Consider the following 144,179-nt stretch of genomic DNA (forward strand, 5'->3'; position numbering starts at 1 on the left):
TTCGTATATAGACAGTGAACGAGCGAAGCACCTATTGGATAGCCATGCATGAAACAACTCGCTACCCCGTAGAGCAATATTGAAGTGTTGCACACCAACTCTTCAAGGAGATTTGCCAAGACAGTTCCATTTTTGTCTAGAAATCTTGGAACAGTTTGCGCTGTATACCGTTTTAAAATTTCAACGTTTCGCGTTGAAAAGCATCGGCGAATTTGCGATCTCGTCTATTTTAAAACAGAGAGACTTTCCGTGCAACTTTAACTATGAATTAGTTTAGTTTAACGTTTCAGTTTTACCTTGTCAGCGGTTACTCCGATTTGTGTGTTTTGTATCATTTCCACTTTCTTACCTTCGATAGACTGCAGAATGCATGCGCAGGTAGGATGTCGTTGTTTTTTTGGGTACTTGCGCACGCGCAGGACGGCGATCCTCCATCTGCAATTCGAGAATTGCACGCGCGGGCAAACCTGCAGATCAGCAAGTTGTTGCTGCATCTTCTTTACGAAGCCTTTCCAGCTGCTTCAACGCAAACGGAAGAGATGCAGGACACAGGCATCTCACTCCTACAGGGGCTTTAAGTTATAACAGGTACGTTAAATTATTTTCCAAACGTAAAAGTCTAAAATGAAAGCACGGAAAACGAAAGTTTTCCTAAATAAGAATTCGGTACTCTGTGGTGTGTAAGCCCCTGTGCACAGAGCAAGTAAACATTTACTCAGCATACCTTAAACTAAACCGACCTAACTGTTCCATTATCTGCAGTTTATAATGATTCATATTTTTACTTTCACTGCAGTTTATAATGGTGACCAGACGTCCTTTTAATACCGACAGTCCCGAGTTAAGGCTATGTGTTCCGATAATTAACTGAAGAATATCAAAATGTGTCCGTTTAAAGAGAATGCCCATCTGTAAAACATTGATCTGCTGACACAAGCATCTTCACAATTTATTTAGAATATATTTACGAAGCTTCAAAGGGCACAAAACCCCATAACCTGTGTAATATACAAATAATAACGCAGTCATATCTCCATTAAGAGCTAGTATTGAATTCGAACAGCATCAACTAACAACGACTAACAAACTGATAAAAAACAAAACAAAAAAAAAACACCGTCATTTGTTTCCACTTCAAGCAGTTTGTGGGCTCCTATTCGATCATTTGTTAAAGTGTTTTTTGTGCCCTGATCCCTCTCTGATGACGGTTGAAAAATAAACCATTAAAACATGAAAACAGGCCTTATATATGGGCATACATCCTACACATGTGTCCAGGTTTGGGTCTTTGAAAATCTGGTCACCCAATAATTTATCATCACTGTGCCATGGTCACCTGATATCCTTATAGTCAGTCGCTGTAATAAAGTTTGGTTATTGTCTTTTTTGATCCATTTGTAATAGATTATAACAGGTACTGCAAATTCACTTACAATATTTGCACCAGTCACTATTATTTTTATTTATTTATTTTTACACTTCCATTTTCCCTAAGATTTGTTAAAACTAAACAGCTTTGCAAGTCCCATTTCATAAAAATTATTAGGGTGAGACATGCTCAAGCACAGAAGGAATTACAATACGGTTTTATTTATTTATTTATGTTATGTTAGTTGGCACGTGTAGATTATCACTGTTTGTGAATATAGTGTGTGTGAGTGACAGTCGTCCCTGTGATGGATTAGAGTCCTGCCTAGGCCTGTTTTCAACCTTTTGCCTAGTCCTGATGGGATAGCCTTTTGCCCCATGACCTCGAAATGCAGTGAAAAAGTTCTGGAACCGACCTACTGAGCTCAGTCCATTGAAGGACACAGTGCCTGCACAATCCCTGAACGCACCTGAATCCTATGCGTACATTTTCTAATTTGTTATATACTGAGTGGAAGACGAATCACTATTACTGTACATGTGTTAGAGCTTTTATAAACCTGTCATGTGATTAAATACAGGATGAATACTAGCAGTGGTAGCGCTAATGTGAAATGCAGCCCCATGACACTGAATTAGATAAAGCAGGTATGAGAACGATATGTTACATGTTTTGTCACATATTTACTTCTCTATTGTATTTAACATTTATAAGTTCTTTTTCAGGGTCATGGGGCCTCATTCTAGCATTTGCAGAAAGCCCTCAATTTATCACACTAGAACAACATTTTGTTGTATTGCGCTTGTCTATTGATCTCTTCAATGCATATTAAAAGCATAGTGAGACTTGGTGCTTAACTTAATAAAATATAAAAAAGGTGCTACAATGGTTTTGAATTACAAGTAACTTGTGCACCACTTTATGCTGCCCTAAGATGGACTAATGACCTGACCTGATTAAAGCCTGCCATGTGCTTATGCCCATTCCCCTCAGCTCTATCCTTGATATTTAGGTTCAGAAAATGGATGGTCTTGCTTTATACTTTCTCCTCAAACAACTGAGCAAAATGGAAAGATATTTTGGCTTCTGGGATGAATAGTCTAATTTTTCAAAAGAGTTTGACATTTTGTAATTGAGTTCTGCATATTGCACAAAAATAATAGCTCAGTGTATTCGGTGTAACAGTGATCATAGCATAAACATGACATTCACTTATTTGTGATTTACTTAAATTTCCTTTTTTGCTTAGAGATCACCACTGCACATCAAATATTCTTTCATTTTGTACACCAAATCCATAAATTACATGGGCCACAGGACCAGCAGGTTTTCATTTCAATGAGTCTCCCAATCAGAGCCCTAAGTTTCAGTAGAACATCTTCTATTTTCATTTTTACAGTTTAAGTCTATAAGTTCATAATGAATCTATCAACAAAAGCTAACAGATTTTTATTATTAATAGCAGAAGTGATTCTCTAACTTATTTAATACCGTATCCCTTTTATGTAAAAGCAGTTTAAAAAAATTTAAATTGCAGTGAAAAGGCTTGTATGTAAGTGATAACAAATCACCTTTGTAAAATATTATTTCTGTTTATTTACTGGATTGCTCGATAAAATAAGCTGCCTTTTAAAGGAATATTTATAAAGAAAGAGTGCTGCAAAGAAATATATCAAAAATATGAAGCAGATAGATAAGTAAACTCCTTGAATACAGTTTGAGGTCTAATTCATTTGAATCAACAAGAATACACCCCGTAGTGTCTATTCCAATCCACAGCCTGTACACTGAGTCACAGTGAGGAGTTCATTTAAAATGGGTGTCTTATTAAGGAATCAGTTGGAATGAAAACCTGCAGTGCAAGTGATGCATCATTTGTTGGTTAAATATGCACAATATAATGAATCAGTAAGTTAGCTGACATTGTTTAATCTCACCATATCCCAGATTTCCAAAATTCTGAAAAGTTTGTTTATTCACGGGATAGATCCTGCAGGCAGTTTGGAGATTTGAAGAACTCTGGGACTTCACTGTCAAGTTTGCAGATTACCTTATATATTGCCTTCTTCCAAGAAGGATCAGAGTCCTTGTTTCCATGAATAGCTGAAAAGAATTCTCTTAAGGTAACCTGTGACACCTCCAGGAATCGGTCAGGAACCTAAAAAAGAGATAGGTGGGCATTTAGGAAACATACGCTGATTTAAGAGTGCAAGAGTGCCTAGTGAGTAAGAGTACAACTGCTTCTGAAAAATTTAGAGAATGAGATGTTAGACAATGAAAGTTGTAAAGTAAAAAGGAAACAACGGATGGATGAATGGATACATGGGTAGATTGATTGCTGGATGGGTGGATTAATACTAAATGATTCAAAGTATTTTGCTATTTCCCATCTTAATCTGACTCTGGACAGCAGCAGTACAATTATCTTTCTGTTAATTCTTTACACCTGGGGCTGTAATGGAAAGGAACAGTACAAAACATTTCCAATTTCCAACTTAGAAAGAAAGAAAAAGAAAAGTTCACATTTCTTTCTTTCTTTCTTTCCAGTTTTCCACACCATGGAAAGATATTGCAGCATTAAGATTTTAAAAACTACAGAGAATACAATCAAAATGGAACAGTACAAATTTTAGAAATGACTGTATATTAGAGTGACAGAAAACCTAGTTTAATCATATTATGTCTAATGACATTTGGTAGCCAAAAGATCTCTGATTGCATTATCTGGAGAATCATAGTAGAAAGAGCCTTGAGTTGAAGATACCTTGTATTTGTGTTCTGTATGGATAACACACACTCGCCATCACAAAGAGAGTGTGCACACTCTGTAACACACTCTGTCAAATAAACAGAGTCAAGCATTTTTCATGATATCCAGCTGCTCAGCCAATATCCTTCTCTATACTGCTACATCCAGAGAGTCCAACCTAGTACCAGGAACAAAGTCAAATGTTTCTAATTAACTTAAGTCTGTCGATAAACCCTGATTTCATGTTACTGCCCCAGTATACCAATGTGTAAAAGAGTACATCTGGATTGTTGTACCCTGTTTGTGTATTGCTACCAGAGGACTGTATGCCTGGTTGAAGAAATAGAAGTACAGGAGGAGTGAATTAAAACAGCAACAACATAAATGGGCTGAAATACTCTGAAATGACAACAGCACTCAGAGAAGGTAGGTGGAAATGATTCATCTGCTCAACTTAAGTGAAATGGTCATCACAAAGATATAGGAATAATAGTCATCTCAACAAAGAGTCTAGAAAGTGAACTTCTGACAATAGATAAGGAACAATGAAAAGTGCAGAGGACATAAGTAACTGTTAAATGGAGAAAGACCAAGTTAAAGAGTGGCATACAAAATGTCAGATGCAACATGAAAGGCTCCTTACAGAAATCCTTCTCATTCAGAATGAATTAAAATAACAATAAGTATATAAATGGTGTATTCAGTGTACAAAAAACACATGGAAGGAAAAAGACACAATTGCAAATGAAAAAGTGAAAAACAATATCTCTGCTTGTTTAAGGGCCTTAATAATAATTTATTACGTTTATATAATGCTTTTCTTGCAACTCAAAGCACTTTATATAGATAGAATGTAGCCAGTTTAACCACCACCAAAGGGTAGCAACCCACCCCATGTGAATGATACGACAGCAGCCATTATTGTGCCAGCATGCTCACCACACACTAGCTATTAGTTGGTGAACAGGTGAGAGAGATAGCCAATTAGAGATGGGGCATGATTAGGGGGCCAGAATGACCAAGCTGAGCAATTTAGCAAGGACATCGGGATAAACCCTACTTTTTATGAAATATGTCCAGGGATCTTTAATGACCACAGAAAGTCAGAATCTCAGTTTTATGTTTCATCCGAAAGAATGAACCATTTTCACAGCACTGTGTCCCTGTCACAGCACAGAAATCACACAGAGGTCCCCCTGATGGCCTCACCAACATTTCAGTCACAGGTAATTCAAGCTTTTTCTAGTTGGTTTCCCATTCAACTACTGGCCAAATGTGCTTAGCTTCAGGTAGATGAGCTGTTTTGGTATGACTACTCACCATGTTTATCAGTGGGTAGGCTGATCAACTGGCACACATCTCCAGTACTAAAATAATTATTTAATTTTACCAGCACACATGTCTCTCTTATAATTCTGTCTTTTCTTTCTACAAGTTATCTGTTTTTCCAACTCATCTCTTTATTTCAGACTCTGGAGTAAGGTGTCTAAATCCAGAATCACTTAAATAAATGGGTCTCTTGTACAGCTTCTAGGCTGCCTTAGTTTAACAGAGAATAATGTTCTGCTAAGGGTAATCATCATCTTCCTGTCAATCCATATGTCTCCATCTTTAAAAGAAATCATAGTCTTCTTTCTGTATAGGAACAACACACTAAAATTATCATTCCACTTTCATTCCTGCGCACCCTTGTCCTGAGGATCTTGACCTGTGGCTACTGCATTCTAGAATTTCAATGACTGCCATATCTCATTTTCATTCCTTAATTTTAATCACATTATAATTACCATTTTAAGTACATCTTCAAGACTGTGACATTCATCTTAGATGCTTCAGCCAGTGAGTGGTTCCATAATACTGTAGGAAGAGCTTCCTACATGACCGGAACATTTCCCACAACAGCTTAAAAGCTATAATTTTAGCCACCAATATTACATTTATACAACAACTCCAAATAGATCAATTTTGTATCCTATTCATTTATTACCCACTTCAGTCTGCAGCAACTAAAATTACACCTGTGGCTTCAGGATATTAAGTTGGGCCCCATAAAAGCTTCTCTACTGTATTTCCTTCTTCTTAGTCTTTCTGCCGCCCCTTTGTGACCTTACTGTGTCTCTAAGGAGAGACAGAGCTGCCATCTTGTATCATTGCAGAACATGTTTCTGTCATTCTGTAAAATTAAGTTATGTGTATGTTATGTTTTATTTTTGTTTAGTTATTTTTTTGTCATTATGTTAGATTTATTGTTTTCATGTTATTATGTATTGGTGTACTGTTTCTTTAAATATCAATATGTTCAATGTTCCTTGTAGATGTAACCCAAAGTGGCAGACCCACTTGTCAATGTGTGCCCCCAGTGTATAAAGGCTGTGGAGAGAGGCAGTTCAATAGGAAACATTGCTTTTGTGAAGTTAACTGTAAGTATATGGTTTACAATTGGATTTTGTAGATTTTTGATTATTTTGCTCTGTCTTTGAATTTTGATTTCTGAACAGTGTTTGCATTAGGATTGTCCTTTTAGGCAACTCTTTTGTTACTTCTGTTGATCTTTTTGAGTTTGTATTTGTATCTTTGATGTTAATTTTAACAAATCCTTTTTATAAAGATTCTTTGTTTTCCCATCTGTGCACATGCTGAGAATTACAATTCCTCATATGGGGCTTTTGTGATGTTTTGGTGGATGTTACTAGTAGTTTTACCAGCTCCTCATTTTGGAGCTGCTCTAGCTGAAGGCAACAAATTGCTTTAGGTCTTGGCTTAAGTAAGGATTGCCTTTGTTGGGCAGACCAGGTAACATTCTGGCCTGCTCCCTACCTTCTTTTGGAGTCCTCATACCTTTTTTTACATTAATGGAGACTCCAAATCATGACAGTTTTGACCAAAGGCAACATTCATTCTGTCCTTCCTTTGTACCCATGCTAGTGGCCCTGCTTAGCACCCATTAGATTTACTGAGCTTTACTGCTCTCTAGATGGTTCTTCACATCATACTGGTACACCAGCACATGCCACTATTGCCAGTGTTTGTTTTATTCTCATTTACAGCCCTTCTGGGCTCTGTTCTGTTCTGTGCCATCCATTCCTGCTTGGTAAGTCCTTGCCTATCATGTAAAGCACCACTCAGGAGAATGGGAGGAAGACTGATAAATAATGGACACTCAACTGATGAAGCCATAGCACCATTTGAACATTCTTGTTGAAATCTATAAATTATAAGATGCCCATTATAATGAATATGCAACAACCTGTTACAACAGAGTTGCTGTAATGTCAACACACCATACTGAAGAAAATTAAGCATTCTTATAGGCTAAAAGAAGAATAAGAAAATATAGTGAATGTATTTTTAGATTATGAAAATGCCTTTAAATTAGGTTTATAAATGTATAACAGTAACTGTGAAGCAACCATTTATTGAAGCCAGAATATAAAATAATCTGCTTGTGAATGTTTACTCTGGACTTTCTTATTTTTAAAAATGCTGGTGGCTCACATACTTGCTGTCCCTTCCAGAAAGCAATCTAAGTATTGCAATTTTGGACTGATCTATTCCGGATGATATTAGAAGCAATATCCTCTACTATTCACAAATAATGTACTCCTGGTAACCTGTGGATGGGACCTCTGTTATAATACCTCTTGCTGCTTATTTCCTCATGAGAATCTTTTTTTATTTTTAAATTTTTTTAAATTTCATTGACAAATATACTCTTTTTGAATGTATATTTTGACACCAGAAAAAACATATAACCTTAATAACAGTATGTCAATACATTCCACAAAAAATAAAATTAAAAGGATATCCATTTTTATATTCATTAACAGCAGAAATTAAAAATTCTTATGACACTTTTTCATAGTCCTGAAGGAACACAGGGAACAGATATTCATAAGAGATAAAATGTCCAAAATGAATCATGTGGGGACCATATAACAACAACTCTAGGGCTGATCAATAAAATCACAAATTTGTATGATTTGGACATATTCAGAAAGACAATATTTTATCACCCAAAAGAGTTTTGAGGAGCTGGGATAATATGCAGGTAGGCAGAATTTTGCCTTAATGAAAGTAAACCTTGGATTGTTTTATTGGTCTTAGGTTTTTCTATGTGAGCTACTGAAATTTTAACTCATTTAATATCTTAAAAGATGCATGCTTTTATTTAATTTAAATAATATTTTATCAGCCTGCCTCTAGATTTACAAAAATGAAATTTTTAAAAATCTCACCTCAAAGTCATTAGATTTGTTGTAGTGAAGGTTAAGAACCCGAAAGAGTTCAGACTCCCGATTTATGCTGAGCTTTTCAGGACTGGTGACCCCTTCGCTGATAGCTTGACGTGCAAACTTTTCCATTTGAATATAGAAGAATTCCCGAAAGTTGCTGAACCATTTGATCAGCTGGGATGTGATGCAGCGATTAAACTGAAAATACATTCCAACATAACTTAATCATATTTGAGAAAAGCAAGCATGATCCATTTAAAAGTAAGTCTTGGCCATTTGTCTAAAGACAAATGCCTTTTACAAATGAGATGAAATTAGCAGAAACATTGAAATCATTAGCTGTGATTTAGTAATTTCTAATTATGAGAGTCAAGTTAAGATACTAAAGCAGCTGAATCATTATAAATTATCTGGGAAATCAACAAAAAAGTATAATCTTGGAATGTATGTGATCCAAAAAGTTGTGAAGATGAAATACAATTTTATTAACATTAATGAAAGTTAATGCTGAGAAACAAGTTCCAAGGTTTAATGACAAGTGTGAGGATTTACAGTGACCTTTCCTTCTTGGTCACCAGTATTCAAGAATGTACTGTAGGAAAACCTACCTTAACATCTGGAAAGTAGATCTTGAGAGTATTGGAGCTTGGGTATCGGGTATAGAAGAACATCAGTTTGGCTTTCTTGAGGTGGCTGGGGGACAAGCCTTCTTGTGAGTGAGAGGATTAAGGAAAATGCATCAAAAGTACCCTGGGTGACCAAATAAGCCCCCTGTGCTAGGAATGCATTAGAATTAAATATTGCATAGTGAAGTTTATGATTCTGCAGATAATAAAATCATCCTAAAGTCCATTCATGAGTCAATACACTTCGTCCAGTTTAGGGCCAACAGGAGCAAAGGCTATTCAACTACGTCATCTGAAAAGCAGGGAAGAAATCTGGATGGTGCACCAATGGTAATAGTCATAACCTGTTTTTATATCATTATCTTAATTACATTATTCACGGTTAGTTTTTGTCTTGTGCTTGATTCTTCCATAACCCTAAATTAGACTAGGTGGGTTCAACAATGGACAGATTTTTGTTATTTATTTATCTAATTATTATTTTTCTAGGTATGGTTGTTTCCTTTCTCATTCCAAAAACAATGTAGGCTATTTATACATTATTTTTACTATTAATATTATAAGGATAATTGTTATTATTATTATCGTCACCAACAACTGGGTTTTTTTCTAGCTTTGTGCCCAGTTTAAATTAATAATAATAATAATAATAATGCAATCTCTTGTTAAAGATTAAGATTATGAGGATTATTATTATTATCATCACCCAAGTTTTTTTCTAGCTTTTTGCCCAGTTTACAATATTAATTAAAAAATTCTCTTGTACATACGCCAGAGGTAAATAGTTGTGTCATGTACTTTTGGGATACATAGTGTGAAAATGAGTAGTGGTGTGCCACATGTGTTTGGTTCTTTCCATGAAAAAGGATTGTACCCATTGTATTGGCCATGCCAAAGAACATAGTGTACAGGAAGTTGCCGGTATTTCATGTGTGTCAAAGCATACTGTCCAATAGATCTTCCAGCAGTGGTGTACATCAAATTCAAGTGATAATTGTTGCAGAACTATGGTAGAAAGAAGGTACTTACAGATATCAACCAACTATTTGTGTGACACACTGTGCCACCAGGCAAGAGTTGCTGCAGTCAGTCAATGTAGACCCACAACAAGCCATCTCCGAACAAACACTCGGAAGAGAATTGTAGGCCATGGATATCTGGAAGTGGGTTCTTTGGTTGATGATGAACTTGAACATGAAGGGTTACATTGGGCTTTTGGACAACCATATATTACTTTTTGTGCTTCATCTCTAGCATGAACAAAGAATAGTTACTGCATTCTTAAATAACAATTTTAACTTTCAACATTCTGAAGCATTTTCAAATCTCAACTGGCCTGCAAAATCCCAAGATTTAAACACCATAGAAAATTTGTATTACTATTTGAGTCATTGAATAAAATGCAGATGGAACCACCTGACTAGTCCGACTGGATTGCTTACATTCGAAAAATGGTGGTATCCATGCCAGACAGAACTGCGGCTGTTCTTTAGTCTAAGATTTGACCAAAGGTGACCAATTATTTGTCCAGTGAGCCTATATATGTGTGTGTGTGTTTGTTTGTTTTTTTGTTTTTTTTTTACAATAGTTTCACAATGCCAGAGACAAGGACTGAACCACACACCAACAGTGACCAGGTTAGAAACAGATATGAAGGTTCACTAATGGACAACACACCATTTCATTAACATGTCACAACAATAGGCTTTGAGCAGGTCTCCTAGAAATACATCCAGTCTGATTTAAAATATATAATTTTTTAAATTTTTTTTTGTATACGTAAGAGCTAAGAAACAAATTCACCTACAAAATAAAATTGCTTATCTATTATTTTGAAAGGTTACTGCCCTGATCAAATATCACACTGCCATTATTTAATTTCAGTAGATCTACAATTGATTGAACTGTTAACATCAGATGTTTTGGCCTAATAGCTCAATTATTATGTCATCATATAGTGGAGGGGTTTTTTTGGCCTGTTTTAAGAAAATTAGATTTTTTTTTTCATCTACATAGCTGGCCCCGGTCATCATTTTACTGTACTTTTAGCCCACTGACCGTGAGAGGTGTAATGATTAATTCTGATTCCTTCCCTTCAATGACCTACTGCAGCAAGCTTAGCAGCTGGCTGGCTTTTCACAAGCTGGACTTATGGATCTCATTCAGCAAGCTGGCGATAAAACAAAGCAAACGATTAGACACAAGAGTTTTCTGGCTTCACAGACCTTTTTGCATTGATAAGTGTCATTCCGCCTTTGAAAACAGCAATCCCCCAGTGTTCTCCCTCTTCCCACCCGTCCATTTTTAACAGATAAGCATAAGGTCTGTTAACTTGTAAGGAGCAACAACAATCAAATGAGTGAAAACAAATAAGAATAATAAAAATCTGTGTGTGCCACTCATCTATTCCTCCTATCGCCTGTGTTCTCGGATGGCAGGCTTCCTGAATTCATTTCGGACAAAGTCTGTGTGGTGATTTGTGCTGTCCTTGAGCCAAAACTATGGCAGCTTGGATACAAAGCTATTCCCATCAAGATGGCAACGGCATTATGCACACAAATACTCTTAATTCACATTAGAGCTCTGATACATGCTGGCCTGTCCAGCAATCCCAGCTCATGTTTCACTAATCCTGTCTTCTCATTCTCTCTCTACCTGGCATCTTTGCCTCACTCATTCTCGCTGTCTCTTTTTTTAACTATTATTTTTTTTATTCCCCATCTTTTTCAGAAGGACTAGCAGCTTGGAAACAGTTCCTGAAAGTCTCTGTTGGAAACCTCTTATCTCTCCGCTCACTTCCTGAACCTTTTGTTCAATGCCTCTGGCTACAAAATACACTTCAACTTTACACAAACCTTGGTCTTATCAGTGTTTCACACAAGGGTCGCCCACACATACTTGGTAGTGCCCTTAGAAACAGCCCCTGAATACACACACACACACATACTCCATTCTCCTCATCTGCCTGGCTAAGGTCTCTAGGACTGCAACTTTCTGTATTTTAGAATTTGAAAAATCATGGTAAGTGTGTGAAGAATAACAACCTTTTAGAATTTTAAATTCACTCTAAACAGTATTACTAAAGAATAAGATAACACTTTTGATTTCTATATGTTGGATTTTTAGAAAGCAAAAACATATAAGGCAACAACTATTCTATAATCCAAAATGATTTTCCAAATTTTATGCCAATGCTTTACTAACTTTTCAGTAGCAGGTTATATTCCCACTTGCATTCTGAACTTTAATATATTTTAGTGGCATTAATATAACAGACTCAGCTGTGTTTTCACTGTGTTGTTGGAAAAGAGCAATCTCAGTTTCCCTGGCTAAGGTAATCAGAGTAAGGCGTTTGTTTTTTTCCACTCAGCAGGAAAACAGGGTGGAGATTGGAATTTTAGATTTCTGGATTTGGTAGGGAAAGAAGTTTATGCGAACATATTACATTGACAGTAAGAGGTTTGACAGATGAAAAGAAACCATTTTGTCCATCAAACTCGTTGATAAGCTAATAGCTGAATTGTCACAATACCTTATCTAGATACATTTATGCTGGAAGTGGTCAACTCACAGCCACAGAAATTTACTTTAAGCAGGATCAAGACATGAACTTTTCACAAGAATGCTCAATTAATTCCATAGCACATCTTTGGAAATGTAAAAATGAACAATTGAAATAGTACAAATAAGAAAAAATCCACCTGCAAAAAAAAATTGCTTATCTATTATTCTGAAAACTTATTTTATGGAGAAAGTTAATCAAGCACATCATAGAAGTGGAAAACGAGGAAGAAGAAGATTGCCCACATTCAGTGTACTAGCATCGGAATTCAGTTAAGATGCTTTTGACAAAGTTATGTTTTGATTTTTTCACAAGATTTTAAGTGTTATCACCACCTCCTCATTACCATGTTGAAAAGATGTGATAAAAGCCACTAAATGGAATAACACATTCATTTAGTTTATGAAGGAAAGGTAATCATTGCTTTGCTCTTTGTTAAGGCTGAGAATTGTAAAGCTCAGATATTAATCTTGGAATAGGACAATCAACACCTGGAGTGGTGCAAACCTCTTACATAAGTTAGAAGTATGAATTCATCAGTAACCAACAATAACTTTATGGAGCCACAATGTCATAAGTGGTGCAGTATCATCACAACCCCAGTCTCATAAGACTTAACCTCCTTAGTGTTAGACCTGAGCATCACTCAGGCTGTTGAAACAGCACTAAAAGCTTTAGTCCTGAGTGTCACCAGGGCAAAGGCATAGACATTGTGTAAGACCCGATTGCCGAACATTACTCTGGCAATGATATAGGCATGTCTTGCAAAAGCATCATGGCCTGAGCATTACATGGGCAATGGTGTAGATGTGTCTTCTTTTTGCCACATAATAACATCTTGTAAGAAACTCTTCTCTTCAGCAGTGATGCCGAAGTGAATTTGTCTTCAGGTAGTGAAACTGAAACGGTCAGTGAATCTGAAAGTGTTTCTGGGAATTCAAAGTGACATTCACATTAACTCGCACATGTGCAGTGTGTTGTATATATTATTATTATTATTATTATTATATTTGTATATCTGACTTTGTACTTTGTGTTTTGCACATTTTATAGTAGAAAGATGAGATTTAATAAATGTGTCATTTTTCAAGCCAAAAAATTCAGCGCTTTCTAAATTTTTTTTATTTTTAGACAAAAATGTAAAAGTTAATAAATTAAATTAGCTCCAGTGACCAGACACAAAAATATGCTGAAATACAACAATGTATGGATGGTATGATAATAAAGCCACTTGACTAGGCTTGACTAGATGGCTAATTTTACATTTATGGTAACCACCTTGGCAGCAAAAAACATAACGCAGGAACCAACACTGAACTGAATGTCAGAAATAAGTAGCATAGCTGTGGAAAAACTGTCATAATAATAATAATATCAAAACATCACAAGAGGTGTTACACTTCATCGGCCCATTTTAAGTGTTACCTTTTTTCTTACTTAGCTCTAGTAGCTCTAGTAACCAGACACAAACAGGCTATGCCTACTTTTATTTTGTTTCAAGGACTTTTTTCCAAAGGTTTCTAAAGCTAACAATGCATTTTTTCGGCTCAGTTATTTCCTTTAGCACAGTTAAAGAGCTTCACAATAAAATCCAAACATATGTATAAAAAGTAGTAAAAACAATCAACACTGAAATAATATCCATTGTATCCACTGTGTGCTTCAGCATCCAAATAATTCCTCTCTTGTAACTTAAAAAAAATTTTGTCTTTCATATTTGACACAATTAATGTACAAGTAACACCATCCTTAAAGTTCAAGCTTTTAATGGAAAAACACTTGGATTGATGCCATCATCCTCATTTGGATTTCTCGTTTTCTGGGATTAGTGGAAAAGCTGCATATATGGCTAATTTTTGCACTCTGCAAGAGGACTGAAACGTACAGTGACGTGCAGCTGAGCTATGAGACTCGCCATATTACTCACCCACTTTTGGAGCAGAAAAATCTTAAAAAGCAAAGTAGCACAAATTATATTTTAAACTCTATAATTCTGCAAAATATAAGTGTTTTATCATGAGTTTTGTATATATGTGCCATTTTCAGGATACCAGCAACACTATAAGACCTCACTATCTGTCTGCAGTGGTGATGCCACTCTTCCAGATGTCCTAAATAACTTCTATGCCTGGTTTGATGCCCTGAATGACATACCTGTGAGGAAGCCTACCCCTCCTCAAGAAGAGCAGGTACAGTGCTTGTCCTCTGCTGAGGTGGGAAGAACTTTGTTGAATGTAAACCCACACAAAGCTGATGGACCAGACAACATACCTGGTCAAGTGCTCAAAGAATGTTCAAACCATCTTTACAGACAGCTTCAACATTTCTTCTCCAAGTGCTTCAAAACCAAGCCATCACACCTGTGCTGAAAAAGTCCTCTGTCTCTTGCCTCAGTTACTATTGCCCTATAGCACTCGCACCTGTCATCTTGAAATATTTTGAGAGGTTAGTCTTGGGTCACTTGAAAACTTGACTTCCCTCATCACATGACCTTCTCCAGTCTGCCTGTTGTCCAAACTGTTCTACTGAAAATGTCTTATCTATTTTTTATCTGACCCTGTTCAATCTGGACAAAAGAGATACTTTTGCTAGAATGCTTTTCATTGACCTCAGTTAAGCTTTCAACACTTTCAGCCCTTAATAGCTCAGTGGGATGTTGGTTCTGCTAGGCACCATCTCTAGTTCCAACACACTGAACACTGGTGTCCCCCAGGGCTGTGTACTCAGACAACTTTATTTCACTCTGCTGACTTATGATTGCATGGCTGTATATGGCTCTAACACCATCATTATGTTTGTGAATGAAACAATGCTGATGATTATAATCATCAATAGGGATGCATCAGCTTACAAAATAGAGATACAACCATTGGCAGGATGGGGCAAGTGGAATAATCTGTCACTTAATGCAGACAAGACAAAAGAGATGATTGTTGGCTTCATTAAGGTCCATGCTGTCCATACCCCACTGCACTTTGAAGGCTTTGTAATGGAACTGGTCAAGAGTCCTAAATTCTTTGGTGTGCAGACAGCCTTACTTGGTCAATTAACAACATGTACTGTATATAACCAAGAAGACACAGTAGTGTCTTTGCTTCCATTATTGGCTGAAGAAGACATGGCTACTCCTCCCACCCCCTTTCTCATCACATTCTACAGGGGCACCATCAAGAGCATTCTGACAAGCTGCATCACTGTCTGGTTTGGGAACTGCAGTGTCTCCAACTATAAGGTCCTACAACAGATGCACACAGCAGAAAAGATCCTGTATATAGCATTGTGATGGAAACTTCCACCCCTCCCACAATCTTTGTGTCCCCGGTTCATCTGGCAGAAGGTACTATAGCATCCAAACCAGTTCTGCCAGGTTCTAGCACAGCTTCTACCCTTGGCTGTCTGGACTCTGATCTCTGTTCTGCTCACAAGTCTACTCCTAGTAGTTTACTTATAAACTGTTTTTATTATTAGTTTATTGCTATCTTTTAACTTGCTTATTTATTTATTAATCTATTTTTAGTATAGTACTAGCTGTCCCAAGCGGCTCTGCCCACATAGTAGGGAAACATGACAAACTTTAAAAATCAATTAAAAAAAATTAATTCTGGTCAAGAGGAAGGTAGGTACACTGCATCATCAAATGTTGGCACTGTATCTGATCGTGTTCAGGTCTGACGGGAGAGTTTCCCCCGTGTGGTAAAAAGCACATGGCCTTGATATCTGTGGCAATCAGTAGCTACCCTCTAAAACACATGTAGCGCTGATCTCTCTCTCAAAAACGTCAAATGTTACTCCTTCACAATCTGTAGATGATAATGTCTGTTGAACAAACAGGTATTGCTAGCTAAGCAGAGGCAAGGTGCACTGTAACGTGGTGAGACGTAGACCGACTCAAACAGAGGCTGGCACGTGAGTGAGGATGGCCCTGCCCCCATCCCCTTGGCCCACAGTCGCTCTCTCAGATTTTTGCAAATAAACCAATACTAAGCAAACTATGATACTTAGCGCAATGATAGAAGTCACAAAATCAACCAGAATGTTCAAGCAAATTATAGAAAAAAACCCAATCAAAATCCGTCAAGTACTTCTCTTGTGAGATGTGGACAGACAGACAAATGTTGTATTATTTATATATATATATATATATATATATATATATATATATATATATATATATATATATACACATACACTATATGAATAGATGTACATAATTCTTCACTTGTCTTACACTTCTCATGTGTTTATGTATATGTTGCATCGTAGTTCTGGTGCCATTGTATGCTGAAATACAACAATGTATGGATGGTATGATAATAAAGATACTTGACTGGGCTTTACTAGATAGCTAATTTTACATTTGTGGTAGCCACCCTGGCAGCAAAAAACATAATGCAGGAACCAACACTGAACTGAATGTCAGTAATAAGTAACATAGCTGTGGAAAAACCGTCATACAATAGGCTAATAATATCAAAACATCACAAGAGGTGTTACACTTCATTGGCCCATTTTAAGTGTTACCTTTTTTCTTACTCAGAAAGAAATAGTATTTTTGCAGAATAATACTATAAAATAGCTTTTAAATGGTGTTGTTGTGTATTCTTTTTATTGTAATTATTCCAAGTCAAACTAAATGAATGCTAAAATAATGTAAATATTGAGCACAGGATTTTCCTGCTTGGCCCTGCTTACCTCTCAATTCACACACCAATGCGATTAACCACCAACAACAAATAATGGTCCGGCTATTTCCGGGGATGTCGCCAATCTATTCTACCGTGAGGGATGCCAGAATAAGCAGAGGGAGTTAGCAGGAGATAACATCTTCACTTCAGCTGCAGTGTTTCAGCTTCAGCAGTCAAGTGTGCATAAAGGATTATAGAAGGACTATGGAATCAGTCTCTAGTCCATATGACACTGTAAGAACCCTGGCTTCCCAGTGGAAGTTAAAGTCATGTTGAATGTATTGAGGCCATCCTAAGCCCTGTCCTCATCCGACTATCCACCCACATTTGTGTATATAAGAAAAGCAGTTCAGCATTCTCAGTAATGCTGAGTTAGCTGAGTCAACTCACTTAAACTGTGGATCAAGTGAGCACTTTCATTTGGTGGATGAATGTGGACATGTTTATTTTGGATGAAACCATTTCCCATGCCCTCTTTCTTTTTTTCCTTCTTTTTTTTTGAGTTTCTGGTATTTTTCAGCATGAGAATTCTGCAGTTTGTTTGAAGCCTGAAATCTATTTAGGTCCTTTGCTTGCATATCTACAACATTAATATTGTTTCATTTTTGTCTACTATAACTGAACTGAACTTTATCAAATGAATGGTTTCTTCATTTACAATTCTCAACTTGAAACGCTATTCTGATGTCCTTTTTAATGTGAGCTTTTGTCAGAAACAGCTAGAGGGCAAAGTGCTGCTGTCTCACTGGTCCAGAGTTCAGACCCCATGCTAAGTCACTGCCTTCATGGAGCTTCTCTTTATTTTATCTTGTTTTTCTCTGCCTTTTATCCCCATATCCCAAAGATGTGCAGGTTAGGTATAAATGGCATTTCTAGACTGGCCTGGTGTGAGTGTGGCTTTGTATGTGTAAGGAGGCTCTATGATTGCTTTGTGCCTGCACTATTAAGGCTGTGATTTCTCATGACTCAGAATTTAATAATGTGGGTAAAGGAATGTTATGTGCTTTTTGTCAGACTTTTCATACTTTACACAGATGATATGAAATTAGGCTTATATGGAACTGAACATTAGGCAGGTCCATAAATGGATCAACGGACAGTTACCATACAGTGAAGCATCATCGTTCAAATGAATGAATAAAAAGAAAAATATATCCTCTTTAAATGAAGGCCAGAGCTTCATATTTATTTATTGTCACCATAGATAGGCTTGTCCCCCTTCTCTGCCATGCTAGCAGATGTTTTGACAAAGATTTGTTTACTTCTGTGAAATTACATTTAGTTCTATTTTCCTAAATGTATCGCCATTGAAGTAAAATAACAGCACATTATTAAACCTATTTTTCTATCCTGTTTCCTTCAAATTAGTTGTACCATAACACTAGTCTAAATTTTTTTTCACTCCCATCAAAGATTTCAACTGTTCTTTTTAGATTTGAGGGTGCTGAATCCAAAACTGTCAAGAGAATTGCTCTACTACATCCATTTCTTGAGAGACATCTTGAGAGTTTTGATAAAAAAAAAAAATCTATTTTAAGAAAAAATGTAATGTTTTTCTTAAATTAATGATTTAAAATTGAAAAAAATAATACATTACACAATTATTTTTAAATGTAATTATTACTTACAAAAAGTTGTAGTTGTTTCCTCTGAAGGTGTTTCACGGTGGAATGGCCAGCAGATGTCTGCTAACATTGATTCACTCCACTTTCCACTGTACCATCTCTCCATTTGAATGATGTCCTGGTGGAACCTCTTCCTATATTCATCAGTGACTATCACCATTTCCTCAGGGGAAAAACTACTGTTTGTTAAATACATGCTGCACCCAAGTGCTAGGTAGGAAGAGATATATGAAAGCTGTGTATTCTTTTACTGTTTGCTGACTTGATTTCTGGGCAAGACCTTAGACAGACCCAACCTTGCATATTTTTGTAAAACTATTTAAACAACTTTCTTCTGTATGATAAGAAGACATATTTCTAACCTTCAGAATATACGTTCTTGGCTATTTTGAAGGAATAAGAAGAAAATACTGATTGAGAGCAACAAATTATTCAGCAAATACTTGATACTGGATTGTTTCCACATCAAACATTAAGAATTTGGAAAACTGCCATTTTTCAGCCCAAAATATACTTCAAAAAATATTCTGTGCATGACAAATACTTATGTCATAAAGCAAAGGTAACTTATTCTTGAAACATCAACTTTTTTCAAGATGGCATTCTTCATTGAATGTGATTTCGTTTGGAAGTGGTTTGTGGTAGAGAAATTGATTCGACACACATAAATCTATAAAGTCCAACAATTTTTTTCTTGCTGAGAAACTTCTGTAATATCACACATCAAAAAAAGAAAAAAACTTTGAGTTTGGAAACCTGACTTCTTGTAGTGTTGCTTCCTTATAGAACTGGAATAATTTAAAAATAAAACCTTCACAAGACTTGCATGGTTGCATCGTGGTGCAGTGCGGCCACATTACTTAAGCAGACTGGGTCCAGTTATAATATGTATAAAATTACATGTCTTTCTTGTGTTTTACCTGCATCCTAAATGCATGTATGTTAGGTTACATTGTCACTTAGTCAGTGTGTTTGGGTGTACACTTGTGAACACTGTGATGGACTGGCACCACACCCAAGGTTGGCTCCAGAGGCTCCGTAACTGGCTTAAACAGATTTGGTTGTAGATGAATGGACGAAACTCCCTTCCTACGATTCATCTTTCTTTTTTATACTTTTACCCTCACATTGTGAAGCCATACATTTTATAATGCAGTTTGTAAAGCAGTGAAAAATCTATTTGGCCAACAGTTATGCAAAAAAAAAAAAACCTAGATCAGATAAAACTGGTAGTCTAGACAACTTAAGAAACAATATTCAGAGATTGTGCCTATATTGAATAGCTCCATATATATATATATATTTTCAGGTTTATATAAGTTCCAAATTCAGAAACAGGGAGTCAAGTTAATTTTAAAAATTGCCTTATCATGGCAGTTAAAGATTTGTCTTGTGTCTTGACCACCACAGGACTTCTTTAAAACAAAGATTTCATAAAGATGTTCTGATTTAATACTGTTCTAATTTATGCAAATCAACATGCAAATTGTCATATTTCACAGGATTGTGGAGGATTAGAAAGGCTTCTTTGGGACTGGCCAGTGAACCACTTGGTGTATGTAAATTGGTGAAATATATGGATACAAAGTAGGATGTTAGGATGTAGAAGGAAAGGCTTATTGTAATCCCTGTCTTGTAGCTCATCGATGTAACCACCCAGGAGCAACTGCTATCTGATTACCATTTCATTTGTGGATTAGGAATTCATATATATTTTTCCAGATTGCTGAATTTTAGAATATTGATATTTAAAAATGTTGGACATTTTTTTTCCAAAGTGTTTGAAATTTGTTTTACTGGGAATTTTGAAAAATAATGGAATTTTGATAAGTATATGTAACATAACATTTTTGATCCCACTTAATACAACTCACAGTTGTAGGGACTTAAGCCTAAGCCAGCAAAATCAGGTGCAAGTTATAAACCAACAGTGCTTACACACACATACACAAGGCTAATTTAGTATCGACAATTCACCTAACACCTATATTTCCATGATCTACTATGAAAACCTGCCTAGAGAAAAGGCAGCATACAGCAAATGGATGTAGGAATTGTGCCCTTGACACTGGATCCTTGAAGTTTAAGCACTAAACAATGTTCCTATATAATAACTAATCGTCTGTAATCCAATTGAAATTTGAAATTATCCATAAAAGAGAAACAGGAAGCTGTCAGAGAAAAGTGTATTCTTACTGATGAAAAACAGAAATTTGGAACGGTGCTAATGGATCCATTGTAAGTAACAGAGTACTATGAACCTGGGATAATGGCATACATGAAAATGACTGACACAGACATATGAAATAGGGATAGTATTTAGTGTTGGAATAGCAGTGCTCCTAAATATGGACTAAATGTACACAGTCTATTAGAGTCAAGTTACTGACTGAAAACCAAACATAATCAAATTGAAAAATAAAATGTTGAAACATTAAGAATACTTCCTTATTTTAGTATTAGTATGTAACCTGACAAGCTGTATAGTGGTACAGTGATAGTCCCGCTGCCTCACACATCCAGCATCCTTGGTTAGAATCTAATACCCAGTCATTTACTGTATGTATTTTTTTTTATCTCCCACCTGCCTGAGGATATGTTGATTGGGTTAATTGTTAGCTCTAAATTGGATTGTGCAATTGTGTAAAGGTCCAGGGCTGTTTTCTGACTTTTACTCAGTTTTGCTAGGATGGACTCCCTCAGGTGGATCCAAGAATATTGTGCTGTTTTGATAATGGACTTTAACACTTTTTACTTTAGCTTATTTTTGTGTAGGGTGAAGAATTTGCACAACAGTTAGTAAAACATTTAGTGGTTACCACTGCTCACTCACAGATCTAGCATTCTGGGTTTATATGACATGCTAGGTCACTGCATGTATGGAACTTGTAAGTTCTCCCTGTGTTTGTGAGGGTTTTCTACTTGAGATTCCGGCTTTCACCCTAAAGTCATGTTGGGTTAATTGGATGATTCTAAAAGGTTCTGTGTGGGTGTTTGAATGAGTGGGTCTTATGATGTACTGATGCGCTGTCCAAGGTTGTTTCATGTTGCCAAGATAAGGTAAGCTCTGAATTGCATTTAATGAATTTCACAATATAATCTTGTTATTTAGCCTTACATTTAGAAAGTAATTCATGCAATAACTTATGCTTCCTTACAAGAGTGTATGTGCTACAGTTGTGGGACATTTGTATGTAATTTAAGCCATTAAAATTTAATCCTCCTTATATTATGTTTTCTAAAATATGCTGTTAAGAAAGACACTTTATTTACACCAAAACATTAGGTCTCCAATTTTACTTTTCACTTGAGAGGAAAAAGAAATTAAGTCCATCTTTTGTTAAAACCATATGATTAATTATTCTTTATGTGTCTTAGTGTGGGAAGTGAATTTAACAAATAATTATGTATTATTTCCATATTTGCATAAGTTTATCTAGCTACTGTTTTTTCAGTTAAATTAAGTATTTAAGTTCTTTTTTAATATTTAAAAAACTGGTCCTACTTTAGAAATTAACTCTTATAATAATTGTACCACTATGTATGTAACCATATGATATGATATGTTACAGTGTCTCCATACACTATGTTTGAAACTGACTTTGTAAAAGCTCAGCCGGGGTATGTTTGGTTTGCAACATTCCATCCATCCATTTTCTGAATCTGCTTGTGCCATTACTAGGCAAAAACCTATGCTAAAGGCATTGCATACAAAGTAAAGACAAACTAAGTCCATGACATTCCCAGTCACATCATCAGCACTAATTTGGAGTCATCAATTAATGAAGTCTGCATGTGCTTTTGGTGTTGGAAATGCTGTGTATTCTCAGAAAGACCATGTAAGCATGACAAGAACATAGATACTCCACATAGACTTTGAACTTGGTAAGAAATAATCCTTGACCCATGAAACAGTGAGCCAACAACAGTAACCAAGGTACCAGCTTTCAGTGTTTAAAAGTAACTGAACTATTGTAAATGACCATATTATTTAAAAGTAATAATTTAAAAAATGAGATATATAATATTTAGGACTTAATGATACATTTAAGATATGTTACTGCCATATAGCAGAAAAGCTTATTATCTCAAAAATACATACTACAAATATTAGACAGAATGATGATATAAGCCTTACAGACCATATTAAGTTAAAAGATATTTTGAAAATGCTCACATTTGCAATGCCTAGCTTTTCTCGATATTTTGTTTGTAGTTAATAGATCAAAAAAATGTTTACTTGGGACTAAGGAAAAAAAAACTGCATTTAAACACAAAAATATCAACAGTAAGCTACTAAAAGGATATGGCTGAAGAAGTCAGGTACAGAGAAGGCTCTCCTGATTCCTGGAATCCACTGGTGTCAGGTTTCATTTTTGGCATCCCTGGTGACATACCATCCAAGGTGCTCAGCAAGTGCATTGATGGATACGGGTGCTGCTGGCTTGAATGGTGGGAGGACAACTGAGTACTGAGACTGGTCATCTCCAAGTAGGCATCTGGAGACATCCTGTCCTTACATGGTGGAATACCTCTAGCTGCTGAGGCTGCTGTGGCAGAGGCAAACATTCTCTGCATTGTGTAATGAACTAAAGGAATTGGAAGTGGATGCTGGAATGGAGAGCCTAATATTGAGTCCTTTGAAGTTTGATGATGGCCTCTAGAAATAGGTCCATGGCTGTCCATAGACTTCCGTACCACAAGTGGCAAGGCTTCAACTTGGTCAAACATGAAATCCCTGTTTCGGCACTCCATTAAGGGATCAGCAGCATTTTCTCTTCCTGATGGTAAGTCACTTTCCAAGCAAGGAAAAGACTGATGTTCTGCACAAGGATCCTGGCGATCGTTAACTGGGACCATATGGGAATGGTGAAGGTGATTTTGGTGAGGTGACTGGAAAGCAGGTGCTGACATAATAGGACCATGTTGTGGCTCAAACCTTGCTTGATGCTGATGATAAGGAGAAAACATCTTAACTACAGTGTCTATAACTTGCGCCACTACAGTGCTCAACTCCTCTTTCAGGGCATCAGCCAGTTTCTGCCCTTCCATGCTAACCCATGGGTGTTCATATTCTTTTTCAACATCCCCTGCTGTCAACAGATCTTTGAATTTTGACCCTTGATAGGCTGTTTCTCTGTTAAGATCCATGCCAATATAAGGGGAGGGGGCTCTTCCTATAGAGGATTCTTCTGTCTGTGCACTTTGTTCTCTTATGGTTTCATCCGAGTCCTCATCATCATCTAATGCCCCATTGTATAAGTGATAAACCTTTTCTTGGAGCTGCAATAGCTGCTCTCTCATATTGTCAAGTTGTGTCTTCAACTCTCGCTTTTCATGTTGTCTTCCTTCCTTCTTAATTTTTGGTTTAGGATTTTCTTGAGTAGTCTTCACCTCACTTCTGTCAACAGCAGACCATCCCCTCTCTGTACTACAGGAATGAGCACCACTTTCACCACTAGTCATATTTAAGTCTTGGGCTGGGGATGAACCCATGCTTCGAATAATGCTTTCTATCCGTGCCCTCTTGACTCGCATGTACTCTCTGTAAAGGTTTTCCATATCAAGTTGTCTTCTCTTACCAATAGGACTTGAAGGGTGATCTGGGCTGTTTCCAGGGGAAGCTGCAGCACTTCCATCTCCTTCTGTATTAATGTCTTCAAAGGGCTGCTCGATAGCTCCTCCCTCCTGGACGTGTGAGGTACTGCTGGCAGTTTTAAGTAGTCTAGAGATGATGGATCCAGTTGGCATAGAGAAAGGAGCTGTCTCTTCGAAGGGCTTGAACTTTCTGGGGTTATTATAAAGGCGATAGTGAAATTTATGACTGCTTTCCCCAAGTGATTGCTCATCAGTACAGTCCATTGTTCTCTTTTTAACCAAAGTGGCTTCTGTAGCTGAGAGAGGATTAGGGTTTTCTCTGGTATCTTGAGCCTTTAAAATGAATGAAGAATTATATTAGTATCTCTAACAGGAAAATATCCTCACAACAGACCAGATTTTGATATGTGTGCAAATTACAGTATTATAAAATATCATTAAGACTTTAATTACACTCTTAAAAATAACAGTTTCAGTAGGCGCACTTTACTAGGTTTAGTGGTTCTTTTAGAGCCATTGCTTAGCAAAAAACCATTTCATTCTGGTAAGGGTTCTTTGCATTTAAAATTGGGTCATTGAGCTTTGAACAGGTTCTAAATAAGTGGATAAAACAAAAATATTTAATGTATAGTAGGCTACATAGAAGGATAATAACAGATCAAGAAAACAGAGCTAGTCTGTGTTATTGTATGTAGCAAGAGTACTTTTAAAAATCCAGAACCCACTGGTATTTCACAAAGTTATCATCTATTCATGGTTATTTAAGGAGTCTGTTAATGGATCTAAGTAATAAAGGTACCTTCTGGAACCTTTCATGAAGAACCACTTTAGCACCTTTATATTTATGAAGGTAGCAGCAGTGTGATAGCAGACTGATTAGCATTGCTGCCACACTGTTCCTGAATTCTGGGTTTAAATATCAGCCGGCTCAATGTCCATGCAGAATTTGCATTCCCTTCCATTTTTAATATATATATATATATATATATATATATATATATATATATATATATATATATATATATATATATATATGCCCTTTCTCCATCCAGAAATTTCAAAGACATATAGGCTGGTAAATTGCTCAATCATGAGTGACAGTTAGTGTGCTCTGTAATGATCTGGTCACTTGTTTAAGGTTTGATCCCACCTTGATTCCCTCAACCCTGAAATGGGTGTCTAAGAAGTTATATGGAGGGATTTCATTGAATAAAACCTGTTACAAAGAGACAGCTATAGTTCTGCATTTCTGTAGCCTATAGCATTAATAATGGACTAATGAATAAGTATAATTATACAAATGTAGCCAAAAAGAAAATTTAATATAAACGTATTATCATATAGAAAACATAGTTAAGACACAAGGCTTAGTGTGCATCAGGCAAAGGCGGCGAAAAAACTGGATTTACATTTGTAATATATTGATTTTAACGAAAACGTTAAAAATAATACAGAACGTTCTTTGGTTCATCTTTTTATATGCTATTTTGTGTTATGAAATTATGCCATTAAAATGAACACGAGTCGAACAACTTTCCTTGCTTTTGCTTTAGCTTTTATCTTAAACGAGATGTAAAATAACATAGTAGCTACAGGGTGCGGGTGTGTCCTGCGCCGAAATGGGGTGCTGGTAAGAGGAGAAACGCTCGACCCTCCGCGACCGAAAACATGAACAAGGGCATGAAAAATAAAAAGTGCGCAAATGTGAATTGATTTACCCAAAAATGTTAGTTTAAACGCAATGCTATTATCAGATAAATGGATATTCGAATTTCTTCCAGTCACTAGCTCGTTTTTTTAATTTTAACCCATCTTATTACATTATTTTTCAGACAGCACTTTCACAGTCCTTCATTGTTTAAAAGCAGTGTTGTGCCAAGTTGGTACTCACACCTCACGTGCGACTTGAGTTCGATACCATAAATGAAATATGAATTAACTCGTTTTCATTTACATTTCAGTCACGTTTTAGGCGTTTGAGAATACTGCAGATTGAATAAAAAACTCAAAAATAGAAGGAACTTTGCGATTTATTTTGTTCGATTTGGGAAAAAGCGATCGCATATATGACCATTCCTTTCTCGTTAGTCCATTAATGATGACAGTGAACTTCTTCTTTCGGCTGCTCCCGTTAGGGGTTGCCACAGCGGATCATCTGTCCGCATAACGCTGGGTGAACGGAGACTTCACCTTTCCACCCGATGCAGAGAAACCCCAAAGCGAATGGACTTTTAATTTAACCTCGCAAGCCGCTTCTTATTAAGCTCCGCTGAAACCATGATGGAACCGGGCGAAGGCCAGGTTTCTTACTCTGGTGCCAAAAGTAAGAGAAGAGTGATATTGGGGAGTGAACCTATTACACCTTTGCTAGCACATCCTAATTGCTGAAGTTGCTCGCAGAACTGCCTATGATTTCGGTTAAATCAACGACCATACCTTATATCCCAAGTCGCCTCTAATTTTTATGGTTTTCTTACACTTTTTTTGCATTAAGGCCATGCATTTTATCCCTTTGGAATTTTTATCAAACACGGCAGTAAATTCAAAAAATACTTTCAGTCTAGGGTGAGTTAATAAACAATGTACATATTGCAGGAAATGGAAACGAGAGAAACTTTCGTTTATGTTTCAAAAATTGGTGCTGTTCATTAGAAGCTTGGTTATCTTTTTGTCTTTGTAAAAACGTTCACGCTGTTTCAAAAATTAATTGTAGGAATTAAAAAATAATTGTATTATAGACTAAAGAGAAAGCACCCTGTATCAACAGATTTTATTATGATTCATTCAGTAAGCTTTAATTCGCTGCATATATCTGAAAGTTATTCAATTTCTCGGCCACCCAGAAAGATAGGTAGGCCAGAAAGTGAATTAGTGGACAGAATTGCCACTTTCGAATTTTCACATCTTCCTGCGACTGTAATATTTTTCTGCTGCAATAAGTATTTGTTGGAAATCCATGGAACATAATGTTTCTGCACAAAAGGCACTCTGACAACACTCAATGTTGTAGTCAAATCTTCATTAGTGTCCAAATACTGTGTGGGCTTGCGGACGAGGCTCTAGCACGCATCGGTCAATGAAGATAATTTCAGAAGTATTGGAATACAAAAATGAAAATAAATAAATAAATCCCCGAAAGCCACAACAAGGTATTTAACGGGGTTCGTTGTGCTCTTATAAATTAGAGCGTGTTTCTGTCAGCGAATATAAATAAATAAACTTATCATTTAATGGTAACTTCGTAATTTTCGTTTTTGTACAGATGAATCATTCACACTGGAAATTACATAAAATAGCATAATATTGTAAAAAATGCCTAATCTAGTTCAGGGTTCACTTGGGCCAAAGGAAGAAAACTGCGCTAGACAGGGCGCCAGTCCACGGCCGAGTCCACTCAAGAGCACACCGAAACTCACCCTCATATGGGACCAGGACAAATTTGGGATCATTAGTCAGTCTAACTAGATCGAATTCAGGGACTGTTAGAAGAGCATGAAGTGCACACGTATGGAAAGTACAGACCCCAACCACCGGGCGCGAGACTCTATCAGTCGTAATTAAATGGTGTACCTTATTAGTTCCGTTAGTCATTTGAGGGATGATTAAATATGTTGGGAAAAAAACGATGTTAATCTGCGCATAGCGCCAAGTACACGATGATTCGGTTAGCTTTTATCGTAATCACACAAACTGTTGCATGTTGCCGCTTTCTTGCTTGCCGTGGTAAATGGATTCTAACATAAATGCCTATACGGTTCTTTTCATATTAAGAGTATACAAACGGACACGTATAGTAAAGTGGGTTATTTTACATGGATTGGGCTTGAAAAGCCAAGGCCACCTGACTTTCTCTTCAAGAAGCACCACAGCGCCGGGGATATTTTTCGTGACGGGGTATAAAACAATCAGTACAAAAATAATTCATGATTGACGCCTGTAGTATATGAGGCTAGACAAATGGGTGCAGAAGATAGATAATGTATAAGATGACAAACATTTAGTGTCGTTTTCATCTGAGTAGGTATAACAATACGATAAATAACCAAAGCATGTAAAAGTAACTGAGAGAGAAATATTGAAAGCCAAAGTCGGGAGAACGTATTAAACCTCGTGTATAAACACATCTTTATTTCTAAAACTTACAGAAATGGCAACTAAAATAGCTGGCTAAAATTTCTGGGTGAAAAGAATTAATTTTGAAACTTGTCAGCAACCTTCGGTTTTACAACGAATCTAGTTGGTACCGGGATTTAGTTGGAATGAAATCCTGTATATTGTTAATGGTGTTCATTTGAATAAAACAGACGCCGGTGTTATCTCGTTCAATCATGTCCGCTTTACCCAGTTCAAAGTGGTAGAGGTTCCAGCGGTGTCGGAGGAAAGCAGGAATCGGTCCTGATAGGCTGACCATATGAATCATCTGTTTAAGGACGGTTACAATATTTGATGAAGGTTACTTTAAAAGGAAAATGTGTAAATTCAAGGAAGGAAATTAAAATAATAGAAACAAAATATTAAAATAATAAAAAAGCAAGGCAAAACCATCAGGACAGTCACATTTAATCAGAATTACAGTGGATGTCCTACATATACAAATTAACTTGAGCCATCACTATAAAGAAGTGTAAACTATAAGGTGAGCAAAGTGACGCAGTGCTTAGAGGTGCTCCACCATAGATCAAAGAAACATGTTTTTTGTTCTCCCTACTTCTCTTTCACATTTAAAGACTTACAAGTTAATTTATGATTCTAAAAGAGGCCCTGTGTAAGTGAACGGGATCCGGCATAGCAGACAAACGGTGAAGGGCTTATTGCTTTGGACTTCAAACCCTGAGGTTGTTAGTTCAAATCCCACTCCTAACACTAAGTGACCATGTGCAAGTCACTGCACCTATTGTGTCCCAATTGATAAAAACAAACAAAAAAAAGTCGATTGTATCTTTCAGGTTTTGTGAGTTGCTTTAGATAAGGTGTCATCCTAATGTAGAGTATGGATTTCAGCTCTCGTAACCCTTAAATTGAATGGTGTTCTGTAACAGAATGGATGAGCAATAAGAACCAACAATGGTGATTGAAGATTAACCGTTGTTTAAATGTATTACATGGAGAATAAAAATAAAGCTTATTATGTTAACAATTGCAGTGAAAGATTTTTTTTTCCAATTTCTCGATACCGAATATCTCTATTTAGTTAATTTGTGCCTCATGAGTGAGACTGTGCACGAGTTGGAGTGTTAACTCCGATAGGTTTATGCACAGCCCAGGGCTTGTCTTACACCCAACGCTACAGCGATCGGCATCAGTCCCACGAGCCGTAAACTGAGTAATCGGGTTGAAAAAATGACAAATAGATGGAAGGACGGCTGTTTCGCTGAAAAACAGATCGACAGATGGGTGATTGTGTTTATACAGTATACAAAAATCAAGGAATGAATATTTGTGGTTTCTGAATTAATTACATAAAAACATGGAAATACACTTGACGGTTGAAAATTTACAAACGTTAGACTACAGTAACCATGAGAGTATGTAGTCGATTGACCATAAAAAGGCGTACAAAATATGTTAAGCACAGAATGTCATAGTAGAGAGTCACAAGCAACCAGACCGACAATGCATCTGCAGCAGGTGAAAAGTAATGGGATGCAAATTGAGATCTCAGAACGACGTCTTAAAATTGGGATGAAAGCCGGGAATGATTAATTTACGTGCTGTCATTTTACAACACGGCTTCATAGCAATACAGAATTTATGATAATGGAGAACGCGGGGTAAATAAGAAGATATGGATCACCAGAGTTATACTTCATACTCGTTGAGTTAACATCAGAAAGTTATGCTTTCGTCGCGGCAGCCATGGATTTCTCAGGATTTAACTTTTATTGAAAACGTAACAATTGAGAAACTCTTGAGCTGGTCGGAATGATGGACTGACTAACTAGGTATAGAGTCCACCCATAAACGCGACCCATAGCGGGATTTTTCTATTACATGACTGTCCGTTAGCGTCTTTTGTAGATTGCATTGCACTCACGCACAATAACTTCAATACAGACATAAATATAATCAGGAGTGAACAATGGTATTTAGCTGGGAATGGACAGGTCAAATTCAGTGACAATTATCCCATCTTTCTTTCGCGACTAGAGGTGCTTGTAGTTTCCTTAAAGAAGTCATAACTTTGGTAATTTTCAGGCTTTAGCCACTGGCATTTTCGCGGTCTGACATGGTAGAATGTGCCCAAAAGCTAGCTCTCGTAAACCAATTTTTAATGTCAGATGAGCACCGCAGTTATTCGCAATTTATTTTACAATAATATAACAGCCTGACTTGCAGACGTCGGACGGGTATTTATCGCACTTAATAGTATAAGCTTTTATAAAACAACGTTCGATATCTTTACACTTTTTCTGCTATTTAACAATTTTTAATAACTGAAAAATAACAAATCTACACATACTTACTTTGTTGTTTGTTATTAGCCTGTACGTTTTCTAGTAATCCCTTCCTCTTATTAGATCTCCGGGCAGGTGGGAATGCAGTGAAAGTGGCAGCTGTGTTTCCTGTTATTCAATTGTCATAATTTCAGTCTCTCTCTCCTCTCTCTCGCTCTCACTCCCCACTCTAATGGACAGAAGGCTGGAGTGACAGGGACTTACTCCCCCGTCCTTAGGCTTGACGTCACAATGGGAACTCCCCCACGTGGGTTACAGGGACCGCATCCAATCGTAACACAGTAAATCTGGGTATCGGCACTAATGGGATGAAGATGAGGCGGACCCCACTCCGTTCACAACAATAAATTCCAAGCGTGTAGCATCCACCCGTGTAATGTGTTTAAAGAAACGTTTTTCACTTTAGTTATTGTTAATTTTTATTAGTCGATTTATGGTTGGCAGGTTAGCAATAAACTAATAAACATTTTAAAGGTACATGCTACTCACGCATTTTTACTATATGAACGGCAAAAAGAGGTACTGATTACTGATCACTCAGCCTTTATTTTATATAGCACCTGACCCATACCAAATAGCTAAAAGTCACCTCTGAAAGGCAGATACGAAAAGAACCACTCAAGTATAAAAGATTAATTTCAATACAATTTAGAGACACAACAAGGCAAAGGATAATGAAAGCAGACATGAGCCAACTTAAGTAACAGAGTGGAGGCGGAAGTGTCTCGGAGTTGTGTTGTGACTCTGATGCAGTTTCGAAACGCGTGTAGCACTCCTGTTATACTGGGCTAACAGCACTGAAAACGTGGAATGTACTCGGAAGGTATCCATACTTTATCTAAGCTACTTATCCAGTTTACTGGGTTGTGCAGATTGGACCCCAAACCCTTAAAGATGAAAGGTACAGCAGTGGTTCTTTAGGGCAATACCATAGGGCAGCATACGTGCGTGCCACTGCCCCGAATAACCAGTACAGTACACTTAGTGCTCCAAGTCCCTCTCAAATAGGGGGACAATTTACATGATGGATCTAGAAAGAACCTGGATCAGTAGCATCCCGAAGAAATAGCCTGATTTGTGAAATCCCATGGCTTCATGATTTTAAAAGGACTCTTACCGCATACAGTATCTTAACTTCAGTTCAGGTTTTCATGATCTGCCAGTAACATACTAGGTATCCAACTATACATTAAAATTATAATCGTATTCAAAGAACCCTTCACACATGTTTTTGTTTTTTTGGAAGCAATAGTTAAACGAGGAGCCACGCAACCTGGTGATGTGCAATTAAAGAACCGCTATTTTTAAGAGTGCACCCCGGTTTATTGTTTTTTTTTTTTTTTTTTTAAATTTTTATTAATTTTATTACAATCCATACAAAGCAATCAAGATTTTACAAAAAGAAAAATTGAGTTAAGAACAGATCGATCCCCACCCCTGAGAGAAAGAGCAAGCCAAATAATACCCCGGTTTATTGTGAATTCATTTTTTCAGTAGAGCTTTAAAATGAGGGAATAGAATCCCCTCAAACACTGCGTGAACGTAAAAACTTCACACAGGCAGTTTTTTTTTTTTCGCTTTCCCATGTGATGTTAAAGCACAAGGAGGACCTCAACCAGGCCAGGCTACAAGCGAGCATTCCGTACTTGATCTGTTGAAGTACGAGGGTGACCACGACGGAGAGCAGGATTAACTATATACAGTATGGACAATCAAGCGATCAAGTTAGAAACTTGAGGTAATAAAAATAAAAAAAAACTCTTATTTCTCCAAGTGGATGCTGGCTTGCGTTGCACCTGCTTTCTATACAACCTGTGGCGGCGCAAATTAAGACAATGAAATAATTTGTCGTCACTCAACCTGAAAAGTGCAGGGAATCTCAATCGAATCTGCGGCCTGTCTCTCTTGAAAATTCTGCTGGCACAAACTCATGAATGTTCCCGACATGCATTCACAAATCATTTGCATTCGTCATAAATCTGCAATTTTAGTCTGAAAATGATGTTTAGCAGCCAATTATATGTAAAGGGTCCACATCCCTAGGTCAAGTAATTTGTTTATATGTCAAACCAGTTTATTAGAATATGATGCCTCACGGTTGCCTCGTATTGAACAAAAATGTCAAAAGTCGCGGGTACAAATTGTTTCAAATCGATACAGCAGTGTAAATGAGCGTGCAGCGCTTTGCTGAATTGTTCCTAAATTACCGCTCCGTATCTCTTGCTGTCATGCGCAACTTTCTGGTTTGAAACACCGTGAAACATGTCTTCAAACAAAAGTGGAAGCGGAAAACGTCTTCTGTTTAATGTCATCATACTCCATCCATGTCTACGAATAATCTTTTATTTTTAGAATGTCGAGTGGGCAAAAAGCAAAGTTTATCCTCGGTGTTAAAGTTTAGTAAGCGTTTATTGACTCATTTAGCGTTTTTCAAATAAGAAATAGGAAAGTGTTAAATTAAGTGACGATTTTGTCCTCACCTGCGTTGTGACTAATAATATTTATGTCCTAGACAACAGGATGTTCACTATTATAATTTTGGTTATAAAATGGTAATAGTTTTATTTAGAAAGCTGTTGAAATGAATTGTAGCAGGTGTATTTATAATTAAACAGAACTGAGCTTTGAGGTTGAGTTTGTTCTTAGAAACTGTAGGAATATGTTGTATAATTTATCATTGTTTGCTGCTCGTCTAATGAGGAATTGATTTTTAAAAATTAAACAAACATGGTCGTCACATCAACATAAATATTTTGTGAGATATCCTTACATTTAGCGCACTTTTCAAGGACACGTGTTGACTTCTTAGTATAGCCCACTTAGCTTGTTGTCACATGCTGTCATCCTATGTGAAAAGAAAACAAATGTTGAAAAACCCTTCGTGCATGCAAAAATTAAGAGAAGAAATGTTTTACTACAACCTGTGTCTGAAATCGCTAGATTTCTTATTAGAAGCCACAAAACAGTTAGTATTTAGCATAAGTGGTGACGAAGCTAGGTGCAAGAGGGAGCCTAACGTTCTGGAAAAGACACAATACCAACTTGTACGAATTTAACATTACAGACGATGAAGATGATGGAGCTCAGCCCTTACCTCACAATCAGCAGTGGAAACTTTACTTTCTGCATACTCTGCATTGTATATGGAGCAAATATGGGAAGTGGCTATTTAGTGAGGGTCTTCTTTTAGTAAAACAGAAATAGTTTTTGAATTTGCCTTATTCTGCACTCGCTTAGATTTTATATTATCCCACTTTTGTCCAGATAGCTAAAAGGTATTGTATTTTCTCTTTTTTGGGTTGTATTTTGGACAGTAACTTTTGGCTGTCTGTTTTGTTTCTTATTCAAAATTGCAAATTAACTGATTATTTTTATCATTAATACTTTGTGCCATCCTTGGGAGCCTAAGACAGTGGACAGGGCAAAAATATCTTAATACCACTTTAAAATTGGTTTATAGTTCTAGTCATAGTTGTTTACCGTACATCTCCAATGATTAGCATTCGAGGCCCCACCAGCTCATTGTCTATGTGGAGTTCTTACATTCTCCCAGTATATGGCAACTTACATTTTGGTCTCATTGGATTTTATGTGAGTGACTCTGTCCTGGTTCAAAGCAATGTCCTGTGCAGGAAAGGTACCTGCTTTCCCCTTATTGCGAATCATGTAACTATACACTTCAAAGGGGATAGTGTGCATGGAAGCAATTAAATAAATGCATTTTTGGATTGAAAATTCTGGTTGAGCAATGCAGACCTGAGAGACAGAGATGATAGCAGAAAGAGCAGAGAGAGATGATTAAGCACTCAGACATCTAAATTTACTGAACCAGACCCACACATTAGTTTTGGCCTGGGTACGAGGCTGTTGATGATCTCTGGAAGAATTCTGGATTGTGGAGTTATGAAAAGGGAGTGCAGATATTGTTGCCTCTGACCACAAGTAGGTAGTATGTTGGTTGGAATGTGTGGACAGAGGACATGGAAGAGAAAAGATCATTCGAGCAACATGGATGGAGTGGTGGAAGATCGGAGCAGCGGCAGCAGCATTGGAGGGTAGCTGAGGAAGGAGATGTTCTTCAGCGTTATATCTGAAATAAATGCAAAAAATATATTTGATCCAAGTCATTTTCTTAATTACTTATTCCAAGGTATCATAACTTTATTTTTCACAAAGAAAGGTTGAAGAAATAAAAATAATTTAATATTTGTGAGATAGTTATCATTAGTAGTGCAGCTGAAACATACCACCTCAAAACCTCAAGGGTTGTCTTTTATGAACACCACATTATTCAGTGTACAATAATGAAAGCAATTCACAATTTGATTCTGTTAGAACAATGAAATTCATGTGTGATTTACGGCTCTTGCAAGACTCACATCTGTTAAAGCAGGAATGCGCATCTGCAGTTTTTTATTTTGAGGCAGATAAGGAGATTAAGAGTGTCACAACAACTTCTTAAATGAAGGTTTTTTTGAGACCCTCCCCATCGCAGTGTGGTATGGTAAAATCTAGTCTGTTTGAAACCAGTGTGTATTTATTCTAGATTACTAGAATACCATATTTCACTGTTATGAAATGCAAAGCCTTAAAGTTTTTTTCCTGATTCATTGTATCTCACAGGTCTAACAAGGCTAGGACTACCTGGTTTCATGACAGCGTTTACCCTTGAGTGGTAAAATGCATGAAATTAGTGTCTAGACCTAAGAGGCTCCGCAAATCACACTGTTGTAATACTTTGATTTATAGGTGATGTGCATCTCGGCTATTGTTATCCTGGGCATCTTCAAGAAGTAGGACTGTTTCTGACTAGGTGGACCGAGGGGTCTGGGAGGATATTGTGGGCCCCAAGAAGGGATGATTTAGGATTGCTGGGTTGAGGGAGTACAGTGGGTGGCAATTCTGGCACTGGATGAGTAGGAAGAGCAGATATGTGGACGGGCTGGTCTTCAGCAATGCTGCTTTCTTCTTTCACCCTGGATGAGGTTTATGGGTGTCTGGGATTGAGCCAAGTTAAAAGGAACACATGTCAGTGGCCTCCTGCAATAGATTGTGTACATTCACTACTTAAATGCATTGCCATGCAACTTTGTAATTATGAACTCTTGTTTCTTTGTTGTGGATTGACATTTTTGCCTAGGGAAGCCATTGGTCTAGTGTTGCCTTTTTGGGTGATGGTCTCTTTTTTATAAATGTCTAGAAATTATTTTTAAGTATTTAAAAAGGGCACATTTAGTATTATTTAATTAAGTGGCAAAAAGTTATTAAAATTCATTATTCTTAAGAAATGATTGAATAAATTAGTCTCTGCTGAAATAATTGATAAAGTAATTAATAAACTAATCAAACCTTCTTAAGCATTTACTAATTAATTAGAAAATAAATACCTTCTTAAACAATTAACTAGATGAATAAAACTATTAAATTGTGAGTGGCCCAGTGATTAGCTCTGTGGTTCTGTGGAGTGTGCTCTGTCCTGGGATGTTCCCTGCCTTGTTCCCAAAGTGTGTGATAAATGTGCTCTGGGATGTTACAGGTAAGGAAGACAAAATTTTCAAGGTACTGTAGTTGTACTCATTAATCATGAGAGAGGAGAGTGGCAAAGCATTATTTTTTAATTAGCACATGAGAGTAAGAATTTCACGGTACTCCAGATATGTGGCAGTAATAACCCTATATATCTATAACCTAATGTGGAAGAGATATTTGTTTGGTGAATGTTTAAATGGTCTGTCACTTTGGGTGCCGAAGAGCTGCTGGGGACTTATTCTTGTAACTCTTATGTAGTATTTTTGTATTGATAGTTTATTTGCATGAGCTTCATCTCTATGAATTCAATGTGAATGACATTGTAATAGTAATAAAAAAAGATTTACTATTAATTTGTATTATATCTAAGGTTGGGCACACTGGTGCAAGACTTCACACTGCTACCTCAGATTTTCATTTTTCTGGTTTTAAATCTGACTCCCATTGCTTTTGCTATGGATTTTCCATCTCCTTTTCCATTTCTCCGAGGGATTTTCAAACGGTGTTCTGGTTTTCCTTCCAAATTCCAAAGCCACGCATGAGCGATTGATTGGGTTATTGTGAATGAGCTCTGTGATGGACTGGCACCCTGTTCTTGACTGTTTGCTCCCTCATGGCCAGTGCTACTAGGATAGGCTACAGGCCCCTTCATGACCCCGAACTGGACTGAGAATATTACAGTGTTATTTGGGTTTAGCAGTTTCCCAAGTGGACACAATCTGAGCTAATGCCTTAAGCCCCATAATCCCATAAATAACAGGCAGTGTGCTTTGACTGAATCAACAAAAAATGTCTTGCTGTGTAAAGTGTTGTTCACAAAATACTCCAACTGAAACTTTTATAAAGAGTTTACAGTCTGAAGCTTTGCTATTCATTCTTAAAAGAATAGTTTTAATTTCCTTAGTCCCGTAAACAGAAAGCATGTTCTCCATTTCTTTCCACTTATTTTTTAACCACTGTTTTATAATGTTTGCTAAATAGAGTTAAATATGACATTTAATCTATCCATCCATTTCCTAATCCCGCTTCATCCAAGCTTAGAGGCGACCCTTCAAATAACAATGATATTGAAATCAGATTTCTTTGTTAATGGTGAAATTTTTCCTATGATGCTTGCTACCACCAGTGATTTATGTTAAAAGTGGGACAAGTGCTGCTTACTAACAACAAAAACGGCTAGTCCTTCCTCACTGGGACCTGAGACAATTGCGCAGTGGCATGCCATTGCCATTAGCGGGTTAAATCTGTCCTCTAGCAGTGCAGAAACAAGGCAGAACTGCAGGCTATCTGGTGGCCACTAGAGACTATTCACAGTGTATAGTAGCCAGTATATAAAGGTAACAGATAGGGTATGTACTTTGTATTGAGAAAGGGTACTTGGTTAGGAAAACATTGCCAGAGAAATAACAAAACCTCGCCAGCATAACACAGAAGAAAGTCTTATGGAATCTGATAAATCCAATCAAGTTTTTCAGGGACACTAGCCAATCTTAATTATAACATTAAATAGCCCTAGACATGGTAGCAATTCCCTTTGGAGGTCTCTCACATGCACCCATACACTTATATGGTGCCAATTGAGAGTTGCCAGTTCCAGTAATATATATGCCATTGGGATGTAGAATGAAAGCCAGGGTACATTTCTTAGTGAGTACTGTATCATTTTGGAGATTTGGACATTTGAGGCTTCATGCTGTTTTTTTTTTCCTTAACTCAACCTTTGGTTGTGACATTCAGATTGAGGCCAAAGTTTATTTCTCTATTGCATTTTATAAGTGCTATTCCTGCTTCTATGACACTGAATTTGCAACTTTATAGTGTACTTAAAGATTATTATTATGTTAGTATCTGCTGTCAATTGTCCAACCGTTTCCTGCGGCCATACTTTTTAATAATAATACATTTTATTTATATAGTGCCTTTCCCATGCTCAAGGCACTTATTTTACCCTCATCTACTCTTACATATGACTTCCCCTTTTGAATGTCCAAATCATACTGGTGGGTTCAAAGCAATGAGATGGATGCATCCACCTTAGTTATGTTAGTTCAGCTATAATCAGGAAAGGGGAACAAAGTATATCACTACAATTAAGTGAAATGTATCAAAAACAGCAGGCTTTCACTGTCCATCTGGGATCCCACTTACTGCACTCCCTTTTGCAACTATTGCTTGTTTGTTTGTTTTTTTCCTTTCCACCACAGAAACATGGTTTGGCATGTTTTCAGATTTGGCATTTTAGTCCAAATGAACTTCTGTGTTGGAGTTGTGAACTCCTGCCATCATTAATGTTTATCAGGTGTGTTGAGTAATTAATGAAGGCAGGAGTTTTAACAAATAAAAGCTGAGCACTGCAGCCATGTACCTCTCAATCAATATGTTTTTTTCCCTAATTTTAGTTAGCCTTTTCCAACAATTTAGTTCAATCCTTGGCTTTATAGTTTGTAGGTAAAGTTTTATCCACGTTTTTGGATTTTGGTTTAGGTGCTATTTTTTCATTGAGTTTCTTAACTTTGATTTATTTTAGATTTGTATTCCTTAAAGCGTTCATTTAATCCTAAAGCTTATTTTTCAGTTGAGTTTTATTTCTCTCTTAGTTTTATTTTTTTCTGTAAAAATTATTAGGTTACTTTAATAAAACCATTTGGTTACTACAGGTATGGTTCTAATGTCACATTATAAATGTATTGCTGTTGTGGTGTAGATGGAAAACAAGCTAGTTAAAGACCAAGATTTGGAAGTGGAAAGAATGAGGAGATGAAGCAAAAGGCTTTTTGGGGCAAGACAAAAGAACAGTCGCAAAAACAAGCCAAGGTCTGTAGCCAAAAGTCCAAAATAATGCCAGCAAGCAAAGCCCAAAACGAGTTCCAAAAAGCAGTCTATCCATAATGATTATCCAAAAGCTGCTCTGGTCAAATACAGAGTTTTAGAGAAAATGGAAATCAGGAAATGGATTGTAATGATAAGACGAGCCTGTGTCAGACCAGGGGAACAAGATGCTTGCTACCAGAACCCAAAATATGCACCAACATTGCAGTAGTCAAACAGAAGAGAATTGGTTGCCAGAATAATTACACTCTCAAGAATTTTACAGAGTAACTTAGTTTTTAGATGTATCCAAAAACATGGATACTGTGGCCATTTAATATATGGTTCATATAATATTATGTGTGTGATATTATAGCTCTCAATCACTGGGGACATGTCCCCAAAAGCTAACCCATGTGTCCTTTACAAAGACCACATAAAATATTCTTGCAGTAAAGGTAAACAAGATGGTTTCATGGAATTTTTGACTATGTGTAAAATACAGCAGATTGAAAAGCAAATCTCAGCCATGAATTCCTTAGTTTCTAAACCACCCAAACAAAATGTGAAATTTTTTGAGAACTCCTTTCAAAAGTTTAAAACAAACACCAGATCGTGACAAAGCTTCAATGTAGACTTTAGTGAATTCCTTACTTTTTATAGAGGTCATGTGATCATGTCATAATGCCACTGATCACATGAGTGGCAACCAATATTGTTGCCAAAAAGAATTTTACAGTGCAGTATACTCTGTCCAAATTAGCTGTGCTACCTTTCTAAAATGGCTGAAAATCCAAAGTAATCAACGTAGACCTCAACATTAACGTTTGCAGTGCATCATGCCATGCTTGTGTTTCTGTTGTATGCCATTTGGTATAGGATTCGCAAAAGCAGTGCTAGTGTTTGTGATGTGCCGTCTACTGGGATGACAGATGCAATGAATTTTTTTTTCTAAAATGTTTGAGATCTATTGGAGTGACAGAGACATAGCAACTGGGCGGACACACGGACAGACACACATTTTTATTAAGGTGGGTTACAGTCTAAAGACTAGCAGCATTTTCAGCAAATTGTTCTTAAGTAGCTAGGACTCATTTGCTTTAGTTTCTGACTTTAGTTTTCTCTTGCTATCTCTTGAACTGACTCCAAATATTTGCACCTTCCAACTTTAACCTTTTGCCTTTTGAAAAGGTTTTTTGGTTGGCTTAACTCTTTTGAATAGTTCAATTTCCAAGTCTATTATTCTTTTTTCTTTGGGGTGTTATGCTTATTAAATTTTATCAGTGTAGATCTTTTGAATAATTGATTCATTTGTGTTTAATTGCTGTTTTTTTTTTTTTTTTGGTAATTTTACGTACTACTGCAAACATTCAGTTCCTAATTATTGGTTAATTAGGTTACTTTTCAATGAAGGCTCTGCCTTCTCTTTTTATTGATTAATTGTTATTAAGTAATGACCTCTTCCAAACTATTTTAGTAAGGTTTGGCTAATTCACTTATTCACACATTACACAAGCATTTCAACTACATGTCTCTGTAGTTTGTTCTAGATTCCCCTAACTCTTTGTGTAAAGAAGTGCTTCCTGGCCTCAGTCCTTAATGCACTTACTCTTCATTTCCCCTGTTGTACTCGAGTACGGTAGGTGCTAATCTGAGAGGCGTACAGACTTTTCCTACTTTAAGAAGGACCTAATCAGTTCCTGAAAACCCCTTCATATGGTTAGTTTTATGACTCTAGTGTCTTAATAAAATTAATTTAACTGGAAACATTAAAAATATCACTGTCCCTAAAAATGTCCCCAAGTTTTGTTCAAATAACAATGAACAGTATGAAAACAGAATTCTTCTTCTTCCTCTTCATATCCCACTTCCATGTTGGGTTGATGTGCTTGATCAACCCTCTCCATATAGCTCCTCGTCAGTCAGATAGTTTTTCCTCGGATCTTCTTTTGCTATATCCATTAACCTCTGTTTTGGCCTCCCTCATTTTCTTTTCCTCTGTACTTCCACTCACATTACTCTGTTGCCCACATATTCATTGTCTCTCCTAATCGCATGTCTCAGCTCCATACATCATTGCTGGTCTTACGAATGTCATAAAAAGCTTACCTTTAACCTTAGCCTTAATTCTTCGATCAGACAATACTCCTGACACCTTCCAATTGTTCAGTCTACACTGCAGTATATGAGTTATCTCTGCATCTAATTTTCCATCTTCAACTACACTAATCCTAGATATTTAAATGTATCCCCTCTTTTCAATAGCTCTCCTTTCAGGCTAACTTCTGAATCATTAAACCTCATGTATTCTGTCTTCTTATTTATCTTCAAACCTCTTTCTTTAAAAGCTCTTCTCCATTCTTCCAACTTCCTCTTCACTTCCTCTTTTTGGTTCCCTCTGTGTTTATGGATTGAATGGCAGGGGTCCCAGATGTCTACATGACCACCATCATCATCAAGTTCTTCCATGAGAAGCCTGAAAACCATAGGGACTGATGTAGAACATCTCAATTAGGTAGAATGCCCAGTGGGAGCTGGGTGTTCTTTTGGCTTTGGAACCCCTGCAGATTTTGTTTTTTCTCCAGCCTAACTGGAGTTTTTTTTAAGTTTCTTTTTTTTTTGTTTGTTTTTTTCTGTCCCCCTGACCATTTGGCTTTACCCTTTTCTTTGTTACATACTGTATAGTATTATTGCCTAATCTTGTTTGTTTATGTTTTATATTAACTTCCTTTTATTTAATTTTGCAAAGCTCTTTGAACTACTGTACAGTACAATGTTTGCATGAAAAGGTGCTATATAAATAAATGTTGTTGTTGTTTGTGCTACACAACAGAATGTCATCAGCAAAAAGCATGCGCCGGGGGGATTGTTCTTTTGTCAAGAGTCCTCATTCACGCATACATAACTTGGACAATCCTTACATACTTCTCAGGTATTCCTTTCTCTCTCATGCTCCTCCAGATCTCTTGACTTGGCACTTTATCATAAGTCTGCTCCAAATCAATACACACCATATGCATTCCTTTCTGTTTTTCTCTATGCTTCTCTATCAGTTGTTCCTATCCCTAGCATAAAACCAAACTGCTCCTCCCCTATGGTGGTCTTTGCCAATAATAATGTCAGAAGACGAGTGAATCATAGGATGTGAATACACAAATACACCTGGCTTCAGCCTGCAATCTATCCTGCTCCAGTCAGCAGGCTGCCTTGAGGACAGTGTCTGTATGTGTCAGCATTAACTGTGGAAATAACTGAGATGCTGATTGCAGGTCTCCAACATCCAGTCCCCAAATATCCAGACATGTCATGCTCTGCAGACTGCAGGAAGGTGTACTTGGAATGGCTGTGTAGACAATCAGGTGTTAACACCAATGGCACACATTTGAAAATCTTCACAGATAATTCATTTAAGCAAATTTTCCTAAAGAAGGAGAAGCACATATTTTAGATAACTGACTGAGTAGAATATTGCATGTATTTGCATAGTCGTTTCTTTTTGTTTATTATTGAAGTAAAAAGGTGTCTAACAAAATATATTGGAGTAAAAGTTACAGTTTTATGGGATTTGAAAATATAGTGAAGTAAAAATTTAAGTAGAAAGAAAATGTTATACTCTAGTAAAGTAGAAATATTCTCAAAACATTCTAAAGTACAGTAAGAACATTTCTACTTCATTTGTTTATAACCTTGGTTTTTCGTTAAGACTAACACAGTCAAAATATAAGATAAAAGGTAAGGTTTGGGTATTTCTGGATCACAGAATATGCCTTATGTGTCCAAAAATCAAATTAAGGGGTAATTTATTGAATCCAATAACATCTTTAATGACAAGTAAAAATTGCAGTAAGCACCTAGCAGTAAACTCTAAATCTTTCAGCAGAAAACATAGCAAATAATGGGGCTGGGTTTCAGTTTTGGAGCCTTAAAGAGGGTGAACCACTGGGGCCTTCAAAGTACCTACAATCAAAATGTTAATATATAATACGACTGTCACAATTTATCTTCCAGAACAACTAATTTTAAAAATAGTTATGGCTTCTCAAAAAATGAGGTGGCATAACTCTATTCCAGCTGGGCCAAAGTGTCAGCCAGTCCATCTCTGCTCTCAGTTAATTATCTGCTGTAATTATTTGATTAGTTAGAGAGGATTAAACCTTTGCCCCTTAAACATTTTTATTAAGTATACCTTTAAAAATTCCCATTGCATGGATGATTAGCCACAAGGAATCACAGAAACAGTTTTGATAATACTCAGCTAAACAAATAATTAGATCATTTAATTGAAGGCTTGTACTGGAATAGAAGACTGGAGAGAGAGAAAATTGAATTTGACCCCTTGTTCTGAACTTGTACTATTAGCAAAAACCTCATTTAGCAAGTATTTAATCACAGTGAGATCCATTTTCATTCTTCTTTTTTTTCTGTTTTGCTGAAACTACTCTATGGTCTTCAGTATCTTTTTATTTGTTAAATATTGTCTTATTTAACTTTGTGGTTGATCTATCTATCTATCTATCTATCTATCTATCTATCTATCTATCTATCTATCTATCTATCTATCTGTCTGTCTGTCTGGCTGGCTGGCTGGCTAGCTAGCTGTAAACTAACAAAATAAAGGAAACACCTTAGTAATTAAGAAATAAAATGTACCATACGCCGCATAATCAGGCCAGTTTTTTAATGATTTTTAAGCACAGGGAGAAAATTAACATTTGAAAAATCGGTAATGTAATAAATCAGCAAGAAAAGCAACATTGTAACAATGCACAGAACGAACCAACACACAATCGTCCGTGACTGAAAACTGGCGGACCACAATCGCGCCTTCTCTTGCCAGACAGAGGGATATGGGGGTGGACGGCGCAGAGTGTGGAACGGGAGGAGAGGAGAAGGACGTCCATTCAGCTCCCTCCATCATGCTAGTCTGCTGAATTCTCGTTCATTATGTACTACCTGCTCATGTGCCCACCTCCAACTCGTCACTTGAGTCATTGGCTGCTTTTCTATATATAATCCACCAAGACACCTGACCACAGTAGTAGCGAGGTGGGAGGGGGGTGTGCACAAAGGGTAGGGACGCAACCAGTGGGAGCGAATGAGTCGCACTTAGTGGGAATTCCACGGTTTGCAGCCCGAATGGGGTTCAACGGCTTTTCCACGCCTCTCTGCGCCAGGTAGACACACTCTCAATCTCATGCATAATTATTTATTGAATGCTAAACACTTCTGGAAAGACACGGTTGTCTAAAACGGGTTGGTGTGAGAATACAACAGTAAGTGAATGAAAAGATGGAACTCTAGAGAGAGCAAAATACAACACAATAGTGAACCCGCATGCAGTCGTGCATCGTAACCGAAAACTTTTTAAAGACCGCTTACTTCATTGTGTTTTAACCTCAGTTGTAAAGGATTGTTTTAAGGATCCCATGGGATACCCCTTGCAAACTGTTTTACACGCTGCATATGGCGACTCACCTCCGCGAGAAACATGACTCTATGACCAGTCAAGGTGGCTAGGAGGTACATGAGGCCTCTACGACAGGCGAATATAAATGACGCCGTTCTTTCTGTGTCCTCGCGGCCGAGTTGGGGGGCGTGGCTCTGCGAGTTGTCATCGTATCCAATGGTCTTGGAGTTGGTGGGCGTGGCTCCTCCCTGCGTGCGCCATAGGTGTCTTACATGTCGGCGGCTTAGTGAATAACGCCCCTTCCGGCATGCTTTTCATGGGTGTCTTGCGTTTCCATGCGTGTCTTGCCTTAGTGAGTTATATATATAGATAATGAAAGGAGGTGCTGCTATACAGGGTGGTCCAGATCTAATTATGCAGATCCAGATTGTTTGGATGACTTTGATTTATGCGGGAATGATTCCACTTTGGTGCAAAAACAATTCTTTATGTCATCAGTTCGCACACTTCTCGATGGTCTGGGAGTTTTCGGGTGATTTTCTATGTAATAAACTTAAGAAGGTATAGCACAGTGATGGCGAACCATTTAGAAACCAAGTGCCCAAACTGCAATCCAAAACCCACTTATTTATCGCAAAGTGCCAACATGGCAATTTAACCTGAATACCACCTAAAACTGAACACCAGCATAACCAAGGAGCTGGTGGTGGATTTTAGGAGGCCCAGGCCCCTCATGGACCCCGTGATCATCAGAGGTGAGTGTGTGCAGAGGGTACAGACCTATAAATACCTGGGAGTGCAGCTTGATGATAAATTGGACTGAACTGCCAATACTGATGCTCTGTCTGTCTATCTACTGAGCTTTTAGTTTAGAAAAGCCACTCATACATTAACATCTTTTGTCTTAAAAGAAAAACATAATAGCGGAGCTTTCAATGATACAAACAACTTTTTGTTGAAAGGTAAAAGTTTGCATTCGGTATGCTTTTGAACAATTAATGTGCTTTTTGCTGTTGTATGCATGCTGATAATTTGTCTAACCTTGACTCATACTTTGTAAGCTTGAGAGCAACACATGCAGTACTCAGGTCATCTGTTAGTCTGTTTCTGGTGTCAGATTTGATTTAATTCAAAGCTGAAAACAGCTGCGCACAAGCATAAGATGTTCCAAACAAAGTAAGGAAAGCAATCTCAAGTGCCTTCATTGACTTAAGATTATTTGGCAGAGAATTCCACACTTTAAGGATTTCATTTTCATAACTAACTGTGCTGTCCTTTGTCATCCCTTCGATCCTCTCAAGTGTTTCACACAGGTCTTCCCTATTAAGCTCCGCCCCCAAAGCTTCCATTATATATTACGGGTCGTGGATCAGGTGTGGCGATTAGCAACTCCGGCAATAATTACAGATGCGGACGACTCCTCACCTGTGCGCTTAAGCGAGGACTGCCCGCATCACAAAGCTCCCGGAAACCGCTCCGGCCACTCTACCATAACCCCTTTAAGCCGCGAGTGCGGCAATTATCTGTTAAAACTGGCCTTTTCAATTTTGAGCTGTGGACCCGCTATACCACATCCCCTCCAACTCCACCATGGGAATCACAGACTCAAAAGGCTGCAGTCCGTGCCGCACCCTCAAGCAGCATGTGTGCCGCCCGCCTTACCCCAGGCAGGAGAGGAAGGAAGTGCTCCCATTGGGCTGCTGGGCAGAGGGGCGGGTGATGTGAGAAAAGTCCTCCGTGAAGAGTGAAGAGGGGGAGCGGTGAAGGGAGCAGCCCGGCCCCGCATTCCTCTGGCTTTATAGTAACGAACTCTGTGCTCGGGCGACGGCGCGTGTGCCCACTGAGAGGGCTCTGAGTGCCCCCTTTGGCACGCGTGCCATAGGTTCGCCACCACTGTTATAGCATAATGAAAATTGCATAATTAAATCTGGACCACTCCATATTGTGTTCTGATTAAGTCCCATTACGTACATAAATCCTGGGGTGCTCATCACATTGGGTCCGTGACTAGAAGAAGTGATCGTAATGATGTTGAAAGATGGGCTTTTTATTGGTGCACATTGGGCAGGAGTTTCAGTGACAAAGGCTGCTGGAGATGTTGACGTTTCACAAGGAATAGTGAGTGAGAAGTTCACTTGTTTGACTTCTAGCCAATTCATTGACTTGTGCATATTTTATAGGAATGTTTTCAGAACTCATTGATAATTCAACTCTTTTTATCCTGAGCATTAGTGCCATCTATAATGGGGTCCTTCTCATGGTATTTTTGAGAAGCTGTCATGAACTTGGAGTGAAGTGTACCAGAAAAGAAAAAGAAGTGATATGGGCACATGGCTAAGGAGTAATTCTGTTTTCTATTCCAAAAATGAAGTTATGTATTATACTACACTCTTGTTTACTGTAGCACTGGAAAATGTGCATGCAATTAAGAATTTAACTGTACTCTGCACGTGACAACCTTACTACTACTACTTATGAGCACTGACGTGTAATAAACAATGACGGGCTACTTTACAACATAAGTAATAACATAAATAATGATCCAACAATAACAACAGCTGAAATAATAATAAAAATAATCTTAAAACTGGTATCACATAAGACACACAAAAGCAACAAAATTAAATTTAAATGATCAATACAGCAACAGAACTGAAACTTTAGGATTTAAATGCATTATTAAAGGGTGATTGAATTCAAAGTTTGAGCGTTAAATGGGCTTTCATTAAATCTTGTGTTTAAACACTGAAACTTTCATCCTCCATTGTTCAGCACTACCTTTGACTTGAATAATTACACTTTTCATATTCGCTCCCAGTACAAGCATATTTAAAAAATTCTCTATCGTTGGACACTCACGGGATAAACTCTCGATATTGTGCATTGATTAGAGGGTTAGATTGAGTTCTTTGCATAGGAAGACTAGGGTACAGTAAACTGGAATTATGGTTAAATATTTATTATACTTTTGATTACTTTTATGCTTATATTAGGATAGTCTTTTATTGCACATGTAAATTTAATGGTTTTTTTTTTGTTTTTTAAATGGAGCTATGATAAAATTTTGATATTGTTGTCACCATCACTGTAACTATCTGTTAGGCTGGTAGGTTAAATAGAAAGCTACACTTTTCAGTATGTCTTTATACTGCTGTTAAGTAATAATCTCTTTTTCCACTCTTATAACAAAGATTTGATCTTTTCAGATAAATGTGAAATGAAAAAGAACCTGCCAATGTTTTCCGTCTGTGCATATTTTTCTTTGGCAGTCTTGCTGTATGGCTCCTCTTTATGGTCTGCAGGTTTCTATATGCAGAGCTAGCAGTGGTGATGCCACTTAAAACATTTTGGACCACTTGCCATCATGAGTTAACAGATTTATAGACTCACCAAGTGATGAAACTGCTGATGACCTAACTATGATGGTTCTCACCAGTACAGTTCTAAACACTTTTAGAATCTGGGCACACTGAAGCAGTTCTGATAGCTTGTGCTGGCCATTTATGAAAGCATGTTGTCAGTAACTTGTATCTGTCTAGTTCAAAATTACTTTTTAATATAAGTAATTAGGAAAGTGGAATCCTAATTTTCCTTTTTCAATTTAATTATTTCTTACAGAGTGATATTCACTTAGTACACATTTAGATCTATAATATGATTAACATTGAAGTACTAACCAAATACAACTGCATACATAAACACCCATTTCAAGTTAAAATAAACACTAAAATGAAAATTAATCTCAATGATTAACATAAAAGGACATCAATATAAAGTCCTGTTAACATAATTGATATGGCCAGCTGACAACTGCTGATAAATGTAACAGGAAATTTCTATAAAGTGAAGTTGCTATCAGACAAAGTATCAACGGACATACGCTTCAGAAATGCATAACAAGACGTCCCCACCATACAATGTAAGTGTTGTAAAAAAAATGTACAGCTCCCATAAGTAGTTATGGTGGATCAAATGTCACTAATGCTTTCCTTAATACAGTGTCTTAACTTTTAAATCAAAAGTAATACCATACACAACTTAACACTAAATTAATAAATTTGAAAAAATAAGTAAATGGCAGCTAATAAATGAAGCAATGAACTGGGACAGATGAAGTGAGTTACTTGTTGTGGCTGCAGGTTCTGAGGTGGACTGAATTTTTGGGAAAAGAAGAGTAAAGAACAGGATTTTATCAGAAAAACTTCAAACACCTTTTGTAGAGCTCCATCAATAGCTAACTGGACCAGCACCAAACAGACATGAGAAGCTGCAGATAAAGCCTCACACACACACAGTGTTGAATGAGTGAGATTCATTCAGTTTTGTTTGTTAACTTAATCAATTTTGTACTGTACAATACCATTCACTGCTTTCATTTTATCATTAATATGCCATCCTCAAATAGAGCAAAAATGTTTTTCTAAATTATATATTCACAAGAGTGAGGTTTTAAATAAGTTGTGCTGCCATTGTAAAGGATCAACTGTAGAGAAAACAATTTATATAGCAAGACATTGCCACAAATAATCAGTGTTGTATATGCAAAGGCAGTCCGTGGTGGGCATTGTATAATCGGCAGAAGTTCACCATTGTGTGCAAGAGTGACATTTTTACTTTGGTTTTAGAATAACAAATCTTAACTCATTCCATGACATATGACATATGGTGCTGGTCATATTTCTTATTGGAGTGATTGTTTTTTCTTTTTTGGCTATAGCACTGTTTGATTGTTATAATACTTTCCATGGAATGCATATTTTTGTAAATAAATAAACTTTTTAAAAGTAAAAGTGGTATGAAAGGTGTGATGATGATAAGTCTTAAAAATGAACGTGAAAACACTAAACGATTTCCGTTTAATATAGAAAACATACTTCCTACATTCCAAAATAAATTAGCAAACCCAGTTTTGTAATCTCTGGTATTACAGGATGACACAGAAACAACCACAATGGGCCTGCAGGACTTTTATCAGGATTCTTTGCTGACAAGAATACATGCATTTTGGATGCTTTTGTTTTAATGGTTTCTATATAATTGATAATTTGCTCTGACTGACGTGTGTACATCCAGACTTGCATTCTCTGGTTTTGTATCTGCCACATTTCAATGGAATAAAACCATCACATTAATTTTATCATTAATGTGCAATTTGCAGTGCTTTAGTCTCTTTTTTCGGGATTCTGTAATCTTGATATTATCACAATATAATATGAATATTTATAAAGTATAGCACAAACCTCAGTAATGTCACTCATACGTGTCAGAGGATCATCCTCCAAGTTCTTCTCCAATATGTGATACCACCCTGGGCCAAGAGGGGGCACTAAACTGTCTTGTCTTTTTCTTTTTCCACAGTACAAAAAAAACACCCAAAGAGGGTAACTGACTAAGCCCCTTTTAGTCCCTGGGCTATAAAAACACAACCACAACAAGAACAAGCAGGGCTAAGGAGCTCTGAGACTTTCCAAAGGTAGACCAGAATGCTTTATTGATTGCAACCACCTTATTTTTGTGGTGATAGTTTTTGTTTCCTTTTACGCCATTGTGCATTTGTTTTTGTTTGGACTAAGAAGTAAACAGGAATGGCTGTGTTGGCACCCAAAAATTCTCTCTGTTTTGAACCTGTTATTCCTAGGATGACCCGAATAATTTGCATTGGTTTTCTATTGATAACTTTAGTCATATATTTATTTATTTTTTAAATTTATTTATCTATTTATTTATTTAGTTACATATATATATATATATATATATATATATATATATATATATATATATATATATATATATATATATATATATATAGGTACTGTATATTGCCTGCACTACAACTACTGCTACACTGATCAAGAATCCTAAAAATGAATCCCATACCCAGCTGTTGTCTGTGTGACGTCTACAGTTTCTCCCAGGTCTTACAATCTCCATGTACAGTACTTTAGTTTCCCTACCACATCTCTAATTTGATTAACTGACAATTCTGAATTAACGCAATGTGGCTGTATGCATGAGCAAGCAATGGACTGATATCTGTTTATGGGTGGTCCTTGCATTGAACCCACAATCTCATGATCCTGATCTGATTTGAGTAGTTTTGAGAGTATGTTTGCTTTGGTGTGAAAACTTTCTCTGTAACAAACATTTCCTTCCATATAATTAAAGGATATTGATAAAAGTGGCATTATTGATAACAATGACATTTTATTTCATCTTGGGTACACATAAAAAAAGCAAATGTTAATAAATGCAAAAGCAGTGAAAAATGGAATTTTAGCTTTCTTGAATAAGGAAGAAGAAATGGATGCAAACAAAATGAGGGTAATAACGCTCCTGGGTGTTTCATCAGGTCTTGTAGTTTTCCTGTGTACGTTTTGTCTTTTTAACTAATGACTTCATTAACACATTGCTCTATTTGTAATATTTAGTAAAGTAATTCACAGTGGCAGTTAGTAATGCCGGATGCTGGGGCACTGCCCCTCTCCAAATATTTTTAAAATTCCACTTAAATTAATTAGGCACTATAAAATAATCATGAAATAAATTTGTTTGTTTGCACAATGTGCCTGGCGTCTGTGCATGTTAACATCCATTAAAAATTGCTTCAGACTTCATTTGTTTAATTTCTGTGTGAATACCTATATTTCCTGAGTGAAGGGCACCAGCCAAGTTAGAATCTTTGTCCATTAACTTTTGGCAAGTGAGTGACCTGAGGCTCACCTTTAATTGGTTGCTTTCCGATTTTTCCGGGATGCAGCTCTCAGTACCCGAGACACTCCCAACTAGGGGGCTCCGACCCCTGCTCGCTTCGCTCGCCAACCCCTGGGTTTGATTAACCGGATATACAATTTAAAGAGATTGTTATTTTCATGGGAATTGTTGCATATGCATTATTTTAACTTTTACTTTAAAATTTCAGTTAAAACAATATTTGCAATTAACTTTTCTTCAAGATTGCATTGAATTTTGATTCCGTGTTTGGATTTACATTGTGACGGCGCAACATATAACTGCTCGTGAGTAAATATCGTTTCTTTCTCTCTAATAAATAAACCAACTTTTTTGAATGTTTGTCCCTGTGATGTGTTAATTGTCATAGCAAGAGCTATTCTCACAGGAAACTGTAAACGTTTTAATATCAAGATCTCCTTTGTGTCTAATGTTATTCACGGAATATGTACTATATTACCTTTCTTGTCGCCTGTTAAAATTTTACATATTAGAATTGTTTGACCAATTTTTAATAAAACTAATATTGTTCTATTTCATAGTCCATCACTCATACATAAATTACGAAATAAAGTTACGATACATCCTTCTTTCAATAGTAATTCGGCCGGTGGAAGACAGGACGGTGTTAATAGTTGTAGATTTTCTATGGGATATTGTAAGATGATGTTTTCATCTTCCGCACGATCACCACCAACTGCTTTAGCATAGTCTATTGATATACATTTAATCAATTTGCTGTGTAACCGATCAAAAATTTTTTTTTTAAATTTGTTTGACTTCATCATTTCTCACTGCCATATTTAGATGAATGGGTGATTCTGAACTGTATCTTCATAAGTGTGTGTGTGTTTGTGTGTTCATAAGTAAGCCCTTTAATGGATTGTTGTCTGTCCAGGTTAAGTGATGGAATGCACCTGATGACCGTAGTCTTGTTTGAAAATAGTTGTAAGTACGGCATGACTTGAAAGAATTTCATGGCAAAAGTCTGTCTTACGTGACTTGCTTTCAAAAGTTGTAAGTATGGCGTGACTTGAAAGAATTTCATGGTAAAAGTCTCCGTCTCATGGGACTTCCTTCAAAAAAGTCTCTTCCAAAAGTCACGTCTCCTCCCAAGATTTTTTTTATCATAACAGATATGTGATTGGACAGTCGTTGATGCACTATGTCATGTTGACATCAATGGTTCACAGTTCACACCCACCATTAATGTAATTACAGATGAGAAAGCACAACTTTGCAATGAAGAAATCAATTTCCTTAATTAAACACCCCTTTTATAAATCATGATCGAGGACAAACTTAAACAGAGACTTTTTCCTGCTCTTGTTATAACAAGCAGAGTTAGCTAACTGGATGTGGTGTAAGCAATGCCTTTTTTTGCTTTCCCTGTTTACTATTTCAAAGTGTTGTTACTGAAGCATTGTGCACAATGCAGAAAAAATGAGCAATGATTAAAATATGGTTTGGCTTTACATCTTTCCACATGTGACTTCACAAGCAAAAAAGTTGAAAATTTCACCTAAAGCCATCTGCTCTCCACTCTTTTCTTGCATCAGAACCTCAGCACATCTTACAGCATGGAGAGGGGGCTGAGTAGATTAATGGGGCAATGCCTCATTATTATGTGAATGAAGTGGGCTACCAAGGTTATACCCTAAACTTGCATTGGCCTCTCACAATGGGCTGTCAGTTGAAAAATAATCAATTTGTACACCCCTACCTATAAGAAAAGCAGAAAAGAGTAACACACCAGTTTTCAACACTCCCACCTTCTGTCATAGCGCACTTTCAATCGAAATCACCTTCTCACAACATTGAGTTTAGAATAAGGAGACTTGTTCAAACAATAATATAACTCAACAGCTGATAAGTAAAAGAGAACAAATATAGCAAACAACCATGTAAAAAATACACAGACATATATGTGAAAATTCAAACATGCAAAACTTAAATATAATCATTAAGGAAGGCATAGACAACAGACATGGTGAAGATCAAAAACAAACAAAAGAAGAGACAACAAAGATTAGAAAGGCCACAGATGCTAAATAAATGGAAGACCCAATGAGTGATGGTCAGATGCCTGTTTAAATACACAGCAGATAGGCAAGATGGCTTGAGGTGACTGCCAGATAATTGTAGTTGCCATGCAACTGAAATCAGGAGGTGTGGCTACAGACAAGCCGTATGCAAAGGAAATGACCAGAAAAAAACGGTATGTGGGCCACATTATAAAAAAGCAAAGTGTAGACAAAAGCAAAGTTCATATGGCATGAGGAAAGATAGGAAGATTATCATAAAGCGACTACTATAGCATGCCCTGAGCAAAAGAAATTGGCTGAAGATTCAACTCATGTCCCATGCCATTAGAGGAACAAGCATAAGTAAAGTAGAGATAACTTCATCCTTTAATTCACACTGTACAAGCAGCTGGCACACACATCTGTCATAATTTATGGGTCAGAAAAAGCTAGTTTAGGGATGTGTTTTTTTTAGTTCTGCTTAGGTTTCCCTGCAGTTGTAGCGGCAAGAGAAGAACTGATTGGTTCCATGCAAAGACCTTACCATAAACATTACTTATTTGTTTGCCTCCTGTAGGGCATACAGTACATACAATATATCTATTAATTACCTGTCTCAATATCAATTACTCTTTAAAATGAATAATAAAAATGCTATTCATTCTTTTATTTTGCCACTTTATTCCTTCATATAAATATATATACAAACAGAAGTATTTGTAGAATAGGTTAAGGAAAGAAAGCAAAGATTTATGTGTTTTTCTTAAATGGTGACCAGTTGTTATTGCTGGCTGTTCCATCCATCATGCACACTGCCTCTCTGTTAATGTCTCTACTCTTGTGAGTCAAGAAGTTGTTCTTTTTGGATTCCAGATTGCGGGAACTCCTTATTCTTTTGTTACCATGCACGCTCTCATGTCTGACTTGTCCTCTTAGCTCAAGGCAGACAGTTCATAGTGTTTAAATTATGGAAAAAAGCAGACAAAGCAGGAGTCAAACAACAACCCTTTGATTTTCCTTTGTGGTGTGCTGCACTTCCGCTTCCAATCTAGCCTCACCCAACACCACTCTGTAAAAGTGCACAATGCTTCTTTTTACATTACAGTAGATAGAAGAAGCATGCGGTGTTACCCAAGTAAATAATGTTAAGCCCAGGTCATTTTGTCTGCTGGTTTGGATGTTTCACTTGCTCTGGGCCAGCAGGTGACACTGGTGTGCAGACCGTAGGACACAGAAAAAAAAAACAACAACAACAACACTGGAACTCCTAGGCCAAAATTTTGGCTTTCAAAGTACACTATCTTGTCCGTATGGTCCTAGTGAGCAGCTATGGATAGTTTGGTTCAAATCTGTCAAAGGGTGTGGGATTGTATAGGGAACATATAGACAGACAGATGGACATTTTATTTCATATTGATTTTGGTGATCTTCTTGCTTTCTATCAATCAGGCCCTTATTCTATGCCCATAAATTTCACGAAGAGTATATGTGAAGTTGAAATTATACGTTCACCCCTCCATATTTCCATCTATCCACTATCTGGTTCAGCCTGCCTGTAACAGATGCAAGAAAGTAACTCAACCAGGATGGTCCTCCAGTCCATGCAGTACACACAAATAACACCGCAGCACCTCAGCAATTTAGAAAGTGCAGTCCACTTTAATGTCACCTAATTATCCACAAACTTTATAGAGAAGTCACCTCTACCTGGAGTTGAATCCAAGACTAAATTACTACAAGGCTCAACTCTACCTGCTGTGCCATCCAGGTGAATAACTAAATGTTACAAATAAAGCACTCTTGTTTTTTTCAGATACAATTAATTATTGGAGGTTCTGTATTTGATTTGGCAGTTATGTCTGCTCAGCCTGTCTGGCAGGAATCCAAATCCTTTCAGCAGCTCTATGGGGCTTCACGGCCTCACTGGGAGAATAAAAAAGATAATAATACATCCATCCGCCCATCTCTTTTCTAGACCCACTTTATCCCAGTCAGACTTGTGGGGGCAAGGTAAGAACTGATCATAAAAAGCTCAGTTCTGTGCAAAGACCTTACCGTAAGCATTACTTATTTTTGCTTCCTGGGGGGCACACATACAATATATCTTTTTATCCAAATATACATGTTTGTTAAATATTTAAAGAAAAGTAATGAATAACCAGTAATAATCAAAAAATGTAGGACAAGAGAGAGAAAAGAAATTCTCTGTAGGTAACTATGGTACCTCATAGAGCCCTTCAGAAAAGCAAGATAGAGCCTTAGCAAATGCAATTAAGGGTAAAGCAATCATCCAATGATGTCAGTGAAGAAAGCAATTTATTTTTGTGTATTTAAGACCCTACATTGGAATAAGGGAGCATAACATCCAAATTAAATGTTTGCTAGTTTTGTTGATGTCTGTGAATTGTGCTGGACCTGCCTTTCCAATGGGTCTTTACATGTGTCGCAGTCTAACTCAGCACAAGGCCTTTAGCTCTGTCATTCTCTAGACACTATAATTTCTTCTCATGGCTTCCTTTACTACGTTTACACAGGCCTTCATTTCATTTCCTTCCCACATGTATCATCTCAGATCTCTTATTCTCAACTTGCCATCATGAATGAATAAACATCCTGGTGACATCATCCTCATGCCATCAGCTAATTGTCGGAAATCGTGTACAGTATTGGGCAACATGATTCCCTTTCATTTTATCCACAATTTCTTTGTTTACCCAGTCCTGCCATTTTGTTTTCCAGAATATTCACAGAATCCAACCCATCCTTATCATGTATGCCAAACAACTCAAATTCAGATTCTTGTTCCCTCTGCTAGACTATTGAATCTCTCTCCTGTTTGAAGATCCAGCAACTGCTACTGGATCTGACCAATTTCCCTAGAATGACTTGCTTGATTGGTATAGTTTGTTCTTTATTTAACCTGCATTGTACTTCTGCTTCCCTCCTTTTGCTGGCTTCTAATTGAAACTGAGATCCTATAGGAAACTATTGTATTGGCCTACAAGTCTCTCTACAGGTCTCTATGTTTTCTCCATTAGTCAGCTTTGGTCTGTCTGCTGACATTTTTTCCACTTATCAATCTCGCCAAAAACAAAATTCATCTAAGTTCCTACTTCAACAAATGGGCTTACTGTGACAAGTTGATCTTCTTCAAGTCTACCGACATTTAATCACTTTAAGAAGACATGGTAAAAAGGAGTACTAAGGAGGTACTGATTGATTTGGAAATTGTAGAGGGAGAAGTACTACTTAGATTAAATAGGCTGAAATCAAACAAATCTCCAGGACCAGATAATATTTACCCTTGAGTTCTTAAGGAGGTTAGTGAGTGCATATATAAACCTTTGAAGTATATTTTAGGAAGTCACATCACACTGGGGATATTCCAAAGGACTGGAAAATGGCAAATATTGTCAAGTTATGTGAAAAGGGTGACTGGCAGATCCAAGCAACCACAGGCCAGTAAACTCAACATAGATCATAGGAAAATGCATGGAAGGAATTATTAAGGATAAGATTGAGTAAGACATGGCAAGAACAGGAGTTTTACTGAACAGTCAACATGGGTTCAGAAGAGGAAGGTCGTGTTTTACCAACATGATGTAATTCTATGAGGAAGCAACAAAATAATATGATCAGACTGGAGCATTTAGTATTATTTATCTGGACTTTCAGAAAGCATTTGATAAGGTGCCACATGTGAATGTGGGCATCAAACTAAAAGAAGTGGGAGTTCACGGTGTTGTTTATAGATGATGCAAGGACCCCTATCAGACCTGGCTGACGTTAAGAGTGGTGTTATTTTAAATATTTATATATGATCTAAATGAGATTATAAGTAACAAGCTGGTTACATTTGCAAATGATACCAAGTTAGATGGATTGACATATAATCTGAAATCAATTAAATTATTACAGAGGGACTTAGACAGCATGTCCAGTCCTGGGCAGATTTGTGGCAGCTGAAATTTAATGTCAGTAAATGTAAAGTATTACATGTAGGAAGTAAAAATGTTAGGTTTGAATATACAATGGGTGGTCTGAAAATTGAAAGTACACGTTATGAGAAGGATGTAGAAGCTGTAGTGGACTTGTCACTATTAACTTCCAGACAGTGTTTAGAATCCATTAAGAAGGCAAACAGAATATTATTTTATATAGCATGATTTGTAGAGTTCAAGCCCAAGGAGGTGATGCTCAAGCTGGTGAGGCCTCATCTGGAGTACTGTGTACAGTTTTGTCTCCATGCTACAAAAAGGACATAGCAGTGCTAGAAAAAGCCCAGAGAAGAGCGACTAGGCTGATTCCAGGGCTGCAGGGGATGAATTATGAGGAAAGATTAAAAGAGCTGAGCCTTTTCAGTTTAGGCAAAAGAAGATTAAGAGGAGACATGACTGAAGTCTTTAAAATGATGAAGGTAATTAGCACAGTGGGTCAAGACTGTTATTATAAAATCATTCAGAGTTCATTAAGAATACTGGGACAAAATTGGAAACTTGTTAAAGGTAAGTTTCACACAAACATAGGAGGTTTTTCTTTACACAGGGGACCATAGATACTTGGAATAAGCTTAAGGACTTTTAAAACTAGACTTGATGTTTTTAGAAGAATTAAGTGGATTGACAAGCTTTGTTGTGATGAACGGCTTGTTCCTATCCAGCCTGTTCTAATGTTCTTTACAATGCATCTTGGGAATGCTTAATCCTGGTCATGGCACTCACCCATTGATACTAGTCACATGATGTGACATCCCCAGTGACTAATTCCTAGTACTCCGTAGTGTTATATAGTAACATGTTAGAAGGCAGAGTGGAGAAAGAAAAAAGATGCTCTGTGATGGCTGGTTACCAAAATGTGCCATAGGACATATGAACCTTTGAAGTTGTAAAGGGGTCTTGTAATCCGAAATCCCCTGCAATTATAAATCAAGTAATCTGACATCCTCAAGGTAATAAGATCCAGCAGCTGCAGTTGTTAAATGTGACATGCTCTCTGATTCAAAATAGCAGATATATTAATAAGCTTTGCCTCAGATACTGACACTAAAAACGCTATAGCTGTGCTCTGTGCTCATTTTAATGAAATTAAGAATGTGACCATTTAATAATATGTTAGTTATACTGTATGTTTTACTCCCATCCTCACTGCCAGGCAGGCTCTTGTCTGTCTTTCCCCACTCTCAACTCCAAGCTCATTAGGCCACTTATTAGAAAGGACTTTTAAGCTCAAGGCCAGTGATATTTTCAGGTAACGTGTCAGAAGGGCTTATGAAATTAGCAGCCAATCAAAGTCCTGCCAATGAAGAACTCCCCTATCAGTGCCAGAGCTGTACTGGGTAATACCAGATTGGCTGTGCTACCCAGTATCTGTGAACATTACTACTACTAGGCAAAGTCTGTGCAATAGGTGTGCAGAATTAAAATTTTAGTCATTTAGAGCTTCACCAAATCCTGATAATATCCATCAAGCTGTATGTTTTCCTGTTCTGTTTTCCTAATGTCTTCCTTCTTTTATGTTACATCATCAGTGTGAGCCTCTCCCAGTGTTCATTGAGTTTATTGAGTATACTGTAACTATGCTGCGGTTGGCTGGAGCCCTGCCCGGGGTTTGTTTCCTGCCTTGCGCCCTGTGTTGGCTGGGATTGGCTCCAGCAGACCCCCCGTGACCCTGTAATTAGGATATAGTGGGTTGGAAATGGATGGATGATGTATAACTATGTATACTGGAATTCATTAAAATATTTTAAATCACTTTATTAATTTTATTTCTGTGAGTAAATGTACAGTTGTTTTGAAGGATTTCGTATTAATTTTGGTTATGTGTTAATGTGACTGTTGAGAGGCCTTTTCACATTTCGTTTTTATTAATAGGTCTTATATGGACAGAACTTGGAAATTCATCTTTTTTGTGTTAAATTATTTACTTTCCTTTTATGCTGTCTTTTTCTTTTTTTACTGCTGACATGCTTTTTGTTGAGCGATGCATGATTACATATACAATTAATGCTATAAGGAAACTGGCATTGAGTTGAAAATTAGCATTCTGTGTCAGTGTTCATTGAGTATAACTGTGAGTGGTGGACTTGAACGGACAGAACTTGGGAATGTTTTGTGTTTTCTTTTTCAATATTTTGGCCTGTTAATAAAAGTTAACAGACAAAGGAGCTAAGTGCTATTGCCTTAGTCCTTTGTGGTGGTTTGCATGACGTGGCACATTGTGAGTCACAATGCAGAAGCTTTGGAGGTTAACTGGAATGAAGGCGGTGGTACAGATGGAGTTGGCACGGATGGGGTACTAGAAATATTTCCAACTCAATGACAGCTGCAAACCTACCTAATGGTGAAGTGGACCAGCCTGTTGATTTACACTGTTGACATTCGATCTTGGAGTTTTACCGCTGCGATAATTTGGTAGTGATGTTTTGGGGTTTAGGTGGCTGTATGTACATTTTGACAATAACACAAAAAACGCACACAACAAATGCTTTTAGAAATGTTCGAATTTGGTAAGAAAAGCACACATTAGTGAAGCCTGGGTACAGTGTGTATAGTGAACATCAGCACAGGTAGGGCCCCCTGCTGGTTACTCTAGTTGTCACTGCCCTTGAATCTATGAAAAATGAAGAATTTTTTCAAAAGCTTCTTAACTTGCATGCCAGTAGTGTGTTTTCTTTCCCGTTTTAGTGAGATCATACCTTTTTCTGCCTTACTCTAACATGCCTAAACTGTTTTTTTTCTATTCCGAAAACAATGATCGCATCCACATCAGTGTGGCCTATTTAAAATGGACCGGTCTTATTTGTTAAAGCTGAAATCCTGTTCTCTATAAAATGAGTGGTATGAAAGTAAAGAAAAGAAAAATAGGGATAAACCCGGTTAATGCTTGTTACATTGATTACTGTTTTTGTGTTGGATGCTAAGTGAGAAGTGCACTTAATTCAAGAACTGTTATTATGTGTACTACACATACAACAGCATTTAATTATCTCAGTGGTATCTCCCACTATGATTTTTACACATATTTTTCCCTTTTTAAGTGATCCACATTTATTAAAAGATAAAATGATACTGTGTATGTTTTTGAGATAAACACAGAAACATCTATAAATTCTATCTGCCAATAGTAAGGTTCATTCATAATAAAAGAATACATAACTCCATTAAAACCTAAAATTCAAATGAACAAATACTCCAGGTGTACCAGTTTGATGGTCTGATGCTGCTCCATGACGTTTTGTTTAATTTTAAGTCCCTTTTACCTCCTATTCATTTGACAGCAATGTGTCAAATGCTTCCTCAGGCATTGAAACTCTATGAGCTATTTCAGATTCTCTAATTTTGAATGGCCTGGGCACTCACTCACTTTGAAATTAATTTCTTCTTTGAGAAAATATTAGAAGGCAAACATCAAACCCATTCAGGTTAGCCATCTGTAAATGATCATCTAATTGTTCAGATTTCCTAAACATGTCAGTGAGGCTGTGGTTTAGGTGTCATAAACAGGTAATAGATTGGGGCACTAATTGTTTCTGGATTTTATGAAATTAGTAAGTGTTCATATTATTCTACATCAATCATATGCATACATTTAATATTTTCTTACAATTAATGATGTTAGAACAGAATGATTTAGAGTACCAGAAAGAGAAGCAAATCTATCACTAGATAGGCTCAGAGTATTCAGTGGAGGAGGAATTATAGAAAACCAACCTCTGATGAATGCAAATCTCTTATAATATTGTAATAACACTGTGCAATGCAATGAGAACAGCCGTGGCTGAGCTGCACAATATGGACACTGGCCAGTTAGAATGGTGAAAAGATATACAAAGAAGATAACAGCAGCGTTTTGAGTGAACCTCTAATGATTTTCGAAGAGTAAAAACAAAGGCCTATAATTGCATTGATATAAACTGAACATATAATTTCAACATCCCAGTTCTGAAAACAAATTTTTAAATGCTACACACTATGAGTAATGTAATAGTTATCCATCCATTTTTTACACCCACTTATTCTGAGTAGCAAGGATCGGGCACAAAGTAAGAACAATCCCTAGATGGTGTGGCAGCCCCTCACAGAGTGAACACACACACACACACATCAGAAGCCAATGTAGCAATGCCAATCCACCTGACATTAATGTCTTTGGGCTGTTAGAGGAAACCGGCGCAACCCCATGCAGGCACTGGGAGGACATATATACTCCACACAAGGAGCAAGTTGGAATTTTGACCATGGTTTCCTTCATGGAAGGTGGCAGTGCTAAAATGTTACCACTGTACCACTCTTAACAAAACATTGTCAGTTGTCCACTTAATCCAATTCTCAAGTCAATCCTGATAACACTGGGCACAAAACAGCCCTGAACAGAGTGCCAATCTATCACACACACACACACACATGGACACAGCCAATCCAAAAGTAACCTGCCAAGCTTGTGTTTGGAGATCTGGGACAAAAATTCACGCAGACTCAATTGAGAACACAGAAACTCCATACATACAGTAACCAATCATAGGATTCAAATCCAGGACACCGAATCCGTGAGGCAGCATCACTGTACTGCATATCCTATGTGTTGCCAATCAGTAAGAGTAATATTTTACTTGATCCCATTTTTATGTATGTTAATGGAAATGAAAATACAAAGTCTGCTTGGCATAGTCAACAAATCCTCTAACAAAAATAATGCTTGTGACTGAGGAATGTGAGTGTAAGTGATCAGGAGAAGTGTCTTTATCAAAGTCTAATCTCCTGACAGCACCCAGCCCAGGCCCACTCAAGTCTGAATCAGCTTATAAGAGATACAAATAGCATAAGGGGGGGTCATTCAGAATAAAAAGCAAGTAGCAAATGAAGTAAATCAATATTTTACCCAGGTATCTAAAAAAGAAGAAATAATGTAATACTCAGGCAGAAGTTGAAACTAACTTATAATTTACAGATCTTAAAATAGGAGAGTCAGATGTGCTTCAGGCCATCAGTATACTGAATAATAATAAACCCCCTGGACCGGGGGATTTTACCCATTGTACTGAAAGAAATGAGACATTCTAATTCATAAGTCTTTAATAAGCATATTTAAACAGTCAGCCCACATAGGAGAAGTACCTGAGGACTGGAAAGTTGCAAATGTGACTCCAATCTATAAGAAGGGAGACAATATGGATCCTGGCAGTTACAAACAATTAAGTCTTCTTAACCATGAATAATTACGTATGGAAACTGTAATATGCCATAAATTAGAAAAGTAGATGTATGAAAATGTTACTCTAAATAACAGCCAACATGGGTTTACAAGAGGGAGATCCCAAATAGCTAATCTGTGTTATGTAATGGGTTGAAATAATGTTTATTTTATATTTTATTGTTGTTTTTGTTAATTTAAAATGAATATTTCTTATATCTTTTTGTTATTTGTGTTGGTTTATTTGTGATGTGATAATTATATTCTGTCTCTATAACTGTACTTATGTGCCATGTTCTCTGTGGGTGGAGCCCCAAGAGATGTGTCTACCCTGACGTTCTCAATTCTGGACCCTCCTTCAAGTTATTTAAAAACTGAAAGTAACATTTGGAGAATGTGAATCATTGTCATTTAAAGAAGTTGCTTGTGACTTTTGCTTTCTCTGTGGATTTTCTTGTTTTCTTTCTGACCTTACCTTGTTTTGTTGTTACTTATTCGTTAACATTATTGCCCAATCTTAATTGTTTTTCTTTTCTTGTAACGTTCTCTTTGTTATCTTGTAAAGCACTGTGTGCAACGCTGTTGTATGAAAATGTGCTATATACTGTAAATAAATGTTGTTGTTCTGTCTGCTCTGTTCATGGGTGCTGATTACTGGACTTGTTTGCTTTAGAATTGTCTTTTAGGCAGCTCCTTTGTTCCTCCATTTGCTCTTCCCAGCACTTCTTCGTATTTTTGAAATCGTTTCTTAATAAGTCTTATTTTTATAAAGATTCTTTGCTTGCTCTGTTGATGCAAGGTGAAGGTTGATGGTTTAACCATCTTCACATGGAGCTTTCATTATAAATTGTGAAATTTATTTTAGTTGTTTTGTCAGTGCCTCCATTTTTGGCCTGCTCAAGCTGAAGCCAGCAGGTTGCCTTGGGGCCTGGCTGAGATCAGGTGAATGTTTGCTAGGCAGGTCAGGCAGGATTCTGGCCTTCTTCCTAGTTTCTTTGTGGAGAGGCCTATAACCTTATTGGAGAAAACTCCAGAATATAACACTGTTACACTTTTTTGAGCATGCTGCTGGAGACGTTGACAAAGGCAACGCATACAACAGTATTTACGTAGAATTCCAAAAAGCCTTTGATAGTTCCCATACTGTAGATTCATTTTGAAAATAAAGGCTTTATACATTTTTGCTGCAGTGTGATATGACAGAAGGTCAGGGAAGTGTAATGTAAGTCAAATGTCAGGCAATCGTCAAATTGCACTGTTGAGTTCATCAAAATAGGAGAATAAAAAAACCTGACATTCTTTTTGCCACCATTTTATTAATAAATGCAAGAACCTTTCCCCGACTATCCACAAACTTCTAAAATGTAACACATGTAATGCTGCCATAAGTATTGCCATGTCTGTCATGCGACTTCAGGGGGCACACCACCTGGCAACCCAGACAAATGTCTTAATGACACCAAAATTGTGACTCCCACTGCCTTAAATGACATTGCTGAACAAAACAAAAATGGTAAACAATGCCAGCTGTAAGAAAATGACTCTGCAAATAGAAAATAATTATAGATTCTGATTACTAGTGACAAGAAATTTACATAAGCACCAACTCGAGCTTCAGAAAAACTTTTGAAGCTCAAAATTTTTAAACTCGGGATGAAATTACAAGAGATTTAAATCATGGATAATTCAATCTTACCTTTCTTTTATACTTATATTTAGGTATGAGGCTTGTTATTTTTATTTATTATTAAGTTTTGAAAATGCAGAGATGCCACCATTTTGGTGAATCATTGCTATGATGTATTGACCTGTTGTTAGGAAACATGGAAACCTTAAATCACACCGTATGTCTTTTTGGTATCAAATCCTGTAGGCAAAGGTTTTCAGTATGCCACTGTGATCTGTATAAGGTTTATTACAAACACATTACAGTATTTTATAAAAGATTATTCCTTTATTGAAGCCACACACAGCAGCTGACAGGGTGAAAATGGCTAGGATGATGGACAGAAACACGTGAAAAACAATCCAGGCAGGCTATTTTAAAATACTGATGTTCATTGAAACAATAGCCAGATACTGTTTGCACAATACAATACAATACAATTTATTTTTTGTATAGCCCAAAATCACACAAGAAGTGCCACAATGGGCTTTAACAGCCTCTGCCTCTTGACAGCCCCCCAGCCTTGACTCTCTAAGAAGACAAGAAAAACCTCCCAATAAAACCCTTGTAGAGGAAAAAATGGAAGAAACCTTGGGAAAGGCAGTTCAAAGAGAGATCCCTTTACAGGTAGGTTGGGCATGCTGTGGGTGTCAAAAAAAAGGGGGTCAGTACAATACAGTACAATACACAGAACAGAACAAATCCTTAATACAGTATAAAAATAAAAATTTTAGAAGTACGGAGCAGAATTTAACAGTAGATGATATCACATAATATGATTTGGACTTGTTTAGAGTCCTGGAGACATCATCCATCAAGCTGCCTCCCCCATTTGGCCAATCCACAGCTGAAACAGTGCTGGGCCAGCCAATCCGATGAAAGGGAATCTCTTTCCCACGATTCCTGCGATCATCCATCAGGGATGACTTTACCTTAGGCAGGCAAAACAACTTGGCAGGTGGGCCGTGGTACCAAGTGCTGCATTTGAGTACCGAGAAGAGAAGCCATAAGAACAGGGGAATGTGTTATATGGGTATAGTCCATAAAATAACATGGACAGCTCTGTTGGAAGTTGCCAATGCTTGGAAAATATGTAAATATGTGAGTGGTTATAATGAGGAGGGTTCATCATGAAGTCAGAAGCTGACTAATGCTGCTCCCCACCTTGCTGGACCGATTCATATAGCTGTGATCATCTCCTACTGAAGACTGACTGTACTTTTTATTGGCTTCCCTCAGGCCTGGATATGTATGTATAAATGAATTATGCATTGTATTTTTGGGGACAGAAATTGCATTTTAAAGCAAGTTAAATATATATATCTCTTTTTGTACCATATTTCTCTCATCTGATTATTTCCGTCATGGTTACAAAAGGGATGGGTTTTGGCTCTAGTCTGTTTTACATCAGGAAAAAAAAATCCCTGGGGATGAGCGCCCTCGCCTGGATATAAATTCTCACTTTATTTATTGACTACTGTATGTTTCATCTTCCAATCCACTCTGTGCTTATCGACTACCAATTTTATCAACTTGTAGTAGAATAATTGGCAGTAGACAAAGAGTACAAATAAAAGGTAAATGCCGGATATGGGATGAAGTCATCGGTGGAGTCCATCAGGGGTTTTACCTTGGACCCTTACTTTTTCTTATTTATGGCATAGTTAGCAAACTTGCAGATGACCTTAAAATTGATGGGACAGCAGCAAAAATAATCCAAGAAGATCAGAATAATCTTCAGAACTAGGGAAAGACTTGGAAAATCAAAGCTAGTGTAGAAAAGTGCAAAGTGTTACATGTAGGAAAAAGAAACATTAATTATAAAAACAAGACAGATGACTCTGTCTTATAGGAAGCAACCTCTGAAAAGGATTTAGGGGTTGTTGCACGTGTGCACATGTGGAGCATCTAAACAGCTCCAGCACAATAAGCTTGCCTTTTCAAGTGCCATAGGGTCCATGGTCGCTAATGTCTTCTCTTTCACTCTCTGACTGGATGATGAGGCCCGAGAAGAACTATGACGTCACTTCTGAGCCCAACACATAAACAGCAGCACCAGAAGTTTACATTCATTACAGCACCCAGAATTAACAACTATGGAGAGCCATGGAAAACAAGTCACTCTACTAGAAAGAGAGCCAGCCACTAAGAGTTGGTAGGCACAGTCTTGGAGAGGGCATGAGACATCCATGATTTTCATTTGAGGTTTTATCCTTACTTTTGTTTAAAGTAAATGGGGAACCTAGTTGGTCTGCAACACTTCACAATCTCTCCCAATTCTCATCTTTACAGGGTTTATGTTGACACAACATTCTCAACAGCTAAGGAAAGTGCAGAAGCATAAAGCAAATAAGGTAATATTGTTAAAACGGTTGAGTATAAATCAATGGGCGTTAAACTAAGAATGTGTAAAGCACTAGTGAGACTGCGTCTGGAGTAGTTTGGCTGTTCTGATCTCCATGATAAAAAATGGCATAGCAACACTTAAAGCTGTTTAGTAGAGAGAAACCAAGAGCATCACAGGCCTAAAGGTCACGTCCTACTGTACTTTAACCTCTTTAATTTTGAGCGAAGGGCATTGTGAGGGGAGCTAATCCAGGGTTTTCTAAATTCTCAAAGGTATCATTAAATGTGTCCAGCAGAATTCTTTCAGCTAAGTAATAAACAAGATACTCAATGACAGTAGTGCAAAATTAAGGAAAAGCATTATATAAGACTGAAGCTGACAGACATTTCAGTTGTGGGAAAATGAAATAAACTACTGAGTTGTTAGCATTTTAAAACATATCCGGATGAGACATTGGGAGAATTTGCTATTGGTTAATCAAAGGAGCTTGCTGGATTGAATGGTCTACTCCTGTCTATCTAACTTCTTTTATATGCCAGTGTGAGACTTGCCTGGACACCACCAGTCGGAAACCACATCTTTATAAAAAGACACACGTTTATTAATCACCAGTAAACACAGGATTACAGTCCTGAACACCACACACAATGCACACAGCTGTAATAACCACTATAAGCTTCTTTCTCTTAGTCCTTGGCTTCGTCCTGCTCATACTCCCGACTCAAGCTCCCCGATTGTAGGAAGGCGGTCCCTTTTATTCCCGCCCAGATATGCTCTAGGTGGCTGATGACGTCCTACCAGCAGCACTTCCTGGTGTGGTGGAAGTGCTGCCCTTTGCCCAGGAAGCACTCCGGGCACCCCTGGCAGGCTCTTCTGCCATCTTGCCAAGTGTGGCGGAAGTAACTATTTCCGAGTCCCCTGAGGCTTGAGGCGCCCCCTGGCGGTGGCCACTGGTCCCAATGGGTTAAAATCTCTTTACTACTCTCCCGTGGTCCTCTCCTGATCCAGGGCAGTTGCCCCCTCATGATGGGGATGACATAAAGGTCACCTTCCAGTCCTTCTAGGCGTCTCGGCTGGGTAAGAACACCAGCCATCTGTGACACCGGTAACATATATATTAACTACTAAGAAACTGAAAATGATGGCCATCATTTGCAAGAAATGTTAATGATTTTTTATATCCGCGTTAATGCAAAATGGCAAAGGAACCAAGCAAGGTAATAAAAACCATCAAGTAAAAACAAGAAAGTATAAATCCAGAAACAGCTCAAAAATAAACAAATTCAGTAAAAGTTATAAATAAACATTTAGCATTCTCTAAAAAAGGGAAATTAAAACCAGACATTGTGAAGAATGTTTTATAAGCTAGATAGTAGGAACTGAATGACTCAAAGGGCTGTGTGAGACCACCTGAGATGTACCTTCTGTAGAGATTAGTATCCATTTAAACAATTAATTAATGCCCTGACCCTGTGATACATCCACAGAACTTTTGCTTCATGGCTCCTTTAGTGTAATTTAACAGTCAGTGGCCAGCGTCTCCGTTTCCAGTTTGAATGCTGGAAAACTTCCTAACACCTCCTAAATAATCCACAAATGTTATTCGGTGATATGGAGGCCCTGAGAATAATGGAAATGTGTTCCCCTGGCACAAAACAGAATAAGCAGCAACCCTGCAAACTGACAGGGGAGAGTTTAATCAGGCAGGGGGTGATCTGCCCAATCATGATTTATCCCCCAAAACCGATAAGATAAGGCTTTTGTGTAGTAGCTGTTTAGTTTGGAAGGCTTCCATTACCTCTCACAGGGATGGATTATATATCATGGGCTAATATTTATCTACAAAGTTGCTGAGGTAATAATAAAGAACAGAAATTATCTTCTGCTACGCTTTAGCTTCAGGTAGACAAACCAAAATATGACATTACTCTACATTTTAAGGCTTTTTAATGAGAGGTTCTTCCCTTCATTTGCTTTTTTTAATTTTATGAAGTGTACGTAAATTTGATATTTTTTTAATTTATGTTTACATTTTCTATATTAAGTGAAATTAATTTGCATTGTACTATAAGTGTGTTTTTATGGAATATCTTTTTCAGACATTACAGCAAAAACTCGTACATTAATTTTAATAATAATAATTCTTGACATTAGCGCTTTTTACACTACTCAGTGCACTTTACACAGTGAATAGGGAGCCACTTCAACCAACACTAATGTGTAACATTCTCTTGGATGATGTGACAGCAGCCATTTTGCGCCAGCTGTTTGGCAGTGAAGGAGTGAGAGATAGTTAGCCAATTAGAAACAGGGAATGCTTAGGGGGTCAGAATGATTAGGCCATGGAGGGCAATTTATCAGAATTTACCTTGCTCTTTATGAAGAATGCCCAGGAATCATTTATGGTCTCAGAGAGTCAGGATCTTGGTTTTACATTTCATCCAAAGGACAGGGCCAGTTTTACAGCTCATTATTCCCATCACTGCACTGGGGCATCAGGATCCACATTCACACCACAAATTAAACACCCCCTACTGGTCTCACCAACACCTGTTCCAGCAGCAACCCAAGCTTTTCCCAGCTGGTCTCCCATCCAAGTATTGGCTGGGCCCGAACATGCTTAGCTTCAGGTAGATGACCTCTTCTGAAGTACACAGTGCAAAGCACTGGGGTTTGTGCCCACAATATTTATATGAAACAATTTGCTAATTTAATAGTTGTGATGTTAGCTATGGGTTGTCTCTGCAGTCTTTGGCAGGTTGAACCTGCAATTGTCAATAACGAAACAAAGGATGAGCCGGGCAAGCGCTTCATGCTTTTATTAAAACCAAATAATGAAGTGTTCAAAGTATAGTGCTTGTTCAGTAAATTAATCTATACTAATAAAAGGCAAAGCCCTCACTCACTCACTCACTCACTCACTCATCACTAATTCTCCAACTTCCCGTGTAGGTAGAAGGCTGAAATTTGGCAGGCTCATTCCTTACAGCTTACTTACAAAAGTTGGGCAGGTTTCATTTCGAAATTCTACGCCTAATGGTCATAACTGGAAGGTATTTTTCTCCATTAACTGTAATGGAGTTGAGCTGGAAGGGCGGAGTTTCGTGTGACATCATCACGCCTGCCACGTAATCACGTGAACTGACTGTCAACGCAGTGCGTAGAAAACCAGGAAGACCTGCAAAAAGCGCTTAAGAAAACATGCATTATATAATTGAGAACGCAGCGAAAAACAATAAGAAGCGAGCGAGTGACATATACTACCATATTCATGAGTGTTGCTGCCTCGGAAAGAAAGCAAGGTGTAAACCTAAACTTTAAACTAAGTTCATAGACAGGCTACCGCTGGCGTTTCACATGCCCACAGGTAATGCGGGATACAAGTTTAATGAGAGGACGCAGGATATAAACGAGAGTTTTGATCACTTTATAACTAAGTTAAAATTGTAGGTGAAGGGGTGTGCTTATGCAAATTCCGAGACTGTGTTTGTGGGGATTGACAGTTAAGGCGGGTGGGGGAGTCACGTCATCATCTCCCCTCCCATTCATCTAATTTCGGTCTGAGCTGAGCTCCGCGGCTAATGCCGTCTTCGAAGCAACTTTGTCAGACTGCCACCAAATACTCACAGAAAAATCCACAAGTTAATACACACGCTGTCTCTATAGAGTTTCTCCACACTGAATCCTCCAGACACTACTTACAAAGGTCACATTGACAATCGTGTTACGTTATTTTTAAAATCTGTCCTTTTCTTAGCACAAGCACAGCTGAGAAGCTTCGATGCATGTGCTCCATAACGTTAAAAATAATGCATTTAATCACACTTTGCATTACAAGCAAAGGGAGCTTTTGTCAATGCATGATTTCCTGGTACTGTACACGATTACATTGATCAGCGCATCCCGATTCATTTTATCCTCGCACCACCTTAGTTTGAGAAGAAGTCTGAAAAATATGAGGTTAACACAGAAAAACATCACCAATTCAAGCTTTATGAATAATCGATTCGCCATCAATAATTGTTTTGGTAAAGCCATCCTCCTTCCATTTTATAATTTTTCCGCCAATAGCCATGATTAAATGAACGGTAAATAAAGTAAGAGCAAAGCGAGGGTGACTTATTTAGGCAGGCATATATATGACAGCAACACTCATGACAATGTCAATCATGTTACGTTATTATTAAAATGTTTCCTTTTCTTTTTCATTACTTCTTTAACACACTACTTCTCCGCTGCGAGGCGGGATTTTGCTATATATATAATATATGAATGACCTCCAAAGAGCGCTGAGACTTTTGATATCATGAACGTGTCTGCAAAAACTGTGGTCTCCTGCCCAGCAAAAGTCGAGCAGCCAGCGCGCGCATAGCTGTGCCGGCCTTTGAGACGCTGACTGCGCTTCTGCTTTAAGTCAAAGTGAGCACTTTTAATTTTTTTCATCCTCCCCCTGCGCTATAGCCCAGACAAGTGCAAACACGGGACCCCTTTTCTACACCACGGCAAAATAATATTAAGGCGATTCACACTTTCTTTTGCACGTATACGATTATGAGGTCCTCACCTCGGATTATGAAAACACGCACACGAGTGGAGGACTGACAGTGCCATCACAGCCGATTAATGGCGGGGCGTCTCACCAGTCTACACAAGGCGATCATAACGTCAGCGAACACATCTCTCTATACTATATAAAAGAAAAAGGCAACTTTCCTTTCTTTACACCTTTTTCCTTTTATCCCAAACCAAAGCCTTTCTCTCTTAACACTGCAGAGGACACAAAACTAATTTTCTTTAAATGCCGGTAAGGCACATTACCACAGGCACAAATTTGAACGTTCACATAGAAAATGTAATTTCTATACCACAGCCGTCGTGTAGCGCCTTTCAAAAGGGATCAACTACCGAGAGATGATCCATATACATTTTAGCTGCTGTTAGTTACTTACCTGTTGTGTTACACAGTCTTTAAAATGTAGTTTACCTGAAACCACTCCAGTAGTGCTCAATGTACCTGTACTTCTTAAAACGTTAATGTTTTACTGTTTAATAACTTATAGACTATATTTTATTATTTTTCCCTTGCACTCAGTGACCAAAGCTATACACCTAGATAGGTATGTGTATATATATATATATATATATATATATATGTGTATATGTAGATATGTATATAGATATGTAGATATGAAGATATGTATGTGTATATATATATATATGTATGTATGTGTGTGTGTGTGTGTGTGTGTGTGTGTGTGTGTGTGTGTGTGTATATATATATATGACAGCAGCAATCCAAGCTGTGAGAAAACACTAAAAAGGAGGCATGTCAGACGTTGTGGTACATTTTCTGATGCAGCTAGACGAAAAAAACTTTGTGACGCTGCCGCCAAATAAACAAAACAATTACTTTGACAATCATGTTACATTATTTTTAAAATGTTTCCTTTTCTTTTCATAACTTCTTTAACACATGACATCGCTGCTGGTATTTTGCTATATATATATATATATATATCACAGCGACACTCATAACAGTGACAAAACAATTACATTGACAATCATGTTACGTTATTTTCAAAATGTTTCCTTTTCTTTCTCTTTCCTTCTTTAACACACTACTTCTCGCTGCCAAGCGTGGTATATATATATATATATATATATATATATATATATATATATATATAGAGAGAGAGAGAGATAGATAGATAGAGATATATATATAGATAGATATGAAAACAACATATATATATATAGATAGATATATATATATATATATATAGATAGATAGATATGAGAACAACACTCATATCAATGACAAAACAATTACATTAACAATCAAGTTACGTTGTTTTTCAAATTTTTCCTTTTCTTTTTCGTACCTTCTTTAACACACTACTTCTCCGCTGCGAAGCGCGGGTATTCTGCTAGTCTAAACTAATAAAAGGCAAAGCCCTCACTGGCTCACTGACTCATCACTAATTCTCCAACTTTCCGTGTAGGTATAAGACTGAAATTTGACAGGCTTATTCCTTACAGCTTAATTACAAAAGTTAAGCAGGTTTCATTTCGAAATTCTACACGTAACGGTCATAACGGTCAATAACGGTCAACATCATCCGCCATGTTGAAATTTCTTATTTATGGCCCCATCTTCATGAAATTTGGTAGGTGGCTTCCCTGCGCTAACCAAAACCGATGTACATACTGATTTTGGTGGTATGACGCCACTGTCAGCCGCCATATTGAATTTTCCAACGTCACTAATTCTCCAACTTCCCGTGTAGGTAGAAGGCTTAAATTTGGCAGGCTCATTCCTTACAGGTTACTTACAAAAGTTAAGCAGGTTTCATTTCGAAATTCTATGCGTAACGGTCATAACGGTCAACATGTCTGCCATGTTGAACTTTCTTATTTATGGCCCCATCTTCACGAAATTTGGTAGGTGGCTTCCCTGCGCTAACTGAAACCGATGTACTTACTTATTTCGGTGGTATGACACCACTGTCAGCCGCCATATTGAACTTTCCAACGTCACCAATTCTCCAACTTCCCGTGTAGGTAGAAGGCTGAAATTTGGCAGGCTCATTCCTAACAGCGTACTTACAAAAGTTAAGCAGATTTCATTTTGAAATTCTACGCGTAACGGTCATAACGGTTGACAACGTTTGCCATGTTGCCCTTTCTTATTTATGGCCCCATCTTCACGAAATTTGATAGGTGGCTTCCCTGCGCTAAACGAAACCGATGTACGTACTTATTTCGGTGGTATGACACCACTGTCAGCCGCCATATTGAACTTTTCAACGGTACTTACTTATGGGCCCATCTTCAAGAAATTTGGTACGCTGGTTCCCAATGCTAACTGAATCCTACTTACGTACATATTATCGTCCATAGCCTGCAGCTCGGTCACCGTGTGAGGCGGCGTTGGGTCCCCCATCCCAATGCCTCCCACGTTGTTGGCTGTCTGCCTATATAAGGCCGTCCGTCACTCCAGTCTCTACATTCCCTTCCTTGCTTCCCCACGGGATTCACGTCTCCCTTCTGATAACTACAGCCTTTTTATTTAATCCACGGCTTATCTGCTGTTTTATTGTTCATTTATTACGATTATAGTTATTGTGTAGGTATTTTAGACTTAGTTTACATTGTTCAGGTACCCATTTCCTTTATCATTCCAACCATACCCCCATTAACATGTCTATCGAGGTGATTACCATCGATCAAAGAACTGTCACTTACCGAGTGGTTTCCATGCCCGGAGATGGCACCTACCTTTTCCATTCTCTTTGTTACATATTGCACGGCCATATCAGCCTCACTCTTGATATCCGGAGGAACATTGTGTCTTATGTATTGAATGACTGGGACAGGTTCAAGGTGTGGACCGATGACGGTATAGGAGATAATTATACTACACAGGAGCACTAGAAGAGTGACATGCTTAAGCCCTTAACCTATGGATCTGCATGTGAGTTGATGGCTGCCGCTGAATTGTTCGGTTGTCGCTTTCAAGTGTACCAAAATGGCCAAATATTTTACACCTTTCGACAACCGCCTATGCCTCTTAAACATCTTAGATTCACAGGTGACGATTTCAGTAGTGCACACTTTGATGTTTATGAATGTTTAAACTCTCAAAAGCTGGATGTGAAGTTATCGATGAAACCGGTTGTATACTTACAACGCTTGACAGATGCCGAATGTCTCTTCAACACAAGTCCTACAAATACTGTTGTAATTGAAACAAACCATGAAACTCAAACCGATTATGACAGCAGCAATCCAAGCTGTGAGATATGAAACAAGATTACTGTTCACATGGCCAACTGTACGTTGCATGCTCAAGAGTAAGCTCAGCGCACAGCTTGGTCATATTACAACCGGAGGGCTGAACTTACAATGTGGTATACAAAGAGATCCTTAACAAATAATTATTGGTATATTTTCCCTCAGTTTAAAAAGGTTTAATTTTCTTCTTAATAAAAATTTGAAGGCAGTACTTTGCCGCTGCGAAGCGCAGGTATTTTGAGATATATATATATATATACAGTGACAAAACAATTACATTGATTACAATAACAATCATGTTACATTATTTTCAAAATGTTTCCTTTTCTTTTTCATTACTTCTTTAACACACTACTTCTCCGCTGCAAAGCACGGGTATTTTGCTATATATGTATATGTGTATATGAATATATATGTATATGTGTATATATTGTGGCAGTAGGGGGCGCTAGTGCTCCCTTGAACCCTCAGGTACAACTCCAGGCAACGGATAAAAGTCCAAGACTCTTTATTATTTTTCACAGTGCACCAAGCACCTTCCACACTACTCATAAACCACTAAATCACATAATAATCTCTCCTCCTCGCCCAGACACTTGCTCCTCTACCTCCCAGCTCAGCTCAGTGTCTGGACTGAGCCATCGTCCTTTTATAGCCCCTGACCCGGAGGTGTTCCTGTCCCAACAGTCCACAGTTCCTTATTCCTTCCGGGTCAGGGCAATCAGTTCTTCACTTCAACCCGGGAGCACGCGTCGTTCCTTCCCGTCCACGGACCGTGGCGTACTCCCGGTCATAAGGCATAAAGAGCCCATACGCCCCACAGCGACTCCTGGTGGTCCCCAAGGCATCCAGCAGGGCTGTGTATAAATACTACAAAGTCCATAAGGCCCTGCTGGACCTCGGGGCACGATCCTGCTGTCGGGAGAGCTCCTCCTGGGGGTTAGGGCCAGCATAAGAAGCCGGCAGTCCTCCACAATATATATATATGCCAGCAACACTCATGACAATGACAAAACAATTACATTGTCAATCATGTTACGTTATTATTAAAATGTTTCCTTTTCTTTTTCATTATTTCTTTAACACACTACTTCTCCGCTGCGAAGCGCGGATATTTTGCTAGTAATCCATAAAATGCAATATGGATATTAAAATCCAATAAACAATCCTTTAAAACAAGGTTAAAACACAGGCAGGTTTTCCTTTATGGAAACATGAGCCCCAGTGTCTCTCTCTAAAATGATATCTCCTCTGCTTACACCAGAAGGGCCTGCAGCACAACAGGTGTAGTCAACCATTAAAAGCCATCTTGTGTCCCTCGTTGCCATTACCAGCTTTACAGGGGGAATGCCGTGAGCCCTGCTTTTACTCCCACTGCCATTCCCTGGCTTCTGTGGAAACAGACACAGAGCACACGGGTCACTCCTGCTTAGTGACACTCTTCACGTCACCAAGTCAAGAACAGGCCACACACTTCCCTTGCTGGGGTTCACTCCCGACCACCTGCCTCCATCCCAAGCAGCACAGCTCCTGATCCTGTCTCTCACTTTCTTTCCTTTAACCTCCATTCTTTCTTTTCATCCTTTCTCCTTACACAGACACCCTTTTTATCCCTGTGTGGGTGCAGCGGCTCAGTTACAATCTATGGGAAGTGAATGAGGCAACTGGAACTAACCGTGCTGTCACGTGGGAATACGATCAGCCCCAATCACTCCATCAAACCCCATCCCAGAGCTTCATGCATACATACAGTGTTAGAGACACATAATTTATTTATTTAAAAAGTGTATTGCCACAGTAATACCTTGGAGTTCCTATGTATGACTGTCTGTTATCTGTCAGCAACATGTTGTCAAACAGTGTATAGAAAATGCAAAAAGTGGCAAGTGAGGCCTTGCCCTGTCAGGCCTGGCCATTTCCAGAGTGCTGATCGGAATAATCTGGTTGGAATTAAAACATGACATAAAGGTAAGCCGAAGATACAAAGGAATTCCAAAGTAGTAATGACACAAGACAGAACCACAAAAACAAAAAATATAAATCTCAAAACAGGAAAGTCAAAAAGCTCTTGAGTGAATGAAACACATGAAGGACACATTGCTAGAGTCAGGCTGTACTCTAATTTCCCATGTTGCAGCATTTATGTGACTCCTGGAGGAACAAAAGCAAACAGAAGCCAGAAGGAAAGGCAAAACCCTGACTGTTATGAACAGTTTCTGCCTTTATCTCCAGTTTATGTTATTTGCCTGTGCTGTGAGTAGTCAGGCTGTGCATTCACTTTTTAGAGTTGATTCAGTGGTTCTCAACCTGTGGGGCGGGCCCCCCTAGGGGGTCGAAAAGATGTGAAAAAAAGAAAACAAGAATCAAAAATGTGAAAAAAAAATCTGTTGAAACGAAAACAAATTAACTTAAACTACATTCTGATACTAGAACAATAAATATAGAGTTAGATAAATGTCGATAAAAGTTAAGTAGGTATAATAAAATATGCATCTACATTTCAAAAAAATGTTAGGGGGGGTGCAATTAAAACTGTTATGAAAACTCGGGTCGCAAATACTTAATGGTTGAGAAATGCTGAGTTGATTCAATAGACGAGAAAACACACTTTCAAACAGACAGCAGTTTAACAAATGTGGAATCAGAGGCGTCGTTGTGTGCTGCTCGACACACGTCTCATATCTCACAGTCACAAAAACCGTTCGAGCTGGGTGATTATCATTAGAGTCAGTGCACTCCATGGCTACCTTTCTGTATTGGCGCATATGGATTCTCTCTCTTTACACGTCAATTGCGTTGATGGAGACACCTTTGAATTCTTTTAATTTCTAGGACAAGAGGACTGGAGTACAATGAGCGAAGACCTTTATCACATTTCTTCTAGTTCAGTTGTGTTTAAAAGGACATTTCCTAGCATTATTTGTACAACTCTGAACAACATACACAACAATGTTTGTAATCCTTTAAGGTTTATTATTTGAACTTTTCCTATATTGTTAAAATTAATTTGTGGCATTCTGGGTGTCGTTTTTTTAATCCAGTTGTCATGATGCGGGTCCCAGCTGCAAATGTCACAACCTCCATGTGTTCAATTGTGAGGGTGTGAAATTTTGGTGTATGAGTTTCAGGATAAAAAATCTAAGAACACTTTTCTTGCCCTTTCTTTATTTTTAAAACACTTTTTGGGTCACAAACTTTTGGCAAAGCCATTTTGACTTTCACTTTTGTTCTCTATTTTTGAGCAGCTTGATCTCCCGGTTTTCAATTCTTGCACATTTTGTTTGAATACATCTTGTTTCCTGGTCCTTCTCTTTAAATTACAATCTCTTCCATTTGAGATAGAACGTTGACCAATAAATCACATAAAAAATGGAGGGCTGGTGCTGAACCCCTCACACCTAAAGATTGAGCTAAGAGCAGAGGCCCAACACATGTCCAACATTCATTATTTTTGTCTAACCATAATTGATTTGAGTATTTCATTTAATAAATGTGTATTACATCATCCAATGAATTTATACTTAATCTTTTGTCAAATGATGCCAGTTAGGTCCTTAATAAAACAGTTTTGCTGTAGGTTCATACATTAGTCACAAAAAGTACTGCAAACAAATTGAGGCTCCTTAAAATCCAGAATGCAATAAATTTTTGGCAAAACAGGAAAACTGCAGCTCCAGACGGCTATCTGGTGGCATTTTATATAATACTGCCTGTCAGAAGAAGCTGAAGAAGGCAGCTAGAGAAACTGTCTTTTCTTATAAAACAAGGCTCCCCTGAATGTGCATGTTACTTTCTAATTGACCTACTGAATAATAACATTAACATCCCAGCAAAAGTTAAATGCTTACCAAATTCTGAAGAAATTCCTCACTAGGAAAAGGCACAAAGTAGCAGCTAATCATAAAAAAATTAAGAATGCTGTTGCCATACTCTTTTTCTGAACAGAATGTTGCCACCATGTTATCCTCTGGTGGTTTGTCTACACTGGCATTCTCTCACATATTGAATCATATTTAGAACTCTGACACTGACTCAAATGGCTGTCCAAACTGCTTAAATCACATCAACTTGTTAAAAAGACATAACTCCTGGCGACCTCTTATTTGTGACTCCTTTCCTCTCGTGGTCTGTTTGGGAAGCTCCATCTGTCTTTCTTTTCAAATCCAGACTGAAGACCCACCTGTTCTCTTTGGCTTTATAAAGATTGTGTGTCTTCATTTACAGGTTTCAACAGTTCCTGCTACTACCTGAAATTGAACTGTAACTTCCACGCTGCATACTACACTAATCTGGACTAGCAGCTTTAAATCCTACTGCTGTAATGTATCATTTCACACTGTTTCTTTATCTATCACTTTTGCCTCCCTTTCTACTTTTGTAATATAATTGGATTTAAATTGCAAACCTCATCCTAATACTTACCGTCTGAAGTTTGTTGTGGGTACTTCCAACCTTCTTGTAGTCAGGACTGTATTTTTTGTTTGTTGTTGTAAGAGATCAGACAAACCACGATGCAGGGTTGGGCCACCACCCTGCTTATCCCATTTAAATGAAGTTTGAACAGCAATGTGTCACACACATGCGAGTAGGAGGCAGCTAAAGGGCTTGAGTAATTGTAATACCACATCAGACCAGGGGGCAACAGGATGTACTGACTGTCTTTCTCAGTTCCTTGCAGACCATTCCTGGGAAATCCCACTAGGTTCCGGCCTCTTTGGATGACATCACTTCCGGTTCTGGGACCTTGAATGATGTCACTTCCGGTTCCAGCACCGATGATGTCACTTCCTCTATGGGCCTTTAAAGCCACCATCTTACCTCCAGTATGACAGTTCTTTTTTGGACTCAGTCTTGTGAACATCTCTGTTCAATTATTTAAACTTTTGCACCCACAATATAATATACGGGTGGCTGCCCCAAACCTTTATCATGCCTGGAGTGAATTACTTGTCACAAATGATAAAGCATAATAATAGAGGAGATGTCTTCTCAGGCATAAGTTCTCAATTGAACTGATTTCAAGATGGTGGATCTTATAGTCTTAAGTCCTTCCGGCAGGAACAGGCGAGACCAAGTGGATGGATACCAAAAGTGACATCATTGGTGTCCTATCCATCAATATTGCAGTCAGCAGAGGGAGAAAGAGAAAAGGAATCAGCACACAGTAACAACACCAAGAGGAAGCAGAGAATTACAATTAGCAGAGCCCTTAAGGTGTTCTATATGCAAACGTCTGGTCTTCTGGTTGTATATTTCACACTATATAGTAGTCTAGTTGGTTCTGTGAAATGCTATGAAGAGCTGCATGTAATTAACAGCCACTCTTAAAATAAACCTGGTTGATTGTCAATTGACTGTACATGCCATAGCACACTCTTGTACATACCCACACTCACTTGCACTGTGCCAGAGAAAAGTTGTCAAGTCAAATCAACATCTTTGAGATCAAAACCCTGGAAGAAAAGCCTAGAAGACATGGAGGCTCCAGTCCCTACAACCCTGGATTTGAAATTGATTGAACTGCTTGATTGATCAAAGCCAGATGATTTAGGGATGTAGCACCTAAATTGTGCAGAAACCTGATAATATCACATTCATTCAGGTCCCTATATGGTACTGTCTCCACAACCCTAATGTCTTTAACGTGTCTATGGACAAACCCCTGCTCTGCATCAGATTCTTTCTTTACTGTGTTGTATCCCTCCAGATCCATTAAAGAAATTTGCTACTTGTCTCTCCTTGCTCCCAGACCTGGGAATATCCTTTACTTCAGCATTAGAATGTCTGTGAGTCTGTCAGGTATTTTTTGAAGACCATATTCTGTTAATGTGGGGCATCTGTTGGTGAAGAAAGATTTACGGATCTTGACTTTGCTGACAATGCTGTGATCTTCACAGAGTCAATGGAGGCTCTGATCGGGGCACTTGAGAGACTGAGCATGGAGTCTGAGTGCCTGGGCTTGTAAGTGTCCTGGATAAAAACCAAGATTCAGGCCTTTAATGACCTCTTGGGCACAGCCATCAGCAATGTTGTCTGTTTGCGGGGAGAGTGTTTAACTTGTCGAGAGGTTTACTTAACTCAGCAGTGACATTCATGTCTCTGGTGACTCTTCCTATGAAGTCAGTAGACGGATTTGGAGAGCATGAGGGGTCATGAGGTCGCTGGAAAGGGGTGTATAGCACTCCTGATATCTATCCAAAAGGACGAAGGTCAAAGTCTTTAGAGTCCTGGTGCTTCTTGTCTTGCTATATGTTTGCGAGACATGGACGCTATCCAGTGAACTGAGACGAAGACTGGACTCCTTTGGTACTGTGAAGCCCTTTGAGCTACTGTTTGTATGAAAATGTGCTATATAAATAAATGTTGTTGTTGTTGTTGTGTTTCTCTGGAAAATCCTTGGGTACTGTTGGTTTGACTTTGTGTTGATTGAGCGGTTGCTCATGGAACCCCAAATGAGGCACATTACATGCATTATGAGGGAGCGTCAGTTACGGTACTACAGCCATGTGGCGCATTTCCCCAAGGGTGATCCAGCTCATAAGATCCTCATTGTTGGGGACCCGGGTGACTGGAACAGGCAAAATTGTCCACGTAACAATAGGCTGTGGCAGATAGAGGGTCATTTCCGGAGGGTGGTGCTGGACCACGTGTCTGCCTGGGGGTTGCCAACTGGGATCCCGAGCTATTTCATTGTGTGGTGAGTGCAGCAACGCACTGTACTATGCTCCCCAACTTGACTTGATATTCTTCACATAATATCTTATGACTGATTAGATATTCTTCCATTCGGTCCTGCATTGGATTTTTTTAGTACTTGTTTTTTGCTCGTACAGTCATCTGAAATGTTTCTTTCCTTTTTTGAAAAACACAAACATATCAGGATTTGATATTTTTAGTGTTAAATAAAGACACTGGTATAAAGGTGATATGACAAAGGTGATATAACAACAAAGCAAATTTTAAATTGTAGAGTCCATTATATAATTTGTACCCCGCTTCACCTATCACAAAGCCAAAAACCTAAAATTAGAACCACTTATACCAGATGAGGTACAAATGATAAGAACATGATTAGTGAGGATCTTGTCTGAATCTGTCTTATTCAAACCTCAGTTATTTAGTTTGCTTTGTTCCTTGTTGCTGAAGTATGTAGTATCACAATACGCAAATTGAAAGAAGTTCAGTATCTGAGGCCTTCAGAAGGTTATAGGTACCTATGAATCTGGGGAGGGATTTATAAAGATCTCGAAACAATTGGAAATAAACCATCCACTGTCTAGAAGATCATCTACAAGTGGAGAAGATTTAAATCAACTACCAGCTTCTTCAGGCCAGGTTGTTTCAGCAAGTTCAGCCCAAGAGCCAAATCCAAGATGCTGAAAGAAGTTTCTAAGAACCCTGGAATTTCATCATAAGATGAACAATGGCCATGGCTGATAGTTAGATAGATAGATAGATACTTTATTAATCCCAAGGGGAAATTCACATAAAGTCATGAGTTTATGTCAAAGTGTATGAGTCTACCATTAGAAAGACGTAGCACAAATTATACAGATTAAATCTACATGGGAGGTGTGCCAGGAGAAACACTTTGCTGTCCAGAAAGAACATCACGACAAGACTATGGTTTGCCGATGAACCTAGACAAAGACCAGGACTTCTGGAATAATGTGCTCAGGGCAGATGAGGAAGATATTAGACTTATTGCACAATACTAAAAGTTATATTTGGTGAAAACCAAAGACTGCATTTGACCAGAACATTCTATAATGCAAGGTGGTGGGGTTGTTTTACTGCATCAGGATCTGAGAAGCTTACCTTCTTAGAATTCATAATGAATTCTTCATTGTACCAAAAGAGGACTTCAGAATAACATGAGACCATCTGTCAGAAGTTTGGAGCTCAATTGAAAGGAGACATTACAACATGACCATGATCCTAAACATACCAGTAAATCCACCAAGTAATGACTGAAAAAAAAAAGAAATATGGTGTTCTGGAATAGCCAAGTCAATGCCTAGGTCTGAATCCCATCGAAATGCTGTAGGTGGATTTGAAATGGGCCATGCTTGCACAACACCCCTTTAAACATCACACAACTGAAAGTATTCTGCATGGAGGAGTGTTAAAACTTTCTGCTAGTCAATGTCAGACTCTTCTAGACAGTTGTGGAAAACGGCAACCTAAGGAGACAACACCAGCTTTTAGAGCTAAGGGTGCACTTACTTTTTCCATAGTCAGAAGTAGCATATCTATACATCTATCCATCCATTATGTAATCCACTATATCCTAACTACAGGGCCATGGGGATCTGCTGAAGCCAATCCCAGCTAACACAGGGCGCAAGGCAGGAAACAAACCCCGGGCAGGGCGCCAGCCCACAGCAGGGATAGCTTTTCATTTTTCATTGAAAACATTATTGCAAAGTAAATTTATTTTTTTCAATTACATAATCTTTATCTAAAGTTACCATTAAAATAAAGATCAAATCTTTATATTTACATACTGTATGTTAAAAGGAAAAAGCATTTCATGAGGTGTGCTTACTTTTTAACATGACTATATCTGATCTTAATTTACTGTTCTTTGGTTTATAATAGTCTCGTCTTACTCTTTAATAACTGCAGTGAAGAAATTTTATGAAATCAACGAAAGATTACTGTTTCACTTGCTTGTCATGTTTATACTGTCTGGCTTAAAATGCTAATGGTTCCAAAGTCATACTTAGGTAAAAGCATTAATTAAATAATAATAATAATAATAATAATAATAATAATAATAATAATAATATTATTATTTTCAGGTAAAATATAATAAGATTTTAGATATCTGAGCAATTCTGAACAGAATAGATTAAATTAGATAAACTTTTATTAATCACATGCATACAGCATATAATGAAGGATACAGACTCATAGGACAAATAATTTAGCCAATCTATCAACTAATCAATCAATAAATACATAAAAATAAATATCTAAATGTGTATTGTGCATAAATTTCAAAACAAACTTAAACAACACTTCTGGAGGAAGCATTGAATTGGCTTATAGCAGTAAGCAGAAAAGCCCCCTGAGATGCGTCTTAGCACACCATTTTGGAATGAGCCCATGGCTAGAAGTGCTCCAAGGTCTCCTGTTAGGGATGGAAGGGAATTTTTGTGATGGCATGCAATTTTGCAACCATCCTATTTTCCACAACAGCTTTAACTCGTTCAGGGCTGATGTCGACTTCTGTCAACAGGAGGGGTTGACGGTGGTAATCAACTGTAAATGGAGACAAAACCCATCGTTATTGCTTTAGTTGGACTCTATTTGCTAGGATGAAAGTTAGCTTCACTGGTTTGACCAAGAACCCCTACCATCACGTGAGTAGCGAGGCACAAACAATGACAAAAATGGCATCAAAATCTGGCGAGAGATCAAGGCAAGTGCTCTGTATATGACGTTTTGCATATTATCACTGAACTGGATTCTGACTTGTCGGGCTCTTATTTTAATACAAGTGATCGAAAATGAATGTGAGGTACCAGCATCAGCTGGTCGTGGTGCTGAACGGGTTCGTGTAGCTGACACACCTTCGGCAATATTTGCCTGCCTGGACTGCCACTTACAATAAGTACAAACCAGATTGTGATGCACCGTGAACGCCACTGCTGCTCTCACACCCCGCAAACACAGCCTGGCAACCAGCCTGCTGCGCATTCCTGGTGAACTGGCAGCCAAAGTACAAAGCAACAGATGCTTTGTTTTGATTTCTATGTGAAACCATTGCTTTGTGTTTTTTGGAAAAAAATATTCAGCCCTCAAAGAGTTAAGTGTGTTCAGGGTTCACCCTGTGACGGAGCAGGCTTTCCCCATTAGTTTGTTCAGGCATCGTGCTTCTTTTGAGCTCAAGTTGCTTCTCCAGGATACTGTAGTGTAGAACACCACACTGGCTACTGTTGACTGATAGAGCATTTCCTTCAGCTTGCTCCACACATCAAAAGACCTTAGCAAGTACAATCTGCTCTGGCATTTCTTGTACATCACCACCGCTTTGTCAGTCCAGTCCAATATGTTGTTTATGTGAACCCTCAGGTACTTGTAGCTCTGCATCACTTCCACATCCTCCCGCCCTGAGTAGTGATTGGTCTCAGAGGCCTACTGGCATGGCAGAAGTCCACCACCAGCTCTTTGAAGTCTTGCTGATATTGAGCTTCAGGTGGTTCTCCCTGCACCACATGGTAAAGTCCACCACAACCTTCCTGTACTCTGACTCATCCTCATTACCAATGCAGCCCATGATGGAAGCCTCATCTGAAAATTATTGTAGAAGACAAGTCTGGTGTTGTGCTGTAAGTCTGTTGTGTAGAGTGTGAACAGGAAGGGTGACCGGTCAGTTTCCTGAGGTGCTCCAGTATTACATACAACCATTTCTAACACACAACCCCTCATCCTCACAAACTGCTGTCTGTTGGTCAGGTAGTCCATGATCCAGAATATTGAGAGGGTGTCAAGATTCAAAGCCTTACGCTCCCGGTGACTAGTCCGAAATGACCCCAGACAGCGATGGACCTAGAATATATACTGCACTAGTGATGTTTCATTTTGTATAATTTAAATCTCTTTTTGCACTTCATAAACCGTTAATAAAGTAATTCACACATACTGTACTGTATATTCCATTTTTATGCACCCATTTTTATTGTGACAGGTTGCAACAGGTTATAGTCTTTGCAGATGCAATGCCAGTGCATCAGTGAAACAAGGCACATGGTCTCATCCCAGAAGTCTTCCAGAACTCTTCATTTCCACTTTGGAGAAGAAGGCTCTACCTCAACTAATGTCAATGTTTAGCCTCCACCCCTGCTCTGCCCGGCAGCACACTCCATCAATGCAAAATCTACACAAATGTTTCGTCCACATAATGTTTAAATGGTTTCTTCTTTCTGTGTTCATTTCAAGTTAAAACTTTTAATTAAAAGCAGGAAAAAAATTACAAGGTTCAAAAATCAAAAAATAAAGAAATCTTAAAAGTCCACAATGCTCCATTAGATTACAAATTGATACAGGTTGTTTATATTAATACATTCAGGCAAAAAGAGCAAAAACATTTTGTGTTTAGTGAATTCAAGGGTATCAATTGCTTTTTTGCAATGCAGTGGTGATGCCACTGCTCTGTACGTATCCTCCATCAAATCCTTTAGGAATGCAATGGATTCATGCAGCTACAATGCCTGGACATTGTAGAGTTGCTTTTAGATTAATACAAGTGATTTGTCAGCTCCTATATTCAAGTCTCCGCGATTGAAAAGGACCCTCTGGACTTGAATGAGGAGATACGCCCACAGCTGAGCTGTCCCCATTCAAGCCCTAATCTCCCCTGCTCGCTCACTGACCTTAGTTGTTTGCTTTTCCTTTGACACAGCAAGTCTTTATAGGGAGATTAGTCTAGCTTGACACACGTTGCTGAATTGCTGTTTTTGTTGGAAATGAAGCAGCATGATGAACAGATGTTGTTTGTCATCTAAACATGTTTCGTTTGGTTACACTCCTCAAGCTTTCTTACTTCTTTGTGCTTTTTGCTCCAGGCTTTACCTTGTAGCTCTTGCTTTGACTCTGAGAAGATTCATGTAGCATTCCCAGAATCAGACGGTGTAAAGTCTATCAGGCCCTTTGTAGGTTTCCTGAAGCTAATGGTGTTCTGTTCTTATTTTTTAAAACATCCAGTCATGTGAAACAACAACTCACATAAGAAATGCCTACCGACTGAAAGGCCACATAGATAAGCATAGTGATGATTTTGAACAGAGTACACAGGTTTGTAGAGAAAAACATAAGCAAGGCAGAGGTTTGATGGGCATGGCCACTTGGTTCTGTAAAGCGGATTAAGACTTGTTCACTAAGCTTGACCAAGTAACATGACTGAAAGGTCTCTAATGTATTACTTTAGGCATTTTGTTCGTATCGACTTTATAATTCTCTCCTTGAATAAATATTCAGTCTCATTCAATAACATTTCAAACCTCTCTTCTGCTCATAGATCAGCTTATCGTGCATTTTCTTGACCACTGTGATGCCTTTCTTATAATATAAGCAAAAAATTCATATGGCATTCTAGAGGTGGTGGCTCCCTGCCACTCCCTGGGTTTGTTTCCTGCCTTGTGCCCTTTGTTGGCTGCGATAAGCTCCAGCAGACCCCTGTGACCCTGTAGTTAGGATATAGCGGGTTGGATAATGGATGGATCGATTCTAGAGGTGGCCTCACAAGTGTCCCTGTAAACCTATAAACAAGTGTTTTATACAAATCTGATGATTCAGCTTTATTGTCATTATGCAGGTACAACAAAATGTAGTTATCGCATACCTCTTGGGGTCAGAGTTCAGGGTTAGCTATTGTACAGCACCCCTGGAGTAACTGCAGGTTAAGGACCTTCCTCAGGGGCCCAACAAAGTAGAATTCCATCTGGCAGGATTCGAATCAGCAACCTTCCGGATACCAGCACAGATCCTTACCCTCAGAGAATAGAATTTAAAAGAATCTCAAACTTGGATTATTCAGAAAGATTTATTGGACTATGAAAGCCACATTAGAAAGACACAACTTTTGATCTCCTTTTTAATGTTATGATAAGTAACAGCTAAGATGATAGCTTTATTTATTGTAGAAAGGATGATGTTGAGTAGTATGTGGGCAAGCACAACACCAGCAAGAGCCCACACATAATGAGTAATGGTGTAGGGATGTCATAAGCAAGGGAGAAGTGGATTGTGGGTCTTATTTAAATTGCTTGCTTGTGGGTAGAGTAACAGGTCAGCAATTTCTTATGTATATTAATATTCTTATTTATATTCATTATGTACTATATACTCGCATATAAGTCGGGGTTTTGAAACCCAGAAAATTGATCATAAAATCATACCTTGACTTATATGCCCGTTCAAAAATGCAACACTTAATTTTTTTTTTACATCTTCTTGCTTACTCCAATCTCACATCAGTTTCTCAGACACATTGAATTTTGTTACAGCAGCGCAGTTTCCAATTTCTTTCACCATTTCAATGACTTAATTTAAAACCAGCTTCATATTTTCTTCTGATCAAACACTACATTGTAGATAAGGGATACTCTTACGGTAAAGTTGTATGAGGGTGTGAGATACAAAAAACACAAAACAGTGCCGGTATTACCGTGTGGTCACATTGACACAATACATAGAAATAAACAGGCAGTGTGCTCTGTGGTTACTCTCTCAGGTGGGCGTTAGCATATCATAATCTCTTGGACCAATAGCGTGAGTTTTCCGCATTCGACTTATACAAACAACATTATAAAATACCAGAAATTAAATAGTAAAATCAAGTCCCAACTTATCTGCGGGAGAACTTAAACACGAGTATTTACGGTAATCTTAAGAATCTTGGCAAGTCCTAGTGTGTGCCCATGACAATGTAAGTAATGCAGCGTGACAACCCTAGTGGCTCAGTCACAGAAGTCTTCAAGTCACCACAGAAAAGATAGATAGATAGATACTTTATTAATCCCAAGGGTAAATTCACATACTCCAGCAGCAGCATACTGATAAAGAACAATATTAAATTAAAGAGTGATAAAAATGCAGGTAAAACAGACAATAACTTTGTATAATGTTAACTTTTAACATTTACCCCGCCTGTTGGAACTGAAGAGTCACATAGTGTGGGGGAGGAACGATCTCCTCAGTCTATCAGTGGAGCAGGACAGTGACAACAGTCTGTCGCTGAAGCTGCTCCTCTGTCTGGTGATGACACTGCTCAGTAGATGCAGTGGATTCTCCATGAATAATAGGATCCTGCTCAGTGCCCATTGCTCTGCCATGGATGTCAAACTGTCCAGCTCCATGCCTACAATAGAGCCTGCGTTCCTCACTAGTTTGTCCAGGTGTGAGGCGTCCTTCTTCTTTATGCTGCCTCCCCAGCACACCACCGTGTAGAAGAGGGCACGCGCCACAACCGTCTGATAGAACATCTGCAGCATCTTACTGCAGATGTTGAAGGACGCCAGTCTTCTAAGGAAGTATAGTCAGCTCTGTCCTTTCTTACACAGTGCATCAGTATTGGCAGTCCAGTCCAATTTATCATCCAGCTGCACTCCCAGGTATTTACAGGTCTGTACCCTCTGCACACAGCGGCCTCTGATAATCACGGGGTCCAGGAGGGGCCTGGGTCTCCTAAAATCCACCACCAGCTCCTTGGCTTTGCTGGTGTTCAGGTGTAAGTGGTTTGAGTCGCACCATTTAACAAAGTCCTTGATTAGGTTCCTATACTCCTCCTTCTGCCCACTCCTGATGCAGCCCACGATAGCAGTGATGTCAGCGAAGTTTTGCACGTGGTAGGACTCCGAGTTGTATTGGAAGTCTGATGTATATAGGCTGAGCAGGACCGGAGAAAGTACAGTCCCCTGCGGCGCTCTTGTTTTGCTGACCACAATGTCAGACCTGCAGTTCCCGAGACGCACATACTGAGGTCTGTCTGTAAGATAGTACACAAAACATGCCACCAGGTATGAATCTACTCCCATCTCTGTCAGCTTGTCCCTAAGGAGCAGAGTCTGATCTGTCAATCTATCTATCTATCTATCTATCTATCTATCTATCTATCTATCTATCTATCTATCTATCTATCTATCTATCTATCTAAAAGAGAGGCTTATCTGTCCAATGACTCATATCTTTCGTACCAAATAAATGAAACAGTGAACAAGATGGGCTGAGACTGTGGCTGAACTCACCATATCTGAAAGCATGTTAATTGATTATAGAAATGTGGTAAGCTAACAATACTTTGGAAAGTTGATACTGTTCTGAAATGTCATGAGGCAGTCACTTAATCTGTACAATCCCGAGTCATGAAATCTGATATCCTCAAGGTGACAAACCAGTGAACAGGTGCAGAAAGAAGAAAAGGACCAGTAAGTGTCTAGCCGTTTTCTCGCAATGGTGATATGAAATGAACTTTAAACAAGATAAAGATCAAGGGAGAAGGCAACTCATAGTAAAGAAACATGCAATAATCTATAGCAGGTAATTTAAACAATAAAACATGCTAGAGATTCTTTTCATTTTCCAGAAAGTTAGACACATTTAAAATGTCAATTATTTATTGGGAGATAACAACAATTGTGACATCTCGATCCAGGCAAAACAAAAATGGCACCACAGTGAATTTAAAGTACAACAATAAATAATAAATGTACTACAGTACTTTTAAACATAACTTTTTAGGTATGAATATACTGTAGATAAAACAAATTAACCTGCCCTTTACCTTTGAAAAGAATCATGGCTGGTGTGACGGAGACGAAAAAGAGGAGGGTTATTGTGTAGGACGACTTTCACTCTAACTAACGGAATCCCTGTGTTTTATTTTGGTAGAGTAATATATACTGTATATTGCTCTACTTTTCCCTATTGTATTATTAATATGCAGCCTTAGAATGCCTAATCTCACAAACTTACCACTGTATATAACTTATCCCCACCTTCCCTTCTATATCTATAACCTCAGGCAATTAGATGTAGTAAAAAGACAAGCAGGAGCTAAGTTACACATAAAATAATGTATTACTGATAATATTCATAAATAATAACAAAATGCAAATTACATTTGAATATTGGCAACCATACAACCTGATAAAATGGTGATGTGTAATTCAGGTGGCGCACAGACTTGTAGTTACTTAAAATGTCTCTACTGTAGTTAAAGCATCGTTGGTGCTCAGCTTTCAGCCACATGTCTGTTCAATATGGCTGCTGAGCTGTGCTCTTCATTGTGTTGTCTTCATCATCACAGGTTAGCAAGAGAGATGCTTCTTCATCATATGTTGGTTAGAGAGAGAAAATGTGGTTGAGCAAGCAAATTTATAGGTTTTCTGTCCCAACCCTCCAGCCAATCCAGACAGCCATATCTCAGACCAGTGGGGGAAATAGTACATCTTAACACCTGCAACCCCCCCAAGACCATATGTTAAACATCCTGGCTTCCTTGCAGGGGGTTGAAAGACTTTAGCAGAGAAATACTCATCAAACTGGTTTAAGACTCATCCCCCCAAATTCTGTCATAAAATTACAAAGAGACAGTCGTATTTGGGGGGGGGGTTGCAAACACCAATACCTCTAAATTACATTGGTTTGCCTAAATTATAAATATAGACATACAAAACATTTATCAAGTTATATGTAAAATCTCACATCACAACACCCTGCTATGTGTTGGCTCACGGGAATCTTCTTCTTTTTTTGTGACTTTAACAAGGAACCTATCCAATGACAGTTGCTTTTGCCTGAAGAGTCACTACACTTGGACACAAAATAACAAAATGCTTTACGCACTGTAAGGTTTCTAAACTCTTTTGGGATTCCACCCAATGGGATGACACGCAGAAGAGCGCCCCAAAGCAACTGCAGGCTCCCAGCGCTGTAGCAGTTTGCCGTAAAAGCGAATCAGAAAAGATTGCGGACATACTATAGGCGCCTGCCATTGATGGGTGATGCAAGGAACTTTATAAATGCGCAGGGCACAGTATTACTTGGCCACTAACCTGGCCATGACCCTTCCTAACTGTTGTGTCTGTGCATAGGAGAGTGAAAGATCTCGCTACAATAAATAACCTTGCTGTTCCTGTTTCAAGCTGAATAAAGCTGATGTTGCTAAAGTACTGAGACTCAGCTTCGTGTTTAGGGGTGCAAGCCAGGGACTCACACGTTACAACACACACAGTAGTCACAATACTATAGTAAACAGTATACACTCGTACGGATGTTGATTATACGAGTGAGACCTCCAACAGAGATGGTTACGATTACGCACAATCCTGCACTGAGAGAGAAGAACCATCGGCTTAGTTGTGATCACGTGATGCTCAGCAGACAAAGCGAATACGTACAAGACCACGCTCGTTTATCAAATTAAAATTTATTAAAAATTTTAGCTCGTCTTGCAAAACACTCACAGACCAAGTTACTAGCAATCCAAGGTTTTACTGTATTCCAAAAGTGGCATGTGGTAATCTGCCTGCCAGTCATTACCAGTTTAAGGAAAAACAAAAGGTCTAAGAATTGTGTAAGGACAACTTATACAAAAATAAAAAGTTAAAAACACATAGCTATTTAAATCAGGCCTGCTGGAGGATGCTGCACATGCTGGTCTATCTAGTCGGGAGTCTTTTTTTAGGTATCTGACGTTAGCAAAGGGAGGTGTGGAGCATTAAATAAAATTCATTCATGCCTTAGTTTGAGATGGAGATCACCAAGAGAAAGTAACTTCCTGGTAAATAAGACTGGGCGGTCTCATGGTCTGGAATCCCTACAGATTTTATTTTTTCTCCAGCCGTCTGGAGTTTTTTTTTTTGTTTTTTCTGTCCCCTGGCCATTGGACCTTACTCTTATTCGATGTTAATGTTGATTTATTTTTTATAATTATGTCTTTCATTTTTCTATTCTTTAATATGTAAAGCACTTTGAGCTACTGTTTGTATGAAAATGTGCTATATAAATAAATGTTGTTGTTGTTGTTGTATGAAAATGTGCTATATAAATAAATGTTGTTGTTGTAGTGCGTATTGGCTTTGTTCAAAGTGAGTGCGTCAAGATACTCTTAAGTTCGTGCCCATGCTCGCTTGCATGCACGTGAGGCCGCTAGCCTATTTAAAACATGACTGAGTAGAGCACCAGGGCAGAAAGCACCTGCGTCAGTCGCGAATGGTGTAAGGGAGAAGTGTATCGCAGGATTGGTTGAAGATTTCGAACTCAAGAATAAGAGGCACTTCCTGGCTTAAGGGGTTGTCTTTTGACTTGGTGGTGTGGATGGTATAAGGTATTCTTTAGTATGCTAAACAGCAGCTTGTGCCTTATTTGTAAATTATTTCTTGTATATATATATAGATATAGATATCTCCTAGTTGTATTATGTTAGTGGAGGTATTTTTTTATTTGTTTTAATAAAAACACTGAGCACCTTTACACCATCCCTTTGCTTGGTGTGTTTGTCTTCATCTGTTCAGCTCATCCCAGTCATGACTATTGACAGTTTTGGGTTCAAGAGGCTACCAAAATGGAAATGTGAACAAGGAACCGACCTGTACTGTCACATGGCACCTTTGCTCATGCATGCAGATTCCCTTGGGAAAGCACAGTTGAAATTAATCAAATCATATGATCTTGTTAATTTAAAAACCTGCCAAAACATTAAAAAAACAAAGAGCTCAGTCCAATCTTGGGTGAACAGCGTCATCGTGAATAGTAATTAAGGCTCCTTCTGTATACTAAATAAAAATACTTATTAGCACTTTTTTTCAGATGCTTTTCTAAGCTCAACTTCTAAACTAAATTTTTCTTCACATAGAGAACTATTTACAGATGAAGTAAGTTTCCAAGTAGTGTGGTAGAGAATAGGACATAAGGGACATTCAAAACTCAACCAAATGTATCTGGAGAAAGTCAGTGAATAGGATGGACGAGCCGGTTGGGCTGAATGGCCTGTTTTCATCAAAGTAATTCTAATGTTTTCAGACATGATTAAAAGTTGGACTAACGTTTAAAACCCACTGTCACGCATGCGCATCAGAGGATCTCCAAACCTGCAGGAACAAGAGGGGTGCTATCTCTAACATTGTCGTCTGAGAAACCGGCCAGTGAGCACAACTGACTCCGCCCCTTTCAGTTCACCCTTCATAAGACCCTCGGCTCCCAGAATGAGGCATCAATTTGGCAAGAACTACCCGCCAGATGGAGCTCCCGAGCAGACTGACCTAACTCATGACGAACAAGCTTATACCATTTTGTTTAGTTTTCAGCCCAGAACTCCATGCTTTGGTTCTTTTGTTTGAATTGTTGGATATTAAACAGTATGAGCCAGTTGGCACCACAAATTATTCCTTTTGTGAGCTGGCCATAACACATAATTTTACATTGATAATGATTGGTTTTTCAGAAAAGTAGCCTTCCATTTTTAATCATCTTTTTTAAAGCATTTACTAATATTAACCAACACAGCGACAGCATGCAGGGTTTCATTACTATTCTCCAGGTATTCTGAAATGCTGGGAATTTTATTAAAAAAGAACAGCAGCCTCAGTAAACTGTTATCATTTATTTTACACCAGTAAAGGCATACTGCATGATAACGTGCAGTTAATACACTTGACTTAAGCATTCCTAGTTTTCATCCTCTTTCTCTGTCTCTGTTTAGCATTCGTTTGCTCAGAGGTTGATATGCTTGCTGCTTCCTGAGCACCTCTTCTTTTCTCCACCCTAGCGGCCTGCTTCTTCACTTCTTTCGTCGGCATCTTTTCGCGTTAAAACTGGTTAAGTTAGTTTTTATGTTGCAATAACTTAGTACGTTTTCTTTAATTTGTCACTTAAGCTGGCACTTAAGTCTTTAATCTGCCTCAAGAGTGATTAGCGAAGGTGGTAGGGAATGAGAATGGCGCCCTTACGCATGCGCTGCACAGCCGCTGTGTGGTGCGCTGCCGGGAGTTGATTCTACAATAAAATAAAATAAAAATAAAAAGAGTAATAAAAATTATCACCCCGAAAGTGGATAGTAGACGTCACACGTAGTATTGTGTACCAAATTACAAGTCAATAGGTGAAACGGTTTGCGAGCTACAGATGATTTCAAATCCTGGACAGACAAACGAACAGCCACGGTAGCGCATTATATAAGAAGATATGTTCCCGGTTCCCGAAGCAGTGTTTGAGGTAAGTTACAGAGTTTAAGTCATTTAAACAAAAGACTGAATTCAGTTTATTTTGGTGTGGCACACTTCAATGAGTGGAGACTCAGTGGCCTGTAATAAGTTCTCAGGACAAATACAATTAGAAACTTTACAAATAATGCAGTGGTAGCGCTGCTGCCTCGCAGTTAGGAGACCCGGGTTCGCTTCCCGGGTCCTCCCTGCGTGGAGTTTGCATGTTCTCCCGTGTCTGCGTGGGTTTCCATCCGGGCGCTCCGGTTTCCTCCCGCAATCCAAAGACATGCAGGTTAGGTGGATCGGCGATTCAGAATTGGCCCTAGTGTTTGTGTGTCCTGTGGTGGGTTGGCACCCTGCCCAGGATTGGTTCCTGCCCTGTGTTGGCTGGAATTGGCTCCAGCAGACCCCCGTGACCCTGTATTCGGATTCAGCGGGTTAGAAAATGGATGGATGGATGGACAAATAACTTAATACACAAACAAAAATACAGATTGTTTTAAACACAAAGTAAAACAAAACCTTTTTAATAAACCTACTTTTTCTCTTAGAACTTGCATTTATTTCCATATGTTCATTTACGTCAGTATGCTTTTGCAACATATGCCCTTTTTAAACTTTGTTTAGCTTTAATTTGTTTCTCTATCAATGCTGGGGTATTTCTCAAGCTATAATTGGTATAATTTTTCTTGAGCTTTAATGGAGGAATTCTTTCAAAAAGCTGTTATATTCCACTGGTCTCTCATGGCTTTTTTCATAATTCTAAGGATGATGACTTTGCATTTAGTACATTTATATTTATTTATCTGGCTAACATCTTTATCCAAGGCAATGCTCAACATTTATGATACAATAAGTTACATTTCTTTTGTTTTTCCCAGTTGGAGCACAGGCCAGTGAAGTGACTTTGTCACGGTCACACAGTGTCAGCGACAAGATTTGAACCCACAACCTCCACGTATTTGAAGTTCTTAACCACTACACCCCACTGCCTGCCCTAGTTTTAGTATTTAGTATACTTTAAAACATGATTGAACTTGCAATATGCACACATGAATCTAAACACTTACTTCTTTAAGTAAATTCTTCATTTACAGTGCACCTAAAATCTACATTGGGGCATTTGTATGAGAGAAATTTAGCTTATGTTAGAGGATCAAACTCTGGATTGTGAAGGAGAACTAGAGGATGGGTTTGGAGACTGGTTAAAAGGGGATTCATTAAACAGACTCTTGCTAAATGCCTTCCTTTAACTATGTATTTATGGGCATTTTAATTTATTTTCTACTATTGCTCTAAGGGCAGCACAGTCCAAATCAGTTCACATCCCATTCAAAATCTCTGTCTCTACTGAATTTGCCATTCTTTCTATGCGTGCCCACCTTTTTTTCCTCATGTCCCACTGGTTTTCTTACCTCCTCTCCAAAGCCATACTCATGATGTCTTCTGTCGGTTCTAAAAACGTATTCTCCATCCATCCATCAATATCCAACCCGCTATATCCTAACTACAGGGTCATGGGGGTATGTTGGAGCCAATCCCAGCCAACACAGGGCGCAAGGCAGGAAACAAACCCCAGGCAGGGTGCCAACCCACCACAGAAAATGTATTCTCACATTCTTTTATTAAATTTACTCACGAGAAAAACACTAATGACCTGAGGTGCAAAGAAGAAGAGTTGGCACATAGACTCAAATACTGAGTTAGTGGGCCTGGACAGGGCTCTTTATTCTAAAGCATAGTACTGAGGATGCTGTTATGCCTTTGAAAGGCTGCCTAAGAAAGAAGACAGAAACCAAGAACAAACAGAACTCTGCCAGACTTGCACTGCTCCTCAGTCACTTTCTACTCTGCAAGCTAATTCTTTTCCTGCTACTCCATGAGCTACCATGCCGGCTCCTTTTGTTTGATTTACCCACAGGTCTCTACCTCTCAACCTGATGTGTTCCCTAAGGTTGTACGCAGTCCCTAATTGAATCTCTTGCCAACCAGATGTTCAACTCTGCGTACCAGGAAGGAATGTCTGCATCAGAAGACTACCTGGCTGGGTTTACATTTCAAAGATTTTAGCTAATGAGCCAAAATTAAACCGTGAAGTTGGAACTAAAGAACAGCTGTTTCCACAGATTTGCTCTTGAGGTGGACGTCAAGGTGGATATAAAAAGAAGTTAGGTTGGATGAGAGACAGAGGGAGACTGCAGATTTGAGGAACTAAGAGAAGTCTGCAAGAAAGTCAGACAAGGTGCTTTGTTGTCCGTGACTTTGAGCTTTTTCATGTGTCTTTATCAGCAAGAAAATCCCCTTACGAATGATGACCAGGTTAGTCCACAGACCATCTGGTTCATGGAGCACACTTTCAGAACCACTTGACTAGCATGAATACGTGTGGGTGTGAAGGTGTCCAACAGTGGACTGATAGGATAACACCTTCCTTCCTAGAATGAATCAGAGAATATAAGGGTTCAAAAACAGATGGATGATTACTGTATATACTTATGTGGTTTGTAGCTTCTTTGAATAACATGCAAGTTAAATAAAAAATTGCAAATGCAGAATTGTTTTCCACAGCATTGTACATTCAAGTGGATTTTAATTTTTGTCCATTTTTAGCCTGGACAAAAGCAAAGAGCATTTCGATAAAGTCTCTTATGCAACGCATCCTTCAGAACATAAAGTATTGGCTGACTGAATGTAATTTCAATTAATGTGCAGCTCTGATACTCAAAGTCGTAGGCTGTCAAGTGTTCACCTTTAAACAGAATAAGATTACACTTTTAAGTGACCAAATGAATTAATCTACATGAAAAAAATAAATTATTGATTTTAAAAAACCCTCTCCCCTTATTGTTTTTCATACACAGTAAATTGAAATCCAGCTTTCTAATGAGAGGTATGCATATGCTAAATAACACACAAATAATCGTGCAAAAGACATACACGATTAGTAAACTGTAAGCCATTCAGGTGACAGAGAATCCTCTCATGTCCTCAGGTTAGTTATTGGTATACCTGTATTACCAAGCACAACCCTGAACAGCAAATGGTTTTCTTTCAGGAAGTACAATGATATAAAATGCTTGTAACCACAAGGGGGCGCCACAGAGCCCCATACCACAGGCAACATTCCACACAACACAATCTCAGGTCCTTCTTCAAAGTTAGCACAGCACAGCTAAATACTCTCAATCAATGCTCTAATGTTCCTTCTCTTCGTCTGTTTCCTCCAGGTGAGTGATGCCCCCTTATCTCCCAACTGTGGTGAGAGTGGCTTATTTATCTCAGACCCAGGAGTACTTGTGGTGTTAGGAGATCTGGGTCAGGTGGAAGTCTAATGAAGCAGGGATTGTAGACCCCTGCAGCACCCTCTGGTGGCACCCAAGGAGCCCAAGTGGGCTGTACTCCGGGACTCCAGTTCCCATCATGCACTGTGAGTATTAGAATGGGTACCGAAGTCCAGGGATGCCACCATCTAGCAGGCTGGGGAAGAAAATGTAAAACAGTTATCATCTTTCCCAATTCTTCCATTGCACTGGCCTCTTGACTGGGTAAGAATCTCTGTTCAATCCTGGTCAGGATGCCAGCCTCTGCGTGCCATCTAATACATGCTGTAAACTTATAAGGCAGAAAATCAATCCACAGCCTTTCTGAACCTATCCAAATTATGTCATTTACTAAGTTCACATTCACAATCCCATGGTATCCATGCTGTAACCATCCAGACAGCCTGACGTCACACACACAGATGGGCCCCACTTCCAGCTTGTAAACTGTCCTGTTTATGCCAAGATGGGAGTTCTCTGATTACTTTCTGCAATGTGAGAGCTTCTTTGCATCTTTCTCACCTAAAGTTCATTGGCTGGTACTTGACTGGTGTCACTACAGACTGAATGTCCAAATAGAAATAAGCGGCTATGATGCTTACACCATTATAACTCTGTACATTACCTGAGGACTTATTAGAATGGCATCTTGATATCCCAGTAACCAACTATATTACTGTCAGTTACTGCATACTTGGCTTTGCTCCTAAATGCTCCTTCAGAGATAGTGTTTTTACATGCTGTAAATGTAATAAGTATTCCTTTTGTTTTAAGTAGTGAATGTAGTAGTTTCTACATTAAACTGCATTTTCCAAATGATTTCCCATTTTTAAGATTATCCAAGTGTTTTCTGCCTCTGCAGTATCTGCAGTCCCTCCAATTTTAATGACATCTGAAAATTTCAAACTTTACTAGACTGACCAGAATTAATGTCATTAATATAAACCAGAAAACGTAAGGGCTCAAGGACAGACCCCTGAGGAACACCACTGATGACCAGCCCCATTCTCCACTGTCCTATACTCTTTGTACCCGCTGATTAACCAACTTGAAATGGAGTTTTGTAGGTTAGCTCCTTGCCAATGACCTCTTGTGTCAAAGTTTCAAGAGTGTTTCTCTCCCGCCATGAGCGTGGAAGCTCAACCCTGCTGGGGTCTGTGGCCACCGCCAGGGGATGCCTAGACGCTTGCAGGGCCCTATTTGGCAGCACTTCCGCCATACCCAGAAGTGCTGCAGGAAGAAGCTCATTGGGCACCTGGACTCCTTCCGGGTACCCTATAAAAGGAGCCAGTCACCACCACTCAATGGCCTGAGTCTGGAGGAAGTGGATAAAGCTTGTGAGGAGAAGTGGAGGCAGAAGGACTGGCTGACAGAAGGGACTGTGAATTGTCTGTGTACTGTGCTGTGGCTGTGGGGAGCAGAGAAAAGAACTTCCCAACTGCAAATAAACTGCATGCTGTGTGGCAAATAGTGTCCTGCCTGTCTGTGTTGGGGTTAGGGTGGCTGTTCACGGCCTATAGCATCACAGTTGGAATTGAATTTTTTCTAGGCATTGTCTATTACTGTGTTTTTGTGTTGTACAGTGTCCATATTATTATTTCCAGAATGTTTTATATTTACTATGAATGCATTTTCATGAGCACCAAGGTGGTGCAGTGGTAGCACTGCAGCCTCACGACCCAGAGACATTTGCATATTCTCCCTGTGCCCACCTTCCCACATGCTGGTCAGGTGGACTGTCAGTGCTAAACCGGCCCTGATGTGTGTGTCTTCACCTTGTGATTAGCTGGCGCCCTGTTTTGGATTGGCTGGATTGTTCCAGCCTGGCATCCAATGTTTTCTGGGATAGGCTCCAGCTTCCTCATAGGCCCTGCTCTGGACAAAAGGGTTTTGTAGATGTTTGGATTTATTATTAAAATATCCCATTACCATTTTTTAAATTTTTATGTTTATTTTATTACAGTAATTGTATCCCTTTTTTAAAGTTACAATTTTTGAATGAATTTGACTTATGCAGGACAACTTGATAGATAGATAGATAGATAGATAGATAGATAGATAGAACTTTATTTGTCCCCAGGGGGAAATTTGGATTTTAACATAAGCCGTGTCTGCGTGGGTTTCCTCTGGGTGCTCCGATTTCCTCCCACAGTCCAAAGACACGAAGGTTAGGTGCATTGGCGATCGTAAATTGTCCCTAGTGTGTGCATGTGTGTGGGTGTGTGCCCTGCGGTGGGCTGGTGCACTGCCCAGGTGTGTTCCTGCCTTGCGCCCTGTGCTGGCTGGGATTGGCTCCAGCAGACCCTTGTGACCCTGTGTTAGGATATAGCGGGTTGGATAATGACTGACTGACATGATAATGACTGAACATAGGCCCTTTAAATAAACAAACAGATAAATAGAGTAGCATCGGTTATTGATTCCACTGAATTGAGGTGAGAGCTATGGGGGCCACAGCATATCCTGGCAGTATTGGGTGCAAAGCAGTATGGGCACCCAAGACAGGATACCAATTTATCACATAGCAGTCTCATACACACACACAAACTACTGTAGGCCAACTTAGAGGCACCTTAAAGTGACGTCTTTGGGTTGTGGGTATAGAACAGAAGTAGCCAGAGAAAGATCCATGCAGGCGTATGGCAAATGTTCAAATAGACAATGACCAGGCTGTAATTCAAACATGGGAGTCTGGAGATGTGAGGCAGCAGTGCCAAGCGCTGTGCCAACTAACAGTTAACAGGAAATCTGAGTTTCATTTTTTAACATAGTCAGTTTTAAACCTGTTATGTTTGTGAGGGGTATTTGACAATCCATTTTTTTCATGCTAGAATGCTGTGCTGTCATGATTGTTATTTTAGCTCTAAACAGAGATTTAAAGTGTTGTTACAGGAACCATATCTTATTGTATCTTATGCATTATACTTGTTTATTTTAATATTTTCTATCTTTTTTTATGTTTTACTCACATTTTGAAACATTCTTTCAATTTTCATGATTATAGATGTGATTTTTGATCCTTATTTGATATGACACTTTATGCACACATTAAGGGTTTTGCTTTTTTTAAACATTGCAGGTACTTATTGTCTTTCTCTTATTTTCCATTGTGTTAATAATCTCTCTATGTAATGTATTGTCGTGTATTTCAAATCTTCAAATAGCACAAAACTTGGCAAAATGTGTATGTGAAGGATCTTGATAATGAAGAAAGAGCAACCCACGTCCTCCAAGTGTTTTGTCTTCTCTCGCCAATATTGCCATTCAAACTCAACGGTTTCCGCCACTCTTGCAGAGAAGTGCCAAGGTGACACCCCTTGTCAGTCACACAATGGTGGAGACTGCCTAAGAGTCAGTGGTCACCATGAGAGCAGAGCTTGGCTAGAAGAAAGCTTTCTACTTATCTGTGTTTCTTATTTTAGTGTAGGTGCACACATTTGCTCATCGACTTTGAAAGTTTGTAACTTTTTGTTTTTATGCATTATTTTAGCTGGTATATTTCTGCATTGCACTAAAAAACTACCAGCAACGTTTACAGCTCCTGTGAGCCTGAAGTGGATAAATGGCTTAAAAAATGAGGGATAGACATGGTGCCTGCTAATAATTATAAAAGTGTTTTTGTGTAGCTTTTTCAGGTCAATTTTTTTTCTTCATTAGCTTTCATTCTGTATAATTGTCTTGATGGCATAAATTTATTTTGCCAGAATGTATGGCAGGCTACGCTAACTGACTTTGCACATCAGCTGCTCAAATATGATAATTTCATTCTGGACATTGGCTGTAATGAAATCACATCTGTTCTGTCAGTTAGGAGTCTTCATAAGAAATCTGATCCACACTTATCTCATAAAATGTTTCCATATCCATACATACTGTAAATTCTGTTTTGCACTCTTTTATTTTTAGGATCATTTTTACCACACACTAGAGTGCTAGACAAACAAATATTTACTAATCTGTTTTAACATGATGAGAAATACAAAAGAATAAAGCTTCTTAAAATAGAATTCTATACATTTGGCAGACTTGCAAATAATAGCGGAGTGGAAACTACAGATTGAAATATATATAGTTTTTGTTGTCCCATTTTGTTCATATTTTTTACAGATAATGCTAATTTCTCATCTTAATAAAACAGCTGCTTGTTATTTCTCCTTAGAGTATTACAATAGCAGTCAAGCATCATTATGGGAAATCAATCAGCAAAACAATAGACAGCATTAATGTAGTATGCTAACAAATGATAAACAGATATTTGTATGAGTGTTGTGTGCTACATGTCGCACAAACTTTGTTCAGTTTTTTGTTTAAATGTCATCAGAACTCATCAGTTGCTAAAAAAAAATCATAAAATCCTTTTATCAGTTAAATTGACAGAAGAAATTTACATTTGGCAGGCATTCCACATTGATGTTAAAAACTGCGCCCACTTCAAAGTGCAGGAGAGTGATCCATTTCAGTGATAAAAGAGTTCCTGTAATGGAGAAGATGAATACTAATTTTGATCGCAAATTATTTTGGCAACTACTGGTTTCACACGGAGATAATAAAATGAATGATTCAGAAAGGCACAGAGGTTTCATGTATTAACAGATTTGATGTCTAAAGACCGACATTTTGCACATATAAGTTGGCTGTAAGTTTCCACTTAAAATGATGACTTCTACATCAAGTGATCATTCTCTAAAGGTAGAAGGTGAGTTAAAAAAGAGAAATATTAATTATGCCAGCTCTGCTCACATTTTGGAGTATCTGGCAGGAGATCCGGGACTGATGCTAACGTTCAGAACTGTGCTCTTCTGAGCCTTCCAAGGAAATCATCATAACACACAAAATAAGTGAACAGGCAGAAATCCTGAGACAGTATAATTGGTCAGCCTCGTCTTGACCAATTATACTAGACTGAGACACATCGTCAACTTTCAAGGCATTTGATCTTACGCATAAAGTGTGGCTTCTGCTTTCTATTATATTCAGAGATATGCTGTTAGTTTGGAAGATGCTACCCAATGTGCCTTCTGTGTGTGTATTTGTGATATAGTCCCTGCGAGAGTTGGTGCTGACGTGTGCATAGAAAGAAATCCGTCAAACTTTACTTTTACATCATAGCTGTGTAACTGTAGGATGCGAGGCCTCACGTTCTCTTACTCATTCCTGTTAAACCTTTGAACACCATCGCTGCTTTACCGTAGTGACCTGAACTTCTCCCGTGTCTCCTGTTAAAAGTTGTGTATTTACTGTATGATTTTGGGACACTGGCATCAAACCCCTAATCAATCAGCCACCACTCACTCTTTTGCAAAAAGCACTTAAGTACAACTCACAGTAACAAGATCATTGAAATATATAATAAGTCAGATGACAATAGTTAAACATTGGGGACAAGCAAAGATCTGCACACCAACAGCTCAGAATAATCAGTTAACACGCTGGTCCTTTTCCTTTGTACTCCACTGGCTCCTGGCCTTTAGATGTACATTTACAGTGGTGTGAAAAACTATTTGCCCCCTTCCTGATTTCTTATTCTTTTGCATGTTTGTCACACAAAATGTTTCTGATCATCAAACACATTTAACCATTAGTCAAATATAACACAAGTAAACACAAAATGCAGTTTTAAATGATGGTTTTATTATTTAGGGAGAAAAAAATCCAAACCTACATGGCCCTGTGTGAAAAGTAATTGCCCCTGAACCTAATAACTGGTTGGGCCACCCTTAGCAGCAATAACTGCAATCAAGCGTTTGCAATAGCTTGCAATGAGTCTTTTACAGCGCTCTGGAGGAATTTTGTCCCACTCATCTTTGCAGAATTGTTGTAATTCAGCTTTATTTGAGGGTTTTCTAGCATGAACCGCCTTTTTAAGGTCATGCCATAGCATCTCAATTGGATTCAGGTCAGGACTTTGACTAGACCACTCCAAAGTCTTCATTTTGTTTTTCTTCAGCCGTTCAGAGGTGGATTTGCTGGTGTGTTTTGGGTCATTGTCCTGTTGCAGCACTCAAGATCGCTTCAGCTTGAGTTGACGAACAGATGGCGGCCATTCTCCTTCAGGATTTTTTGGTAGACAGTAGAATTCATGGTTCCATCTATCACAGCAAGCCTTACAGGTCCTGAAGCAGCAAAACAACCACAGACCATCACACTACCACCACCATATTTTACTGTTGGTATGATGTTCTTTTTCTGAAATGCTGTGTTCCTTTTACGTCAGATGTAATGGGACATTTGTCTTCCACAAAGTTCAACTTTTGTCTCATCAGTCCACAATGTATTTTCCCAAAAGTCTTGGCAATCATTGAGACGTTTCTTAGCAAAATTGAGACGAGCCCTAATGTTCTTTTTGCTTAACAGTGGTTTGCGTCTTGGAAATCTGCCATGCAGGCCGTTTTTGCCCAGTCTCTTTCTTATTGTGGAGTCGTGAACACTGACCTTAATTGAGGCAAGTGAGGCCTGCAGTTCTTTAGACGTTGTCCTGGGGTCTTTTGTGACCTCTCGGATGAGTCGTCTCTGCGCTCTTGGGGTAATTTTGGTCAGCCGGCCACTCCTGGGAAGGTTCACCACTGTTCCATGTTTTTGCCATTTGTGGATAATCGCTGTCACTGTGGTTTGCTGGAGTCCCAAAGCTTTAGAAATGGCTTTATAACCTTTACCAGACTGATAGATCTCAATTACTTCTGTTTTCATTTGTTCCTGAATTTCTTTGGATCTTTTTCATGATGTCTAGTTTTTGAGGTGCTTTTGGTCTACTTCTCTGTGTCAGGCAGCTCCTATTTAAACGATTTCTTGATTGAAACAGGTGTGGCAGTAATCAGGCCTGGGGTTGGCTATGGAAATTGAACTCAGGTGTGATACACCACAGTTAGGTTATTTTTTAACAAGGGGGCAATTACTTTTTCACACAGGGCCATGTAGGTTTGGATTTTTTCTCCTAAATAATAAAACCATCATTTAAAAACTGCATTTTGTGTTTACTTGTGTTATATTTGACTAATGGTTAAATGTGTTTGATGATCAGAAACATTTTGTGTGACAAACATGCAAAAGAATAAGACATCAGGAAGGGGGCAAATAGTTTTTCACACCACTGTATATTCCAAATGTCTTTGGTCATTTTTTACAGTTGAACATTGGCAGGTTAAGTGGCTTACTCAGGACCACAAACTAAGACACAGGTGAGAATTAAACTACTACAGCATCCTTGTGGTTTAAGGACACAGCCATTGCACCACACATTCTATGTTTCTAATTGGCTGACTGTAGTTGTTAATAGATTTCTGATGTGCAGTGTGGATGCAACAATTGGTATTTAGGAGCATTGTGTGATCAAAGAATTAAGGAGAAGGCTAAAAGTAAGGTTTTTAAAACAGTGGTAACACCAGAAATGATGTATGGAGGCAAGACATGGGCAGTAAAAGAAACGCAGGAGAAGAAGTTAAGTGTTGCAAAAATGAGAATGTTGAGATAGATTTATGAAGATACAAAGAAGGACAGAATAAGAAATGAGATAATCAGAGGTACAACAAACGTGGGAGAGAAATCTAAGAAAACACGCACAGAAAAGTAGGTTGAAGTGCTATGGACATGTGATGAGAAGAGACCACGAATATGTGGGAATGGAAGTACAGGGGAAGAGAAAGTGATGGGGGCCATGAATGAAAGTGGAGGTGAATGGATAAAGTAAAAGAAGATCTGAAGGAAAAGGGCTTGACTGGTGAGGAGGTGCAGGGCCAAGCTGTTTGGAGAAGATTGATCAAGCACATCAACCCCACACAGTAGTGGGAAAAGATGAAGAGAAAGAAGAAGAAGAAGGTAATTGTGCATATATTCGAGTCAACATATTATAAAGCACACTATACATACATTTACATATGCTTATTGACATTCTTTTGGCATTAAACTCTTACAAGAGTGTTTTTTTTGTATCCCCTGTCATTTCACTGCTTACAGCAGGTGAAGTTTGAACATCCATCTTGCAGGCAGCTGCATACCCTCCATAAGGCTTGTATGTTACTTTATCTGGCAGATCTAAATTAGCGTGTGTGAGTGATACCGAGTATGTCCTCCAGTTTACTGATACCCCGAAGCTGGCTCCTGTCTTAGGCCCCGTTGCATTTCTGCAGGTTAGCAGGCCAACCCCACCAGATGTTGTCCAAATTAAGTAATAAGTCTCCCTCCATATTTTAACTTATTAGTAAAATGTTTATGACAACTCTTAGCTACTTCTTCTTAAGTATTTTTTTCCCAATGTCCTATCACATGTTTAATGTAATTTCTTTTCTAGAAAAATATTCCTTCTTGTAATACATGAAATTGCTTTCCTGCTGGGCGTAAGCCTGTTTCCAGGTGATGGGGCTGGTCCAGTTGGGCCTACGGTGTTCTCTATAGCTTTCAGTAGTCTTACTTTCCAGTTTTGTAATAGGGCTTGAAAGGAGAGCTCCCTTTAATGTGAACATTAATTTTATTTTAATTCTTTTCATTTTTATTACTATTTAATTTAATATTGTTTCTTTGTATCAGTATACTGCTGCTGGATTATGTGAATTTCCCCTTGGGATTAATAAAGTATCTATCTATCTATCTATCTATCTATCTATCTATCTATCTTTTTTGTTTAATTTTGGACATTTGCACTTGCAGTTTGAGCCTTTCCCAGTCAAGGCTATGCAGCACAAGCTGGCAAAAAGGTACATTGTTGATCCTTTAGATGAATGTCACAGTAATTTGAATAAAAGCAGATGAATATCAGAAAAATATCAACCACAAGATATTACGCTGATTAGAATGGGGCTGAGCGGCACATTGATCTGAAGAGGACCACCAGATGCAAAGTCACCAGTGAAACCTTACGTATGCTCCTTTCACTTTATGGAAAAGACGCTCTCAGAACAATTTCAAAGAAGCACAGTTTTTCTTTTTTTTCAATTGTTTGATTTATTACCTAAAAGAAATAAATAGTTCATTTATACCAACATTAATCTTTTTTATGATTTTGTTTGAGGAGCTTTCAAAATCAGAATTGAAAAACTAAAACAAGTGTCATTTATTCCCTACACATGTAAATAAAATAGAGAGCTGTGCATAAAACAATGGCCTTTAGAGTCCATCAAAGATCATCTTAACATACAGACTAGTAAGCCTTTAGCTTTTACCTAGTAATGTGTTAGAAAATCTCCTTACTATTGGATTCAACAGGAAGAAAAAAATATGAAATTATTTTATACTATTTAACATTTTCAGACACTGATTTTATAAAGCCGTTTATTGATAAGCCTGTAAAAGCTGCAGTTTTGGATTTAATTTTTTTTAATTAACAGTATTTATTTTATTTATTTCACTTAACTTTTTTTTCTTTTTACTTGCCATTTACAGCAAGTCGTAGTGTTAGTCTTTTTATGTGAAACAACAGCAGCAATTTATTTTTTGTACAGCCTAAAGTCACACAAGGGTGCTGCAATGGGCTTTTTGTTTTTTAACAGCCCTCCAGCCTTGACTACCTAAGAAAACAAAAAAAAAACTCCCAAAAAATATCCTTGTAATGAAAAAAATGGAAGAAATCTTGGGAAAGGCAATTCAGAGAAAGACCCCTTTCCAAGAAGGCTGGGCATGCAATGGTTGTCAAAAAATGGGGTAAATATAATACAAAACACAGAACAGAACAATGTAATCCTCTTCACAGATCTAGATGGCCAATCTATCATTGTCACCTCAGGAATATAATACAATAATTCGATAGTAAGAGTACAAGCTACTGTAGAAAGCAAAATGCAAGAACAGATTATATCATATATGATGATTCTGATTTGTTCCGAGTCCTGGAAACCGCGGCCAACAAGCTGCTTCCCCCCTACTGGCCATTCCACAGCTGTGTCAGTACTGGGCCAGCCAGTCCAATGAAAGGTCTCATCTACTTGATGATTCCAGTGTTCCCTTATCAGAGATGACTTTTCCATAGGCAAGCAAACAACTTGGCAGTACAGCAGTGGCACCAAGTCACACATTAGGATACAGAGAAGACCAATAGAATAGGGGAGGATTAGTAGAGCTTATAAGTATCATATGCAACAGAGATGCAGTATGCACAGCTATTCAGCAGGTCTACTCAGGATATGTTAAACTGAAGTAGTGAGTCTTCAGCTGGGATTTAAAAGCTGAGAATGAAGGGGAACCTCTTATATGAGCCTGCAGACTGTTCCACAGCTTTGAGGCCCCATAACTAAAAGCTTGACCTCCCATTGTTATTTTATTAATTCTTGAAATCATAAGCAGACTGACATCTTGAGATCTTAATGTGCACTCTGGTTTGTAAGCCATGATAAGTTTGGATAAGTAAGATAAAACAGAGATGAATTCTTAGGTCCATAGTTCAGGGAGGCTGTTGACACAAATATATTGTAAACCTGGCCCCTAATCCATAAGTTAATATTTATCACCATAAAAAATGTACTTAATGAGCTTTTCTATTAAATAGTACTCTACTTGGTAAGAATTTTATCAATAGGTGTAGATAGCACTTTACCAGTATATACTGTAATAATTAGATTAGATAAGATAAACTGTATTAATCCCATGGGGAAATTCGTTCAAGGAAAGAATAATGAAACAACAAATTAAATATTTGCAGAAAATAAGAATTCATATATTGAATATCTATTAAAAACAAGCAAACTACTCAAACAAATAATTCTTTATTTTAAAGGATTCAAGTATTGTCTGAAGCAAAGTGAACACAAGCAGCAAGAGTAGCACAGAAAAATCAGCACATCTGTAAACCACAGAGACAAAGAACAGCAAACCACAAAAGTAGGTGTCATCGACTGAGTCCAACCAATAATATTTTCATTTTAAAACACTGACATTGACTGATCCTCTAAGCCCAGGAAGAGAAGGAATATTAAGAGGGGATCTCTTGTTGCTATGTTTTCAATGCTCTGTGTGCTTATCAGCTGGACTCAAAAGTATCCTCTCTTCACAAGAAATTCCTTAAGCTGTGCTTTTGTTTTGTGATGTAACAAGGAGATTTAAAAAAATTCTCAGCCTTCTACCTGCTCTTGACAACTACCCTGTCCTTAGTCCACAACTTCTAACCAAGTATCAAATCAAGATGGTGCAACAGTGCACTTGGCACTGCCTGTGAAGGAGTGTGGGCCACTGGCCTCTCAGAATTAAAGAAAAGTCACATTTTAATCCCCTAAATCAGGACTGTAGAATTTTTTGGTTGAGTTTTCAAAGGATGATTGATAGGTTAAAAATAAAAAAAGAGCACACTGACACCGTGAGCAATAAGCAAGAGCTGCAATGGACAGGCTGCCCTGCACAGAGTAACTCTAGGAGGAAGCTGCACCCCCACCGTCTCCTACTCATATGCTTGCCTGAGCTGTTTAAAAAAACACGTATGTGAGATACCATCAGTTAAGTGCATCCAAACAGTATATATATAGGGCGGCACAGTGAACAGTGGGTAGCACTGCTGCCTTACAGTTAGGAAACCCGGGTTCACTTCCCAGGTGCTCCCTGCATGGAGTCTGCATGTTCTCTCCATGTCTGCGTGGGTTTCCTCCGGGTGCTCCGGTTTCCTCCCACAGTTCAAAGACATGCAGGTTAGGTGCATTCTAAATTGCCCCTAGTGTGTGCTTGGTGTGTGTGTGTGTGTGCCCTGTGGTGGGCTGGCGCCCTGCCTGGGGTTTGTTTCCTGCCTTGTGCCCTGTGTTAGCTGGGATTAGCTCCAGCAGACCCCCATGCCCCTGTAGTTAGGATATAGCTGGTTGGATAATGGATGGATGGATATATATCCTTATATATAATTTGATACTATCCATATGTATGGTGTTCGCGTCAATACCTCAACTCAGTACAAGTTAGAACCATTCAATGGGACTCTGCCTCTGTAGTTAGAACATAACGTGGCAAACGCGGACGCAGTTTTGCATGATTGGCTAAGAATGTTCGAACACTTCAGTGACGCCGCTGGACGGCCGAGCATAGTAAGTCGGTGTTGGTTCGAGCAGATAACAGTAAGTTCGGTTGGTTTTTGGAACGTTGGTTTGGTGGGGCTTACTTTCCAGGACTAACATTGTCGACTGACTTAAACCCTTACGACAGCTCCTGAACCGTAAGTAATTTAGAACGTATCGCCATTTGCTTGGTATGTCGAAATCTATCTTTGGGCAGTTCGGTTTTGGCATCCGTCCTTCTGACATCTATTGGCAAACTGAGTAATGATGGCTGGGTATTAACAACGGTCATTGTTTAAATTTTAGCTGATCTCAGATCTAAAATGACCACGCCAACATAATTATTACACCGACTCTGATTAGAGTCGTAAAATACGGTTTGTTTAGAAAATTTGTTTGCTGGAAAAAATCAAATGAGGTGCGCCGAAGAGCTGAGTTCACGTCTTGCAGCCCCATTTAAACAGGAAGCTCTTCATTACATCGGCCGAAAGGTCTATTTTAAGCACTAATCAGTGCCATGATAACAAAATCATTTCAAGGACTTAAAAAAACAAATAATTCTTTACAGAGAAAGTATGGATTTTACAAACGTAGAATTTGTAGCCCGATTTGATCGGGCTCCCAGTCACTAGTATATATATCTATACTAATAAACGGCAAAGCCCTCACTGACTCACTCACTCACTCACTCACTCACTCACTCACTCACTCACTCACTCACTAATTCTCCAACTTCCCGTGTTGGTAGAAGGCTGAAATTTGGCAGGTTCATTCCTTACAGCTTCCTTACAAAAGTTGGGCAGGTTTCATATCGAAATTCTACGCGTAATGGTCATAACTGGAAGCTGTTTTTCTCCATTTACTGTAATGGAGATGAGCTTGAAACCCGTGGGGGCGGAGTTTCATGTGACATCATCACGCCTTCCACGTAATCACGCAGTACGTAGAAAACCAGGAAGAGGCCCAAAAAGCGCTGAAGAAAACATGCATTATATAATTGAGAAGGCAGCGAAACAATAAGAAGCAAGCGAGTGACATATACAACCATATTCATGAGTTCTGCTACTTCGGAAACAAAGCACGATGTAAACCTAAACTTTAAATTAAGTTCATAGACAGGCTGCGCTGGCGTTTGTAATTTAGTGCCTGCCCATATAAGGCCGTCCGTCAGCGGCAATCCAATAGCAAACTGCCACGGGTAAATATTCACGGGTGAAGGACTGTGCTTATGGAGAGGAAGATGAGATGGTCAGGGTGGTGTTTGGCACAAACTCAGCGAAACTGCGAGAGAAAGTTTTAAGTGCCAGGACTAAGGTAACATTAAATACAGCCATGGACATAGCGCGACATGGCACCAGCACAGCTGGGAAACTTCGATGCATGTACACCGCGGCTCCGTGAACTGGCGCAGTGCACAGATAAAAGCAACAGTTCCAAAGAGCGCTGAACAAAAAACGAATTACACAATTGAAAAGGCAGCAAAAAAATATGAAGCGTCTGATACATACAAGCATATTCATAAATCAGCTACTGGAAACAAAGCACACGGTGGAAAAAGTCAATGTTCCGCTAAAGGAAGACAGTGTAAAAAAACCCGTGCATGCAGTGTGTCAGGTCTCAGATAAAGAAGAAGACGAGCTGTTTATTGATGCAGTAAGAAACGAATCGATGAATGAAACCTGTCATCTTTACAACGATTGACAAACACGGAATGTAACTTGAACACAACACATCCTACAAATACGAACCTGATTGAAAGAAATAATGATAATCAAATCCTTGATGACAGCAACACTCAGTAACACTCACAAAACAAATACTGTATATTGACAGTCATGTTACGTTATTTTTAAAATGTTCCCTTTTCTTTTCTAGCTTTTTAACACACTACTCTCGCTGCGATATGCGGGTATATATATATATATATATATATACCCGATCTACATACTCGAATAATGGATACTTTATTAGCCATCAATGATTGTTTTGGTAAAGCCATACTCAGTGTATTCATTAGATGAGCGGTAAAAAGTAAGAGCGAGGGAGGATGACTTATTGAGGCATGCAGGCTGTAGTGCGCGTCAACTCTATCTGAATTGCGATCACATTTGAAAAATATATCTTTTTAAGTTCTATTTACTCAGTATGTGTCAAACTCAAGGGCCGCAGGCCACATCCGGCCAGGCGTGTAATTATATCCGCCCGAGATCATTTTATATACTGTATTATTGTTATTAATGGCCGGGTATATGAAGCGCTGGTAACACAATAAACTACAGATCCCATAATGCAGCGCTTCAGCTGCCTTGCCGAACACTTACGCGTTAATCAAGTCTAGCTTATGATGCTGCAAGTTATTGCGAAGCTAGCTCACACGATGCTGAAGAGAAAAGTTGATTCTGAATATAGAGCCTTTAAAAACCGATGGGAGGCTGAGTATATGTTTACTGAACCCGTGTGTCTCATTTGTGGAGCTAATGTGGCTGTAATTACAGAATTTAATCTAAGGCGGCACTATGAGACAAAACATCAGGGTAACCTGAAAGACCTGAATGCAATGCAGAAGATACAGAAAGCAGAAGAATTAAATAAGAATCTGACACTTCAGCGGACGTTTTACCGTGCACAATCACAAAGTGATTTCAAGTGAAGCTGCTTTTATGGGAGACACAAATGCACCAGTGCAACTTGCCCCACTTTCCCTGTTGCCAAGTAATGTTAAACCAAGTCGTCACTACGGTGTTCCCAAATCGCACTTTGCTGATAAACTGAGCGCACTGAGTTTGCACGGCGCTTTGGTGACTTTGAAGAACAAAAAAAGTCCGTCTACATGCGGCTCGAACCTTGTGCATGTTTGGTAGCACATATCTGTGTGAGAAGCTCTTCTCAGTGATAAAGACTAACAAAACAGCACACAGGAGTCGCCTCACTGATGAGCACCTGCAATCCATCCTGAGAATCTCCACAACACAGAACCTCACACCAAACATAAACGAACTTGTGCCAAAAAGATGCCAGGCGTCCAGCTCTAAAATGACATATGAGCAAAGACAACTGAATGATTTGATTTGTTATTGCTGAAAGGAACACATTTTATTTATATTTCCAGGTTTTGTTATGCAGCATGTTCATATTTGAATTTGTATAATTTTGACAGGATATATTTTTATGGAGAGCAAAATCTTTTGGGATATTTAAAATGTAAGTTTATTTTTTATATAAAATTACATAAGAGTAAAGAAATTTGAATGTTTGTTCTTTTAACGTTTACTTTATTTCTAACTTGTATAATTTAGACAGGATATATTTTTATGGAGAGCAAAATATTATAAGTTGTTTAAGGTTTGAGTTGATTTATTCAGGAATAATATTCCTGTCTGTTTTACCATTCCTACCAAAGATATTTCTGTCGACTAAATAAAAATTCCTTCTATTTAAAATTTAAATAGAACTTGAACAAATCGATAGTTCATAATATCCACGCAGACTTGCGTAAGGCGGGAGTTATCCGTTTTAACAAGCAGCGTATTGCACTGATACGAAATAGCTGTGTGTGTATATATGTAGATATGTATGTATATATATGTGTATATATGTAGATATATATATGTATGTATATATGTGTGTGTGTATATATATATATGTGTATATGTATAGATATGTATATATATATGCTTATGTGTGTGTGTGTAAATATATATATATGACAGCAACACTCATCACTCACAACAGTGACAAAACAATTACATTGACAATCATGTTACGTTATTTTCAAAATGTTTCCTTTTCTTTTCATTGCTTCTTTAACACACTACTTCTCCGCTGCGAAGCGCGGGTATTTTGCTAGTCTATAATAATAAAAGGCAAAGCCCTCACTGACTGACTGACTCACTGTCTGACTGAATCATCACTAATTCTCCAACTTCCCATGTAGGCAGAAGGCTGAAATTTGGCAGGCTTATTCCTTACAGCTTACTTACAAAAGTTAAGCAGGTTTCATTTCGAAATTCTACATGTAACGGTCATAACGGTCAACAACATCCGCCATGTTGAACTTTCTTATTTATGGCCCCATCTTCACGAAATTTGGTAGGCGGCTTCCCTGCGCTAACCGAAACTGATGTACTTACTTATTTCGATGGTATGACGCCACTGTCGGCCGCCATATTGAACTTTCCAACGTCACCAATTTTCAAACTTCCTGTGTAGGTAGAAGGCTGACCCCATCTTCACGAAATTTGGTAGGTGGCTTCCCTGCACTAACCAAAACCGATGTACGTACTTATTTCGGTGGTATGACACCACTGTCAGCCGCCATATTGAATTTTCCAAACGTCACTAATTCTCCAACTTCCCGTGTAGGTAGAAGGCTGAAATTTGGCAGGCCCATTCCTTACACCTTCCTTACAAAAGTTAAGCAGGTTTCATTTCGAAATTCTACGCGTAACGGTCATAACGATCAACAACGTCCGCCATATTGAACTTTCTTATTCATGGCCCCATCTTCACGAAATTTGGTAGGTGGCTTCCCTGTGCTAACCGAATCCAATGTACATACTTATCTCGGTGGTATGACGCCACTGTCAGCCGCCATATTGAACTTTCCAACGTCACTAATTCTCCAACTTCCCGTGTAGGTAGAAGGCTGAAATTTGGTACTTATTTCGGTGGTATGATGCCACTGTCGGGAGCCATATTGAACTTTTAACGGAAACCGATGTCCGTACTTATTTCGTTGGTATGACACCACTGTCGGCCGCCATATTGAACTTTCCAACGCCACTAATTCTCCAACTTCCCGTGTAGGTAAAAGGCTGAAATTTGGCAGGCCCATTCCTTACAGATTACTTACAACAATTAAGCAGGTTTCATCTCGAAATTCTACGCGTAACAGTCATAACGGTCAACAACGTCCGCCATGTTGAACTTTCTTATTCATGGCCCCATCTTCACGAAATTTGGTAGGTGGCTTCCCTGAGCTAACCGAAACCAATGTATGCGTACTTATTTCGGTGGTATGACGCCACTGTCAGCCGCCATATTGAACTTTTCAACAGTCTTTGTTACTTATAGGCCCATCTTCAAGAAATTTGGTACACGGGTTCCCAACGCTAACTGAATCCTACTTACGTACATATATACGTACATAGCCTGCAGCTCGGTCACCGTGTGAGGCGGCGTTGGGTCCCCCATCCTAACGCCTCCCACGTTGTTGGCTGCCTGCCTATATAAGGCCTTCCGTCGCTCCAGTCTCTACATTCCCTTCCTTGCTTCACCACGGGATTCACGTCTCCCTACTGATAACTATAGCCTTTTTGTTTAATCTACGGCTTCTCCGCTGTTTTATTGTTTGTTTAATACAATTATAGTTATTGTATAGGTATTTTACACTTACTTTACATTGCCCAGGTACCCATTTCCTTTATCATTCCAACCCCCATTACCATGTCTATCGAGATGATCCTTATCGATCAAAGAACTATCATTTACCGAGTGGTTTCCATGCCCCCGAGATACCACCTACCTTTTCCATTCTCTTTGTTACATATTGCACGGCCATATCAGGCTCACTCTTGATATCCGGAGGAACATTGTGTCTTATGTATTGAATGACTGGGACAGGTTCAAGGTGTGGACTGATGACGGTACAGGAGATAATTATACTACACAAGAGCACTATAAGAACGAAATGCTTAAGCCCTTCACCTATGGTTCTGCATGTGAGTTGATGGCTGCCGCTGAATTTTTCGGTTGTCGCTTTCAAGTGTACCGAAATGGCCAAATATTTTACACCTTTCGACAACCGCCAATGCCTCTTAAACATCTTAGATTCACAGGTGACGATTTCAGTAGTGGACACTTTGATGTTTATGAATGTTTAAACTCTCAAAAGCTGGATGTGATTTTATCGCTGAAACCGGTTGGGTGCTTACAACGCTTGACAGATGCCGAATGTCACTTCAACACAACAAATCCTGCAAATACTGTCATAATTGAAACAAACCATGAAACTCAAACCGATTATGACAGCAGCAATCCAAGCTGTGAGATTTGAGACAAGATTACTGTTCACATGGCCAACTGTAAGTTACATGCTCAAGAGTAAGCTCATCGCACAGCTTGGTCATGTCACAACCGGAGGCCCGAACTGACAACATGGTATACAAAGAGATCCTTAACAAATAATTATTGGCATATTTTCCCTCAGTTTAAAAAGGTTTAATTTTCTTCTTAATAAAAATTTTAATGCAGTACTTCGCCGCTGCGAAGCGCGGGTATTTTGCTAGTATATATATATTTGTAAACTACAAAAGTGCAGTTTAATTGCCAGTTGCAGTTTGGCTTTTAGTTGGAGTCAATTGTCGTATTCCTGCCACTTCTGGCACTGTCAACAGATAGTCTCCTGTATTTATAACAACATGAAACTAAAACACAATACGAGAAGCATAAACTCTTGAATTGCATGTTCTCCTCGTGTCTGCGTGGGTTTCCTTCGGGCGCTCCGGTTTCCTCCCACAGTCCAAAGACATGCAGGTTAGGTGGATTGGTGATTCTAAATTGGCCCTAGTGTGTGCTTGGTGTGTGGGTGTGTTTGTGTATGTCCTGCAGTGGGTTGGCACCCTGCCCAGGATTGGTTCCTGCCTTGTGCCCTGTGTTGGCTGAGATTGGCTCCAGCAGACCCCCGTGACCCTGTGTTCGGATTCAGTGGGTTGGCAAATGGATGGATGGATGGACAAACTCTTGGACTGATTTACATTATCAGCAGGTCTGAAAACAATGTTAGTAGATTTAAAGAAGACCAGTCTTCTCCATTTTGATTTTTAGGATCTAAGGTAGTGACTGCTACCACAAACTTGTATGGCTTCTCCTCCTAAAAAATCATTTTGCTCTTTGCATGTCATTCCATACCTGCTCATAATGGTTACTATACTTACCAGCCACTTGTCTACATTTGGACGGCTAGCAAATGACTTTGCTAGCTCTGTTTGACACACATCAGAAAATGTGCAGCCATGGGTTGTATGAATAATGTTTGAAACTGGAGCAGGCCTCAGGTAAGGGCAGTTAGGAACATCTTTCTTTTTGCTATTAGGCAGCAAATAATGACCCTTGTAAAAGTAGCCATTAATTAGAGAACTTATAAGTAGGCAACTGTCTTGATGGAGTAATGCTTAAAAATACTGAAATAAACTGAGATTAGATAGAAAATAGTATAAAAAGGGACAAGCCCATTTCTTCAAAGCCTCTTTGACATGGGTGGATGTGTGGATGGAGCATGCACTGTGTTAATATCCTATTGTAGATTTATAGTTTCATTATTGTCACACAAACACAATGCAGTGAAATTCTCCACCCTACACTACCATAATTAGCGAGTAATACTAATCTTACCTCAAAAGCTATGTCTTTCTTACATGAAAGAGCTACCCATACCATACCTCAAAGCTTCTAGTTATACAATTAAAATTGTGTCACTACAAATAAAACATAAGCAGGTGTGACTCTTAAGAAGAAAACAAATCACAGTTGTACTTCATATATGTTTGTAAAATTTCAAATAATGAATGATAGCCTTAACACTTTTCATTTTTCCTCCACTGCAAAAGTTCACAAGAATCAAAACTATACTTATTGTTGCTTTTGCCTTATAGGATAATCAAAATTAAATCTTTAGAGAAAAATTGGTTAATATGGATTGCCTGCCTAACCAAATAGCCAAGGAAAAACCTGTGCTGTAGAGATAAGGTGCTCTACATGCTTTGGATGCAAAATCCTGATTTAAATACTTGTTATGGGCACTGGAAATTAACAACCATGGTGTATTATAAAGCGTGATGTCCGTGCAGCATGGTGAAAAGAGTGACTCTTTTCAGCTTCAAGCAGAATCTTACAGCATGATAAAATAGTGCTGAGCTTTGTTCTAGAGTGCTTATGCCATGAATGGCTCTCAATATCATCAATGGCACACACAGCAGGAAGATGAAAGGTTGGGTCTGTTGCTTTGAGCCATAACATGATCTGGGAGGCACAGGAGTACAAGTAGTAGAAACAGTATTGTCATCAAAGGACAACTTCAAGAATAACAAGACCAGGCAGAATGGCAGGCCATTGTGCAACTGGCATGATATCTGACAGCACACTTACCTGTAGGGTGAGGTTATGGCTGTCTCAGAGGTTCAGTGAACATCCCAGCCTGGACTTGATATAGGCAGAGTTAGCATGTTAATGACACACCCAGCATCAATGCTAAGTTGATAAGTTGACGGATATGGTTAGTTGACTTTGTAACTAAATTGGCCAAGTGTGAATGAGCACAGTTGGACCAAAAGAAGTGTATTCTGAAACAAATTGATGTTTCACCAAGAGTTGTGCTTGATGCTACCGGGAAAGACTCAGGCTCCATGTAGTCTCAGCAATGAACTAGGAATGTTTACAGATGGCTGGATGAAATATATCTTTACAATTGGGAGGAAAAACTCACCCTAGAAGATAAGAGAGAGGTCACATTAAGTGTGTAAAACTATGTTACGCTGGTGTGAACTCATTGTCTCCATGAGTCAGAATTCCTTATTCATAGTTGGCAGTGTTTATGGGTTTATAGGGTAATTATTAAAATGTGCACAGTATACAGTAATGTGATGGAAGACATCAAAGGGACTTTACTGATAAAGATTTGTAAAGATGACCAGTGAATACGCTGACCTTCTCTAACTAGAACACATCAGCTGGAATGTCCATCAAACAGCCTCAATGTGAGTCATGGCAGTGAATAGACAGCACTGTCTGTGTTAAAATTGAACATAAAGGTACAGATGTTTTGGATAAATTACGGTTTTCAAGAATGATTTTTTTGTTTCATGTTTAATCCATACATTATAAATTGCATTTATATATGAAGAATGCTCTCACTCCCAATTAATGGCTGTCTCAACATAGTCTTTAACTTGTTCCATCCTCATGTCAACTTCAACCCTTTGTCACAACTTGATCCACCCATTTTCCTTTCAAATTTGCTTTATTTATAATGTGGACAGACAAATATATTTCAGAAATTTTACTTCCATTCAAACAGTCATGGAAGAAATACCAGTGAATCCCAGGGCATAAAAACAACAACAACAATAATTATTTAGTTTTTGTATAGCCCAAATTCACACAAGGAGTGCCACAATAGGCTTTAACAGGCCATGTTTTTTGACAACCCCCCTGCCATGAATACCTAAGAAAACTCCCAAAAGAAATCCTTGTAGAGAAAAAAAATGGAAGAAATCTTTAGAGGTATGTCAGAGTAATGCGAAAAAAACGAATAAAAGCAGATGAATATCAGGAAAATATCAAGCACAGGACATAACATTGATTAGAATGGGGCTGAGCGGCACATTGATCTGAAGAAGACCACCAGATGAAAAGTCACCAATGAAACCTTACGTATGCTCCTTTCACAGAACAATTTTTTCTTTTTTTCAATTGTTTGATTTATTACCTAAAGGAAATAAATAGTTAATTTATGTTAACATTAATCTTTTTATGATTTTGTTTGAGGAGCTTTCAAAATCAGAATTGAAAAACTAAAACAAGTATTATTTTTTCCCCCATATATAAATAAAATAGAGAGCTGTGCATAAAACAATGGCCTTTAGAGTCCATCGAAGATCATCTTAACATAAAGCCTAGTAAGCCTTTAGCTTTTACCTAGTAATGTGTTAGAAAACCTCCTTACGATTGGATTCAACAGGAAGTAAAAACTATGAAATTATTTTACACTATCTAGCATTTTCAGACACTGACTTTATTAAGCCATTTATTGAGAAGCCTGGAAAAGCTGCAGTTTTGGATTTAAACTTTTTTAATTAACAATATTTATTTTATTTCACTTAACTTTTTTTTTTTACTTGCCATTTATAGCAAGCCATAGTGTTAGTCTTTTTACATGAAACAACAGCAGCAAGTTATTTCTTGTACAGCCCAAAATTACACAAAGGGTGCTGAAATGGGCTTTAACAGAGCCTGTTTTTTGACATCCCTCCAGCCTTCACTACCTAAGAAGACAAAAAAAAAAAACTTCCAAAAAATATCCTTGCAGTGAAAAAAATGGAAGAAATCTTGGGAAGGCCAATTGAGAGAGAGATCCCTTTCCAGGTAGGCTGGACATGCAATGGTTGTCAGAAAATGGGGTACATACAGTACAATATACAAAACAGAACACCAGTAATCCTCTTCACAGATCTAGATGGCCAATCTATCATTGCAAACTCAGGAATATAATACAATAGATCGATAGTAAGAGTACAAGCTACAAAGCAAAATACAAGAACAGATTATATCAAGTATGACAATTCTGATTTGTTCAGAATCCTGAAGACCTCTGTCAATAAGCTACCTCCCCCATTGGCCATTCCAAAGCTGAGTCAGTACTGGGCCAGCCAATCAGATGAAAGGACCAATTTACTTGATTATTCCAGTGCTCCTTTATCAGAGAAGACTTTTCAATAGGCAGGCAAACAACTTGGCAGTAGAGCAGTGGCACCAAGTGCCACCGAGAAGACCAACATAATAGGGGAGGATAAGTAGAGCTTATAAATATATTACTTATATTTTAATACAAAAGACTAACAAAAGAGATGTGTTATGCACAGCTAATCAGCAGCTCTAGTCAGGGTATGCTATACTGAAGTAGTGAGTCTACAGCCAGAATATAAAAGCTGAGATCGAATGGGCATCTCTTATAGTAGCAGGCAGAACATTCCACAGCTTTGGGGCCCCGTAACTAAAAGCTTGACCTCTCTCTGTTGTTTTAATTCTTGGAATCATAAGCAGACAAGCATCTTGAGATCTTAATTTGCACTCTGGCTTTATATGTTAAATTCAGGATTTTGAAATCTGCCCTAAACCCAACCATAAGCCAGTGTAAGGATTTAAGAGCTGGAGTTATGTGTTCATATTTTCTTGTTCTTGTAATAATTCTCACAGCAGCATTTTGGATTAACTGAAAGCTGTATATAAAAAACAATTTGAACAGCCAATGAACACCACATTGCAGAAGTCAATCCTACTACAAATAAATGCATGAATTAATTTCATAGTATCATGCATATTTAGAAAATTGCCTTAATTTCCTGACTTTTTAAGACAGAAGAAACATGTTTTGGAGAATTTTGTAATGTGCTCTTTAAATTATATTCTACAGTCAAAGATAACGCCTAGATTGCAGGCTGATTCCGTAAAACTAATGGTGATTCTAAGTGACTTAAATAAAGACAAATATTGTTGCAATCAGCATCTTTCCCACTAACAATTAACATTTCTGTTTGTCTGTGTTCAAAGAAAAGTAATTCTCATCCATCCACTCCTTTTATACACTAACACATCTAATTAAAGACAACAAAACTACACATCCACATGCCTTCTAAGCAGGCCATTTCAAAGTCCCCAGTTCACGTAACATGAATGTGGGAGACAACTGGAAAATGCCGCATAGACACAGGGAGAATATGCAATGTGCAGGCTGTAAAACGTAACCCCATAGCAATTTGCAGAAGGGGTGGCTGGTTAGCTCTAGTGCCATAGTATCCTTTACTCATATTTTCTCACCTGGTCATCCTCTATGTGAAAAATGCATGTGCTCTCCATGTTCATCTGGGCTCTTGTCCAGTTTTCGTACCACTTGTCCAAAGATGTACAAGTTAGGTAAACTCATGGCTAGAAAACTGGCCTCATGGTATTATGCAGAATTTGTAGAAGAACATTTTGTTCTGTAACTGAAAATTGTCCTTGGCTACATAAAATTATTGACTCAAATAAAATGCTTTTTTCCACAAATTACAAAGTAATGTGAAACTTACAGGGAACGAGTTCTCTAAAGCTTTCTTGCTTTTTTCTCATCAAGGCAGTAACAGTGTAGAGGTTCAAAAGCTGGGAAACCTTGTTCCCTTTTTTCCCATAATAAGATATTCTAACCCAGACGTCCACCTTGCTCTCTTTGCAAACTTCCCTCTTATTATCAGCTGACTAAGAGATAAGCGATGAAAAAGCAGTGTGAAAGCTGGGCTGTGTCAAGCCTGCGGTGATTTGTGTCACCTTATTAAATCTGCAGTACACAACAAAGCCATAAAATAAAAAAGTCTAGTGCATCCTTAAGGTCTGCATGCCATAATCCTTTTTCTCAGGCCCCACATTTTCTAATATATAACTTACTCTTTATTTAAGAAGATATGCACACAGTGTTTGCTGAAAGCAGGAGGACTTATAAATCCCTCAACCTGTGACTTTAGAGTCATACTTGCTATCTACTTCCGTGTAATAAGAGACTGATAAATCTTGGCAGGTAACACTTTGTTCCTTTTCTTTGCCTGGGGAACGAGTGTACAGTATGTGGTTTGTCTAATAAGTAATCGATCGGAATTAGAGCTAAACAACTTGTGTTTGTTTTTTTTTCTTTAACCTTCATAGATGTAACTTGTTTCTTTGTTTAACCAAAGAGCCATTACACATCTGTCTTTGTCTAAATTTGTCCAGGGAGAAAAAAAAAATGGTTTCAGCCTCTACCCTCCAAGGCCACAGTGTTAGGAGGTATTTAGTGTACTCCGACCACACAATCACTTCTTCATGAAACTAAGGCTTATCGACCTTTATTTGGGCAGTAGGGTACTTCCTACTAGCCATTAAAAACAGTCAGAAATGGGAAATATTAAACGGGATTATATACAGCTTCACCTCTTTGAGGTCTGTAGTGTTGTTTTATGTTTTGTACTTTATAAAACATGTTTGTCGGTGGGCTAAGGAAAATGTTTTAACAGTGAATTTACAAATAGCCTTACAGTTTGATATGGAGATTCCAAAAGGCCTCGCAGCGCAGTCCTGAGATCAGTTCAAGTAGACATACACCACTGTTATTCCCTGGCTGAAGACAAGTAACTGCACTTTGTGAAGTCTGAAATGAGGAGGAGGACAGGGTTGGGTTTTTAAGAAATTAGAATGCATTTGTGTATAAGACATCATGAGGGCAATGTCTGTTTTAATGAAGAACATCCCTGGTCACCAAAGCATCTAAACTCCAGTCTAGAGAAAATAATTCAAAGCGTGTAAAAGTAATATAACACCATTGCAACAGTCAACCTGACAAAAGAAGGGACACCAAACCATCAATATACAAAGGTGGTGGTCTCCTGCCAACACAGGTAGCTGTCTATAGTGGTGGAACGCTCTGTGGATCACGCCATATCATCTTACGGCAAAAATAAGCCACCGGTTCTCCCATCATCATATAGCAGTAAGTATTAAGTTTTAGGAACCAAGTGGGAGATGCTCAAAACTCAAAAAACATACAACTATTACACTCAAAACTTTCAGCCCTTCAAGTTCCTTTTGCTGTTGGTTATGGCCATATACTGTACAATTAGCACAACGTTAGTGACAAACAAAATGATTTGTGCAAAACTGAATTTGAGAAACAAATAGTTTCTCACCACTAGTAACGTTCATACCATTAGCACGTATTTCATCTTGTCCTCCATATACAAATGTACATGTACATGTACATGTTTCCTCCATATACAAAAGCATGGCCAATTTTATTCTGGTGCAGAGCATAGAAAGTAGGCCGCGTTCGGAGAGTACTTACCTGCATGCACTTCAGAGGGGTTTCTCCACTGATAAAATCCATTGGCCTGGGAATGGGGACTGCCTGTGAGCCTCCAGAAGGATTTTGGTTTGGATCGGCTTACAGAGTTGGAGAAAGTGAGTGCAGATGGTGTTTCCTTTGACCCCAAGCAGTGTGAGATGGAAGCAGTGGTGTTAATATCCTGGCATGTATCTAACAAGGTAGATGAGAGTGCATGGAGCTGCATGGAGGGAGCCATGGAAGATCAGATAGGTGTTGAAGGGTGGCAACAGGAGGAAACAAGGGTTTCAGTTGCAGAATAACCTTTACTTAGCATGCAAAATTAATTTTAGGGGCATTTTGACATGCAAAACTGTCTGTTCTTTCACACATTATTATTACTAAACAAAGAAATAACTTTTTGCTTGTTTAAAAAGAACAACACAGATAAGGGGTGGGGCAGTGGATGGTACAGATTGTGGAATAAATGAACACTTGTTAATTGGTAAAGTAAACTGCTAATGTCTCCCTAGATCAAGTCCTTTAATAAGATTGATCTTCAGTGGTAGTTGTGGCCATTATTAGGCCTCTTTCACAAAAGGGGAGAATCCTCATGCAGAACTGTGCGTGACTTCATGAATGATCGACTCTTGGATCCTCTGGTCTGCAGATAAAAGAGGAAAAGATGTGAAAGACAGCACCCTCTCATGTCCCAGAGGGGTATTATAAAGGTAAAGAGTTATTTTTATTATTACAATCAGTGCACAAGCCCAGTACCCTCTGCTTACACATGTGTGACACTTGCCATTCCTGGATATTTATTTCACTCCTTGGCTATTAAATGATACGAATAATAAAGTTAAAAGTACAGCATTGGCTGGCATTATTTTTAAGCCCCAAACTGACACACAACAGCCCCTACTTACTTGCTATCCTCACAGCAAACCAAACCCTTCACCAAGTTATCCTGAAGTCTTAATGTTCTCCCTTTTTACTGAGACCTTTTTCCATTTTGTGGACCATTTATGTGCTAAGCCTTCAACAGAATTTTTCTAGAATATGTTGATAGTTTCACCCTCTTGTGTCAGGTTTCCAGAGGTTCGTGTTGTCATAAATGTGTCGCGTCTGCCAGAATCACCTATTTGTATGTGATTTTTCTGTCCCATTTAGTTTTGTGTAATAAACTACAAAATATAATTATTACAATAAAAAGATAGTTGCACCATGGGGCTAAACTGGGAGAGCTTCTAACAAGCAGAGTCAGGTGGGATGGAAGACAGCAGGCATCTCAGCTCAAACAAAGCTGAGAAAGTGGCTTGTATGCTAGAAAGAGACTTACAATTTGACAAATGTAAAAAATGCTACATTTAGGTGGGCTGTGGTGGATAGCACTCTAGGTTCGACTCCCATGTCTGTTCACTTTCTGTGTGGAGTTTGCATGATCTCTCCATGTTTGTCTAGGTTTTTTCTCCCACATTAAAGAGCTTTTTATTCTCTCTGCTATTTATTTGACTCCTCACATCTGGTTCTGTTCTATGTAGAGCAAAGGAGATTTAAGGGTCAAATAGCAGCCAAAAGGAAGGGGAGCCCCCGACATATGGGGCTGTAACTGTGAGCATGAGTGGCACTGCACTTCATATACAGGAGGATCTTTAGTCTCCTGCCATCATGAACCTTATTAAGCATGTTCAAGAATATTACGTTACCTTTAAATAGGATATTTGACTTTATGCCCCTTAAAAAATATATATATAAAACTGATGTGTTGATGTGAAATTTTTATTTGATGTACCATTTGCCACAAAATGAATGTGTTTTTAAAAAATTGTGCATTTATATTGTTTTTGATTGCATTAACTTTCAATGATTTCCCCTGGAAAATGTTCATTTGGCAGCTTCCTCTTAGTCCCGGCTCCATAGTACTTATACAATACGTTGCAAAGAATTAACATCAATAGTAAATGAAGCAATACATTTTATACAGGCCAGAAACACAGCTGCGTTAAATTGAACCCATGCACATCCAGCCTCAGATCGTTCAGCTCTATAATGCAAGCACTGCATTCACATCACCTTTATGTCTATTAGCACTTAGTAGTCAAGACTCACTTCCCTAATAAAGTGACTTTGTATTCTGTTAGTTTTATGAATTTAGGAAGGTCCTGCAGCTCTACTAACAAGTCTGACTATTTAACACCTACATGAAGCTGTGCAACATGGGTGAATTAGGAAGACGATTTGTGCTGCCTGTTGATGAAGAAATGAAGACTTTTACAGTCCAGGCTTTCCAGTGACCCCATACCAAGAAGAAAGATGAAAGTCAATGGGTTTACATTCACACATATAATAGATAAGATGAGTAACCTGGTTAATGCACAAACTATTGTTTGTTAAAAATCTGTGCTGACATGCGCAAGTAATCTACTGGAGTTTTCCTTTGTCAAAACGCTTCAAAGTCATTAAACTGCGCAAAGAAGAGTCAAATGCCATTGTCAGCCACTGATAATCTGAAAAAAAAGCATGAAGCCTGTGATAATTTTCCTTTTTACATTTCCTACCTGAGCCCCCTGATGATTTTCAGTATGGACACCTGCTCCACCATATCAACATATCTTTATGAAATAGCTAGATGAAAACTAAACTTTATTTATAGGTTTCTGTCACTGGACTGCATGCATCACTCTCTTTTCTGCTTGGCTGGGCGATTGAGTCATGCAACTGACCTGGTATGTGTGCTTCTTGCCTTACACTGAGTACTGTTGTGATAATAATAATGTGAGTATTTTTACTTTAATAAAATAAGAATTTTGTGCTAGGTTACTTATTACTTCAAAAAGTAATTGAACTACATAATGCACAATACTTTTAAAACATTACTGCTTCTGAGATTCTACTGCTGATGTTAGCATTGCATATTCTGTTCATTGGCATACATTTAGCAATTTCTGAAATTTTGAGACAGATTATTTGACCAGGAGAAGGAATAATGTGATCTACCTAAGAAAGACATCCATCAGTTGCAGTTGGGACAGAAGGAAGCAGCAAGAATCTTCGCCAGAAAAAGAAAATCCAAGCACATTTCACCAGCTTTAGTGTTGTTGCATTGGTTACCGGTGTCTTTTAGAATTGACTTTAAAATACTAGTAATGGTATATAAAGCTCTAAATAATATTGCTATTATATTACATTTTGGAGTGCCAATCCTGTGGTGGGCAGGCGCCCTGCTTGGGGTTTGTTTCCTGCCTTGTGCTCTGTGTTGGCTGGGATTAGCTCCAGCAGACCCCCGTGACCCTGTAGTTAGGATATAGCAGGTTGGATGATGGATGGATGGATGGAGTGCCAATCCTTCTACTTTCCAAGTCATGAGCTTAGAACTTATAATGGTGGTCTACTTAATATTCCAAGAGTTAAGCATAAAAGGAGTGGTGAGGCTGCCTTTTGCTGTTATGCACCAAATACCTGGAACTCTTCACCAAGAAAGGTACAGCAGCCTAATACTATTGGACATTTTAAACAACTCCTAAACATCGTCTTTTGTAACTTGTCTTATTTCACAGCTACATTTTAGTTGTACCCTTAGTAAGCTTGTTATTCTCTTCAGTGAACCTGCAATCCAAAATTCACCTTTAGGTTTCTTGGTTTTCTTTTCTGGTTCTTCTGTTGTGGTGTTTTTCACCTCCATCACCAGCTGGTCAAAGTCCTGTGCAGCCGCTTGTGACGTGTAAATGTTTGAATGAAAGAGGATATCCCAGACTGCCACAAGACCTACTGTATTGAATCCTCTATGACAAAATCTTAAAAAAACAAAAACAACAAAGAAGGTCTTTCAATTGTTTATGTTAGGTAGAATACCCAGTAGGGGCAGGGTGGTCTTTTGTCCTTGGCAGATTTTGTTTTTACTTATTCATTTTTTCTGTCCACACTAACCAGCTGACCTTATTATCTGACTGTCATTTGAAACTTAAAAAAATTCTATATTTAAGGACTTTATTATTACTTCTTTGACAAGGTCAGCATGGTGGCCCAGTGGTAGTGCTGCTGCCTCTCTGTAAGGAGGCCAGGGTTCATGTCTCGGGTCCTTCCTCCATGTTCTCCAGGTATTCTGGTTTCCTCCCACTGTCCAAAGACATGCAGGTTAGGTGGATTGGTGATACTAAATGGACCCTAGTGTCTGTGTTTGGGGTGTCAGTGTGTGTTGTTAGCCTTGTGATGGACTGGCGGACTCGCCCCTCATGATCCTGTTCATGACTAAGCAGGTTAGACCAAGGGTCTCCAACTCTGGTCCTGGAGGACCACTGTAGCTGCAGGTTTTCATTCTAGCCCTTTCCTCAATAAATGACCTGCTAATAAATTTTGCTGCTAATTAAGTTATTTGACTTGCTCTTGAAAACTCAGACCCCTCAAATGTTTCTTTTTCCCTGATTAGCAGCCAAACAATAATGAGATACAAAATGAGGCAAAACAACTGCTGTCCATCATACAATATCTGAAAATAAAGAAAGATGAAGGTCTCAGGAATGTTGAGCTGCTCAGGTCCTCGGAACATTTTAACAGATCTCTTAGAAAGGGAAAAAATCAGCAATTTCGGAAATGTCTGCTAATGCACCATGAGACCAGCAACAAAGCATGGAATTAAAGAACGGGTTTAATTAACGACAACAATTGGCACCTCATTAAGCAGCTGGTTGGAGTGAAATTGGTTGGAGTTTGAGGCCCTGATTTAGTTGTCTTCTGTTAGCTCACTCACTTCACATTGCATTTCTGTTTGGGTGCCAATTTAAGGAAAGAAATGAAGCAATTTAGAGGAACGATGAAGAATTTCAGGTGAACAAATGTTAAAAAAGCAATTCAATTAAAATGAATTTACTGGAAGTTAAATTAGCAAGACAAACAGGTCACTTGTTAAAAAAAGGGTTAGAATGAAAACCTGCAGCCACAGTGGAGCAGAGTTGGCGACCCCTGGGTTAGACAATGACTGACTGACTTCTATGACATCTTGAAAAGCATTTTGAGCTACATCGCTTATATAAAGATGTGCTGTGGAAATAAATGGTGCTGTTGTTGATCATCCAGCCGTGGCTGATGTCATAAATGTCCAAATACATCTTTTAGGCTGTTAGCACTGTTTTGGTTCTTGGTAAGATTAAACATGATCCCCCATGTAATCTCATTTAGGGTGTCCGGGTGTAAGTTTAACTACTTGCTGCACCCTGAAATAGTTATACTTTTCATCTGAAGCTGGTATTCAACAGAGTCTAACATTCAGTAACAAGCGATTCCACAACTAGGCCACAGGAATAAGGTACTGGTGCAAAATGGGGCTACCTATTGGGGATCATTAATATCTGGTGAAACCTCACAGTTGGTTTTGTGGCATTCATCAAGTGCCAGATGGTATGCTAGGGCACATTTATTCAAGGACGGAAGCAAAGGTGTTTACCAATGGTGTCAAGTGGACTGTACATGCAATTCAAACAATTATACGGTAGGCTCAACGAGGCTACAGATACATATACAAACCAGTTTATTTATCCAGTACACCTGACATTGTTGATCCAGCATTTCATGTATACCACGTCTTCTGGGTACAGCTATTTATTGTTTATATTGCACAGTTTGTGTCATTAGGTACTGGAAGGCATTCCACCAGCTAACTCATGTTATGTTCTCTTATAGGTGCCGCCCTGGAGTTCATTTTTTTGTATATTTTGTATTTTTTCCATTGTCATTTTTTCTACAAATTCTATTTCAGTTTGAACTGTATTCATTGCCCTATTTTTGTTGTTAATTTCCTTTTAATGTCTTAGCTTAAATAGGACTTTGCTCTTATTTATGCCATTTAGTGTTTTTTATTTTTGATGGTGCAGTAATCAGCCACACAGAAACACTGGAGGATTACTTAGAGGCCTACAGTGGATTTTTGATATCTATTGATTACTGGTTTCCCTCTTTGAAGAGCTAATCCAATCCCTCAAATCCACTTTGTATGTTGAATTTTCATGACACAATCACATATTTATTTACCTCTTATGTTTATGGGGTGCCACAAAACTCAAGAAAGGCTTCCTCTTTTAAGACTTTCAGAAACACAAGAAGCAGGCTTTTGGCCTGCACACAAAAAAAGCAAAACTTATAATTCTCAAAAAAGGAACAGGAAAATCATTAAAAAAAAATCCTGTTCCACAATGGCAAAAATATTCCTTTAAAGATTGGAGATTTTATTTCAAACTTTTCAAAATGAAACAAAACAGGAGCAAAATGAATCAAAAAGCGTTGCTTACAAAAGTCAAACTAAATCCTAATCAAACCAAATTATCAATCTAAGTATCAAAACTCAAAAATGAGAGGAAAACATATTAAGAAAAGAAGCAGTGAAAACAAACAACAGCCCCTACGATAGTTGGTAGCCAAACATAAGCCAAACAAACATGTAGACTATGGCCTGCATAGTCCTTAAACAGAGATGTGGCCATACCTCAGCATCTAAACTCATTATAATTAGGGATATATCTCAGCCTATAAACGCTGCACATAAAGAGATGTCGCCATACCTCAGCATTTGAACTCGTTAGAAACAGGGATGTGTCCGTATCTCAGCACAGTTTAAATAGAGATGTGCAGAGACCAGAGCACCTGAACACAGTACTAGCTATGAAAATGGCTGACAACGGTGTTCCCTGCTGTTTCCCAGTGATATCAGTGGGCCTTCTACTCCAGCGCTATTTCTAGTCAGGCATGGGTTCTTTTGTTGTATTATAGTGTACTTAATTTGATATGTTAAGATTCTTCATGACTTTCATTTTACTAATAAAAACACAATGACAAAAAATGGCTGAGACTGGAACTGCATGTCCCACCCTGAACATCCAGTCCCATCTCAAAATCCAAATATCGGCCTCTGTCTCGCCCCACTCTGCTCTGCGGGCTTCAGTGTGATGTTCTTGGAATGACTCTGAAGCTGATGGTCTGTTAGCACTTGTGCTGTACGTTTCAAAATCATATTCCAGTCAAATATTGACCTTTATTGTGGATCGTAAAACTAAAAAGGATAGTAAAAGACTTTTTGTTTGTGTACTTGAATTTTCATAAAGTGTCTGTTTGCAATTCAATGAAGACCTGAAGCTACATTCTTCTTTGACTTTTTTTGTGCTTTATTTAAATTTATTGAAGTAAACTAAATCAACATTTTTTTTCATTTCGTGACCAGGATTTTATAGTGACATGTTTCCTCCCCTTAAAGCATTCTGTTGTGGAATAAATCATTGCAGCTACTATTTAAAGTAATGATTATTTGCCATGTGCTGTTTATCCATCCATCCATCAAATTATTAAACACACTTGATTTAGTTTTAGGGTTGTGGGGCTCTGGAGCCTACACTGGCAACCAGAGGGACACGGCAGGAGGCAGCCACGGACACTCCTGCACACCCGTACTCTCTCCAGTGGGGCCAGTCTATCCTAGCATGCATGAGTGTGAGGAAAATGGCTTTTAAACACACATTTATAAACAGCAAAAAAATTTAAAGTCTGCACCCCCCACCCCATTCAACTTTTGTTGATTAAAAAGCAGAAATCAAGACAAATCACTTTCAGATGTTTTCACTTTTAATAGCAGATTTAATCAAATCAAGAACTTGTTAAGGGGTGTGCATCTATAAAAACAAGTGTTCTTCTGCATTATTTTATTTAAAATAATCAAATTGGGTTTTTTTTTTTACTTAAATATTACTGCATAGTACAGGTAATGTATTTATTTCACTAACCCACATTTTTAATCGTGTCTCCAGTTTTAATAAATAAACTTTTATTAACTTAATAGTCATTGTGTCTGAATGTGTTCTGGAATGGACTACCAGATGAAGAGCTGACCAGAAGAGGCCGAAACTGACTGAATAAGCGCAACAAGTACAAAGAAAAAAAAAGTCAGCAGTCAAGCAGTCCTTCTTACCATTTCTGCAGAGTGGATGTGATGTGGAAACAAAAAGCGCATTGTTTTAAGTCAAGGCGGGGAAGCATTCTGCTCGAGTGGCCTCTGACCGCTGCTATCAGACAATGAACTTGTACAGACACAGCCAGCTACACCCCACCGTCTGGACATCTTGCTTAGTCCACTGGAGCGTAGCAATTGGCTGAGAAACACATTCAAGGTCACACTCCGCAGAGGCAGCAGCCAAGCTGATAGCCGCCATCGGCTCACCGCGGCCTTCCTTTGGCGACGTGATTCAAGCTGACTGGGTGATTATGGGATACAAGGGGAAGATCAGCATTGCTTTGACCAGTTTGACACTAAGCATTTAACAGTATCTGCCATCTCTAGCTATTTAGGCTTCTGGGATAGAATCTTGCTAGCAGGCGAGTTGTCCCAACCTGAACAATGAACTGCTTGAATTCTACAGCCGTCGGAAAAATCAGAAAAAAACGTTGTCTGTAAGGTTTTGAATGCAAACTAGCGAGCAGATATGAAGGTTATTTCTTGTGAGGTATAAGTGTCAGCTTGAAAGGGGGATTCACACACAATAAACTCTTGAACGCGTGTTGCTTGTTGCTTTGCTGGCACCTTGCACTTCCCAGGTTCACGTTCTTAGATAAGCTAACAGAGCTTGTCGGAAAAATACGCAGAATATTAGAGGGGATAAAGATGAGTTATTGGGGAGCCAAGTGGAGATTAACTGAAGTAAGAAAAGCAGACTACTCTCCTAAATCACCTGATTTGACAGCAAATAAGAAGAGAAAAGTAAACCTGACCTTTGACATGTGACGGAGCCTGCCACACGCTAAATAAATACATCTGAAAATTTCCCACAGAATAGACCACTTCTGCACAGCAGAAAGATGTGGAGGAGAACGGTTGGTAGCCGTGTGAGATAACACACCTGATCTGTACATGTGGTGGGGCAAAATTTGGTGGATTCTTTGAAGAAGAGGGAACTTCACTGTCATGGGCAGACAATAATGCAGAAACCTTATTCATCCGTGTAATGCTTCACTAGACGCCTAAGGGAAGGACAATCTATCACTTCATTGATTTCCAGTTTTTTTTACACTCCCTAAACCTAAAGTGTTTCCTTTTTTATTACAGATAACAGATTAGGGTAACATCAGAATGACAAGCATCATTGGGCCAATTGGACCTTTTCCTAATTTCTGACATTCAAGTGCCCTTGTGCTTTAATTCTGTAAATTCACAGGAGGCCTGTATTGATACTCTCTATTGCATTCAAATTACATTATTTTTCGGATAAATAAATAACAACACATTCATTTTATATGCAATGCTACAGATTTTGCTTTGATTCGTAATAAAAGTAAGAATACAATGCACGCATAAGGGTGATCCTGTAATAATTTCAATCTCTAGCTCTTCTGAAATGCTAGCTGTTGGCTGAAAAGTGCTCCAGCTTTCTTTGTCCGATGCCAGCTGTCTGATGTGATCTATTTATTATTGTTTATGGACTGAGAAGTGAGCCACTGTGCGCCATGTTAATGTTGGCACAGATGGGCAACATGTCTTATTTAATGTAGGTTTTCGAATTTTACTGGGGACAAAAAGCTTTCATTTTATAAAGCCTGTCGTAGTCACAGTGGCTAGCACTGGCTGTGCACTGCACAGGGGGACCTGGGTTCACTCTCAAGCCTGGCCATTTCGCCACTTTCTGCACATTCTCTTCGTTTTTTTTTTGCTGGGGACTCCTGCTTTTTAAAGGCTTTTATGTGATTTATGTAACAACAGATTAGCCCAGCAGGGTGAACGTGGATGGGTGTTTTCCCTGCAATGCATTGATACTGATGTCCCCGTCTTGCTTTGGTTTTTGCTCTATTAATGAAGATCTCCAATGACTTGGACAAAGTAGGCTTAGTAAATGAATCGTGAGAGTGAGTGAGTGAGTCCTGTGGATGAATGGTCTACCATCCAGAGCTGATCTGCGAGCAGGGCTGCTTTAACTCCTAACAGCATGGTAATACAAAAACAACGTTCAGAAAATGTCTTGCACACTAGTGTAGTGGGCAGCATTTTTGTGTCTGAGCACCTGCTGCGAGCTTAGTTTGTATCTTTAGGCTGCCTTCTGGGTGCAGTTTGAATGTTTTCGTTGAGTTTAGGTGGCTTTCCTCCAGTGTACACCAGTGGTGTTAGGTTGAATGGTGACTTCAAACTGGCATTGTGTCAGCATCTGCATAGGCGTGCCATGGAACTGTAAAGCTTCTGAAATGCATTGTGTGTGTAAGAGCTGTTCTTAGTATTTGAAGTCTTTGAATAAGTATAGATAACACATCTTTGCACTGATACAAAGAATACATAAACAGATAATGGAAGGTTCTGCCTCATCTCCTGTAAGCCATCATGCAAATGGAACATCCCTGCCACCTTGCTATAATCCTAATATCTCTCTATTATAAAAAAAAATCTTGGAAGGAGACAAGATGTGATTTTCTCGGAGAGACACTTATATATCCCGCGAGACGAGTCCACACCCAGGGCTGGAAATACAGGACAAAGAGTAGATAACAAAGTAGAACATCATAAAGAATTCAAAAATGTTAGAGGTAATGGAAGTTTAATTTGAAAATCTCAAAAAAAGAATAGGAAAGATCGCATTTGCGCAAACAAACAGAAATAATTATTGAAATAACGGAACAGCAAAAAGAGATTGAATATATTGTTCGGATTTAAACTCTAAGCCGGAAGCTTGTAGATCGTCTAATTCGTGTTGCCAGCAAGAATTAAAAGATTCCAAAAACGTTGGTGCGGTATGATGTTCTGTGAGAAGGAGACTTTTAACATGAGATTCTTTCAAGTCACGCCCTACTTACAACTATTTTCAAACAGGACCACAGTCATCTAACCTCAGTCATGTGAATGTTTTTGTCAGACACGCTTCTTGTGCTCTCAGCTGTTATAAATGTTATCAGGACAATAATTTTATATGTTCTAGATGACAAGGCAACAACAAATTGAAGAAGAAAGAGCATAGACAAACATTCGAAAAAGTCATTTTATTTATTAGAGAGAAAGAAACGATATTCACTCACAGGCAGTTATACGTTGCATTGTCACGATGTAAGTCCAAACACGGAATCAAAATTCAATGCGATCTTGAAGAAAAGTTCATTCCAAATATTGTTTTTACAAAATTTTTAAAGTAAAAGTGAAAGCAATGCATATGTAACAATTCCCATGAAAATAACAATCTCTTAAAATTGTATATCCGGTAAACCAAACCTAAGGGTGGGTTAGTGAAGCGAGCAGGGGGCAGAGCCCCCTAGTACCAGTACAATAAGTTCAACATGTCTGCAAATGAGAAGCTATAAGGACGTACAGGATTCTAATCATATTCAGTTACATGTAGAGTACAGTATTGGACATACATATGCCTTTTAATAATGTAGTAATTGAAAGAAACATAACAAAAGATATATAAGCCTGAATCTGAAACACCATCTTTAAAAATTTAGCTTTTTAGTGTGTTCTCTTAATTGGTGTGAGCTGTTTTTACTTCAATTGAAAATAAATTTTGGACTGTGAACATTTTTGTGTTATATGTCATATTCAATGCTTGAACCTTTGCTGTCTCAGAGGCACTCAAATTTTGGAAACCTCAAAGATAAGCAGCTAGAGTGTGTGTGGTGCTCAACCTGTGACATGTTCTTAACCAGCTTTCTGAAGCAACGCCTTCACCTGAAATCAGCAGACAGGATTCTAAATTCAAGCAGTGAATCAAAGTGAAAAGAGCAAATCAGGTGAATTTGTAAGAAAGAGAGAATTGGTGGGAGCTTCACTTAGCTCACATGCTCCTTCCTATATGCAGGGGCTCTACTTAAGGAGTCAAAGCTCTAGAAAATGGCGCAATGATGTGCCTGAGCACAATGGCTTAAGATGAGTGCCCAACTGGGGTATGTGCAAGGTCTTCAGAAGCACTCGTGATAGGTTTTGGTTTGTATCCACAAATGTGGACACATGGAGCTGGCTGAAAAAGCAACTTACATGAGGTGTAGTATGGCAAAGGATGACCACGTATTGGAAAACAACCTATAAAATAGTGGCACTTGTAAAGAAAAGAAATGAAAAAAGTCACCAAATTACATAAGAGCACAAAATAAGGATATAACCTGAAATTACAATCAAAAGAATGATAGACCATCAGCTTTGTGGACTCTTAAATACTTCAAGCTATTACAAATGAAATGTTTCAACATAAATTGTGTGAATTTCAATGACTTTAAAGACAATGGTTCTATTTATTTTACTCCAAAGAGTTGTAAAAAACTTATCATGGGAAATGGGAATCCAGCCAGTTTTAAATAAAGTATTTTCTTATTTTTACCATGCAGGTCTAACAGACCATTTCTCCAAAAAAAAATTTAAGGAAAACAGACAAAGAGCAACTGTTTGTAATTCTCCAAACACAAGGCTACTGAGGCAATATGCTACAGACTGAAGCAGGGCATGGGGTCTTCTAGCCAGGTGCATTGCATTGCTTGTCTTTGAGAAAAACAAAAATGAGACTACCCAAACAAAGTTCAAGCCGCAGCGTGATTCATTTCTATGAATTTCCTTTATGTCTCGTTTCTCATCATTGTCACCTGTATTAGTGACCTGTGGACAGAGGTGGGTAGAGTAGCCAAAAATTGTACTGAAGTAAGAGTAGCGTTACTTCAAATAATATTACTCAAGTTGAAGTAAAAAAATAGTCATCCAAAAAATTACTCACGAAGTCTCACTTTACCATGACTGTCTGTGTCTGTGCATGTTTGGTTAAAACTTGCTTGTTCTTCATTCAGTGAAGTGATGGTTGGCTCTCAAGGTTCCTGCAGTGAAGCTGTGACCATTTAGCAGTGATCAGGAACCCTGTATGACTAAAAAGTCTCTCACAGGCTGCAGACGCAGGAAGTTTGTGGTCATGTAACTGCATGGGTATGTCTGATTAGTGAAATGGAGTCATGTGATAATTGATGTCATTCATGATGACAGTCATTCAGTAGATCCCCTGGCGACATCTCTCCAACTAAAATATAGCGTATATAAATGTGTAAATGAAAAAAAGTAATGAGTCAAGTGTTGCCCGATGTAGCGGAGTAAAAGTAGCATTTCTTCTTCATAAATGTACTCAAGTAAAAGTAAAAAGTATGGTGCAGTTAAACTACTCATGGAAGTACAATTTTTTTAAAAAAGTTACTCGAGTAAATGTAACGGAGTAAATATAACTCGTTACTACCCACCTCTGCCTGTGGATTGCCGATTTGAGATCCATTATGCACACATAGGTTGAATATGATGGAGCAAAGTGTTGCTAAAGGCCAGAGAGCATTCAGTTTAGTTTGCATATTTACCTCAGTGGCTCTAGAAGATGTTGTCAGCATTATTTTATGTATTTGTCATGAGGATATCTCTTACTGTAAAATAATTTCTCTGTATGCCTCGTCCTGTTAGGAAGTAGTCTATACTCTGGAAGAGGAAAAAATAAACTGTTTTGAGAGGGCGAGTCAAAGGAGAGCTGCATTAGACAACTGGACCTTTTAAGGCTACTGAGGGTGTGTTGAGTGATGAGTTTTGTAGGACACCAGAGACTACTAAGGGGAGTTCCACCCTGAAGGCCCAATCCAACCCCAACTGAGTCTGGTCAGTGTGTGCCTGACAGTATTGGATGATCTGGAGATTACCACAAGCAAAATGCTAAGAACATAGAAACAAATACATTGCCAAGACCAAACAACACATATTCTAGCGGAGTGAGAGATTACGTAAACAGACCTTTAACAGATATTTTCTAGATGTCATTGCTAAAAGTAGGCAATTTCTTAATGGCAACTGTTATTGTACCCATTATATGAAGAAAGCATCTGAACATTACCACCTCAGTTTAGGTTCATTGTTGGGCAATCAACACAGCATCAGATGTAATAAAGGAACCAACCTTGGATGGATCATCAGCCCACCATAGATCAGACTCAGGTGCACCTGAACCTTGGAGTGGCAGATTAATCAGGATACAGATATTTTTGGGATGTTGAAAGGAAACTAGGAAAATTGGAGAAAAACCCTACCTAGACAGAAGGAGAACCTGCAGACCAAACACTCCAGAGCCTGTGACATGGCAGCTCTAAACACTGAGCCACTATGCAACCTGGTGAGAACATTTATTTGCGAAACAAAGGTACTCTAAACTTTGTTTTTTTTTCCTCTTTTGTCATGCTAGTTCCTACTTTTCTGTAAAATAATATATCTTATATATAACTGACTATGTGTGGAAGTGTGTGTCTGTCTGTCTGTCCAGCCCTGAAGTGTGATGCTACAGCATGAACCTGAAACAAATCAACTCTGTCACCAAAGTGAAACCGCGAGAAAAGAGAAACTTGTTTAGCCGCTAAGACACAAGTGAGACGATTGATTGATTGAGCTGCCAGAATCCATGGCTTCTAGGAGCCCAGGCTTTTTATAGCACAGGCTTACACAGCTAGTATATATATATACTGTGTATGTATATATATATATATATATATACAGTGGTGTGAAAAACTATTTGCCCCCTCCTGATTTCTTATTCTTTTGCATGTTTGTCACACAAAATGTTTCTTATCATCAAACACATTTAACCATTAGTCAAATATAACACAAGTAAACACAAAATGCAGTTTTTAAATGATGGTTTTTATTATTTAGGGAGAAAAAAATTAAAAACTACATGGCCCTTTGTGAAAAAGTAATTAGCAAATAGTTTTTCACACCACTGTATATATATAATCTACTCTCTCTATATAAAATCCTAAGCCTAAAAGTGCAACGATTTTGTGCAACGGCTTTATGTGATGTTTTTATGTCACGCTTTGAATCGGGCTTATTTTAAAACCTACATATATATGTTTGATATCATTCTTTTCAGAAATTTATTGAACTTTAATGTGATGTTGTTAGATTTTCAGATTCTTATTCCATTTTAAATTATAAACTAAAATATCAAGAAAGTCATAGTTTTTAATATCAAGAAAGTTGTTTTCTTTCTTTCACAGGAACAAAGTATTAAAAAAAAATTATCTATTCATAACACCAATGTTTGTATTTAGGTGAGCAGGTTAGGTGTATTGGCGATTCTAAATTGTCCCTAGTGTGTGTGTGTGTGTGTGTGCGCGCTCTGTAGTGGGCTGGCGGCCTGCCCAGGGTTTGTTTCCTGCCATCCGCCTTTTGTTGGCTGGGATTGGCTCCAGCAGATCCCCCGTGACCCTGTGTTAGGTTATAGTGGGTTGGATAATGGATGGATGGATAGTTAGCTGAAGGTTGAGGCGCAGAAGGCTTGCCCCCAGTATATATATATATATATATATATATATATATATATATATATATTTATATATATATATATATATATATATATATATATAAAATACTAAGGATAATCTGTCTGTCACACAAAAACTCTCAAATCCCTGGGCCTTCAGCCCTGATCTTGCTCTTAATCAACAGCTTATGCCGTGATATGCATAACATGAATTGGAGGTGTGTGTTACCTTCAGGCAGATGGAAATGTGGGAATGTGCCTCATGGCAAGGGGCTAAGTGAATATGCACTGCTGGTAGCGAAATTAGGGAGGAAGCTTTGGGTCCTCCTCACAACTGGCAGTGATGTGGCTGCCCACCTTACAGCAAGCAGTGATGTGACATTTGTGACAGTGAGGCACATTACACCAGACGTCATACACGACCAAAGAATCCAAAGTACAGGCAGGTTTCTAGTGTTATTGTTACTTATTGCTATTATTGTTATCAGTTCAGTATTTCAGAACACATATTTAAGAAAAGAATAAAACTTATTTGCAACCCCTTTTTCCAAGACATCAAGAATGTATGGAAATATTTGTGTGCTGGTTAATGATCAAAAATAAGTACAAATTACTGAATTAGCTACTGTTTCTGTTTATGAAGCAGGGAAGTAAAAGAGTATCCTTTGCACCCTGACAATGTTCAACTGAATGTTTAACTGAAACAACAAAAAAGAGCAAAACCGTGACTCACAAAGAAATCCCCTTTTCTCATCAACACTCAGATGTAAATGTCTCTTTTTTTGTCTCTCTCTCTGCAAAGTGAAGGAAAAAAAAACAAATGTGAAAGCTAAAAATCGTGAGTGGTGTCTCCTCGACTTTCTCGTATACTCAGATATCATGGATATCTGAGGAGTAAACTGCAAGACAATGATAGTATTTTTATATTATGTACATTAAAGAACCATCAACAACAAATCAAATCATATTAATAAATAATATATTGAATAATTATTATAAAAGTAAAGTTGAACAAATTGGACTCTGTAGTTATGTGTATAAAAAAGTACCTCTTCCGTGTAGCGGAACTAGCTCAAAAGTTAATAGAAATCTACGTTTTGTACTTAATATGTGTATGCAAAATTTGGTTGGCCCAAGTGAAAGAGTACTCAAGTTAGCGTGTTTACATACACACGTACACACAGACAGACACACAGACATAATTCCAAAAATAGTATTTTAATACTCAGGGAGGTCTAAAACATTGAGATTCATCAAAATCTTAAAATCGAATGTTTGGACGATTAAAACACTTTCCCTACGAGAATGTAAATTGGACTCAGGGAGGTGTAAAATCTCAAGATTCATCAAAATCTTGAGGTCAAATTTTTGGATGATTACAATACTTTTCCTTTACTTCGTATATGAGAAAGTAAAAGCCTTGAGTTAGGGATTAGCCATTGTGACTGGAACACAGGACTTTAAGAACATTTCTATAAAATAAAGTACATGAAACAGACTTGCAGAAGATGGCCAAAACGTGGCAATTGCAGTGTATGCTCTTCTGTAAGTCACCATTGGGGTCAGTGCAACATACAGTCAAATGGTAACATGAAAAAACCCATAATGTACTTTTTACATTGGAGAGAACGTTCATCCTTTAATTTGTTTGTTTGTTTTTTTGATGAACTAAGAAAAGACAGACTGCATGATAATTTTCACATTAAGTAGGATTTCCCTTCTGAATTGGTGTTGCTAAATTGGACTCTGTGTGTGTGTGTGTGTGTGTGTGTGTGTTCACTCTGCGATGGACTGGCTCCCTGCTCTGTCCAGGGATTGTTCTTGTGTTGCGTTTCTCCGGTGATTGCTAGAATATGCTCCAGGCCCTCACGACCCTGCCCTGGATAAGCAGGTTTGGAAGATGGATGGACGTTTTAATAATAAGATTAACAATGTTGAGGCGATACCAGTGTTAACTCACATTTCTGCCTCCATATTTATAAAGTATAGAATGTTGTAAATGAGAAGGGCTGGCCCGGGTGTGTATGGCAGAAGATACTGTACCGTACTGACCCCTACTCTCTCTTCTGTTTCTTTTTCCGGTTTCTTTGTGGTGGCGGCCTGCGCCACCACCACCTACTCAAAGCATCATGATGCACCAACATTGATGGACTGAAAGCCAGAAGTCTACGTGACCATCATCGTCAGGTCCTTCCATGAAAACCCTAAATACAAAGAGGACTGTTTGATTTATGTTAGGTAGATTGCCCAGAGGGGACTGGGTGGTCTCTTGGTCTGGAACCCCTACAGATTTTATTTTTTTCTCCAGCCTTTGGAGTTTTTTTTGTTTTTTCTGTCCACCCTGGCCATCGGACCTTACTCTTATTCTATGTTAATTAATGTTGACTTATGTTTATCTTTTATTGTGTCTTCTATTTCTCTATTCATTTTGTAAAGCACTTTGAGCTACATTTTTTTGTATGAATATGTGCTATATAAATAAATGTTGATTGATTGATTGATTGAAGATGCTTGTGATATTTTCAAAATCTAGGAGTTGCTATTCACACTCTATTTTTTTTTTTTTTACAGTGGTACAGTAATTTTTAAAAGTTAACTATCACCTCACTGCCTCAGCTGGTCTGTAATATGTGCCCAGTACAGTTCCCCTGACTTCTGCTGCACAGCGTTTACTTTAATGGAGTCTTGCTTACACGAGCACATAGTTGTTCGGTTACTTAAAGGGCTATGCTAAATCTGAAGTGCGGAGCTTTGTGATCTATGCCACTTTGAGCGGACCAGCTGCACAGACCGGAGCTCAGTACACAAGGTTAATGAACCAATTTGTCTTTTAAGTCATTTCCTAGTCTGACTGAAGAAGAATGACGCACTTGTTTTTTTGGGTGCTGCCTGATAAGGCATTTAGATCGACTGTTTGCAGTCTTGCTCAGCAGGTTTGTTGCCTGACGTCAGTCGTTTCTTTGTCTTCTCTGTATTTTAGGATAATGCATTGAATGACACTTCCACTTTTTTGAAGGGCCTCGTGCCATTTTTCAGAATGTAGTAGGCAGACATTATGTTTATGTGACACAACAGGAACCACTTGACTGGTAAGCCATTGTTAAGAAGGGTTTAGCTCTGCTGCCTAATATGCAGAATTTTGCAGTGAAGATGAAACGGTCATGGTCATGGGCACTTAACTCTGGTTTATGAAATTCAATTCAGGTTGTTCTGCTGGTAATTAAAATGTTGCTTCCTCTTAATGTTAAGGTTATCCTATTATCATGTCCCAAATTGAAATCACTGTAGATAAAATATTCAGTACAGAGAACGTGGGTCACATACAAGCACTGACAGCACAACTTTTTTGTTGAGGGTCCAAATAGTAAGTTGCAGCAGTTGGGTAAGGTTGGCTTGAATAAATGGGGTTACTCTCACCTCCATTACTGAGGAGAAGTTTGGTGGGGTGAGACTGGGCAGGTTAGGGGGGGCTGTGGTTGATCATGTGGCTGAACTGGCAGTCAGTGTATTTTCTCTAATTAGACAGGCAAAGTGGAGCCAGGTGACCAACAGCCTTTGAATTTGTGTGTAGAGTGAAAAGACAGAAGGTCCGTTTGACCATTTCTGGAGCACTAGGTGTACAATTCTTTTATTGTTAATGAGAATATATTTGATTCCTGACTTTAGTATAGGTTTGTAGGGCCAGTATTGTCACCTGTACAGAGTACAGTGAAATTGTAACTTACATGTGCTAAGCAACATGTCACCACCCTGCGAAGTCATGAGTAGCGAATATAGCTACATTTTCAATTTAGTATAGTAGTGCAGTAGTTTAGTAGTAGTATAGCTACATAGTCACAGTTCACGTTTACTGTTTCAAATGTATGTATTATCCTTACTACAGTATATATTATGTATACTAGGTAAATATTTGTTAACTCAATTTTAATTTGTTGTGTGCCATAACAAAAAGGGTGATCAGGCCTCTAAATAACACAAGACAGACCAGAACCTCACTGGTCAGCTTCAGAGACAGGCCTCATGCCAGACAGCCTGGCTCCAAACTCAAAAAGCAAGTTTCCAGGCCAGCACAGGCCCAGAATGAGGCTTAGTTGGTGAATCTTAAGTAGGCCGGCATCTTGAGATCTCAATGTGCGCTCTGGTTTGTAAGTTATGACAAGTAAACAGGGCCTTGGCCATTTAAGGTTCTATATGTTAAACAGAGGATTTTGAAATCAGTCCTAAGCTTAACTGGGAGCCAGTGTGAAGAGTTTAGAACTGGAGCTATGTGTTTGTATTTTCTGGATTGTGTAATAATTCTGCAGCAGCATTGTGAATTCACCGAAAGGATGATTTGAATAGCCAGAGGATAACATACTGTAGTAGTCAATCCGACAAGAAAGAAATGCATGAATGAATTTCCCAGTGTCCTGCATATTCAGAAAATGTCTTAAATTTCCATAATTTATAAGATGGAAAAAACATGTGTTGAATAGTTTTGTAACTTGTGTTTTAAATGACATGCTAGTGTCAAACATAGCATGTAAATTTTGTGCTGATTCATTAAAACTAATGGTGATTCCCACTGAGTTAAATGTTAAATGATGTTTGCAGTCAGTATCATTCCCTTCAATAACTAAAATCTCTGTTTTTCTGTATTCAGAGACAAGTAGTTCTCATCCATCCACTCCTTTAACTCACTGACACAACTAATTAAAGACAGCATCAGAGAAACGCCATTTTGTCTAAAAGAAAGCCATAACTGAGTGTCATCTGCAAACGAGTGAACATTAATGTTATGTTTTCTAATGACAGTTGCCAATGGAAGCATGCAAATTGAAAACAGTGAGGGTCCCAGGTACCGAGTCCTGCAGGACACCGTTTGTAACTTCTGAATATAATGATAAAGTACTGTCAGAACATTTCTGTACATACTAGTAACGATTTGATAAATAAGAACTAAACCAAGCAAGCAAAGTGCCTGTAAGCCCAATATCACTTTCCAGCCTCTGCGATAAAATAAAATGGTCAATGGTGTCAAACACTGTCCTTAAATCTAGTAACACACATTAAGTGTTGTGGAATTTCCTTCATCAGAGCATATCAGAAAGTTGTTTACAACACAGAGTGGTGTCGTTTCCGTACAATGACAGATGTTAAAGCCAGACTGTAATTTCTCAAATAAATTGTGATGCATAAGGTGAGACTGAAGCTGGTGACTACATGTTCAAGTATTTAAGAGAGAAAGGGTAAATTTGAAATGGCTCTGTAATTATTAAGTGAATGTGGGTCTAGTTCTGGCCTTTTAAGTAAGTATTGACAATACTAAGAATGGGTGCTGCCAGAACATCCATTGAACTTTATATTAGTTTAGTTGGGTTTGGGTTTAGGAAACAAGTAGTTGGTTTCATTTTAGAAATTAAAGTCATGACTTCTTGTTCTGTGATAAGATTAAAATTACTAAAGAGGTGTGTGCAACTTGAATAGGGATTGCTAATCTAGTATGACGTTTCTTATATTAAGGTAAATCTAAGATCTTATACTGTCAGTTTTCTCATTAAAAAAGCTCATAAAGTCTGCACTGCCAATGTCTGTAGACATTTTGCATTGTAGTTCAGAATTTAAACCAAACGTGAAAGACTCCCACTTGGACAGAGGCAGTGGCGCAGTAAGAATTATGTTTCTGGACTTCTCTAGCGCCTTCAACACCATCCAACCTCTGCTCCTCAGGGACAAGCTGACAGAGATGGGAGTAGATTCATACCTGGCGGGATGGATCGTGGACTATCTTACAGACAGACCTCAGTATGTGTGTCTCGGGAACTGCAGATCTGACATTGTGGTCAGCAACACAGGAGCGCCCCTGGGGACTGTACTTTCTCCGGTCCTGTTCAGCCTATGTACATCAGACTTCCAATACAACTCTGAGTCCTGCCACGTGCAAAAGTTTG

The 144,179-nt window shown here is 38.3% G+C and overlaps 1 protein-coding gene and 1 long non-coding RNA gene across 4 annotated transcripts; one reads left to right on the plus strand and one right to left on the minus strand.

Annotated features, from left to right (window-relative positions):
* Positions 1-450: 450 nt before the first annotated feature.
* On the plus strand, positions 451-50,200 carry LOC120538976. Of its 3 annotated transcripts, XR_005635537.1 has the most exons (4): positions 451-588; positions 4,437-4,544; positions 6,434-6,538; positions 11,707-13,495. It is a non-coding gene; the product is annotated as an uncharacterized LOC120538976 (long non-coding RNA). The 3 variants fall into 3 exon arrangements; XR_005635538.1 differs by lacking the exons at positions 4,437-4,544; positions 11,707-13,495 and adding an exon at positions 50,004-50,200; XR_005635536.1 differs by lacking the exon at positions 4,437-4,544.
* LOC120538975 (prospero homeobox protein 1-like) lies at positions 2,952-30,998 on the minus strand. Its single transcript, XM_039768630.1, has 5 exons — positions 30,911-30,998; positions 23,157-24,779; positions 8,959-9,066; positions 8,354-8,548; positions 2,952-3,527 (listed from the first exon to the last, which is right to left on the minus strand). Exons 2-5 carry the CDS (start codon positions 24,708-24,710, stop codon positions 3,342-3,344), a joined length of 2,043 nt encoding a protein of 680 aa, XP_039624564.1. The 5' UTR covers positions 24,711-24,779; positions 30,911-30,998; the 3' UTR covers positions 2,952-3,341.
* Positions 50,201-144,179: the final 93,979 nt, after the last annotated feature.

This window comes from Polypterus senegalus, chromosome 11 (assembly GCF_016835505.1).
Source record: "Polypterus senegalus isolate Bchr_013 chromosome 11, ASM1683550v1, whole genome shotgun sequence".
NCBI lineage: Eukaryota > Metazoa > Chordata > Cladistia > Polypteriformes > Polypteridae > Polypterus > Polypterus senegalus.

Coding starts and splice junctions, on each gene's coding strand:
- LOC120538975 (XM_039768630.1), bottom strand. CDS start 24,710: ATGGACTGTACTGATGAGCAATCACTTGGGGAAAGCAGTCATAAATTT. Junction 9,067..23,156: donor TGTACCTGACTTCTTCAGCC/ATATCCTTTTAG, acceptor TAATCCTCTCAC/TCACAAGAAGGCTTGTCCCC. Junction 8,549..8,958: donor TCTACTTTCCAGATGTTAAG/GTAGGTTTTCCT, acceptor ATGTATTTTCAG/TTTAATCGCTGCATCACATC.